The 144,179-nt window shown below is 43.1% G+C and overlaps 1 long non-coding RNA gene across 1 annotated transcript; it reads left to right on the top strand.

Moving 5' to 3' along the window:
• Positions 1–12,239: 12,239 nt before the first annotated feature.
• LOC142827003 (uncharacterized) lies at positions 12,240–106,399 on the top strand. The gene is made up of 3 exons (XR_012901330.2): positions 12,240–12,782; positions 16,734–16,784; positions 106,262–106,399. It is a non-coding gene; the product is annotated as an uncharacterized LOC142827003 (long non-coding RNA).
• Positions 106,400–144,179: the final 37,780 nt, after the last annotated feature.

Consider the following 144,179-nt stretch of genomic DNA (forward strand, 5'->3'; position numbering starts at 1 on the left):
TCATTGTAACTGCTCTTTTAACAGTGACATATATAAAAAAGATAGCAGTTGGAGCAGAAAGATATGTCTCGAAAGGTTGTCATCTTCATTGTCCCTCTAACAGTTTTACAGTTTAGACATAGAGCTTGTCTATGGTTCAGAATGGGACTAAGTTAATGCATACCAGGGAATGTTTGATGCATGCCAGGAGGGTCCACACAGGAGGGAACAACACACTGGAATAGACTAAAATTTAGACCACATAGGAACAGCCATACTGGGTCAAACCAAAGCTTCATCTAGGCCCAGTATCCTGTCTTCTGACTCTTAGCAGTGCCAGGTGCTGTAGAGGGAATGAACAGAACAGATAATCATCTAGTGATCCATCCTGTCACTCATTGTCACCTTCCAGCAAACAGAGGCAAAGGACACCATCCCTGCTCACACTGGCTAATAGCAATAAGTGGACCTGGCCTCCATGAATTGCAAAAAAACCCAAACATGATTCTTCCACTGTATTCTGTGCTGATTAGGCCTCAGTTGGAGTACTGTGTCCAGTTCTGGGCACTACATTTCAGGAAAGGTGGAGAAATTGTTGTCCAGAGAATCCCCCTAAAAAATTCAAGTAATTTGGTGAGGCTTGATTTTCCTATACAAAAACCATGTTGACTCTTCCCCAACAAATCATGTATCTGACGGTTTTGTTCTTTACTATAGTTTCAACCTGTTTGCCTTTTAAAAAATAAGTGTCACAGTAATTATCTTCCAGTCCTTTGGTACGGTAGATGATTTAAATAAGTTATAAACAACAGTTGGTAATTCTGCACTTTGATACTTGAGTTCCTTCAGAACACATGGGTAAATACCATCTGGTCCTGGTGACTTATTACTGTTTAGTTGAATGATCAGATTTGGGAATTTCCCTCATGTCTTCAACCATGAAGACCAGCACAAAAAACTTGTTTGACTTCTGTGCAATGGCCTTATCATCCTTGAATGTTCCTTCAGCAGCATCTTCATTGAGTGGCTCCGCTGGCTGTTTAGCAAGCTTCCTGATTCTAATGTACTTACAAGTGTTGCCATTACTTCCTGTTTCTTTGACTAACTGTTATTTAAATTGTCACCTCAATGCACCTCACTGGTGTGGACTAATGCAAGTCCTTACTGGGTAGACAAGTCCTATCTGTCTGTCCATGCAAGAAAAGTTTAAAAATCTTATTCTCCTTCTCTCACACTTGTCTAAAACTGGTAAGGAACCCCATTCATTTCAGCAGTTACTCCAAATTTATCTCAGTGTTAAAAGAGAATGCAGCCCACAATTTTTCAGGAATTGGATCACCCTGTGAAAACTTGCCTTAAATCTATATTAATATAATTGGGATATTAATAAAGTATCCATCTCTTCTTATTCCTTAGAATGTAAAATCTTTGGTGGCAGAAACTATTATCTAGTTTGAGGACCAGATTCTCATCAGGGGCTTTGGCTAGTACTTTGATATGAATATTGAATAATAATGTGTACATCTTTCCTTCCCAAATCTACATAGTTTGGTCCATAATTAATAAAACATGATTCCCCTCACCAGGGGTGTTAAGATTTTGAGATGCTAAAACACATGCCTCTACCACCTGAACTAAAGAAGCCAGCTTAGATAGCTCAAAGATTATGCTGATTTGTAACCATCGAAGCTTAGAATAGCCATGGGCAGGGCTACTGTTTGAGAAAGGTTTAGATACTTTTAGTAGGATAAAAGTGAGCCTTGAATTAAGCCAGCCTGCTCAGTTTAGGATTTTAAAAATCCCAGAGTGCAAATTTTGGGCTTGAATGTGAACCTCCCACATCAGTATTTTCCCTGGGGATAGTGTTCTATCTAGTCAGCTGCCAATAGCCACTGCGTAGACAGGTCAGTAGCCAGCTCTTGGGGTACAATAATACCCCAATAATAACTTACAATAATAATAAAAGGTTGATAACAAGAAATATAGATTATTCTGTTACTTGTCCTCACCCCGATATCTTGAAATAATGAGTACAGCACCTTAAAGGAGGCAGGAAGGTGTGTGTGTGTGTGTGTGGGGGGGGGATTATTGCCTTGGGCTTGGTCCCTCCTACACTAAATAGTAGAGTGGGCCAAATTAATTGGGGGAAGCCTGCCCAGTTATTACTCACTGCAGGCAAAAGATTGTAAATCTGTCTCCATTATGGTGGAGGTATCTGTGCACCATCCTCCTGCCTGAGCCATAATTTAGTCCATAAGTCAATCTTAAATATTGGGCTAGATTGTGTATGTAGTAAGTGCAGTCTCTATTATGTGGAGTTGCACAGTGCCAGGGGCAACTTTGGGCATGTGTACTCTAGACAATGGAGCAATGCTGCAGTGATCAGTCTACTGGCAGTTGATTTATCCCATCTGCGTTGATGCAATCAATTGACTTGCTAGTGCTCTCCCTTTGACTCCGGTACTCCACCAGGACAAGAAGAATAGCCAAAGTAAATGGGAGAGTAGCCCCAGCCAACTTTACCGCTTCGAAGACACCGAAGTAGTTAGTGAGTAGTTAGACTTCAGCTATCCTATTTGCTTAGCTGAAGTTTCTTAGTGTAGATTAGGCCTAAGAGAAGAACAATTACTTTCTAAATCCCTGGAATACAGATGGCACCACCTTCTGTTTGGTTGCTCTTCTTGCGTTCACCCCACTTCACAGACTGCTAGACCTCAGGGATGCTAGCAGTGCACAGGCTCAAAGTACAAGCTTGATATTAAAAACATTGCCTAAGAACACTAGTGATGAGAGGAGTACTAGCCTTGTTTTGGGTTATGCTTGATATCAATGCTTCATTTATGCAAATGGCTTGTAACACCTATTACCTGGTATAAGTGTGTTATAGATTACTTTAAAAACTCTGTCCTATAACCATTATTAACACCATCTTCTGTTGTAAGCAGCTCCCTGATCTATTAGGGTGCATCTAGAGAGCAAGGCTTAGCTGAATTTGTATAGCTTATTTCAAAATAGGAAGTGTCTACATAGCACTTACTTTGAAATAGAGCACTCTTCCTCTGACTTCCCTTACACCTCATACAATGAGGGTTATAGAAGTCAGAGTAAGAAGTCCTCCATCCAGCTTGACAGTATTTCAACATTATTTCAAAATAACTGTTGCTGTATAGACACAGACTACGTTGTTTTGAAATAATGTTGCCATGTGGACGTACCCTAAGGCTATGTCTATACAGATGCCCTCTTCTGTAAAAGCCTATGCAAATGAAGAGCAGACTAGCATATTGCCATGCTTCATTTGCGTAATTAATTTAGGAGTTGTTTTTGCACAAAACATTTTTGCGCAAAAAGGTGCTGTCTACACAGCGCCTTTTTGCGCAAAAACCTCTTATGCAAAAGGGATCCAAAGAGGAAATGCAAATGCGAGCGTGACATATGCAAATCAGTGCTCCAAATGAGGTGTGCTGCTTACTGGGAGCTCGAATTCAGGATGTGACTGAGAGGCTTACAAAACTGATCAAACCTTCGGACCGCTACCCCTTCCTGCTTCTCCATGTGGGAACTAGCGATACAGCCAAGAATGACCTTGAGCGGGTTACTGCAGATTATGTAGAGTTGGGAAGAAGGATCAAAGAATTTGGAGCGCAAGTGGTGTTCTCATCTATCCTCCCTGTTGAAGGGAAAGGACTGGGTAGGGATCGTTGAATTGAGGAAGTAAGTGCGTGGTTGCACAGGTGGTGTCAGAGAGAGGGCTTTGGTTTCTTTGACCATGGGACTCTGTTCCAGGCACGAGGATTGTTAGAAAGAGATGGGATCCACCTAACAAAGAGAGGAAGGAGCATCTTCACAGGCAGGATTGAAAACCTAGTGAGGAGGGCTTTAAACTAAGTTCATTGGGGGATGGTGACCAAAACCCTGAGTGGAGTGGGGAAGTTGGATACCAGGAAGAAATGCAAAGAGGAACGAGCAACAAAGGTGGACCCCTGATTCGAATGCAGAGGATAGGGCTATCAACTGGTTATCTAAGGTTGTTGTACACCAAAGCAAGAAGCTTGGGTAACAAACAGGAAGAATTGGAGGCCCTGGCCCAGTCCAAGAACTATGATTTGATTGGGATAATGGAGACTTGGTGGGATGACTCACATGACTGGAGTGATGTCATGGAAGGGTCTAAACTGTTCAGGAAGAACAGGCAGGGAAGAAAAGGAGGAGGTGTTGCACTGTATGTAAGAGAGCACTATGATTGTTCAGAACACCGGTATATAGAGGGAGTAAAGTCTGAGAGTCTATGGGTCAAGTTTAGAGTGTAAGCAACAGCAGTGATGTTGTGGTTGGTGTCTGCTACAAGCCGCCAAATCAGCTGGATGAGGTAGGTGAGGCTTTCTTCAGAGAAATGAGAGAAGTTTCCAGATCGCAGGCCCTGGTTCTCATGAAGGGCTTTAATCACCCTGACATCTGTTGGGAGACAAATACGGCAGTACACAGGCAATCCAGGAAGTTTTTGGAGAATGTTGGGGATAACTTCTTGGTACAGGTACTGCAGGATCCAACCAGGGGCTGTGTGCAGATTGACCTGCTGCTCACAAATAGGGAGGAACTAATAGGGGAAGCAGAGGTGAGTGACAACCTGGGAAGCAGTGATCATGAGATGGTAGATTTCAGGATCCTGACCAAAGAAAGAAAAGGGAGTAGTAAAATATACACCTTGAACTTCAGAAAAGCAGACTTTGACTCCCTTAGAGACCTGATGGGCAGACTCCACTGGGATGCTAACATGAAGGGGAAAGGAGCCCAGGAGAGCTGGCAATATTTTAAAGAAGCCTTATTGAAGGCACAGAAAGAAACCATTCCAATGTGTAGCAAGAGAAGCAAATACGGTAGGAGACTGGATTGGCTTACCGGGGAAATCCCTGGTGAACTTAAGCACAAAAAGGGAGTTTACAAAAAGTGGAAATTAGACAGATGACTAGGGAGGGGTATAAATGTATAACTTGAGAATGCAGGGGAGTTATCAGGAAGGCGAAAGTGCAATTGGAATTGCAACTCGCAAGGGATGTGAAGTATAACTTCTGTGCCAGGGAAGATAATGGAGCAAGTAATTAAGGAAATTGTCTGTAAACACTTGGAAAGTGGCACGGTGATAGGGAACAGCCAGCATGGATTTGTAAAGAACAAATCATGTCAAACCAATCTGATAGCTTTCTTTAATAGGATAACGAGTCTTGTGGCTAAGGGAGAAGCGGTGGATGTGGTATACCTAGACTTTAGTAAGGTGTTTGATATGGTCTCGCATGATATTCTTATCAATAAACTAGGTAAGTACTACTTATATGGGGCTACTATAAAGTGGGTGCATAACTGGCTGGATAACTGTACTCAGAGTAGTTATTAATGGTTCACAATCCTGCTGGAAAGGCATAACAAGTGGAGTTCCGCAGGGGTCTGTTTTGGGACCGGCTCTGTTCAATATCTTCATCAACTATTTAGATATTGGTATAGAAAGTACGCTTACTAAGTTTGCAGATAATACCAAGTTGGGAGGGGTTGCGACTAATCTGCAGGATAGGGTCATAATTCAAAATGACCTGGACAAATTGGAGAAATGGTCTGAGGTAAATAGGATGAAGTTTAATAAAGACAAATGCAAAGTGCTCCACTTAGGAAGGAACAATCAGTTTCATATATACAGAATGGGAAGCGACTGTCTGGGAAGGAGTACTGCAGAAAGGGATGTAGGTGTCATAGTGGACCACAAGCTGAATATGAGTCAGCAGTGTGATGCAGTTGCAAAGAAAGCAAACATGATTCTGGGATGCATTAACAGGTGTGTTGTGAGCAAGACACGAGAAGTCATTCTTCCACTCTACTCTGCGCTGGTTAGGCCTCAATTGGAGTATTGTGTTCAGTTCTGGACACCGCATTTCAAGAAAGATGTGGAGAAATTGGAGAGGGTCCAGAGAAGAGCAACGAGAATGATTAAAGGTCTAGGGAACATGACCTATGAGGGAAGGCTGAAGGAATTAGGTTTGTTTAGTTTAGAAAAGAGAAGATTGATGGGGGACATGATAGCAATTTTCAGATGTCTTAGAAAGGTATCATAAGGAGGAGGGAGAAAACTTGTTCATCTTGGCCTCTGGGGATAGAACAAGAAGCAATGGGCTTAAAGTGCAGCAAGGGAGGTTTAGGTTGGACATTAGGAAAAAGTTCCTAACTGTCTAACACTAGAATAAATTGCCAAGGGAGGTTGTGGAATCTCCATCTGTGAGATATTTAAGAGTAGGTTAGATAAATGTCTAGACCATCCCTAACAGACAGTATTTGGTCCTGCCATGAGGGCAGGGGACTGGACTCGATGACCTCTCGAGGTCCCTTCCAGTCCTAGTATTCTATGATTCTATGATAACAAGAGAGGTTTCTACAGGCATGTTAGCAAGAAGAAGGTGATCAGAGAGGTTATGGGGCCCCTATTGGATGAGGGCGGTAACCTAGTGACAGATGATGTGGGGAAAGCTGAAGTACTTAATGCTTTCCTTGCCTCTGTCTTCATGGACAAGGTCAGCTCCCAGACAAATGTGCTAAGCGACGCAATATGGGACGAAGGTGGACAGCCCTTTGTGGGGAACTATTTAGGAACTATTTAGAAAAGCTAAACATACATAAATCCATGGGTCTGGACTTAATACACCTGAGGGTACTGAGGGAGTTGTCAAGTGTCATTGAGGAGCCTTTGGCCATTATCTTTGAAAAGTCGTGGAGATCAGGAGAGATTCTGGATGATTGGAAAAAGGCAAATGTAGTGCCCATCTTTAAGAAACGGAAGAAGGACGATCCCGGGAACTATAGGCCGGTCAGTCTTACCTCAGTCCCTGGAAAAATCATGGAGGGGATCCTCAAGGAATCCATTTTGAAGCCCTCGGAAAAGGGGAAGATGATCAGGAGTAGTCAGCATGGATTCATGAAGGGCAAGTCGTGCCTGACCAATCTGATTAGCTTCTATGATGAGGTAACTGGTAATGTGGTGAAGTCAGTGGATGTGATATACCTTGACTTTAGCAAGGCTTTTGATACGGTCTCCCACAATATTATTGCCAGCAAGTTAAGGGAAGTGGATTGGATAAATGGACGGTAAGATGGATAGAAAGCTGGCTGGAAGGTCAGGCCCAGCGGGTAGTGATCAACGGCTCGATGTCAGGATGGCAGTCAGTTTCTAGACGGGTACCCCAAGGTTCAGTTCTGGGACCAGTTTTGTTCAACATCTTTATTAATAACCTGGATGAAGGGATGGATTGCATCCTCAGCAAGTTTGCGGATGACACTAAGCAAGGGGGAGAGGTAGATTCACTGGAGGGAAGAGATAGAGTCCAGAGTGACTTAGACAAATTGGAGGATTGGGCCACAAGAAATCTGATGAGGTTCAACAAGGACAAGTGTAGAGTCTTGCACTTGGGATGGAAGAATCCCAAGCATTGTTACACGCTGGGGACCAACTGGCTAAGTAGCAGTTCTGTAGAAAAGGACCTGGGGGTTGAGAAGCTGGACATGAGTCAACAGTGAGCCCTTGTAGCAAGAATGCTAATGGCATATTAGGTTGCATTAAGAGGAGCATTGCCAGTCTATCCAGAGATATGATTATTCCTCTTTATTCAGCTCTGGTGAGGCCATATCTGGAGTATTGTGTCCAGTTCTGGGCCCTGAATTACAGGAAGGATGTGGATGCATTGGGGAGGGTCCAGCAGAGGGTAACCAAAATGATTAGGGGGGCTAAAGCATATAACCTACAAAGAGAGGCTGAGGGAGTTGGGTCTATTTAATCTGCAGAAGAGAAGAGTGATGGGGGATTTGATAGCAGCCTTCAACTTCCTGAAGGAAGGTTCCAAAGAGGATGGAGAGAGGATGTTCTCAGTAGTGACAGATGGCAGAACAAAGAACAATGGTCTCAAGTTGCGGTGGGAGAGGTCCAGGTTGGATATTAGGAAAAACTATTTCACTAGGAGGGTGGTGAAACACTGGAATGGGTTACCAAGGAAAGTGGTGGAGTCTCCATCCCTAGAGGTGTTTAAGTCTCGGCTTGACAAAGCTCTGCCTGGGTTGATTTAATTGAAAGTGGTCCTGTCTTGGGCAGGGGGCTGGACTTGATAGCCTTCTAAGGTCTCTTGCAGCTCTATGATTCTGTGATTTGCATTTCCTCTTGCAGAAAAGCCTCGCGGTATAGATGTAGCTTTAGGGGTAAAGGAAAAAATCTTGGCAATTCTCTGTCATCTGAGGAAGGGCACTCAGAGTGATAAGGAGCTGTCTGCTGCAGGCTTTGTACTTTCAAAGGCTTGCTACAAGCACATTTACTTCAATAGAAAGTCTGTCAAATTCCTGGAATTTATTTTCTTGGAATTAATAACTCTAATAGCTTTATTACCGATTGGAATGAACACCATTTTTGAGTTGCAGAGATTACAATGCCATCTTCCCTGGGCACCAGTGTTTTATTATTTTCTAGATAAGAGGACTGCATCTGAATTACTCAGTATCGTGTCACTGCTCTTCTCAGTTTGAAAGACTTTATTAGTAAATAAAGAAAATTCCTATAGGAAACAAAACAGTCATCAATTTTCCAAGATAAAAGTATTATGAACAGATTTTTATCAGCCTCAAGTAATACAAGATCAAGGACTATTATACTGTACCTAAAATATTGAAAAAAATATTGGCTATGTCTACACTGGCCCCTTTTCCGGAAGGGGCATGTAAATTTTAGCAGTCGTCGTAGGGAAATCCGCGGGGGATTTAAATATCCCCCGCGGCATTTAAATAAAAATGTCCGCCGCTTTTTTCCAGCTTTTAAAAAAGCCGGAAAAGAGCGTCTAGACTGGCCCCGATCCTCCGGAAAAAGTGCCCTTTTCCGGAGGCTCTTATTCTTACTTCAAAGTAAGAATAAGAGGCTCTTCAAAGTAAGAATAAGAGCCTCCGGAAAAGGGCACTTTTTCCGGAGGATCGGGGCCAGTCTAGACGCTCTTTTCCGGCTTTTTTAAAAGCCGGAAAAAAGCGGCGGACATTTTTATTTAAATGCCGCGGGGGATATTTAAATCCCCCGCGGATTTCCCTACGACGACTGCTGAAATTTACATGCCCCTTCCGGAAAAGGGGCCAGTGTAGACGTAGCCGTAATGTCTTAAAGAAACAATAGATTGAAATTAATAAGCTTCTTTTTCCAGAGTTCCCAGTCATTAACATTGGTAACTGACTTTTTTACTCTGTTCTTTGGCATTCCACAATTTATAAAGCTTATGAATCTTAAAGGTGAGCAGCAAAGCTAAAATGAAAACTCGAGTTAGGGTGAGAAGTGGCAGTGTTACCTGCAGAAATAAGTAAACTGTTTTAAAAATGATTTCCTCCTCATTTTCCCTTAAAATTCTCTGTCACGTCCTGCTTTGCTGAAAGATCTGTTTGAGGTTATCAGTTATGTCACACACTGTCTAATGCAATCCATTGAAAACCGCTCTGATCTGATTTATACCTAATCTTGTTTTGCTTCTAAAATAGAACCACCCCCCAGTGAATAGCAATGGACAAGTGACAATTTCTGTCCTCCTTTTCAGATGATACAAAGTTTATATTGCTTACAGAAGCCCTCTTCTTATCTAAGGGTTCTCTCCCTACCCAGGGCTAGAACACACTCCAAGACTACTTCTCACTTGTAGCTTCTGCAGGAAGCTTCTGTAGAAGAGTGGCCTATAACAGCTCCTCTGCACTACAGACAGACACTGCTTGGGTCTCCAGAGAATTCCAGGTGGTTGCTTTTCCTAATTAGTGATGGTGACATAAACACCACCCTATACCGAAAACCTACCAATCACTATGCTTACCTACATGCTTCCAGCTTCCATCCCAGACACACCACACGATCCATTGCCAAGCACACCACAGCCAAGCACTAAGGTACAACAGCATTTGCTCCAACCCCTCATACAGAGACAAACACCTACAAGATCTTCACCAAGCATTCTTAAAACTACAATACACACCCGAGCAAGTGAGGAAACAGATTGACAGTCGGACATGTACCCAGAAACCTCCTGCTACAAGACAGACCCAACAAAGAAAATAACCAAACACCACTGGCCATCACCCACAGTCCCCAGCTAAAACTTCTCCAGTGCATCATCCGTGATCTACAACCCATCCTGAACAATAATCCCTCTCGGACCTTGGGAAGCAGGCCAGTCCTTGCCTACAAACAGCCCGCCAATCTGAAGCAAATTCTCACCAGCAAACTATACACCATACCACAGTAACTCTAACTCAGAAACCAATCCCTGCAACAAACCTCGGTGCCAACTCTGCCCACGTATCTACGCTAGCGACACCATCACAGGACCTAACCACATCAGCCACACCATCATGGGCTCATTCACCTGCACATCTACCAATGTAGTATACGCCATCATGTGCCAACAATGCCCCTCTGCCATATACATTGGCCAAACTGGACAGTCCTTATATAAAAGAATAAATGTACACAAATCAGATATCAGAAGTGTGAACATATGAAAACCTGAAGGAGAACACTTCAATCTCCCTGGAGACACAGTAGTAGCAGATTTAAAAGTAGCCATCTCGCAACAAAAAAACTTCAAAAACAGACTTCAAAGAGAAACTGCAGAGATACAGTTCATTTGCAAATTTGACACTATCAATTTAGGATTAAACAAAGACTGTGAATGGCTAGCCAACTACAAAAGCAGTTTCTTCTCTCTTGAGGTATGTCTAGACTAGAGGCTTTTGTCGACAGAAGCTCTGTCGACAGATACTGTTGACAAAGCTTCTGTTGATGAATAGTGATAGAAATGTAGCCGTGTTAGTCTGGGGTAGCTGAAGCAAAATGCAGGACAATGTAGCACTTTAAAGACTAACAAGATGGTTTATTAGATGATGAGATTTCGTGGGCCAGACCCACTTCCTCAGATCAAATAGTGGAAGAAAATAGTCACAACCATATATACCAAAGGATACAATTTAAAAAAATGAACACATATGAAAAGGACAAATCACATGTACATTGGACAAACATCTCAGACACTTCGCCAAAGGATTAATGCCCACAAAACAGATATCAGACAAGATCACAAAGAAAAAACAGTTTCTTGCCATTTTAAGCAGAAAGGACACTTTCTCAATGACTTAACCACCTGCATTCTGCTACAAAGACCTTTTACATCTGCACTTGAAAGGGAATCCTCTGAACTGTCATTCATGTTAAAATTCGACACTCTCCAAAAAGGAATGAACAAACACTCGAACTATCTTACCCATTACCAAGATCGCTTCCCCAATTATCACCTCTAATACCATTAACTCACAAACATCCCACTCTCCCCACCTCTAATATTATCAATTCACAGACACTTACGTTCCTTCCTCCCCCCTCCCCCGCATTCCCCTCCTGTTCTGAAATGTGATTTGTCCTTTTCATATGTGTTCATTTTTTTAAATTGTATCCTTTGGTATATATGGTTGTGTCTATTTTCTTCCACTATTTGATCTGAGGAAGTGGGTCTGGCCCACGAAAGCTCATCATCTAATAAACCATCTTGTTAGTCTTTAAAGTGCTACATTGTCCTGCATTTTGCTTCTGTCAATGAAGAGCATCTAGACTACATCCAGTTCTGTCGACAAAGCAAGCTGCTTTGTTGACATGACAGTGTAGACGAAAAGGACAGTGTAGATGCAATAATGCCTTCTGTCGACAGAACTCGGTAGACAAAAGGCATTATTCCTCGTAGAATGAGGTTTACAGCCGTTGACAAAGCTGCTGATTTCTGTCGACGTTATGTCAACAGAACTCAGTGACAGTATAGACGCAGGTATAGTTTGTCGACAAAAGTCCACTTTTGTCAACACAATCCTGTAGTCTAGACACACCCTTGGTGTTGATACCTCCACATCAACTGCTAGCAGTGGACCACATCTTCCCTGACTGATTTGACCTCTTTATCTCTAACCTTACTCTTAATTGGTACTCCTTTCTTTGTGCCTGTATATTTATACGTGCCTCTGGAATTTCTGCCACATCTGAGGAAGTGGGTCTTTATCCACAAAAGCTTATGCTCCAATAAATCTGTTAGTCTATAAGATGCCACAAGCCTTCTTGTTGTTTATGCAGATTCAGACTAACAGGCTACACCTCTGGTACTTTTCCTAGCTGCAATCGTGAGGTGAACTAATCATAGCCTGAGCCCCCACTCCCAGATCTTTGGTGTGATGGGTAGGGAAGCAGTGGAAATGATATGATGCCACATTAAAGCTTTTGTCACTTGTAGTCACTAGTAAAATAATACTGCAGCTGTAGGAAAATCTCTTGCCACATTGCTGCATTGAGTCTGCAGACAGCCTGAGCTAGAAAGGAGGCTACAGATAAGCAGCCTGCAGCTAAGGAAATACCCGGGTTTCCCTAGCAACAGGTTGAAAGCTTAGAATTATAGATAGGGAATCCATGGGGTTTCCCTAGTTACAGACAGTCGCTAAGGAGCATAGAGCATGATGAAACTCCAGACTGGCGGTACAGCAGCACACAGAAGCCTTTCTTGTTTCTGTTGCTGCAGTATGGGGGTATGATTAGGCATCCCCTCAGCCTTCCTTAGAATCTTTTCTATGGAATGGGGAGCCGGCAGCTATCATAGGTGGCTCTTCACAAATGCCTGCTGAGAGAAGTGGCTATTCAGTACCCCCACTGACAAATTTTGAAGAACAGTGAGCTGACACTACAAGCTGAGACCTGAGAGGATGGATCAGAGGTCATCAAGCGACCAAAGGTGAGAGAGATCCCTGTACTTGTGTGTGTGGGCAGGGAGGGCAGTTTCTGGGATGTTCCTAAGAAGCTGCTTGCCGGGGGTCAAAGGTGATCCCTCTAGATCAAAGTGGAAACAAGTTAATATTAATAATTTGGGGTGTCTCTTCCAAAGGGTATGGATTATAATACATCATAATACTGTAATACTTCATTCTTCTAATGTGAACTAAATTGCCTGCTGATTCCACTGTTTCAACTCCAAATTGTACATCTGGTAGCATCTAATAAATATAGTCTACATAACTGAGTTCATAGTCCTGTTCCTAGTCTGAGGCCTGTAATGGTTTGGGGCCTACCTCTGCTTATTGTTCACATGTCTCAAGGTCTATAGACCTTGTGAGCATGATACAGCTCACAGGTGGTGGGAGGACAATAGCTGTGGCATTTATTGCCAGAGGAGATCAGATGTGGGGTAAGGAAACTAACTATGCTGATACTGAAATGGTGGGCCTTACATTTCTGTATGACCTTCCCCTGCTGAAATAACTTCCTTTTGAAAAACAAACAAACCTGAAAGAACAGGAAGGGACAGTCAAATTTGCATATTGTTGCTTAACAATAAAGATCCTTAATACTTAAATACTATTGTTTGGATCCCACTATGGCTACCTTTAGACTGCAGGTTTTTTTTTGAAAAAGATATGCAAATTACTAACCACAATTTGTATTTTTTTTTTGCAAGAGACTTTCCCAAAATTTGGCCCATCTACACGGAGTCAAATTTTGGAAAACCCTCCTCTTTCACAACATCCCTTATTCCTCCCACCAAGAGGAATACAGGAATGCCAAAAGAACGTGCCTGCTTTTTCGGAAACTGTTTAAAAAAAAGCGGATGTGTTCCCTGGACATGGCAGAGTTTTTCCAGGATACCACAGGTATCCTGGAAAAACTCTGCAGTCTAGGCATAGCCTATGTCTGTGTGATTCCTTCATATTTAAGATTGGCCTGGAGTCTCCTGGAAAAGACGTCAATCTCCCGGTGACTACTGAAAACAGTTCTGGAGATTTTAATAGGCTATTTTAAGAAAATGACATTTATGTCATGTTGGAAAAACAATTTCCCAGAATAGCCTTAGTCAGAGTTGGCAACCCTATTTATTTTATGTTTGTGTAAAGATTAAAAGGCACAAACCCTTCATTCTAAGGATATAAGTTGCTTAAGTGTAGATAATTTAGTGTAGATATTTCCTTCCAGTGCCAAAATCTGTAATTACAAAGGACATAGAGTGTAACCCTGTCTTGTTTCCCTATAATACTTTAAAAAGAGATGACTTCATAATGCATTTTTTTCACAGCATCCGATCTACTATAATGCATAGTTATTACATTTATAAAATAGGTAGCTCCCCAAACTTCTCTGGATTCTCTAACATGAAGCCACATGTATATCCTCATTAGCTTTTTCTGCATCAGATGATATATCAGCCAAATACTGAACTTCTTTTTAAACTCCCCCACTATGTGCATTGCTTTGCAAAGCAGAACCTTTGTTCAAGAAGTATGTTTGCAATCAGAATTTGACAAAGTCTTTTATCATAAAGTAGGATCCTTTCAATTTCAAGTTACTGCTCTGTGAGCACATGGCTGGTACAAAAGAAAAAGGTCCTACTTCATATTAACATAGCCTTTTTTGAGAAAGGACTACGTTAATGTGAAGTAGGTACTGTTTCAATATGGGGTAGGTAGAACATAACTAGCAGAACTCTTCAGGACATTCTGCAAATTTACACTAGCATAAACAATGTATATACTATGGCAGGCGTTCCCAAACTTTTTGACACAGGGACCGGTAAATCCATTCATGAGCTTTCGGAGGACTGGTAACATATATTTGCATATTCATTAAGCAAATGACAAATATGCAAATATGTTGTTTTTGGTCCTCCCAAAGGCCCCAGGGCCAGCTTTAGCAAAGCTTTTGAAATGGCAACCCACAATATTCTTACCAGCAAGTTAAGGGACTATGGATTGGAAAAATGGACTGTAATCCAATAAAACCCTGCACCACCACATTGTGTATTGAAAAGGGGCTCATTTATTTTCAGAAAGCTGACACCATCTTTGGAATTTTTTATCCATATTCTCATTCCGGATGGTGAATGCACCAGGTTCCCTCCATTCTGACACATTGTAGTGCCTTTAAACCTCACTGTCAGCAGTGGGGATATTTAAAAGGCACTGCTTTTACATTTTTATTCATGATCTGCGTGCGCCCTGAACTGTCCCGCTCCCCACTGGCCAATTCTCTCCTCTGCTGCCACCCCCCCCACACCCTGGGCCAGCCCCTCTGTCCCCGCCAGCCGATTTTTTTCCCGATCTCTCCTGGCAAGCCCTGCTGCCCCCACCAGCCCTGCTTCCACCGGCCGGTTCCCCAGCCAGCCTCACTGCCTCCGCCAGCCAGTCCCCCCCCCCCCCCCCCCCGCGATCTCCCCTGGCCAGCCCCACTGCTCCTGCCCCCTCCGGCCAGCCCTGCTTCTGCCAACCAGTTCCTCCCCCCACACACAATCTCCCCTGGCCAGCCCCACTGCTCCTGCCCCCTCCGGCCAGCCCTGCTTCTGCCAACTGGTTCCCCTTCTCCACCCCGCTTCCCCCCCAGTCAGCCCTGTTTCTGCCAGCCAGTTCCCCTCCCGATCTCTCCTGGGCAGCTCCACTGCCCCGACCCTGCTTCCCTGCAGCCCATATCCAACCCTCCCCTCCTCCTTCCACAGCCAGCAATAAGAGCTCATCTGGTAACCCTCACTATGCCTCTGCCAGGAGCCTAAAACCTATGGCTGCATCCGTCCAGCCCGGCTGAGGGCTTGGGGAACCCAGCGCTGCACAGGCAGTCCAGGAGCCTGAAACACCCTGGCAGCCACGCTGAGGCCCGGTATTTTTTTCCCACTGCCTGGTACTGGGCTGCAGCCCATAGTTTGGGAAACGCTGTACTATGGGACCATGTAAAAATAGCTGAACACTTCTGATACTGGGATATGGCTGCATAGAGATATTTGGTTGTAATTGTACTAATAGCCGTGAGAATCCATCCTGTTGAGAAATGGAAATCAGCATATCTCCCAATGGAGTTGAATGGTTTGCACTGCTTCCTGTGGGAACATTGCATGTAGACTGAGGAACAGCTATGACTTATTTTTGGACCCATAGTTAAAATGTATAAATACTAAACAAATGGCCTGGCCACAAGAAAATATGTAGCTTACAAAGCTGTGCCAGTTCTTTATTGTATTTTTGCTTATCCTATAGCCCAGACTATATTTTCCTTCTATTTGTATCTTTTAGCTTCTGGCAATAGATTATCTATGTATGTTCAGTGTGGAGCAGAGCAGGTCTCCATTCCCCCATATGATTTGCTACCATAATATATGTGTTAGACACACATTTAATAGTATGAATAAAGGGTGTGACTTTTACTATTGACGTTCATGGGAACAGAATTTGACCAAGATTGAACTCTTCTAAAAAGCCCACCCACTCTTTCTTAATATTGTTCATAATCTGTTTTTGTCATGAACCTATATAAAGATTTGAGTTAAAATTGATGTGTAGTGAATTAGGGTTTTTCTTTGAAACATAAATTGCTAAAGACTTCCCCCCCCCTTTACGCTTTTTGTTTAAAGGAGAGGCAGTGTTGTTTTAATAGGGTTGCATTGTTGCTCTAATAGCACTTTGTATTTTTTAAATTAAAGTAGGGAAGGAGAAGAAGTGGGGAAGGTCACAGGTGCATTTGAATTCTAGCACAGTTGCAAGTGCTTTGCATTGGTTAAAGCATTTTTAGATCTTATCTCTAATGTAGAGGATATTCTGTACATTGCACACGTAGAATACATGGCATATGTATTTTTGCATAGCCTTAATATATGTCATTTTATTGATTAAAACCATTAATTGCACCTTTTTTTTTTTTTTTTTTTTTAAAGAGCTCTTGTACTTTGTGGAAGAGACTGCATGGCTGCTGCCTGTTATATATGGTAAGACAATAAACAAAGTCTTACCTTCATTCTTGTGGCTCCTTGCAATTTGCCTGGACACTTGTATTCATTTGAAAGAAGGTTAGCTCTCTCTTTAAACTGCATGTAATATGGCCCTTATGAAGTCAATGGCAAAACTCCCATGGATTTCGCTGTGATCAGGATGGCACTTTGGGTGCCGGAAGAATGGACTGTATGTAAATGTAAATGCCATTGTAAATGTCCCCTTTAAAATAAATTATTTAGAGTTTTCAACTGGATTTAAAATGTTATGAGTTCTAGAAAGTCTAGGAAACAATCAAGATCAAAATAGTCAAACCCAAGTGCCTAAAAAAGGGGGGAGGCTAGATTTTCAGAGACAAATATCCCCAATTGCTATTAAAATGAGTGGGTGTTCATCATCTGATGAGTTTTAGATAACCGAATGTGGATTTAAATGCCTAACTTGAAACATTACACTGCAATAACTTAGTTTCATTGCTTCAAAGGGAATACATTCAGATCTTTGCAATTAGAACTCTGCAATATTAGTGAAAACTCTGAAATGTTTTTTTGAAAACAAAATTCTTAATAATAAACCTGTTAAAAAGGACCTAAGAATAGCTATTTTTGATAGGCTGTCTCCTGTTTAAATATAGATCTTAGCAATGTTTATCTCATGTTCCCAATACGTCAGCTTTGCAGAATTATTCTGAGGATCAGATACGAGGCACAGTATATGGGTAGAAGGAAAATATTTTCCAATTGTCAAGGTCTCAGATCTTTCACTATGATCATAACATTGATAGACTCAGTTTTATTTGCTTTGAAGGATAAAAATATTTTATTGGATGCCATCATTATTGCAAATGAAACTTTGTTCAACTTTCATATTTGGGCAGTATGATGTTTATTGATAGTCTCAGAATTTATAACTAGTAAAACCACCACAGTTATGACATCTTATGGTAATAGAAATGTATTATCCTTGTCATTTCACTGCCCATAGAAAAATATTGTTTTTTTTCAAGAAGTGATGACAAATATATTCATATAATTGGTAGGTACCTCTGCCACAGTTGCAACTTTGTCTAAAAGGAACAGAGATCTTCTGCAAAAAGGCAAATAGCCTGATTTCATAGCTGGGATGAGATGAGTCGTGTGTGTGTGTGTGTGTGTGTGTGTGTGTGTGTGTGTGTGTGTGTATACATATATTTATATATAAATAAAAGCAAAAGAAAATTACCCAAATCTAGGCTCCTGGACTTCTGTACATCTTTTCTTCCTCAGTTCTGCATGAGTCACTAGAAACCCCAGAAAAAAAGAAATTACATCAGAGGGTCTAAACTCTGGATCTGAACTTCATACCTTATAAATACAAAAATAGTCCTGTTTCTTGTTTCAGCCAGACTAGACTAACACGGCTACATCTCTATCACTATCCAATTGCTATCCTTTGATCCTTATCGGCTTCTTTTTAACTGTCCAGTCCTCAGGTGTTCATAGATTGCCAGTCCTGCCTAATTGTTTTTCCCTTTGTTTTCATACCCTCTGCTCCTTGTTCTCTGCCCGTTCCCTTTTTTCTCCTTCTCTTCCCCCCCCTCTTCTCCCCTATTTATTTTGGGTCTGCACATCCTAAACTCAAAACTTGGTCATCTGAAGAAGTGGGTTGTGCCTACGAAAGCTCATGATACCATCTACATGTTTTGTTAGTGAATAAAGTGCTACCAGATCATTTGATGTTTAAGTTTATCCTGTACAGACTAACTCGGCTACCCCCTGAAGCTGTTAGGCAAACTATGTTTGTCTTACAGCATTTTAAAGTGAAGGAGACAACATGTATGACTTAACAAGCAGGAAGATAGCACACTCATATTTAACAAGATAACCAGCTAGTCTGACAGATTGTTAGGTATTTTGCGCCCCCCCCCCAAAAAAAGGTGGTGCAAGATGGCTGACTAGTTCTGTGGTTTGTGGCATTCTCCTCATGCACAACATAAGCAATTAACACATGGAAGGAGACCTTATTTCTTGGAGGACCAAATTAGGGAGGTAAACTGATCATTAGGCTGAAGTAAATTAGACACACTTTAATAATTATATATATATATATATATATATATATATATATATATATATATATATATATATATGTATGTCTGTGTGTCTCTTCAAGAACGCCTTCTAAACAGTAAGAGCTAGGGCCACCAAATTTGGTATGCAGCTTCCTCTTCTCCTAACTTAAAGCAAGGTGCTTTTGGAGGTACGTGACATGAGTGGCAACTGGGGGCAGCAAGCCTGCAGGGGAAGGCTATTCCACAGACTGTCCTTTGGGGGCAGCTGCACCATCAATGGTATGGCTACACTGCCATCCTAGTTTGAACTAGGGTGGCTAATGTCGGCATTCAAACTTGCAAATGAAGCCCAGGATTTAAATATCCCGGGCTTCATTTGCATATTCCCAGGAGCCGCCATTTTAAAATGCCCCGTAGTTCGAACTACCTGCCCGCGGCACGGACTAGGTTGTTCGAATTAAAGCTTCTAATTTGAACCACTGTTAAACCTCCTTGCAAGAGGAATAATGGTAGTTCGAATTAGGAGCTTTAATGCAAACTACCTAGTCTGTGCCGCGTGTAGCCACAGGCAGGTAGTTCGAACTAGGGGGCATTTAAAAATGGCGGCGCCTTTGTTGACCACTCCTGTAAACCTTGTTTCATGAGGTATAAGGGAGTGGTCGACAAAGGTGTTCCCTGTTGACCGATCTGCATCTTGACTCGCATGCTGTGCCAACGATCAGCTGAGCCGGCACAGCGTGGCAGCCATTTTTATTTTAATGAAGTAGAGGATATTTAAATCCCTGCTTCATTGACTATGTCGGGTAGCCTATTTTATATGCCTCTGTCAGCAGAGGCATGTAATCTAGACGTACCCTCTGTATCTCCATCTGTGACCTCTTGTCTTCTAGGGTGCATCTACACTGCATCATTATTTCAAGATAACAGATGGCTTATTGAGAAATCTGTGAACCTCATTCTATGAGGAATAATGCCTATTCTGAAATAGCTATTTTGAAATAAGGCATGTGTAGACTCCACTGCTGCTATTTTGGAATAGCCCCTCACCAGGGCCATTCTAAGTTATTCCTTCCCGTTGCTTCCTCGGGCTCTAAATCGCGATAGCATGTCTACATTAGGGAAGCCTGCCGTGGACTAATTTTGAGGTTTCCTTGCTGTGTAGACATGCTATTTTGAAATAAGCTATTTTGGAATAACTACTCTGGAATAGCTTATTTTGAAATAGCTGTGCAGTGTAGATGTGTCCCTATTTATATTCTAAGCTCCTTGAGTGCAGGAAATGACTTTTTTGTGTGTTTGTACAGTGCCTAGCATAAAATATTAATGCTATGACTAAGAGTTATTAGTGTTATAATGATTCAAATAATAAACAATGCTTGGATTTTTCCCATCTCCTTTCATCACTCTGCAAAGTGCTGGTGGTTGCATGTAGGCTGTAATCTTCCTTAACTGGAAGCTAGCCAGATGAGAGTTGGCAAGCCTTTTTGAATATTGGCCATTATCTTGCTGCTTTCAGGTCTCTGCAGCATGAATAAACCAAACTTCTTGGCAGTTCTTAACTGCATTATATTCAAGAACAATCAATTTAAGCCTCAAGAGAATAGGTGGTGAAATAGAACATAACATACAAATGTACATTTATAAATGCCTGTTTTCCCTGGTAAAGCCAAATGGTCACTGGCCTCTTCAGAAAGGGAAGACTAGCTGAAATGTATTGCATATAGCTGAAAAATAAACTTATTCATTCTGGTTAGGAATTCTTCTTGTTTTCTTCATTAGAATATGTCACTCATGGACCAATGGTTCCAACTCTGTCTCCCTATATTGACTTTACATTTATAGAGCTTATCACGAAAATTGCTTACAAACTATTAGGGGTAGAACATATGCCAGCCTCAGACAGCCAAGGAAATGTACTTAGATTTCAGCAACTGGCTAGTTAACTTTGTTTTGTAAGGAAGGGATATAAGCAAAATAGTTGAACTGCAGGTAAGGAGAGATTATTTCAAAGGCCTAATTTTTTCTATGAAGGCCTTTTCTTGCTGTCTATGGTATTTGGTTTCCCTAGAATCAGCATGATTTCTTGATAAACGGAGATGGGAGAGGAAAAGTGAACTGATTTATTAGGCTATGGATTGGCTATTGAATTCTGTGAATAGAATTTCCTCCAATATCCATTCTACACATTCCTTTCCCTCCTTAGCTACTACAGGTAGGTGATAGCATGGCATTGTGGATAGCTTCATAATCCATTGTTCTTCTTTTTTTTTTATTTTTTTATTTTTTTATTTATTTATTTTTTTTGTCCAGACATTAGTGGATTATGGTTGGCTGTTTTATACTAGAAGACTCGCCAGACCTTGACACTAAGCTATTCAGACCTCTTCAGGGAGAGCCTTAATGGATTTGGGGGAAAGACCATGTATATAGACATATATCCATTCTAGGTCTCCTGCCTTTTCCCAAAGTGATGTCAGCATTTTTAAAGCATCAGTTGCTCTAGCAGACTAAGCATCTCTGGCTTCCAACCTGCTCAACTTAGATACAGTTTTATTCAGCCTTTTCTTGTGCCCAGGAATTACGTCAGTGAGTTGTGAAATTATTTTTAATGTATTTTAATCCTAAAACTGTCCTGTGATTTTGGAATTTGAGGAATAATCCAGTACATCACATTCTCCTTTTTTGCTAGTAATAGAGATCTAACCGTTTTAGTCTGATCTGGCTGAAACAAAAGACAGGACTATGCAGCACTTTAAAGACTAAGAAGATGGTTTATTAGGTGATGAGCTTTCATGGGCCAGACCTCAGGAAGTGGGTCTGGCCCACGAAAGCTTCATCACCTAATAAACCATCTTGTTAGTCTTTAAAGTGCTGCATAGTCCTGTCTTTTTTTGCTGATAGTCTTTACTAATGCTCATAGACTCATAGACTTTAAGGTCAGAAGGGACCATTATGATCATCTAGTCTGACCCCCTGCACAGTGTAGGCCACAGAATCTCACCCACCCCTCCTAGAATAATCCTCTCACCTATATCTCAGATATTGAAGCCTTCAATGCTGTCTGATTCTCTCTTATTCTGTTGTCTGAGACTTCCCAGTTTTACACAATAAACATATTTCAGTGGTCTTTGGCATGTGGGGATTTGATTTCTGCTTCCATTTTCAGATCTGTCCATTTTTAATTTTTGCCTGTAAATGTAGCAACAGAAGCTTTAGTGCAGGCACTTATCCAAAGTTAAGAACAGCAATTTCATGTCACACATATGGGCTGCGTCTAGACTGGCATGATCTTCCGCAAAAGCAGCAGCTTTTGCGGAAAAACTTGCCAGCTGTCTACACTGGCCGCTTTGAATTTGCGCAAGAACATTGATGATCTAATGTAAGATTGTCAGTGTTCTTCCGCAAATACAATGACTCTCCTATTCAGGAAAAAGCCCTCTTGCACAAATGCTTTTGCGCAAGAGAGCCAGTGTAGACAACTGAGAACCGTTTTGCGCAAAAAAGCCCCGATGGCGAAAACGGCCATCGGGGCTTTCTTGCGCAAAACCTCGTCTAGATTGGCACGGACGCTTTTCTGCAAAAAGTGCTATTGCGCAAAGGCGTCCGTGCCAATCTAGACGCTCTTTTCCACAAATGCTTTTAATGGAAAAACTTTTCCGTTAAAAGCATGTGTGGAAAATCATGCCAGTCTAGACGCAGCCATGGTGTTCTTTGGTGTACGGTGAATTTCTAGCTGTGGAATCATTTCACTGGTTAGGCTTTGCTGTTGGGTGAAAGTAAGGCGGTGTGCCTGGTGTGCCATTCTGCTAAGAGATGGCGGTGGCACGACATTCCCAGCCGGGCTCTAGGGCTCTCGCACAGACTTCCATACTTAGCAGCAGGCAGCGGATGAAAGGGGTTGGATGGGGGTGCCCCCTCACTGCCCCAGCGCTGAGCTCCCCCAAAGGTGCCCTTTCAGGAAGGGCAGGGAAGCCCCCCACCATTCCTAGTGACACTGACTGTTGCTTGCTCTTCCTCTTCCATAAGTCAGGGAGCAAGAGGACAGCCACAGCATCCCTGGCTGGTATGGGGTGGAGGCAGAGGAATGAATGACCCATGCTGTGCGCTTCCTTCTTGCTCCTTAGCAGTGACAGAAGAAGAAGAGCAAGCAGTGTTGGTAGGAACGGGAGCCCTTTTGCCCTCTCTAGAGGGCGACCTTGTTCCTGCACACTCCTCCTACACTCCATCCCCTGGCCTGAGCTCCCCCAAGTCACCTACCCTGATTTCTGCACCCCTCACACCCTTCAACCCTCTGCCCTCACCCCCTCACTGTCCCCAGCCGTGATTCCTGCAAACCACCACACACACCACAGCCCTTTGCCCTGAGCCACTCCTCACACCCCAAGCCCTGACTCTCACACTCACATCCCCATCCCTATCTCTGCCGCTCCACAACCAAACCCTTCAACGACTTGCCATGAGCCCCCTGCACTCCATGTCTTAACAGATACTGTCATATCGCAGCCCTCTAACTGCCTACCCTAAGCCTCCTTGGATGGTGGAGGGACAATACTACAGTACTTGTAAGAAATGTGAGTTACAGAGATGAAAGTATTACTGTACAATTCTGAATGTTGCTGAGACCAGAATGGGTAATTGAAGAAAAGGACTAGTCTGTTACCAGGATTAGATGCTAACAGCCCCTAGTGGCACTGCGCTCTTGTAGCAGATGTCTCAAAGGTGGAAGGGAAAGACAAAAATAGTGTCTGGCTTCGCTTTGAACAAGCTAAAGGAAAACAGTGTGAGGATAACATCTTGAGTTGGAAGGACTTGCATGTAACTGTTGACCTGCAGCATGTTGAATTCTGACCCTGCCTATTGGCGCTGTGTGGGACTTAGGCAGGATAGTATTGCACACAGTATAAGAAGTTAGATAGTGGAGACATTGCCCATGTGGTGGGAATTCCATGACTATACCTCTCTGAGGGCATATCTACACTGAAGGCTACGTCAAGACTGGCATGATTTTCTGCAAATACTTTTAACGGATAAGTTTTTCCGTTAAAAGCATTTGCAGAAAAGAGCATCTAGATTGGCATGGACACTTTTCGGCAAAAGCACATTTTGCGGAAAAGTGTCCGTGCCAATCTAGACGCGGTTTTGCACAGGAAAGCCCCGACCCCCATTTTTGCCATTGGGGCTTTTTTGCGCAAAACAGTTTTCAGCTGTCTACACTGGCCCTTTTGTGCAAAAGCATTTCCAGAAAAGGGTTTTTGCCCGAACGGGAACATCAAAGTATTTGCGCAAGAAGCACTGATTTTGGACAGTAGAACGTCAGTGCTTTTGCGCAAAATCAAGCAGCCAGTGTAGACAGCTGGCAAGTTTTTCCGCAAAAGCAGCTGCTTTTTCAGAAAAACTTGCCAGGCTAGACGCAGCCTACAGAGTTTAAAAAACTTCAAATACGTCCGCACTGCAATTGCATTCTTTTAAAAGAAAATTGAAAGAACAGAGGGGTTTTTCCGACATTGGTAAATTTCTTTCTATGAGGAAGAAGCCTTTTTCCAAGAGCGCTCTTTCAGAAAAAGGCGTGTGTGGATGGGGAAGAGGGAGTTCTTTTGAAAAAGGAAAGAGGAAAAAACACAGGTGCCTTGGTACCCATCCTGCCCATAGTCATCACAGCTTACATGCGAGAGAGCATCCATTCAGTGTGGATTGCTTTTTCGATGCATTTTGGCAGTCTGGACTCTCTCTTTTGGAAGAAGTTTTTGGAAGATCTCTTCCAGAAAAGCTTCTTCCGAAAGAAGCCTGCAATCTAGACATAGCCTGAAAGTGCTCATAGACGAGTAGCTGAAGGGACTGTCTTTGGATTAAGGATGTTATGAAACAGGTAACTGACTAATCTAGTAGTTGATACAATTTGTATCGACTACACAATTCGTTGATAAGAGAAGGCGCTCTGTCCCGGCTTGTGCTGGTCCAGGAGATACCCCCACTGCGACTCTGCAGTTTAAATGTAGTAGGAGCCGGGTGTGCAGGCAGCCCAGCTCCTGCTACATTGAAACTGCAGAGCCACGGGGGGGAGGGAGGGGGTAGGCCCCCGACTGGCAAAAGCCAGGCGGCTTATACTACATTTAAAATGCAGAGCTTCAGTAGTCCTGGACTGTGTGAGCTAGGACTGAGCCAGCTTGCTTAGTCCCGGCTTGCGCCTGGCTCAGCAGCCTCTGTCCGCAGCAGGGTGCTGGGAACCCTCACAGACAGGGGCTGCTGCCAGAGCAGCCCCTGTCTGCGGCCAGCCTGGTCTGCTGCGAACAGATGCTGCTCTGTCAGCAGCTCATGTTCATGGCAGCCCAGGCTGGCCGTGGGCAGGGGCTGCTGATGTGGCAGCCTGCCCACACTGCCTCTGATAGCTTCGGCTTATGGGGTAGTCGACTACTCGCTTACATCCCTACTTTGGACTAGCTCAGAGACGGATTCTTTCAGTAGTTTAGAAAAACTGTATAGTGACAGTTCCACAGATATCACAATGAATGGATGTAATGTGGATTTTGTAATGAGACAGCAATTTCCTTACTCCCAAATACCTTCTTTTAAAACAGATTTTTAGGAAGAAAATTATAACTTACTCTATAGCAAAATGCTCATTGCACCAATAGGCTCACAGTTTGTTTAAATAAGTAAAAATTATGAATCACGAATGCTTGAATTCACAGTTAGTCTGGTCCAAGACATATGATAACATCCTTAATTCATTACTTGAGAAATACCAAAAGCAAGCGCACAACACTATTAAACTGTTTTAGCTGAATGAACAGGGATGCTTTGCTTCCCTCCCTGGTTTGTCAAAGCTAGAACTTATATAATGCCTCAGATAATCTCTTCTGACATGGTGGTGCAGAAGGAAATCACTTGTTTACCTAGGATCAAAAGTATAAAGCTTTAAATACCAAAAACACTTGGAAATGCATCTAGAAATGAATGGAAAGCCAATACAATTCTTGGGGTACTGACTTGTAATAGTGATCTAGATACATGTCCAGTGGAGGCAATCCTGACTTCAGACTGTTGGGGTGGTGATGTGATGAGAGCAAAGGCTCAGCTTTCACCCTCTTGGTCACAATGAGATCCAGTTTGTCTTTTAATATGTATGTAACCTGAGGGCCAGGTTCAATATCTAGGGGTTTCTTTTCAACAATACATCACACAAGTGGCTTGAGTCCCCACTAAGGAACCTGGGGGTGCCTCTTAGAGGCAGTACTTCCTGGCTTGCAAGAGTCTGAGTGTAGAAAAGAAAATTTTAATGAAAGGTAAGATGTCACCTGACATTAATTGAAGCAAATGCTACAAGCAGGGGTTCATACACACACAATTGTGAGCAGGACACCCAACTCAGAGTGAGTGGGACAGAGTCTTCTACCTCATGTTCTTGAATTCTACAACCACAGTTCCTTTGCTGTGCCCCTCTCCTCTTGCTCAACCTACCCTACTCACAGTAGTTGTCCTTGGTCAGTGAGGACCCAGAGTTCAGAGGTGCATCTGTGTGAGTTCACCCCCTTCCCAGGGAAGAAGTCACCTTTCTTGCCCACCAGTCACAGCTCCTCTCTGTCGGCTGTCTGGTCAGTCATAGTTTCTCACCCCCTGGCTGCCTTGTGATGTGACTGCTTGATGCTTTCAATGGCCACTCCAGCTGCTCATCAGTCACTTTCTGCTGCTACCTGCCTCTCTGCTGTGAACTCTAAGTCAGTCACTCTGTGATTTTAATCTCTTAGCAGACAGGACAGAAACACTGCCTCGCCCCAAGTGATTTCAGCTCTTATTGACTACTTAAGATCACACAATTAAAATATCAAAATAACAGAAGACTCCTAAGGGAGCCTATTTAGGTTTATCTTTGAACAGTGAATAGGCACAGATTAAGCCAGATGTAGGAATCTCATAACAAATACACACCTCCTCACTGGGACAAGTGTCCCCACCCACCCTGCTTACTTTCACAGAGGTCTGGCATTCAAGATCCTGGCTTAGTGAGTTACTTTCATATGAGGGTGAGCTCCCAATTGGGACAAGGTCAGCACAGTTCTGCTCCTGTTCAGTCATACAATGGGGATAACATGGCAGAGCCATGGGTCTGGATTTAATGCATCTGATGGTACTAAGGGAGTTGGAGAATGTCATTGCACAGCCTTTGACCATTGATCTTTGAAAACTCATGGAGATAGGGAGAGATCCCAGATAATTGGAAAAAGGCAAATGTAGTGCCCATCTTTAAAAAAGGGAAGAAGGACAGTCCAGGGAACTACAGACCAGTCAGCCTTACCTCAGACCCCAGAAAAATCATGGAGGTGCTCCTCGAGGAATCCATTTTGAAGCACTTGGAAGAGAGGAAAATGATCAGGAATAGTCAACATGGATTCACCAAGGGCAAGTCATGTCTGACCAATCTGATTAGCTTCTATGATGGGGTAACTGGTTCTGTGGATATGGGAAAGTCTGTGGATGTGATATACCTTGACTTTAGCAAAGCTTTTGATACAGCATCCCACAATATTCTTGCCAGAAAGTTAAGGGAGTATGGATTGGATAAATGGATGGTAAGATGGATAGAAATCTGGCTGTCAATGTCGGGCCCAACAGGTAGTGATTAATGGTTCGATGTCAAGTTGGCAGTTGGTTTCTAGCAGAGTGCCGCAAGGATCGGTTCTAGGGCTGGTTTTGTTCAACATCTTTATGCACCCTCAGCAAGTTTGTGGAGGACACTAAGCTAGGGGGAGAGGTAGATACGTTGGAGGGCAGGGATAGAATCCAGAGTGACCTAGACAGATTAGAGGATTGGGCCAAAAGTTAGCTGATGAGGTTCAACATGGACAAGTATAGAGTCCTGCACTTGGGATGGAAGAATCCCAAGCATTGTTACAGGCCGGGGACCAAATGGCTAAGTAACATTTCAGCAGAAAAGGACCTGGGGATTACAGTGGATGAGAATCTGGATGAGAGTCAGCAGTGTGCCTTTGTGGTCAAGAAAGCTAATGGAATATTAGGTTGCATTAAGAGGAGCATTGCTGGAAGATCTAGAGAAGAGATTATTCCCCTTTATTTATCTCTGGTGAGGCCACATCTGGAGTAATGCATCCTGTTCCTGGGACCTCACTATAGAAAGGATGAGGTTGCAGTGGAGAGGGTCCAGTGAAGGGCAACCAAAATGATTAGGGGGCTGAAGCACATGACCTATGAGGATAAAGCTGAGGGATTTGGGCTTATTTAGTCTACAGAAGAGAAAAGTGAGGAGGAATTTGATAGCAGCCTTCAACTTCCTGAAGGGAGGTTCCAAAGAAGATGGAGAGAGGCTGTTCTCAGAAGTGACAGATGGAAGAACAAGGAGCAATGGTCTCAAGTTACAGTGGGGGATGTCTAGGCTGGTTATTAGGAAAAACTATTTCACTAGGAGGGTGGTGAAGTACTGGAATGGGTTACCTAGGGAGGTGGTGGAATATCCATTCCTAGAAGTTTTTAAGTCTCAACTTAAAGCCCTGGATGGGTTGTTTTAGATGGGGTTGGTCCTGCTTTGGGCAGAGGACTGGACTTGATGATCTTCTGAGGTCTCTTCCAGCCCTATGATTCTATGACAATATTTCACTACTCCTGCATTCAGTATTGAAGTTATTTGTAACCCAACACAAGCCAAAGCTAATCACTTAGGCCATGTCTACATTGAACCATTATTTCAAGATGAGTGTTATTTCGAAATATGTTTACACAGCCATTCCGTTATTTTGAATTAATTTCGAAATATCGGAATGCTTATTCCAAAATCTGTAAACCTCATTCTGCGAGGAATAATGCCTATTCCAAAATAGCTATTTCAAAATAAGTCCTGTGTAGACTCCACTGCTGCTATTTTGAAATAGCCCCTCACCAGGGCCATTCTAAGTTATTCCTCCCCAGTGCCTCCTAGGTTTCTAAATTGAGATAGTACCTCTACGTTAGGGAAGCCTGCCTTAGACTAATATTGAGGCTTCCCTGCAGTGCAGATGAGCTATTTTGAAATAAGCTATTTTGGAATAACTATTCCGGAACAGCTTATTTCAAAATAAGCATGCAGTGTAGACGTACCTCTTGGAGCTACACAGTTCCTGTCTGCCGGATACCTATGCAGAGTAGGTATATTCATGTAAATACAGTTTCCTCCCAAAGTCTCTGCCTCTCCCCCACTGGCTGTTTTTTCACACCCCTGACTGATAGAATTTTTGCCAAAAAAAGCTCTTGTGTAGACAAAGCTTAAATCAGCATTGTAGGCGAGTTCCTCAGTGGGAGTGACATTTTAGTGTAAATACTTACAGAGTTAAGTCAAAGTAGGCTGCCTTATATTGACCTAACTTCATAGTGTAGACCAGAGTTTCGTAAATATTAATGCCACACAAACCCTGCCTTTGAGTGTTATAGCACAATTAAATGCTGCAAAACCAGGAAATGCCAAGTGAAGATTATATAGACAACTTTAATGCCACTTCTTCATGAATATGCTTTGATAGCTGCTTAAAACATAACCACGTGCTATTTCTCAATTATAGTTCTTTTTAATTTTATACAATCTCTGGTTCTAGGTACCTTTACACTTTTAAAAACTCAGTTTCTGTCTATGATTTTAGACAACCATGTATCTTGCATGCGGTTTTTATTTTTGTATATAATTCTAATTGCTATAATGAAAGCATAGGCCTCCTTAGCTTCTCAACTGTTGAGCCTAGTGAAAACTCACTTTATGTAAATGTATATATTATGCCAGGCAAATTTCAGTGTGTGTTAACTTATTCTGGTAAAAATTGTTCTTCAGGTGACTCCTCCTTCAAACTCGAATTTTGCTGAGCAATTAACAAAGGCCTCAAACTTTTCATTCTCCTCCTACTGAAACTTAGTGGGATTCAGGACAGGCCTTACCATGAGGCAAACTGAGGTGGCTGCCTCAGGTGCCAGACTGTGGGCGGGGGAAGGGGCACTAGGACCCAGAGTGTTTGCTGCTGGTGGATATGTATTCTCTCTGCTCTAGACGCACAGAGATGGTGGAGTGCTGTGCTGGAGGAAGGAGGGCACAAGAGACATAACAGGCAGGGAGGAGAAAAGGTGGCATAGGGGTGTCATTTGAGCTCCCCCCCTCCGGTGTCAAAATGTTATGGGCTGGCTCTGGTGGAATTGTATTTTACCTAAGCTGAATTATAGAAGAGAGAACCCTAGAAGTGAGTGATTGGGGAGATTCAACATTAAGAGGAATAAAAAGACACAATAATAAAGGCAATGAGCAGATCTACAAGATTTTTTTAAAGGGTTCATTTCCATTGTATATGGTGATACCCGATCTGTCTGAGGCTCTGTGAGCAGTGCATGGTCTGTCTTTTTTCCCCCTCATCTATCTGCCATTCTTCCCTCTTCCGCTCATCACACCCTTGCATAAGAGCCTCTGTCCTCAGTTGTATCCTCTTCCCCCCAACACTGATTGTTTTCCTGTATTTGTTACTCTCATACCGTACCGTTCCCATCAAGTCTATTTGCTCTTCTTCCACTCTCCCCACCTCCCTGCCTATTCTTTGTCAGCCATAGTCACTCAGCCATTATGATAATGGATAGTAACTGGGTGGTAGCTAGAGAATTTGCTTATGAGAGATCCAAGTTCAAGTACTTTTCTATAACAAACATTAAGAAAGTCCTGCACCAGAATATTCCATAGCCTGTCTTGGATTTTGTCCTGGAATGCAAGAGATCTAAGTTCAAGTCACTGTGGCTGGAAGGAGAGAATAATTGTACCTGGCTTTTCACATCCAAAGTGAGTGCCCTAACAATTGGACTAGACTTGGCACCAACACTACCTCCCTTTCCTCTCTACATCTCCAGTTTTGTGTAGCTAGTCTTGCATTTTGGTGCTCTAGTTAGAAATGCCTGAACTCAAAAATAAATTATTCAGATTAGACAAACAAAATATTTTGTTTCAAAATTATCAAAACTTTTTTTCTAGTGCAGTTGGAACTGGACTGTGAACTCAACAGAATTTGCAAATAGTTGCAGCTCACATGATGTTGCAGTCTTGGCAAAATAGTGTATTTGTTTATTAATAGTTCATTAATGATTTATTAATGGTTTATTTCATTATATTCTAGTCATAAGTTCATAAAGGGAAAATTCATATGGGTACCAAAACTGAGTTGGGCCTGTGTTATTAACATACTTGGAAACCTGGCTGTTACAGCTCAGTGTCCCAGTGTAAGTAGTTGGACAAGATGGCTTCACCCAGAATGAGGTGCAGGAAACCTGATGGAAGCATTAAAAAGGGCCTAAAATGCAGTTTGTTCTGTACTCATGACACAACAGTCAAAAGTGAAGATAATAATTATTCACAAGCATCAGTGCTCTTAAATATGACCCAATTTGCCTAATACCAACCTTAATTAAAACTCCAACAAGAAGAGTTTAGATTCATTGTTTGAATAACTATATTAGTATGTCACAATAAATCAAGCTTTCACTGGGATTATTCAGCACAGACTTCCCTTGTTAGTTTAATAATTCAGCACCCCACTGCCTTGAAGAGAGAAGAACATTTTGACACTACTTCATAGATCTTTCACTTTACACTTTTCATCTTGTAGATCACACAGCAGTTAGTGATTGCAGAAATTTGGATGTTGGCCATTAGTAACTGAGCTTTCTGTTAGCTTAAATCTTGTTTCTATGGTAGGTCACAGATGGTGTGTCTGGTGTTATGTCTCTCCCCTAGTCAATCATATTGGGTGATATAGGGATTAGATGACCTGCAGACCATGCTGCAAAGGCCAATCTTTTTGCCAGGGTGGCTATAGAGGTTGAACTCTGATGAGGGTGCTCAATTGTGGTGTAACAAGGGAGAAGTTCTACTAATAGTGATGTTTGGTATGAAGTTTATCTTGGGATTATAGGCAGATTTTTGTTTTCAGTAATGTCAAAGGCACTCAAGCTGCCTTTATGTTAAAAATGGCAATAAAGATAAAATTTCCTTGTATGTTAAAATTTGACTTTAAAGAGAGTTGCTGTCAGACTATTAATGTATGCTGAAAAAGGTCTTTTTTTTCTCTTGGAAAAAAGCTTCCAACATGCTTGATGTAACATTGAGACTTGAATGCTGTTTCCCACTAATACGTAGTAATTTATTTTTTAAAAATCTGCTGCAAATTAATATTGAAGGCTGAGGAATAATGGGTACAGTTTTCCCTACACACCTGAATGAAATAGGAACCTAAGCCTCATTGATTTGAGTGACTCTGCCTTTCAGTGGGACTTAAAGTCTCCAAAATCACTTAGGGGCCTTTGGAAAAGTTTATCCCAAACTGGAAAACAGATGCCAGTGATAGAATAGCTCTGCAGCTGCCAAAGATCTGCACTTTTTCTCTGCTTAATTCTATGCTTGCATGCAATCCCACTTAAATCAAAGACATTATTTACATGTAAAGTTAAGCATGTGCAAAGCTGTTTCCAGGAACAGTGTTAGTGTATAATGTGTTTATAATCAATATGATAATAGATATAGACTTCTAAAATATACATTAAAATTTGTCATGAGAGGGTTGGATGGGGAGAAAGACGCCATTATCATTTTCTGTTTTTAAAGCAGTCTGAACTATTGCATAGCAGTAACATATGTTATATCTTCCAGCTGTATAAACCTCTAAGGCAAATATATCATAAACAAGATTTGGGAAAAATATTCAAGTTTTTCTTCATATCCTTTTAGATGGTTAAGTTTTCTAATCACAATGCCTGATTGTAATTTTTCTCTGAAGATACGCTATGCTAATTCTATGGATTCTTGCAAAAACACTAGTGTAATTCTCCCCCTCCTCCCCAATTGAGACATAGATTACAGCAGTTTACAATGAGTGAGTACACTAATCATTTGTTATACTTCCTTGGGCTTCCAATCAAGGAGATAATAAATACCCTCTTCAAAATTGGTTTGTACATGATTTCTTCAAGTTTGAAGAAGTTGGGGTTCACTACTGATATAGTGATTGCTTCCCCAAGACTCCCCTGAAACTGTGCAAGTTTACAGAGATCATCTAATTATCACTTGACAACAGGTAAGTCTACCAGAATTGAATGATTTTAAAATATTGATTGATGCAATCCTGCCTTGGTTGGTCTGACCACCACCATCTTTAATGACCATGGAACACCATTTACTGTCAAAAGAAAAGTATTACACAGAAACTCTCCATGATATGGTGAGAATGTAGTCACAGATTAACAGATGTTTTCTATGGCTGGAGTTTGCGTAGGGCAATGTCTGGCTACTCAACCCCCTATATGGAAGTCACACTGAAAACAGGTATCCAGATACAGGCAGTCCCCGACTTACGCGGATCCGACTTATGTCGGATCCGCACTTACGAACGGGGCTTTTCTCGCCCCAGAGCTCGCGGGCGGCGGGACTGCCCAGAGCGCAGTGGTCCTGCCACTGCGTCCTCCGGGGCGAGAAAAGCTGCTCCGGGTCTCTCTGGTGTGCTGGGGGGGACTCCCCAGCACAGCGGGGGGACAGGAACAAAGCTGCAGAGGCGGCGGGACCTCTGGGCCTCCGCGGCTTTGCTTGGGTCTCCCTGGTCTGCTGGGGGGAAGGGGCACAGGTAGTGCGCCCCCCCCCCCCCCAGCAGACCAGGCTTTTGTTGCGGGACGCCTAGGGTAGAGCAGCTGGGGTGCTGCCGGGTTGGTCCTGCGGGGACCTACCCAGCAGTGCCCCAGCTGTTCTGTCCCAGGAGTCCAGATTCAGCTACTGTTGAAACTGATCAGCGGCTGATTCCAGGAAGCCGGGGGCAGAGCAACTCTCTCTAGGGCTTCCTGTAGTCAGCCGCTGATCAGTTTCAGCAGCGGCTGAATCTGGAGCCAGTTCCAACTTACATACAAATTCAACTTAAGAACAAACCTACAGTCCCTATCTTGTACGTAACCCGGGGACTGCCTGTATACAGTGTGTAACACTGTAAACTTGTGGAGTTGTGCAGAGAATTATGGGGGAGTGTGCCATTCAGAAGAGACCATGGAAAAATACTCTTGAAGTTTTTAAGATCCACTTTGTCTGAGTGGAATATCATTCTATTTCTGTTGTAGAGGATCAGGGCTCTGGATGCCTGCACCTTTTAGAAATTTGGCATCACCTCTGCTCCCACAATCCTTTTTTATTTTACATAATCTCATTCTTGACAGAGTTGAGAGATTAACCAACTGAATAGAAACAATAGGGCTGCCTTAACTCTAGACTGTGTTAAGGCTCCACCTATAATTTATCTACAGTGCTGAATGACCGCTCTTGGCAGCTAGCCTAGAATAACTCTGATATAACATGTCAGTACTAAGCTGCTTTAGTAACTTTTCAAAGGTTAGCTACCACAATCCTCCTCAAACATGCATGAGTTCTAGCTGCTGCTATCCTTTGCTTTCATGAGCACCCAGATTTCTTCAGAGAAGAAAAATAGTGGCCAGGTTAAGGAGTTCACAGAAACATAAGCTGGGCTTTTGACTATATGATTTAAAATAAAGGGCTGTATTTACGAATAGCCGGTACATATTGTAAATTGGTATTAAGGTAATGTCCAAAGACCTCAGCCAAGGTTGAACCCACTATTGTGCTGAGGAAGTTTATAAGAAGATAAACTTCCTTACCCAAGGAGCTTTCCACTAAAAGACAAAGGACAGTGGGAATAGAAAATGCATTAACAGTGCTGGAACCTTTGTAGAAGTGGAGGGGTCAAGGCCATAGTACCGCCTGTGACTGCCTGCTCCAACAGTGAGCCAGCTGCCTTCCCTTCTGGTAACAGTAATCCCTGGTGAGCAAAAGTTATAAATGCAGCACCTTCCTGGCAAACTCTTTTATTCTGCTTCTGTGTGTGTGTATGGGGAATCCATTGGGAATATGAATGCTGCACTTAAATTTCTTTTATTTAAAAGGGGTGGGGATTCCCTTGCTTTAGCTCCAATGCAGCCATCAGCTGAAACATACAGTCAAAGTACTTATAGTGGTGATAGGTGCAAGAATTATTTGTTCCACTTTTTTGGAGACAAAAAGCAATTACTATGCACAGTTTTATATTTTGCATTCACCATACCTTTTCTTATGTGTAAAGCAGCTGGGATCAAACATCACTGACACATAATCACACACCAAGGATACATAATTTCCTAGTGATTTTTCTTAGGTTCAGTTACAAATCAATGAAAGACTTGTACCTTTTCCTATTTCTCTCTCAAGTAAAAAGAGTCTTCTAACTTCTCCCAAAGTTCGGTATAACCTTTTGTGTATATGAAGGCTTATTCTGAAGTGACATATTATAATATTTTTCTTATAATCATGCTGAGGCTGACAAATACTACTATAAAGGAATTTTAATAGTAGAAAATTAACAAACCGAGTAGATTTATCAAAGATTTTTAGGACTGAGGTGAAAAAATCATTTTCTGAGATGTTAAAAACACTTTAAATATTTCCATGCAGACTATGGATAGAAAATTGTTCTTGCATGGTGTATAAATACTTGTATGTAACAGCCCATTCGTTGCAAATGCAATGTGCTCCCTCTATAGGGCTCTTTTGAGAGCTAGTTGTTTTGGTATGAATACCATGGAATAAAGAGTTGTTGTTATGATGGAATTTATGTATTTTGGAGCTGGATGGAAGCAACTGTATATCAAGAGTTACTTTTTAGGGAGAGCGTACTGTAAAAGTTTTAAATGAATGCCCTTTTTGCAGTTTATAGCAATGCAGAATGCTATTGGTATGACATAATATGTACATTTCAAAAACTAAAGATCTGAGATGTATTTATTCTTTCTGTCACATGACAGAACTATGTGATGAAAAGGGACCTGGAAACTTATAAAAGTAAGAAATTAAATTAAAAAATGATATTCTTAGAAATATAACTTACATTTCTTGCCTACAAAACCAGAATGCAGTAAAGAAGTATTTGCCTTTATGAACTAATTACTTTACCTACCCAGGAAATGCCTACAGTCTAGCAATGATAGATAAATGGTGAATAGATTTTATTATTTTACTAATTTAAATATTCAAGTCAATTGAGTTGCATTGTTTCCATAAAGAGGCTTTGTTACCTCTATGTCAGTCAAGACTAGGTATGTCATGGTATAAAGTTTATAGAATGTCATGCTTTAGTAAACAGATAATTGTACAAAAATTCAACTTCTTTTGCCACTGTGTGGTGGAACCATGAGCAAAAGGGTAGTTTCCATAGGAGGTGGTGGGTGGCAAGGGGCTGCTGTGTGCTCCTTGCTTGGCCTTCTCAGCCTGGGGTTCATACAGCAATGGATGCACATGGAGCGCTAGTCTGGGGTGCAACTGTGGACTCTTGTGCTCTTGCTCACAGGATGCCTGGAGAGGTTTGCCTTACTCCCAACACCGGGGTGCCCCTCACACTTGCAGGAATGAGACATTCCTTTCACAAGGTTGTGGAGGACACAGTACGCTGCCACCACCTGGGGGACGTTCCGGTCACTGAGGTCCAGTTGTGTGAGGCAACAGCAGAACCTCCCCTTGAGATGCCTGAAGGCACTCTCCATCACTATACGGGCCCTGCTGAGCCTGGTTTTAAAATGTCCCTTGGTGTGGTCAAGGTGTCCGGTGTAGGGCTTCATAAGCCAGGGAACAGAGAGTAGGCTGCGTCCCCTACAAAACAGACTGCCCCTGACCCTGATGATGCAATCTCAGAAAAAGATGCCAGCATGTAGCTTCCAGAGCAGGATGGAGTTTTGGAAGACACATGCACCATGCACCTTTCTCGACCAACTGACACAGATGTTGGAAAACTGGCTGCAGTGGTCAATGAGGGCCTGCAGGACCATAGAAAAGTACCCCTTCCAGTTGATGTACTCAGATGCCTGGTGGTTGAAGGCCTGGATGGGGATATGGGTGCCAACAATAGCCCCTCCATACACAGTTGGGGAAATGCATGGTGGCCAAGTCAGTGATGATGGGTCCACGTTGCTCAGGTTGATGACTCTGCACAGCAGGATGGTGTTGATGGCCCTCACCATCTGTAGAAGGAGAAAAACAGAGAATCACAGGGGTGCCAGGGCCCTCTGGAGTTCTGACCTCCACCCCCCCACACCCTACACACCAGGAGCAGCCCCAACTTGCCCTATCCCCTGTCAAGGCTTTGTGAAGGCAGGGAGGGGGCCCCTCTACCACCCAAACCACCACTACCATCCTTCCCTAGGGAACACCACTGCAGCAGTTCAGTTCACCCATCTCCTGGGATAATAGCATGAGAGCATCATACCTGCACGATCACGGCCCCGACTGTTGCTCTCCCCACACTGAACTGGTTCCGGATGGATTGGTAGCTGTCCAGCATGGCTAGCTTTCAGATGGCGATGGTGACTTGTTTCTGGAGGGGGTTGGCAGGTCTCATGTGGGTGTCTCATCGCCTGAGGGCAAGAGCAAGCCACTCACACAGCTCCAGGATGGTGTCCTTCTGCATGCAGAAATTCTGGAGCCACTGCTGGTCATCCCACTGCTCTAAGACAATCCATTCCCACCAGTTGGAACTGGTGTCCAGGTGCCAGAAGTGGTGGTGCACGGTGTGCAGGGGAGGGTAAGTGGGGGTTGAGCTGCATGAGCATAGCCCAGAGAGCGGAGAGAAATTGCCCCCCAATGAGCTGGGGGTCCTGTTCCTGCAAGGCCTGGAAGGCAGCCCGCAGAAACTTCAACAGGAGGTGCACCAACATGTACAATAGCCATCAACTGCTGGAAGGCAGATCTGGCTCCATGGCTAGGCATGCCCACAAGGAGAACCACAACAGACAAAGGAAAGGCTTTGCTGTCCCTCAATGAGGTCAGCAAAGGAAAAGAACCTGAGACGTGACTGTACAGGGAGATCCTTGTAAGCATGAGTCTCAGATTTCCTGGATCTACTGCCTGAGGCTGTGAGCGCTGTCCTGATGCCCTGCCTGACGTGCTTCCAGGTGGCCTTAAATGTGATTCAGGATCCAATGAGTGTGGACACTCTATTTCAAAATAGCCCAGAACTGCTTCAATCGGCATTTGTAGCATAGATGTACTCTTTCAAAATGAGCTAAAATTCAAAATAGCTTATTTTGGAATAAGTGTGCAGTGTAGACATGCCCTATTGCTGCTTTAAGGAGCTAGCTTCTCAAACTAGGGTATGTCTACACTACAAAGTTAATTTGAACTAACGGACATTAGTTCGAATTAACTTTGATAGGCGCTACACTAGCGCTCCGCTAATTCGAACTTAATTCGAACTAGCGGAGCGCTTAGTTCGAACTAGGTAAACCTCATTCTACGAGGACTAAGCCTAGTTCGAACTTACTAGTTCGAACTAGTGGGAGGCTAGCCCTCCCCAGCTTTCCCTGGTGGCCACTCTGGCCAACACTAGGGAAACTCTATTGCTCCCCTCCCGGCCCCGGACCCCTTTAAGGGGCATGGGCTGGCTACGGTGCCCGTGCCAGGTGCAAGCCTGCCAGCACCCAGCTAGCAGACCCTGTACCTGGCACGGCTCGAGCCAGCCACCCGATGCCCTCCAGCCCTCCCTCTCTTCCCGGGACCAGGCTGGCGGCTCCCGGGAGCTTGCCCGGGACTGCAAGAGGCGGGCACCCGCCTGGTCTAGTGTGGACATCGTGGACCTTGTCCATGACCTCCGCACTAAGCACAGGAAAATGGCCGTCTAGGGCAGGAGAGCTGCCAGCCTGGCCACCCAGGAGCAGGTGTGCATGAAAATCAAGGTGGTCCACTGAGACCCCCGACCCTGAGCTTACAATGGCCGTACTGGGTCAGACCAAAGGTCCATCTAGCCCAGTAGCCATCTGCCGACAGCGGCCAACCCTAGGGACCCTGGAGGGAATGGACCGAAGACAGTGACCAAGCCATTTGTCTCGTGCCATCCATCTCCAGCCTTCCACAAACTTTGGGCAGGGACACCACTCCTACCCCCTGGCTAATACCAATCCATGGACCCAACCTCCATGACTTTATCTCACTTCTCTTTAAACTCTGTTCTAGTTCTAGCCTTCAGAGCCTCCTGCAGCAAGGAGTTCCACAGGTTGACTCTTTGCTTTGTGAAGAACAACTTTTTGTTACTAGTTTGAAGCCTGCTACCCATTCCTTTCCTTTGGTGTCCTCTAGTCCTTCTATTATGGGAACTAATGAAGAACTTTTCTTAATGCACCCTCTCCACCCCACTCATGCTTTTATAGACCTCTATCCTATCCCCCCTTTGTCTCCTCTTTTCTAAACTGAAAAGTCCCAGTCTCTTTAGCCTCTCTTCATATGGGACCTGTTCCAAACCTCTGATCATTTTAGTTGCCCTCCCCTCTCCCACCCTCTCTCTTCCCGTCTCCCACCTCCTTTTCCCAGTCTCCCTGAGTTCGTTCAATAAAGAGAGATTCTATTTTTGACCACACGTTTTCTTTATTTTGTACATCAGGAAGGGGGGCTTGGGAGGGGTAAGTGGAAGGAGGTGAGGGAGGAATGGGGTACGAGCCCCCGATGGAGAGGACTGTGCTGGCTCTGCAGGCTTCTGGGGGTGGAAGCTCTCCTGCAGCCCCCCAATTGTCCCCTCTCCCCAGATGGCAGCCTGTGGCAAGTGCAGCCGGTCTGATGGCCGAGTGCTGTGATGTGCCCAGTGTGGGCACTCAGGGCACTCCAAGCCAGGACTGCTTTGCAAGCGGGGCACCCCTGAGAACTGTCTGTCCGGGGTGGGGGTCGGGTCCCTTTAAGCACAGCCCTCGGCTAGCCTGAGGTAGCAGCTCCACGCTCTAAGTTCTCATCTGATGCCCTGCCGGCACTGCTTCCGGCCATCCTTAACCCCGCTTCAGGGTCCACTTAATGTGGACATGCTAGTTCGAATTAGCAAAACGCTAATTCGAACTAGTTTTTTAGTCTGGATCCGTTAGTTCGAATTAGCTTAGTTCGAATTAACTAATTCGAACTAAGTTAGTTCGAATTAGTGCTGTAGTGTAGACATACCCCTAGAGACTTGATGAGGATTTGGCATTGGATATAGTTTATCTCTGAGCAATACTACAAGGCTATGACTACACTGTGGAGCTATTTTGGGATACAGGAAGTACACTGAAATAGCTATTCCGCATCTTTTGAGCAAGCCTATTATTTCAAAATATAAACACCTTGCTATTCCAATGCCCCTGTAAACATCGTTCCACAAGGAGTAAGGGACATTTCGGAATAGCGCTCTATTTCAAAATGAACTCAAAATATGCTGCGGGTGCAGTGTAGACACACCCCAAAGGGGACATGCTTTGTAATCTTAAATCTCCAGAGAGGACAACAAGATTCATTATACAAACTCATAGCAATTCTTGTCCACATGATTGGAACTGAAAGAAAAGAGTGCAGTTTTCTAGAGCAGATTAGTTTTGCACCTTTCCCCCCCTACTCATTGCAATCTTTGGCATGAAAATGGATATCCATTATGCCATTTTCTCTTTGCCTCAGAGTCATTACTTTGGAAATATTATCACTATTGATTTTTTTCAATTTTTGCAGTGCTAAAGTTTGATATTATTTTATTCTCATTATATAATGTCTGTCTCAATTTTGTGATGAAGATTGTAACCCAAGTAGAATGTAATAGAAAATTAACTTTTTCTGACAATGAAAAGATGGTATTTAAAGAAAAGTTATACTAGGAAGCTATTTTCAGTGTAGTTTCACTTTGACAGTATTATATTGAGTCCAGGAGCTGCAGGAAGAACAAAAATTTCATAGATGTTTATGGCAAGAAAGGACCATTATTTATATTTTGTCAAACTTCTTGTTTACTACAGGTCTTAGAACTTAATTCAGTAATTCCTGCATCAAGCCCATAATGTGTGATTTGCCTAGACCTTATTATTTTTAAAAATGCCTTTTAAAATCAGATTCTAATTTTAATATTTTCAAGTGATATAGAATTGATCATAATACTTATTAGGCTGTTCCAATACTCAAGCATTTACCGTTTAAAAATTTGAACCTCATTTCTAGCTTGAATTTATCTAGCTTCACTAGATGATCACTGGTTCATATTAACTTTTTCTCTGTTACATTAAAGAATTTGATGCTATTCATCCCTTAGAACTACAAACAATGTTGTCCTATTAAGGCATTAAATATAGTCATAGGGTACATCTATAAGGCATGGCTACTCCGCGTCTACACAAGTCACCTGTTATTTCAAAATATTTTTCAAAATAATGGGCCCACTTCTTTGCCATCCTGGTAAACCTCATTGCACAAGTATGGTTTGAAATATTGCATTATTTTGATATTTGCTGCTGTGTAGACATCCCAGATTTCAAAATAAAGCTATTTGCATAGTGCAAATTGCGTATCTTATTTCGAGTTTAGGATACTGTATAGACGCACCCATAGTGTCTTGTAATACACACAGTTTTAATTCTCAGTTGAGTCACTCAGCACTTCAATGCACAGTCAAGGGCATGGGATGAAGATCCGAACAGAAAAGAATTGTTAATTCTCTCTGTGGTTAAGAATGACAAAGATGTATAAATAAGGTTAGGATGAAAACCAAAGAGCTGTAAGAGATGTGGAGACATTTGCTTCCCTTTTCTTCCCTATCCAAACACAGATTAAAAACATTTGTAGAGAATGTGCTACTTTGCATTCTCACTGTATCCCTGTAATGAGATTAAACTATGAAATCTAGTAGATAAATTCCAGAGCAGCATTAAGATAGACTTTATTTCAGTTAAATTCTTGAGTGTCCTATGCACATATGATACTTCTGTCATATAATGGCACCCATTTCTTCCAAGGAAAGCAATAGATCCATGTCTACACTAGGTAAGTATTTCAAAACTACTAAATTCGACTTATTAACTCTCGAGTTAATGAATTTGAACTAACATGTACACACGACGGAAAAGCCTAGAAATTAGTCCGAGGCAGGCTCTGTTAATGTGGATGTGCTATCTCAGACTTGTGGATGCTCCGTTTATAAATTCAACCTTGGGGAGAAGGAGGTTATTTAAAAAAAAAAAAATTCCTAATGTAGACCAGGGCATAGAGCTCATAAAGATTCTTCAGCATCTATTTGCTGTGTTATTCAAATTTTGACCATAGGGGACCAGAAAGCCCTGAATGTGTAGAGTCAGCTGGGACTCCGGATTAATTTAAATTTGTGGTATCTCAGAATAGAAGAATACTGTGTGGTATAGCCTGAGATCTTGTGTTTTTATAAAGTCTCTCTCAATGTCATGTTTATGCCTACCATAATATTGGCCTTGTCCACTTCTATAGCTTACCAAACTAGTTAATGCCTTATTTTTAATACCTGTTAAAGTCCAGCCTTAAAATGGGAAGTAGATGCTTAGAGGCATTGAAAGAAGTCATTAAGATGCTTTTCTATTTTATGGTGCTGTGGAATATTTCACATAGAGAAAGCCACTGCAGTACATGCCATTTTTCATAGGAAACATCTGAAAATAGCATTTCTTGACTCATTCTCATGATACGGGTGGTAAAGAAAACTAGATGGGAAAGAAATGTATTTTCTAATAGCAGTAATCACAGATGAACTATTGCAGTTTTCATGAAGGTCCAGGACACTGTACTCCTGACATCAATCCTAGGTAAAATCATGGAAAGGCTGCTATAGAATGTAATCAGTATAGAGTTAAAAGATGATAGTATTATTAATGCCAATCAAAGTGGTTTTAAAGAAAGAGCTCTTGATAAACAAACTGATATCAATTTTGATGTGTTTACACGTTTGGTTGATAAAAATAATTTGGCTGACATATTATGCTTAGCTTGCTGCAAGGCATTTGACTTAATCCACATGATGTTCTGATATAATACTATGCAAAATCAGTTAGCCCATATTAAATGGATAAAAATTATTCAGCTAGTTGTTTCCAAAAAAGAAATTGTAAATTGGGATTGTCACTCTCTGAGGCTATTTCTAGTAGATCACACAGGAACTTGCTATTCAAAATTTTAATAATGATTTGGAAGAAACGATAAAATCCTCATTGGCAAAATTTGAAGATGACACAAATTGCTGGAATAGTAAATGCTAGGAACAGGTCAGTAATAGGGACCCATCAGGATCTGTTAAGATAACTTGTCTGAGCAACATGAATCATTTTAACATGGCCACATGCGAAGTCATACATCGAGGAACAAAGAATATAGGCCACACCAGTAAGATGGGGAACTGTGTGCTGGAAAGCAGCAACTCTGAAAAGAACTTTGTAGTGATGGTAGATAATCAACTCAGTATAAGACAGAGGTGGTATTATTTATGTATATGGTACCGGTGCAACTAGTGCCAAATGACTAGTGCCACTAGTCCTAGTGGAAATACTCCAAAAAAGATGTTGAAAAATTAGAAAAGATTCAGAAAAGTATTATAAGAGAATAGAGGTATGGAAAACTTGCCGTATATTAAGTAACTAAAGAAGCCTAATTTCTTTAGTTTATCCAAGAGAAGGTTAAGAGGTTACTTGATCACTATCCCTTATTGTCTTCCATTGGAGAGAGATTTTATAGTAATTGGCTCTTTCATCTCTCAGATAAAAAAGAGATAATGAGATCAGCTTCCAACTACTGAAACTAAAAATATCCAGGTTAGAAAAAAAGGCTTTAAAAAAAAAAAAACCTAGTGAGGGTAATTAACCGTTGAAGCAATGATGTAGATATTGGCATAGAGACTATGCTTACAAAGTTTGCAGATGATACCAAGCGGGGAGGGGTTGCAAGTGCATTGGAGGATAGGGTCATAATTCAAAATGATCTGGACAAGCCGGAGAAATAGTCTTAGATAAATAGGATAAAGTTCAATAAGGATAAATGCAATGTACTTCACTAAAGGAGGAACACTCAGTTTCATACATACCACATAAGAAGTGACTGTCTAGGCTAGGGATGTGAACAACTAGTCGATTATCCAATAAACAAATGCTTATCACATAGTTGACAAGCCAGTCGACTAGTCTCCCCCCCCCCCTTCTGCCTCTATCAGAAAGAGGTAGTAAGGGAGGGAGAGAGGAAAGGGTGCTTCAAAGTGCCAGCGCTGCATGGAGCCTGGGGTCAGACCCCGGGCTTCACGTGATGCTGTCACTTTGAAATGCTGTATGCTGCCCAGGGTCCCCAGCTGGCAGGACTCTCCCGCTGACCCTGGCCTCCATGCAATGCTGCCGTTTTGAAATGCCTGCTGGCAGTATGGTCTTGCTTGAGTCCCCACAGTGCTTTCACCTTTGCAGCCTGAGGGATGTTGCTCCACTTCAAAGGTGGAAGTGCCCTTATTGACTAATCGAATAGTTGATGCAAATTGTATTAGACAAATAATCAAATTTTTTACATCCCTAGGCTAGGAAGGAGTACTGTGATCTAGAGATCATAGTGAACCTCAAGCTAAATATGAATCAACAGTATGACACTATTGCAAATAAAAGCAAACATGATTCTGAGATGCATTAACAGGAGTATTGTGAGCAAGACAAAAGAAGTAATTCTGTGCTGATTAGACCTCAACTGGAATATTGTGTCCAGTTTGGCACCACATTTCAGGAAAGGTGTGGATAAATTGGAGAAGGTCCAGAGAAGAACAACTAAGGGTATGTCTACACTACCTTGCTAGTTCGAACTAGCAGGGGTAATGTAGTCATCTGCAATTGCAAATGAAGCCCGGGATTTGAATTTCCCGGGCTTCATTTGCATGAAGCCGGCCTGCACCATTTTTAAATGCCAGCTAGTTCGAACCCCGTGCCGCGCGGCTACACGCGGCATGGAGTAGCTAGTTTGGATTAGGCTTCTAATCCGAACTAGCTGTACTCCTCATTCCATGAGGAGTACAATCCTGGCCTATAGTAAAGGGTAAGTATTTCCTGAGAAATGGGTTCGAACTAGCCGGCATTTAAAAATGGCACCGGCCGGCTTCATGCAAATGAAGCCTGGGAAATTCAAATCCCGGGCTTCATTTGCAATTGCAGATGACTACATTTCCCCCACTAGTTCGAACTAGCGGGGTAGTGTAGACATACCCAAAATGATTAGTGATCTAGAAAACATGATCTTTGAGGGAAGACTGAAAGAATTGGGCTTCTTTAGTTTAGAGAAGCCTGAGGGTACAGCTACATTGTGGGGCTTTTTTCGAAGCAGGTATGCAAATTGCGCTTGCATTTGTATACCTTCTTCCTTTTTTCTTCCGGAAGAGGATTTTCTGATATTTGGCCCGTCTACATGGGGCCAATGTCAGAAAAAAACCCTCTTTCGAAAGCCCCCTTATTCCTCGTAAAATAAGGTTTACAGGGGCTTTCAAAAGAACATTTTTTTTCCTGACATTTGGCCCCATGTAGATGGGCCAAATATCAGAAAATCCTCTTCCAAAAATAACCCAGAAGAAGGTATGCAAATACAAGCACAATTTGCATACTTTCTTCGGAAAACCACCCCCACAGTGTAGCCATACCCTAAGGGTACGTCTAGACTACAGGGTTTTGTCGACGGAAGTTTTGTCGACAGATACTGTCGACAAAACTTCTGTCGACATAGAGCGTCTAGACACATTCAGTTCTGTCAACAAAGTAAGCTGCTTTGTCAACAAAACCCTGTAGTCTAGACGCAACCCTACAGGCAATAACACCTTCTGTCGACAGAAGGTGTTATGCCTCGTAAAATGAGGTTTACCAGCGTCGACAAAACTGCTGAGTTCTGTCGATGTTATGTAGACAGAACTCAGCGGTAGTGTAGACGCAGGTATAGTTTTGTCGACAAAAGTCCACTTTTGTCGACAAAACTCAGTAGTCTAGACACACCCTAAGAGGGGACATAATAGCAGTTTTCAAGTACCTAAATGGGTATTACAAAGAAGAGGGAGAAAAAATATTTTCCTTAACTTCTAATGATATGACAAGAAGCAATGGGCTTAAATTTCAGCGAGGCAGGTTTAGGTTGCACATTAGGAAAAAATTCCTAACTGTCAGAGTGGTTAAACTCTGAGACCTGGTCTACCCTAAGACTTAATTTTGAAATACCCCCTCACCTCATGGTCAAATTTATAAGCAGAGCATCTACACAACCTAGCCCGTTATTTCAAAGTAACAGGGTGTGGAATTAAAAATCTGTACTCCTGCTTTTCATCAGAAGTAACGCTAATTCCGAAATTGTTATTTTGAAATAATCGTTTTGTGGGTGCTCTAGTGCCACTATTTCGAAATACTCTCCTAAGTAGTTCAGACTAATTACTCTTCAGTGCTTCCTGGGGCTCTAAGTCTGAGATAGCATGTCCACATAAAGGAGCCAACCTTGGACTAATTTCAAGGCTTCCTTGGAGTGAGGACACACTAGTTTGAACTTATCTCAGGAGTTAAGTTGAATGTACTAACTTTGAAATAGTTTTCTTGTGTAGACAATCCTGAAATAAATTGCCTAGGGAGGTTATATTTTAGACAGATTAAACAGACATCTGTCAGAGATTATCTAAATTATGCTTGGTTCTTCTGTGAGGACACAGGACTGGACTTCTCTCGAGGTTCCTTCCACTTCTAGTATTGTATGATTCTGAGTCTACTTAGGGATGTGCTGGATTTTACATCACTTGTGGTCCATAAATCAAGGTTGGACATTGTTTGGAAAAGATATGCTTTATGAAACAGATGTCAGCATTAAGCAGAAATAACTTGGTAGGGTTCTATTGCCTGTGTAGTACAGCAGGTGAGGCTAGATACCCATAATGGTAACTTGTGGCATTTATCTATTGATCTATTAGAGAAATTGTACTGAATGAAAGATATTCTAGTATTCAACATGAAAAGAGTTTTGTCAAAAAGTTCATAACCTTACAAGTTCTGATTTTTAACTCTCCTTTTTGCTTGATCTGACTTTTAGTTCTCCACTATGCAAGCAGCATCCTTATGCAACTTGCCTTGCTTTAGAAAAAAAGGAGAATATTTGTATTGTAAACATTAAGATGAAGGCTCTAAAAACAGGAAGGATTCCTAATTTATAAGGATCTCTGGAAGCTGGCAGAACAGTGAGTATTAAACAAATCAAAGTAAAACAGAACACCAGCAAAAAACACCTAACAAGACCAAAACAAACATAAAACTGAAGCAAAATTAAGCTTATTTCAGACAAACCACAGTGCCCAACCCTCAAAATGGATCTAAATTTTTCATGCAGGGATAGCTAATATCCCTATGATGAAATTCTTCTGAAATTTTCTGCATTATTCCAGATGACAAACTCTGTTTTTCATTCAGAGTTAAACCTAAGGTCCAAACTATAATGCACACTATTTATATAAACTAAAGCTATTCAGAGTTTGCAATGGGAAGACATGTAATGGCAAAGTGTACTGATAACTTCCTCCTTTTTAATTGTTCACTTGTGTTCCATTTTTGTTAGCGTTGTGTTCAAGTAGCAAACTAAATTTGCTCATTTCCTTGTCTCTGAAGTGGTACCAAATAGTTGAAAAACTGGTAATCTTCAGTTTTGACAATTAACAGTGAGATGTGGCACATACGCCATAATGTATTGTAGCCTATAGATTACCTTTATATGTGATGTGTTTGGTGGGTAAATATTCTGCAAGAATATTTGTCACAAATAGCAATATACTAAGCTAAAGACACTCAGTAATGTATCTACCCTTCCTCTTGTTTGGTTTAAAGATACATTGCATGGTTTGACTGCTGCCAGGCCACCTGTCCCTAATGGAATCCAACGCGTTGTTTCCAAAAATACTAATGCAGCTCAGACAAGCAACTTGGCAGTAGTGCTTGAAGATCTTAAATATTCATACTACTATGATGTCACAATGGGAAAGCAAGACATATTAATAAATCTGGCCTGACTTCTTTAAAACTATATATCCACAAACAACATTTTACTTTCAACATTTAAATGGTGCTGCTTGACCCACCATATCTAGCAAGTCTTCACATAAGCTTAGAGATGGTTAAGATGGGCAAGGCCAATGATATAATTGGACTGATCCGGAAACTGTTTAAACCAGTGTCTCCCAGCTGCTGGTATACATAGTACTTTGGCCTTTATTCCATGTCCCACACCAATTGTACCACTGCCTCCCTTCCATCTAGTCCTGTGTCTTTTTTTATTATTCATAGTCACACTCATGCTAATACACAATGCTAGGTTGTGATGGTGGGACTGAGATTTGGAGTAGCCTAAGTGGACTAGCAGGTACATAAATAAACAAGTGCAGAGCACTGGGTGCCCATGTCAGCTAAACTGATACAGTTGCCTCAAAAATGTAGGTAGCTACTGGTTTATATTATTTAGTTAGGGGAGAGATCGAGAAAAATAAAAATGTGTGTAAAGCCTGTGTGAGGGAGAGAAAATAGATTCCCCCCCCCAGCTCCAGCCCCGTCCCCGGGTATTAGATGGAAAGATGCAACTTAGAAACCTCTTTTTTTGGTCAAACCTGTCATCTGGGGAAGGAAGAAAGAGGTCAGGCAGAATGTAACTGCCTCTGCATTTCTATCTCACCTCTTGATGCTATCTGATATGCAGCAAGAGGGGGTGAAGGGTGACAAATCCTTTGAAGTGTGCTGTGTGGGAAGAGCTGCTTTGCAAAACATCATGACAGGCTGCGGGATGACTCTGGGTCAAGACCAATATTGATTGAGATGACAAAAAGCCATTTTAAAAATACTGGTGCATAATGTTCAAGAGAGCAAAGGACAAAATTGGTTCTTACATTAAATATGGAAGGTAGAGTTTCTGAACTTTCACCATCCATGTAGATGGAATAAGTGAACACTCCCATTGGTTCTAATAAACTTTATCTCAAACAGTTTTTGTAAGGTAAAAGGAACTGCATTTGGGAGTGTCCAGTGTTTATTTGCATTTCTATTGAAATGAGCTGGAGAAAAGATACAACATTGTTTTCATGGGACAGTTTTGGAAGTGAGGGATCAAATTCAGAAAAGTTGCACCCATTTACAGCAGCAGTAATTTGGTTCAGGAAATGGAGCTACCACAGATCTCATAATACATCACATTCAGGATAAACAAGTATGGCAGAAATAATGAAGCAACTTGCATGTAATGGGAGAGTTGTAAGACGGAAAATATATTGTTCTCCAAATAAGTCAAACTTCATAGCTAGTGTTATATTGGTGAGGACAGTGGGGGAGTGAACAAAAAGCAATCTAAGTGATGGAAAATGCATGCAATTTCAAAAATGAAAGTGCATTTAACAAACCAAATTGAAAATGGATCAGAGTGAACCACAACCAAGAAAAAAGCTGGAAGGCTGCTAGGCCTTTCCTCAGTCTCTTGCCTCAGCAATTATCTCTGGTTTGCAGAGCTTCCATTAATTGGAATGCATTTCCTAATGAAATTAGGCTGCCGGCCAGTATCAAGACTTTACTGCAAGGGAAAACTCGTTCTTTTTACAGATAAGCCATTGATTTTTATTTGTGTTCTCATTCATCATGAGACTGTCATATGCCAAAAATTCCACACTCCATATCAGCTCCGACAGTACAAGTTATTTGATTCTTCTTTCCTGTTCCCAGGAAACTGAATTCTTCAGTACAGCCCATTTTCTATTTTCAAGACTTCTTAATCAGTATGAGCCAGTTACTCTGTTTTTCCTCTACATTCTAATAGGACCCTGGGAATATATCAAATGTGTAAAGCCACGAGGAATCCAGATGAAAAGTCTTGTTGTTATTTGGAATGACATCCATAATGCAGGTTCTTAATTTAAAGGAGCCCAAATTTTGCCCAACTTACTTGGATCAATCAGATGACACTAAGTAAGTTTAAAATTGAATACATTGCCCTTTTTTATTTTTAAACTATGATTCTTAGGCAGTGTTTCCCATTGGTCTGAAGAGGGTCACAATTCAGTTTTGATTGCAAAATTCTGTGGGCTGCATTTTAGTCACTCATTTCCTCTATGGATCTGTTTGAAATACCAGGCACACTATTTTCAAAATGATCTTAGCACAGGTACTGCTTCTGACTATGTAATTGGTTTTGTTGTGCCCATGCCTTATTCTTTGGTACATAGTTTGGCTTTTATCCACTATCTTCATATATAACTGTGATGGGTATCCACCACACACAAGGTCTGACAGAATAAATTAGGCCAATTAATCTGTAGGCCACACTTGGAAGGAAGCCAGAGCATGCTGAAGAGTAATTTGTTGATGAAGTCCAGCTGGGGGCAGAGGTAGGCCAGGTTTATAGACAGGAAACTGGCAACAGAAAGGGGCTGAAGAGAAGTAGTCACTCCCCACCAATGGGGAGATGTGTTTGAATCTAGAGAGTTCAGTAGTCTGCAATTATTCTATGGGAGGAGGGAATTTTAACTGGTACACCCAGGCTGGGGGGCATGGACAGGATCAGAAACTGTAGGAAGGAGTCAAGGGAAGAAGCAAGAGGACCTCAGGAAAAGCAGCACTATTTATCAGGTACACCTTAATCTCTGTACTCTGTGTGTCCCTGATCTGGGAACATTCATGGTTTGGACCCTGGCTAGAGGACAAGAAAGTGGCTATGCGCGCTACTGCTCCTCCACCCACCGCAGCTGGGGGAAAAGCAGCGCAGTGCTTCTCCAGAGGCTTTCATAGCGGCAGGGGGTGGTGCCTGGGAGCAGCAGTACCTTAATCCAGCATACCCTATTTCCCAGTGTTGCCAGATTAACAAAGTTCAAGTGTATAGGGTCCCTGGATTGGAACCCAGTGTAGAGGGCAGACCTGTGTTCCCCTACCAGCCACTGGGAAAGTGGCACCATCAGAGCAGTGCATGAGAAGACTGCCTGAGACTATTGGGCTGTGTCTACATTTGCATGATTTTGCGCAAAAGCAGTTGGTTTTGCGCAAAAACTTGCTGCCTATCTACACTGGCGGGGAGTTCTTGTGCAAGAACACTGACATTCTAATGTGTGAAATCAGGGCTTCTTGTGCAAGAACTATGATGCTCCTGCTCAGGAATAAGGAATAACTGTTCTTGCACAAGAGGCCAGTGTAGACGCTCTCTTGCACAAATACTTTAACGTAAAAACTCTTGCGTTAAAAGTATTTGCGCAAAATCTTGCCAATGTAGGTGTAGCCCATTGGAGTGGAAGGACTTTGATGCCTTGAAAGGGGAAGACTATAGTGACCTTGTTGGAGGGCTAAGCCACAAAGACAGTACTCAGAGTCACAAGGAGTCAGAGAAAGAGAGAGAGAGAAAGAGATGGCAGGGCATGCAGCCAAAGAGGACATCAGACCTGAGTGGAGTTAATTCTCAGATGCATATACAAAGAAAAGGCATTGTTACAACAGCCCTTAACGGTGAGTAGCACACCCAAGACAATACCTTTTCTGTCATTCAGAATTTATTGCAGGAATTAGTATGTGAACTACATAGTTGATTATACATATTGGTACTAATCAACCTTAATGAAATGTGTGAAATTTATAAAGCCATTGTGATAGACTCAAAATAAACAATAATGTAATACTTGTTCTGCAGGACTCCTATCTTATTCATTGTATATGATGCACAGTTAATAAGACAGATGATTGGAAGAGCTGAGGGCCTTAAGGATCACCAACCCCAAAATTAAAAAATCATGAGACTGGTTTAAAACTGTGATTCTTAAAAATAACATGTACCAGACCCTTCAGAATACACTCATCTCAATCTGTCTTTTAAATGTAATTGAGTTGACTGCTTGCTGCCAGAAGTTCAGATTTTAAGAAAAATTCAAGATTGCAAATTTGTGATTAAAATCTGCCACAGGCTTCCCATATGATGTTGGAAAACACTATTATAATACATTTGGACAAAGTGTCCAAATTAGGATTATACATCTAATCTTAATTCTGGCACCTAATTTGGAGCACATGACTTTGCAACCATATTGTTCTGTTGTGATATAGTTTCTCTATGTAATTTGTGTGTGCAACAACACATAAATTCATACATGCATGTTTAACTGTTGGGATTCCTTTGCTCTAAATGATGTTCTTTTATTTTCCATATACTTTGCCTTCACTCTTTCTTCTTCTAGAAATAAAAGCCACTTAAGCCCTGGTCTACAGTAGGGAATTATTTTGACATAACCCCCCTTATTTCGAAATAATAAGCAGAACGCCCATACTCCCAAGCCCCTTCTTTAGAAATAAAGGGCTGATTGTTTCAAAATCTGTACTCCTGCTTTCCTTGGGGAATAATGTTTATTTCAAAATAGTGTTAGTGTGGATGCCCTGGTGCTGCTATTTTGAAATAACTACTGCCCAGAATAATTTGAAGTAATGACTCCCCAGTGCTTTCTGGTGCTCTAAGTCGAGGTAGTATGTCCACAATAACAGAGCTTGCCTCAGACTAATTTCAAGGCTCCCCCATAATGGAGACACATTATTTCAATTGTTGTTTTGGGATTATTATTTTTTCGAATTTAGTTATTTTGAAATAACTTCCTAGTGTAGACAGTTGGCCACTCCCTCAAGTTGGATGTTTACAGCTATGCCATCAATGCATGGTTCTTTCAGCCCTGGAAAAGAATATCCAACACTTTTATTAATAATACTGTATTATTTTACCTGTGCTATAGAAGATCAAATAATTTGTGTGAAGATTTCCCCTTCCCCTTCTATCAATAGCCAAATACTAACTTTTCAGCCAATAACTTGGTTTACATTGTTCAGTTAACTGTAATCTTGGGCTAGGTTACAGACTAGCTAACATTCTGTATTCTACTGTCTAACTCAATTTCTAGATGTTCTACTATAAAACTGATTGTATTTCTTACCATCCTCACAGCAGTAGCAGAAAGTGATGCATGATATTTCTGCATTGTTAGTTTCTCTCCCCCTTTCCTGCAATGTAATGGGAATAACTGACCGCCCTTGCATTCCTACTGAAATATCTACAGAGAATGAAGAGGTGTATATGGTTAGAAAACAATTACCAGCATCTCAATATGCAAATTAACTGTGAGGAAACAATTGTGTTATCATGGGGGATGCACTGATTTATGGGGAAATCAAATTTTCTCTTTGAAGTTTGAAATTCCATAACTCATACATTTGCAAGAACAATTTCTGCTTTTTTTTAAAACTGGAATTGCACTTACCATATCTTAAAAATATTTTATGCATAAATATGGGAGGCAAGACAGATGCAGATAAACATAAAGATGCAGGTGTCTGAGATTGTAGTGTGAGTCAATTATTGTACAAAAGCACTACCAGAATGAGAACATGAACAGCATATTTGGTGCCAAAAGATTATTTATTTTCATTATTTTTAATAAAGGGAGACAATACTTAAATATGTGTTTTGCCAGCCTGTTTTCCCCCAGACTCTTATAAAACACAAAACAAATAATACACAATGTTGCAACTGAGCATTTGCTAAGAAAACATAGAGCTACATGTACAGTAAAACTCCGATGGTCCAGCATCTGATGGTCCGGCATTCCTGATGGTCTGGCACCATCAGGAACCCGGAAGTGCTCCGGGCAGCCGGACCATTGGAGCTGCTCTGCCAGCGACTGACCAGCGACTGAATCGGGGAAGCCGGGGGCACAGCAGCTGGAGTGCTACCAGGTAGGTCCCATAGCTCTGCTCCTCGGGGCTGTGGGACCCAACCTGGAAGCACACCAGGTGACCCCCATTCAGCTGCTGCTGATACTGACCAGCAGCTGACTCCAGGAAGCCTGAGGCAGAGCTGCTCTGCCCCGGGCTTCCTGGAGTCAACCGCTGATCAGTATCAGCAGCGGCTGACTTGGGGACACCTGGGGTAGAGCAGCTGGGGGACTGCTGGGTTGGTCCAGTAGCGCCGCTCCTTGGCGCTGTGGGACCAACCCAGCAGCCCCCCAGGTGCTCTGCCCCAGGTGTCCTGATTCAGCTGCTGCTGACACTGACCAGCAGCGGCTGAATCAGGGATGCTTGGGGCAGAGCCAGACTATCTTAAGGGGGGGCTATGAGGGGTCTGAGGTGGCATCCCCCCCACCCCAGACCAGTCATAGCCCCCCATTCCGATAGTCTGGCAAATCTGATAATCCGGCACCCCTTGGGTCCTAAAGATGCCGGATTATTGGAAGTGTACTGTAGTAGGCATAGCCAATAGACTCAGTCAATTCTGAGAGAATGACACCCTTTAATCCCTTTCAGAAATTTCCATTATCGTCATCAGTTGTAGGTATGTCAGCGAGCCTCTCCTGTAGACGTTGTTTAAGTATTTCCTCAAACACTGAATCTTGAAGAGACTTGATGCTGAATTTCTTTCATACTGATTTTGCCTGCTGGCAATGCTTTGGGAAATTCATGAATCTGGATCTAACAAGGCAATAGTTTGTCCAACTATCATTGGTTCCACAACTGGCCTTCCTGATGCAGACATCCTTCCAATCTTGACCTCTGACGATAATATAGTCAAGCAGGTGCCAATCTCTGGAGTGGGTGGGCTCCAAGTAGTCTTATATTTCTCACTTTGAAGCTGGTGTTTGTGATGATGAGACCATCTTCTCCACACTTGCTCAGTAGGGATTGGTGTTGGCCTGACCTACTCTTTTTTTTTTTTTTCCTGATAGTGCCATTCCAGAGATCTGACTCATATCCAACTCTAGCATTCAAATATCTCAGGAGAATGATCTTGTCTTCTTGGGAATGTTGGTCAGGACCCAGTTAAAATCTGAGTAGAACTGTTTCCTGACCCACCAGAAATATCTGTACCTACTGCAGGCAGACTCCTGAGTCTTCTTCAGACCCATATGCAAATTTCTGGTAGAGATCATCCTTGAATTGAGGGATCATTGCTAATGGCAACATGGAGCAGATAGTCAGTGGTGGTAGATACTGTGTGTCAGGGTCCCCCTTTTTGGAGCAGAGGTCATACAAATGATACCCTGTCCCTGTGATTCAAACCCTTCTTCACGGGGCCTGTCTTCTCACTTCCTGTTCAGAGCTGTGTAGTCATAGCAGCTACTGCAGCCTCCTCAGTTCCAATCAGAGCTAGCTGAATTTCTAACCTATAAAATCTTTTTCTGTGGAACGTTTCCATTTTTTACCACCCCATAGATTGTGGCAGATTTCCCACATGCCCAAGTTGTACTATACACTTTCTTGACTGTGTTTATTAATGTGACATCTGTTCAGGGCAGCTTTTTGAGACTTAAAAGGATGAAGAAGTTCTTAAGATCTTTCATGAATTAAGAATCTCAGAGCTTGATTCACATAATGTATACACTACAGAGTTTTTTCAGAAAAATGGCCATTTTTCTAACAAAACCGGAGTTACATCCACACTCCAGAGATGTTCTTCTGAAAGAAAATAAAAAGAACAGAGGGTTTTTTCCAACATTGGTAATCCTCATTCTACGAGGAAGAAGGCTTTTTCTGAAAGAGCTCTTTTGGAAGAAGGCGTGTGTGGACGTGGAAGAGGGAGTTCTTTTGAAAGAAGAGGAAAAAGCGCAAGTGCTCTTGTTGCCACTCCGTCCATAGTATTCTCAGCTGAAATGAGAGAGAATGTCTATTCAGTATGGACGTTTTCTTTTGAAAAAGCAGATCGCTTTTTTGATGTGCTTTTCCAGTGTGGATGTTCTCTTTTAGAAGTTTTCCGGAAGATCTCTGCAACCTGCAGTCTAGACATAACCTTACACTGAATTCCATACACTGCTCTAACTGAAAAGAGCCTTTGCACACACTGATTCCCTAATTCTCAATCCTCAAGTAGATGAGACAAGCATCAGTAATTAAAACAAATATTTCCTCCTCCCCCCCTCCCCACACCCAGAATGGTTATGGGAAAAGGATTTTTTCAGTTGCAGCATGAATGTTATAGCCAGATTTACAGAGCTAACCATGTATTCAAGATGAATGGCTAAAAAACTGATAAATGTGATATGGCACGTGTATGCTCAGAGTTTGAGTTAATTTAAACTTACTTAGGATTTCGAGATTTAGCTGGCAGTTGCTTTTTAACACCAGTGCACTAAAGGTGATCTTGTGCCAAACAGCAGTCTCAATTAAACTTTAACAAAAGTCAATAAATGCATTCTGAAGTTGCAATTTTTCTACAAGGAATTTTTACTCCTCTGTGTTTTTGCTTTCTCTAGTTTGTAGTGCACGTGTAATATTCAGTGCAATGCTCTAGCTGCCATCTGTATAAGTCACATGTAATATTTGACTTGATGCTCTCCCCAATTTATTTACATATGCAAGGAAGTTAACAAATTTAGCTGCTCATGGTCTTCAGCCTTCCCTATCATAGTTTGTTACTTTCAAATCTCCACAGTATAGCACGTAAAACACTAAACCTTGTTTTACAATAATAATAATCATAATAATTAATAAACCCTTGGAGCTAAAATAGTTGTATGTAGGCAGTAACTGGTGCCTATATGCTTACAGCGGATATTTGTATGGGCATTTGCTCAAGATTTTATGTGCACAGTTGAATGGATCCCCCATATAGCTAGAAGACAGCTGGTGTACAGAATGTACAGGCAAGCACTGTAGCTTGCTTTCAAAGCTAGGTAGCAAGATTTTAGTGCTTGTCAAAGAGTGAACAGGAGTCAGCAGTCTGTTTTTTTCCTGTAAATTATTCAAGCATTGATGTTAACAAGGCAGAATTATGCACCCGGGGCAAACCTTTTCAAAAGTGCCTTTCATTGGCAAAATGAGCAAATGGGAAAAATTATCTCAACTTTTGGTCTCGTCCTTTTGTTTCTGTTTACATAAAAGTGAGTCTGTATTACTCAATATAAAATTCCATCTAATTTTGGAATAATAAAAGGCATGTGTCTCACAACATTGATTTGTTGAGATTTCTTTTAGATTGTGTTTACCTTCTGCTAAAGATATCTGCTAACTAATTGAATTAACACATAGAATTATAGAAATGTAGAGTTGGAAGGGACCTCAAGATGTCATCAAGTCTAGCCTTCTATACTGTGACAGGACCAGCTGTAGCAGAAAGCCTGTGTTTGGTTTCAAAATTATATGTTTGGCTTTTAGCTCTGACTAGAAACTCAGGTTTTGGTAGAACATAAGATGACACAACCTAATTCCCAGCATCTCTTCTACAATTGGAGTAAAGCTTCTTTCAACTTGTTTTGGGTTTGTGTTGCAGTTGGTTACACTTCCTGGCCCCATGCAAAACTCCTGTTGACTTTAATGAAGATTTCATTTCACACCTCGTCTCTAAGATTAGTCAACTGAAAACTGGAATAGTTAAATCATAATTAAAGCTCACTGAAGCTTGGGGTTTTCATTTCCCAAGAAGCTTCAGTATTTTGGAATTTGGTTTCATTCCAAATTGGAACGAAACCAAATTTTGCTAAAAGTTCTTGAAAACCATAACCCCTCCCCAAAGAATTTCATATTGGAAACTCCAAAGATGGCATTCCTGAAATGAAATTTGTGAAACTGACATTTTTTGTCAGTTTCAGTTTCACACCTGAGTGCTTAGGCTACTGGGGTCTGCAGCTTGGGGACAGCCCCAACATGAGGACTTTACCCAGGGTTAAGGACTCCCAGGACAGTTAATGTTTCATATTTTTAATAATGACACCTGAAAGCGAGTACAGGCATTTATATGGCATTGTTATAGCCAGAATTGCAAGGTGTTTGTGCCACATATGCTAAAGATATGTATGTCACTTCATGCTACCATCACAGAGGACATTCATCCATGCTAATGATGGGTTTTGCTAAATAATGATGCAAAGAAATGTGGACCAATGCATGTTCATTTTCATCATCTGAGTCAGATGCCACTGGCAGAAGTTTGATTTTCTTTTTTGGTGTTTTGGGTTCTGTAGTTTCCTCATCAGAATGTTGCACTTTTAATACTTCTGAAATCATGTTCCCCACCTCGTCTCTTTCAAATTTTGGAAAATACTTCAGATTCTTAAATCATGGGTCAAATGTTGTAGCTCTCTTTAGAAATTTCACATTGGTACCTCTTTGGATTTTGTCAGATCTTTAGGGAAAGTGTTTTTAAAATGAAGATGCATTGAGTCATAATCCAAGATTACTGTAACATGAAATACATGGCAGAATGTGACTAAAACAGCAAGACACATAGAGTTCTCCCACAAAAAGTTCAGTCTCAGATTTAATTAATGTGTTTTTTTTTAATGAGTGTTGTCATCATGGAAGTTTGTTTTCTGGAATGATGACCAAAGTATGACAGGACATATGAATGTTTAGCATATCTGGCATGTAAATACCTTTCAATACTGGCTAGAAAAGTGCCATGAAAATTCTTGTTCTTACTTTCAGGTGACTTTGTAAATAAGAAGTGGGGCAGCATTATCTCACATAAATGTCAACAAATATTACTCTTCGTGATTGGCGTAACAAGGAATCGGACTCAGTAGACTTGTAGGCTCCAAGTTTTTACATTTTTTTTTAAACACAGTTATAAAATGAGTACACTTAGTATTCCATGTTGTAACTACAGGCTGGATTTCCCTGGTCTGGCACCCTTGGGACCTGACTGGTCCCAGATGAAGGATTTTGCCGGACCAGGGAGGTCATTTCTGGACCCCCTGCTTCCGGCCCCCCCTCCAGGCCTCCTGACCTCCCAGCCGGCTCCTCACCTCCCCTGGGCCCCGTTGTCCTGCCGACCCTCTGGGCAGCCATTGCTGCCCTGGCTCTGGGACCCACAGGGCAGCCGCGTGTACTGCACTGGGGCTCCGGGACCATCTGGGCAGCGCACGCCGTGGATCCCATCGGGCAGCCATACGTGTCTCCCCCAGCCCTGCTGAGCAGACCTGCTGCCACATGTTGGATTGCTCTGGAGTCAGCTCGCTGCAGGAAGCCCACTACCCTGCCAATCCCACAGGGATCCTTGCCACTCGCTCTCCATTGGGACTCCAGCAACATCAGTGCCAGACCATGGATGTTGCTGGACCAGAGAATCCTGGTTAAGAGAGTTTCAATCTGGACAATCAATATATTTCAAAATGTAGAAAACATAAATATATTTAATAAATTGAAATTGGTATTCTATTGTTTTAAAGTTCAATTAAAACTGTGATTAATCATGATTAATTTTATTAATTATTAATTTTGGAGTTAATTGCATGAATTAACTGCGATTAATCGATAGCCCTATAAATTATATTACAAAACATCCCACTTCTTCACAGTAATAAAAGTCTGTTTTGCAAGAACCGTTCTTAATTTGTTGCACAAGTTGAAAGGGGTTTAATGAATGAGCCAGGGCTTCGCAGCAAGAGAAGGTGGTCTCATAGTTAGATAACTGAATCCCACGCAAGAGAACTGGATTCTATACCTACCTATGCCAAAGAGCTTCTGTGTGAGCTAAGTGGCTTAAACCAAACTTTTCACAGGTGATCACTAGCTGAGTGCCCAATTTGAGATTCTGAGATCTAATTTGCAGAAATGCTGACAACTTTCAGCTGCATCTGAAATTAATGGGAGCTGTGCTTTGATAATACACACCTTTAGTGTGAAGGGAAAGAAGAATCAAAATTACAAGCAAATGTTACATTTTAAATATTTATTATTTTTAAGAAATAGATGGGCAGGCAGATAAATACTAGGGTATCTGGTATTGTTAACAAGATGAACATAAAATCTTCATCATACCATTTGTAATGGATGTAGGGGATAACCTAAAGTCTTTTTTCAGGCATACCTTTTGATTTCAGTCTTGCTTCTATGGGGACTACTATATTGGCCCCATATGTATCTGGCTTGCTGAGCTCTGATTGAAGAAATTACTACTTGTTGCTTGAATTTTATTAAGCTGTTGATGATGTTGATAGACATCTATCTGTTTTATATCTAAATATTAAAAAACTAAGTAAAGTCAGTCTCTTCTATCCTGTTAAAGATTCATCTGTTATCTAAACTTAGAGGGATAGACATTGTTGTGCTCATTGGCGTGAGGACTGTTCTGATTTGTTGCACTGAGAAAGTTCCTTAGTCAAATATTTGGAATCACAGTTTGTCATTTAAACTAAAACAATTTCTCTTTATTTATTCTACCTATGCTGCATGCGTCACAGAAGTGCCTTTCCCACAATACCTGGGAGGGAATGGGTGAGTACAGTGGATCAGAAATTGACTATAACACAAAAAACAGCAAATGTCATTCAGGGATATCTTAACAGATGTGACATAGGTACCAGGGAGGTAACTGTTCTGTGCTAGTTGGCATTGCGAAGGCCTCAGCTGGAGGACTGTGTCCAGTTTTTGGTACTGCACTTTAAGAAAGATGTGAACAAATTGGAGAGAATCCAGAGGAAAGCATCTAAAATAAGAATGAAAACCTGTATTATAAATCACAGAATCATAGGGTTGGAAGAAACCTCAGAAGATCATTGAGTCCAATCCCCTGCTAAAAGCAAGACCAATCCCAACTAAATCATCCTAGCCAGGAATTTTTCAAGCCAGGACTTTAAAAACCTCTAGGGATGGAGATTCCACCACCTCCCTAGGAACCCATTCCAGTGCTTCACCAGCCTCCCAGTGAAACAGTTTTTCCTAATATCCAATGTAGACCTCCCCCACTGTAACTTGAGACCATTATTCCTCCTTCTATCATCTGTCACTACTGAGAACAGCTTCTCTCCATCCTCTTTGGAACCTTCCGTCAGATGGTTGAAGGCTGCTATCAAATCCCTTCTCACTCTTTTCTTCTGTAGACTAAATAAGCCCAAATCCCTCAGTCTTTCCTCATAGGTCATGTGCTCCAGCTCCCCAATCATTTTTGTGTCAACAAAATGAGAAAAGGTGGAAAGAACTGGGCATGTTTAATCTGGAGGAGAGAAGGCTTCAGAGGGACTGTATTCCATTGAAAGGGGTGGTCTCTTCTACCTCTGGGTCTGCGCAGCCCATCCACCTCACTACACCACTACTAGTTGCTGGGCATGGGGAATCCCCGGGGAGATAGGAGCTATGAATGTGGGAATCTGGTCAGAGCTAACCGACAAACAGTGTCATGGAGTCTCAGCTTCTAGTCAAGGTGGGACAGCAAGAGAATCTAAGGGCTCAGGCCTGCGCTCAAGCTGAGCTGTCAGAGCTCCTAACTGTGGTGGAGGGGGCTGACAAGTGCAGGCTTTGGGCTAAGAGAGGGGAGACTGCTTCCAATGGACTGGGATGGCAGGGGAGACACAGACTTACACACTCCACTGCATCCCAGCCCAGGACACTAGCAATGGCAGAAGGGTCTGTAACTGGGTCAGTGGGGATACGAGCCACAACACACTGACTTATTCCGTCAGCATTGCCGCCACACAGGTATTCACTATCTCTTAGCCACTTCCAGTCTCCTGCTCTGCGTTTACCTGTTGTCCAGAGCAGTATGCAGGTTGGTCACTAGTACCAGCTCTTCCAGGGTTGAGCCAGCAGGTGGTCCGGGCAACTCGTCCACTTCTTCTGGGTTTGGGTCAGCTGGGGGTCCGGATGGTCTTGGCCAGTCTGCTTCCTCCAGCTCTATTGGAACCTTCCAGTGCAGGAGCTCAGAGGAGACATCTGTCCCCACTGGCAGCTGGGGCCTGACTGAGTCTTCTGCTCTGCCTTTATCTTTCCAGTCCCACTCCTTGGTTTCTGGGAGGTGGGCAAGAATGGTGTGGCTCTGCCCACGAGGGTGCTCCCAGCCCTGTTGGCCACTCCCTTTGTGGAAATAGTTTACATAGAGTGCTGGGAGATCTCTTGTGCTGTGGCACGCTTTCTGTCTAAAGCACTGTCATGGCTTTAAACTGTTAACAAAGCCTAAGAAACTTGTGGGACCTTCCAAGCTACTCCACTTTGTTTTCTTTCTAAAGTTAACCCTGAAGATCAGTGCAAATCAAATCCTGGATCCATACTAGAGTTAGTAAAAAGGGAATTTCCTTTTGCAAAACAAGACCCTTTCCCTCTATTAATCTGAACGTTCTATTAAATGATTGAAAAACTGAAATTCAGAAAATCTTTTTTCTTTTTTGTTGTGTTAAGATGATAAAGGAAAATATTCTGAAGAGAGCGAACCTTGGTCTCTTTCTTCTATACTATCAATTTCTTTTGTCTGCATGCCAATGGTACAAAATCAGACATGACTCTTTCTCCTTTGTTTCATCACATTATCTGCATTCTTCTCTTTTAGCTATTTTCTTCCTAACACAGAGATAAATTCTGTCCTCAACAATGTGTGAACAGTCACAAATAATGTGGTGTGCATATTTAAAGATTAAAAATTAGCCTTTAGGTTTTAATCCACCACTTGGCATCACCATATTACCATATGGAACAAACTGTTGTAACCAGCCAAGATATAAAATACATTCATCAAGAACATAAAAAACCCCAACTTTTCCAACAGTCTGTCGGGCACCAGTTTATTTCTAATTGAAAATATGACTAGGAAGAATGAACTAATCTGAGCAATTAAAATTGCACTTTTCAGAGAAATGTACGTATGAAAAGGACTCAGAGCATATTTTTTTGCTTTAATATCTGAAAATGTCCCTTTAATGTTTACCCAAACAAAATATTCTAGTCCTGGGAGTCCCATTGCACAAGAGTTTTAGCAGAACTTAAATTCTCCCTACTTGTCTAATATTATTGCCTGTATTCTCTGTGCACTGGGCCATGCTTTTTCATTTCATACATCACTAACAAACTGCAGTATGCCCAGAAAGTCAGAATGTCATCCTGAAACATTCACACACACAACTAATAATTTTCTATTGGGGTCTGAAATCCTGGTAACACAAATTTGGGTTCATAGTATTGGTTGTTTTTTTTTAAACTGAGTGTGGCTGCAGAGCTCAACTGTGGGTCATACCTAATGCAGCACACTCATAATGGCATGCCTATTTGTTGTGTACTCAGTGGGTAAGGACTGAATTTTACTACAGCAAAAATAGGGATGGGAAGCTGTTTTGATAAAAATAAGAACCAGTCTAAATTCTTGCTTAATCATGAGCTGATCTGAACATGAGCTATTTAAGTTCTGCATAATCTGATTACATCTGTAAGTAGAAGTAGACATAATGAAATATTCCCACAGTGTTTCCAGTGAAAAGCAGGGATTACTGTCAATCTCATGAAAGCGTGACCTCACAAGACTCCTAGAAAGAGTTCCAGACCACAGAGTTCTGGATAAGATCTGAAAAAGCATTACAGTATTATAAAGCAGTTTCTAAACTGTAGTACTTAATGGTGCTATGCAACTGGTGAGCCGTTCCAACAAGTAATCAATCCCTGATCAAAAGGTTTTTCAGCTTAAAGTCCCAGTGATTATACAGTATACAAAGCAAAGCCTAACATGGCTACATTTCTATTACTATTCAAAATATTTGGGTACTGATTTGAAATATATCTATAATTGCTTCGAGGTTCACTCAGCATTCACAAATTATCCAGGCTACCTAATTATAATAATGGAGATTGTCTATCTCCTAGAACTGGAAGGGACCTTGATAGGTTATTGAGTCCAGTCCCCTGCCTTCTCAGCAGGACCAAGTACCATCCCTGATGAATTTTTGCCCCAAATCTCTAAATGGCCTCTGCAAGGATTGAACTCAGAACCCTGGGTTTAGGGGGCCAATGCTCAAACCACTGAGCTATCCCTCCCCCCAAGTTACCTAGTTAGTGGAATTGTTTTCATAGGTGTTTGGCATGAGTATAACAGGACAAAGTGCTTGTGTGCACACAACTGTGTGCACTCTTTCTACCTCCTTCCATGCCTTCCGAACACTCATCATGTTTCATTTTCCTGTCTACTGCTACATGGAAATTTGAAATAGCAATATTTCTAAATACCAATTTAGGCAGACTTTAGCACTCAGAAATGAGTGCTGAATCCTCCTAATTGTACTTTGTTTTCAAATGCCAGTGCTTATACAGTAGTTCCCTCAAAAAGCAGCTTCCGTGTTCCTTCTCCTTTGTGAAACATTGCACACATTCACCTGCATGCATTCTGGGGACAGTTCTCTTATCAGCTGTGCCTCTCATCCCTGTTGACATCAAAATTGCACTGGCCACCTGATATGTGGGAGATTATAAAATACATTGAGATTAAAAAAAACCCACAACTTTTTTTTCCCAAAATATGTCCCATTAATTGTTATGCCTCAGCTGAATGAATTGCTGTGTGGGCCACCAGCTGTAGAGCTAATGAAAAGCAAAAGAATTTATGTTTAAAGCAGAAAGTAGCACATGTGCCCATCTAATTCCATTTCAAAGCAACAGAATAAGTTACTCAGGGTAAAGGTTATCTTCCTAGAAACTGCTGGGAAGGGATAGGAATGAAATACTATACATCTTAGTACCAAGAAACAAACCTCTTATGGAAGGGACATAGAAGGCAATTGTGTGCTTCTTTCAGGAAAGAACTGAAGGGGATTCTTCTCTCTCTACTGCAAAACTAAACACCTGGAGCGAAACCCTGGCCTCACTTAAATCCATAGCAAAACTCCTCTTGCCGTCAATGAGACAGGATTTGACTCCTGACATTCTGACGATTGTATTGACTTGTGAATTGTGGTGCTTCCCTCTCACTCTGGAGAGGAAAGTGACAAGTTGCATGCCATTCCACATATTGATCTAGTGCTCTTCTATATACCCTGAAGATTCTAGCACACTGGTACTGTACTTCCAATTGAGTTCTTCTCTGGGTAAGAGGTATTGTAATTGCCACCATCTCTGGAATGATAACTTCACAGTTGCAGAAGAAATCTTGCTGAAAAACAGAATTCTTATTTTATTTATCATAGGCTAGCATCTAGCTGCTGCTACAACTTCCTCACAGTACTGCCTCAGCATGATACCTTTAGAAATGAGAATGACTCATCTGTATGGGGGTCATCCTGCAGAAATATTGGAAATAAATACAATTACCGCAGAGGATTTAAAATACCGTGATGTGGATGACGAAACTTCTGGCATTACTGGTTTAGGAGAAGCTACGTTAAAAAAGGTCTGTGACGTACAAGAGAGAAACCCTGTAGGTAGAGACAAGCAGAGTAATAAGTGTCCAGAATATCTATTTACAATACTTGGAACTGCAATAATGCCCTCAGATCAATAATGCAGAGACCTAGACAAGCATGTGCATTGTTCAGTAGCTTTACAGCTGCTTTGCAAAATACTGTCAGGGTATGTCTACACTACCCTGCTAGTTCGAACTAGCGGGGTAATGTATGCATACCGAACTTGCTAATGAAGCCCGAGATTTGAATTTCCCGGGCTTCATTAGCATAAAGCCGGCGCCGCCATTTTTAAAAGCCGGCTAGTGCGAACCCCGTGCCGCGCGGCTACACTCGGCACGGGCTAGATAGTTCGAACTACGTAGCCATTCCGAACTATCTGTACTCCTGTGTTCCACGAGGAGTACAGATAATTCGGAATGGCTACGTAGTTCGAACTACCTAGCCCGTGCCGCGTGTAGCCGCGCGGCACGGGGTTCGCACTAGCCGGCTTTTAAAAATGGCGGCGCCGGCTTTATGCTAATGAAGCCCGGGAAATTCAAATCCCGGGCTTCATTAGCAAGTTCGGTATGCATACATTACCCCGCTAGTTCGAACTAGCGGGGTAGTGTAGACATACCCTCATTTAGTAAAAATTCCTGAAAGCCCTACAGGAATCCTGGCTCTAAATTCCCCCAAACCTACACATACCATGGGGACCCAATATCTGTGTATTAAGGATGTTGTTTATAGAGCTGAGCATGTAGCAGGGAATTTGTTCAGAGAACATTTAATCTTATTTTCTTGGATCCTATTGGTAAGTTATTTTACTGGTCTTTGTGGGAAAAATTGGATGAGCAAATACCTGAAAATGGGTCAGATACAGGGGGGAAAATAGCTCTAGAATTACTGCTGGAGGTGTTTGTGTAACCATAATGCCTATACCTCTGGAGAGCTTGAAAGTGAAGAGACATATGTAGGGGTTATTGAAATGATATCTTAAAGTGAAACAGTAATCTTTAAAATTTCAAACAGAATTATTAGGGATTATAAATAATACTTTAAAGGAAAAAATAGAGAACTGGGCCCTTATATAAACCTATAACTGAGGACTGCATTGGGGCTTTTAAATTTGTTTTGCTTATTTAAACATAATCAATTTATTGGGAAAAAAAGACTTGATTGCTTTCATCAATGACATGAGACATTTTTTTATTATGTATTACAAACTTGGAATTTGATGATGCAAGTGGCACTATTATACAGAATAATCAGGGCTAAAAGTTTCATTTGATTTTGAGGTATATGAGGTCTCTCTGGGCATGTCTACACAGGGCTAACGCAGAAATAAGCTATCCAACTTGAGCTATTTCAATGCATAATTTAAGCCAAAATAGCTTATTTCAGCTTTTGGCGCTGTCTACACAGCTGGAAGTCCAAGGAAGAGCACTCTTCCTCCAACTTCTCTTACTCCTCATAAAATGAGGGTTACAGGAGTTGGAGTAAGAAGTCCTCCAGCTCGACATTATTTTGATATTATGTTGAAATAATTGCTTGAAGTGTAGACATTGACTATGTTATTTCGGAATAATGTTAATTATTCCAAAATAACACTGCTCTGTAGACATACCCCCTTTGTCAGTGTCTAAGACTTTCTTTACAAGGAATCATTTTAAATAGTTAAGGAAGTCTCCAGTGAACTTGCTACCTCTGGCCTTGAACACTGAGTCTGAATAACCTTTGGACTTGATAAGGGAATACAAATCCAGGGCAAGAGAGAGGATATGGCTAAACATTGTCAGTCATAAACCAATATCGGTTAGTGAGACTTCTGGAACAGAAATACTCTTTGCCTGTTCTGTAACTCTAGGATTGTACTACAGGGTGTCACGGTGAGTGAAGTGGGACACTACTCCCCGTTAGCCATTTGCTGGCATGCTCTGTATACCAAGATCAGTGGTTGTATGTATTCCAACACTACTGGCTTTGTGATTCTGAGCCATTAATGGAGTTAAATGGAGCAAAACTAAGAGTGAGCAACAGACATCAATTGCAATGCAGCAAAACCAAACTCCATGAATCTAACTCTCCCATGACTAATATGAGATGAAAGTGCTGGCCAAGTGATGCTATTATACAATTCCTGATTTAGAAATAGGAATATAACAATATCGGAGAACTGATAGGTGCAGTGAACATTCTGAATGAACTCGGGGAGAGTTTAAGACTTGCTAAGTACTGGACTTTTATGAGTACAAGACCCCTCTGATCCCATGGATGAGGGTCTCACCTTTTGCATCTTTTCAGCCATTTAAAACCATTTAGATGAGTCATGTATTTGATTTGAGCAATCTTCCTGGTTTGCAGGTAAAAGTTGAATATAAGCTCTTCTCTCTGCAAAAGGGCCTGTTTTTCTTGTTTGGAAGTTGTTATATCTGCCTTTGAAAAGTCCCATAGTCTAGTGTTTTACAGAATCTGTCTTGCTTTTTCAGGGCTGTGAGACAAGACTGGAGTTACCTTGTAAGTTCCGAGAGCAGGATAGAAAGCGTGCGTGTTTTATAGCTATCTTTAGCATATAGAAGAGGCTTTGAATTGCACCAGACTATACAGCTGTACTAAGTAGCAGTCTGCCACATAAACATTTAGGTTGGAAACAGATAGTGTAGTATTTATTGAATCTTATTTCTCAAATATTTCAGCTGTTTTGCTATTTGAATTATACACAAAAATGACTGAACAAATCATAAATCAGAACAGCCTTAAGGTATGGAAAATATATTTAATGCTTTGTTGAATTCTGAAAAACTTGTAGGGAGAGATCTTTTGCAAGTATTGCCAATTTACATCAGATTTTTTATTGATAACCACAAATGGTTTGTATGCATATCATTCAGGATGGTATAGAACATGAACTGGCTTTTTGGCATGTTTATTTTTAAGGTCGGGGCACGTGACGGTGGGGGAACAGCGTCTAACTATTTCATCATTAAGAGATGGCACTGCCATTTTTTCCTTTGCTAAAATATTTGAAAAGTTGGACTGCTAAATCCTGAGAGGGTGAAAAAAAAATTATCTAAATTAACACATTTACTCTGAGATAAGTTTGCTTGATCCTGCTCCTTCTGAAATGTCTGTTAATGAACTGCCAACATTTTCTATTGTATTCCAGAACATTTCGTTCATGTCTGGTTAGACACTGAAGAGGAAACTTAATGAAATTTTGTGATGAAATGAAACTTTATGGAGTTGTAGGGTTTCTCTTCCCTTCCCCTATACGAGCTACTCAAATGTTATTTTCTGATCTCATTCATCTTGGCTTAGAATAGAAGTATGAATGCCGATCTCAGGGTTTTTCTCCTCTCAGAGGCTATGTTTAGACTGCAGGCTTCTTTCCGAAGAAGTTTTTCCGGAAGAGATCTTCTGAAAAAACTTCTTCCAAAAGAGAGAGTCCATTCGGCCAAAACAGATCGAAAAAGCCATCTGCTTTTTCAAAAGATAGCATCCATTCAGTGTGGACTCTATCTTGCATGTAAAGTGATTACTATGGGCAGAATGGCCACCACGGCTCCTGTGCTTTTTCTTCGTACCTCTTTTTTCGAAAGAACTCCCTCTTCCCCATCCACACATGACTTTTTTTCTGAAAGAGCTGTTTCGGAAAAAGGCATCTTTCTTGTAGAAAGAGTTTTACCTATCTTGGAAAAACCCCTCTGTTCTTTTGATTTTTCTTTCGAAAGAATGCAATTGCAATGTGGACGTAAATGCTGGTTTTTTCAGAAAAACGGCTGTTTTTCCGAAAAAACTCTTTTGTGTGGACATACCCAGATTGTCTACTCTGAATAGGGTATATGTCATGGGCTCTCACTTACATTCTGGTCATCGTTATATTTCCAACTCTGAGCTGTATGGGAAGTAAGCTTTTTATTTTAAGAAAAATTGACAATTTCCTCCCAAGTTAATCAGTGGTTTCCATGAAATGAAGCTCTTTGACCAAATCGCAAAACCTAAAGTGCCTCAGTTCAAAATAGTTCCACCCTGATATGAGAGTGTTAGTTCAGATGTATTGTGGTCCTGTTCTTTGTGGGCCCGGCCCTTTGACCAGATGACATCTTCCATGATGTCCCATGACCAGGAACTCCTGTGATAAACCTACGTCCATCACTAAGGGAGGCGGAGAGGGAGAAACAGTGGTGCATCCTGGAAAATGTTGTCTGGGAGGAGAGCTTGGGCCATAAAGGAGAATGGGAGAATAAAGCATCCCAGCCACATCTACCATGGGATAATACTGCACTATGTTAAATTTTTTAAAAGTTTATTTTCAGTTTTTGATCATTAGGTTTTTCATAACAATTATAATTGTGTAATGAAACTCCATATTGGAGATATATATCTGGCAGAGGTGGGTGTTAAAGTTGCTTCAGAAATAAGTAATTGATTTACTGCCTTTTGGGAGTTTAAAATCTTAAATTAACTATTATAGATTTTACATAAGTATTTTTGGATGTGTTGGCTACACAAATAACTTTGTGGCTGATGCAAAGTGAAGTGCCATAGCATCATGTTCCTCATCACCAACTAATTGCCAGTTTATATTCAGACTTATCTTTACCTTTCCTAACAAATTGGTTTTTACCACATCTTACTGCCATTTGCTTTGCAAAACCAGCTTAGTTATAGTAGAAGTTTCAGAGGGGTAGCCGAGTTGGTCTGTACAGAAAAAACAAGAAGTGGTCTGGTAGCACTTTAAAGACTAACAAAACATGTAGATGGTATCATGAGCTTTCGTGGGCACAGCCCACTTCTTCAGATGACCGGAGTGAGAGAGAATTTATCCTGGCTTGCATACGTTAATGAAAGGTCAGATTTTCCCACACTTCAATAGAAATGCTTCCTTGGTAAGGCACAATTCAATAAAGGTGGCCGTTTTCTGACTGCACAGTCTTCCTGAATGGGGATGGGCAAGCCAGAAGTACACTGCATGACTTCTGGAGTGCTGGCAATGTAAAACAGAAATGTATAATCTGAGAAAATTGTACTTCAAAGTTATTAAAAGGCAAGAAACATAGAATCTGAGAATCAGTTTTCAGTCCTTTAAAGTCCTTCACAACTTTTGTTAAGTCATCTTGAAGTTTTATGCTGTCTGAGGAAACCCCAATTACTTCTTTGATATATAAACAAATGATATTCCTTAAAATGTCATTAATTCTTCTATCTTGAATTCTTGCCAGGTGATATTTTTGTATGAAAAATGATAAACCAAACATAAATTCTGATTTTTATTTAAGTAGTCTAGCTCTCAATTTGTATTCGAGGCCTTTTAAGGTGTGTGCTTATAACTACTGGCCTGATTTGGATTGATGGCTTTGAGAATTTTTCTGCAGTAACTCTTAAGTTAGTTTCCTGTTTATATGTTGAACAGTTGGCCTACTTAATATTCACCCACTGTTTCGGTTCTCCCTGGAGTGTTTATTATATGGTCTACTTTAAATTGCATTTTTAATTGCATTGGCTCAGCCATCTACTGTACAAGATCCAAATCCAACTGATTCTTACTGCTGTTACATGGTATATTTTGTGTCTCCACCATATAAATCCAATAAAAATCTATGTCCCTTAAAGGCAGTTATGAATGTTTTATTGTCTCTGTGCTACTAACACAAAAAGGATGTTGAAAGTCTCCTAATTTCCAAGTCCCTCTCTGAGATCTTGTGTATCTGTGGCACTAATACATTCTGCTTGGAATTGGCCCATTTACAATGTGAAGATATGGAACAACCTGGAATACTGTTCTGCCTTTGGAACAGATGGATTTCAGTCTGATTTAGTACTGAATTGTCTCACTTAGTACTGAAATCACATCTCTAATGCTTAAGCAAGGTACCAATGTGAGAATCTAGTGCGACCACCAGCCCATTGCATGCCACAGAATCTCATGCAATGATTCCTGTAACAGGCCCATAACTGCTGGCTGAATTCCTGAAGTTCACAATTTATGGTTTAAAGACCTTAAGTTACAGAGAAATCCACTCTTTACCCTAGTTTAAACCAGCAAGTGACCCAGACCTGGCAGTCAGCCCTCCACCACTCCCCAGGGGCAGTCTGCCAGCTCCCAGGAGCCTGCCAGGGCCCAGAGAAGGTGGGTACTTTCCTGGTCCAGGGCGGAGATCACAGACCTTATTCAGGTTTCGGGGTGATTCCCCCAACATCCATGATCTCTGCACTAGATGGAGGAACGTGGCCGTCTATGGCAGAATAGGTGCCAGCCTGGCCACCAAAGGCCACATGCGAACCCAGAAGCAGGTCTGCATGAAAATCAAGTTGGTCTGGTGAGACCCCCAGCCCTGAGCCCTGAGCTTTCCCTCCCCCTTGCTTCCCCCTTCCAGCTCCTTCCTCCCAGGTTTCCCCCTCCCTTCTCCACCCTCTCTTCTCCCCTCTCTTGCCTCCTTTCCCCAGTCTCACCAGAGTTTCATTCCCTCCCTCCCAGTTTTGTTAAATAAAGAGAGTTTGTGTACATGAAAATACATGTATTTTATTTGACATCAGGAAGGGAGGTTAGGAAGGGGTAAGTGGAAGGACGTGACGGGGGAATGAGGCACAAGCCCCCAGTGGGGCAGACTAGGGAGGCTCTTAGTGCTCCTCAGGGTGGAAGCTCTCCTGCAGGGCCTCTTGGATACTGACAACCCCCCGATAGACCTCCTAGATGGCAGCCTGCAGAAAGTGCAGCCAGGCTATCAGCAACGCGTCCAGGGGCAGCTCTGGCTCCGTGTTGCCGAGTGCTGTGGTGTCCCGAGTGAGGGCAACCGGAGCACACAGAGACAAAATGCTTTGCTGTCCTTCGAGGTAGACAAGCAAGCAGAGAAACCTGAGAACTGGCTGCCTGGGGGGGTCCTTTTAAGCACAGACTTCAGCCCCATGCAGTAAGTCCTGACTTGGTGCCCGGCTGGAACTGGATCTGGCCAGCCTTAAATGTGATTCAGAGTCCACTCAGTGTGGACGTGCTATTTCAAAATGCATTTTGTGTGCAGATGCATTATTTCGAAATAAGCTATTTTGAAATAACACTGTAGTGTTATTTCATACCCTACCTCTTTAAGGGCTCCGGGGAGCAGGGGAGGGAGAGGAGTTTTCTTGGCTGAGGCAAGAGTGGCCAGCAGGGCACCCTGGGAAAGGCCGGATGCCCCCTATTTTGAAATAAGTATCTACACAGCGCTGGCCAGGAACTGTTGGACCCTGCACCAATGGCAGGTGGGAATTGTGCAGAGCTGCAGAGTTCCTCCTACTGCTCATGATGGCAGAGAGCTGCAGGGTTCCCCTCTGCTACCCATGGTATCTGAGAGATGTGGGGTCCTGCACCACCAGTGGAAAGTGGAAGCTGTGAGGTATCCTTGATGCCTCTGAGCTTAGGGGCTGTATTACCTTAGGTGGCAGGGTTCCCTGCAGCTCTTGACCATCTGGAGCAATGGCAGGACCCATTAGCTCCCAATCACTTGTGTGCCAAAATCACAGAGGTCTTCAGAAGTCACAGATTCCATGAGTTCTGCAATCTTGGTGATAAAATTACAGCTTTACTCATGACCGGACTTCATACAAACCATTTTTTTCAGGTATCTGCAGCAGGTTAATGTACATGCTGCAGGTTCCACATTCCATCATCTTCATTGTCTCTTCCATTCTTTAGTTCACTGCCTTGTAATCTGTCATAGCTTTCCTGCCCAAGATCCTGACAAAGGGGAGGAAAAAACCACCACAACTACACCCTCCTCCAAAGCCTTTTGAAAACGTGTGTAGTTAACAGCATATTGTATCTGATGTGAGACATGGGTGATAACAAGAGATTAGAAGAGACGATATTGGCATTCAAGAGGAGTTGTTATAGAAAGAGCCTGAGAATAGGATGGATGCAGAAGGTCACCAATGTGGAATTATATAGGAAGATACAGCTGAACGAGAACCTACTGCAGATGGTTATACAACGGAAGTCACAGCTATTCAAGCATATCTTCAGAATGAAAGATGAGCGAAAAGTTAAGACCCTGGTATTTGGCATAATGGGTGGTCTGAATAGGAGAGGCAGACCCCACAGAGGATGGGGAGATGGATGCAGAGTTAGTCTACAGAAATGAAGCCACTCTGCACTGGTCAGGGAAAGATGGAAGGAAATAGTGAGGGAGGCATCGGACACCAATGGGCATTGAACCCATGGTTGTTGATGATGATGATGAACTTATCTGAGGAAGTGGGTTTTGCCCATGAAAGCTCATGATATTATATATTGTTGGTCTCTAAGCTGCCAAATGATACTCATTGTTTTTAAAGTTACAGACTAACACAGCTACCTTCTGAGACATTATAGGCCTTGTAATTTGAGAAGCCCTACCCCCTAATCAGAAGCTGCTGAGTCAAAGGCTCTGCTTCTCTCATAGCAGATTATCCTCACCAGCCTCTGCAAACTAGAAAAAACCAAAACCCACAACATTCAAAACCACACTCCTTCCTCTAAGGTACAGGGACTTGCCTGCTCCCTTCTCCAACAGAAGTCCCATTTAAATATCCCTGTTTTCAGCTCTGTTGGCTAGCTTATACATCCAGGGAAGAGACACGTCCACAAAAGGGCCAGAGTGAAGTTTGTGTGCAGGTCTGGGAGTCGCAGCATTGCTTCCTCAATACTGTGCATTGTGCCTGAATGCTGCTGCAGAGGTTTATCTCTAACTTGCTAAATTTAACTCAGAGTAGGCTCTTGGTTTCCTCCAAGTTCTGTGAATATTCAGCGGTTCTGGAGTCTGATGTTGCCTCATCTCTCATGCTGTGGATGTGGATGAGAAAACTTGCTTATCATTTCTCTCATTGATAATCCCTGATGCAACATGAAACTGCTGAAAACTCTTTTTGTCATGCTGTTTTATCAGTAAACTTCAAGGGGGTTTTGAAAGGATTATGAGAAATATTAGCTCTATTGCCCGCAGAAGGAAAAAACGGTTTCTTTCAATATTTCAGGTTTGGTTATCTGCTATTTCTCTGCCTTTAACATTTTGTTTGGTTTTAATCCTTGCTATATAGCTGCTTTGGCTTTAGCCTGTAGCCTTCTTCCAGCGCTGCTCACTCTCCTTGTTTTAATTCTTTCCTTCTCACTAGGGATGGGGGGGAGGAGGGGTTTTCCTGCCTTTACAGCCCTTCCCAGAGGCTTAGCTGCATTGCCTTTCTTCAGCCCTACAAACATAGCCTGTTCTGGGCCTAGTCTTGTACTTGGGCTGGGTAAAACATAACCAGTCCCTCACTGAAGAGGTGTTTCCTTTCTCTTTATATTCTTTTCTCTCTGGAGATGCTGCAGGGCTGGAACCACAAAAATAGTGGAAGGTTTGTCTGAACCCTGAAGCTGCTAATGTATTGGTAGCTTGAGGGATTTTTGTGTCTTGAGCTTTTTCATGTTCCTTTCTGCAGTCGTGCTATGTCTAAACTGCCTGCTAGCAAGTGACTCTGAAATGGTGTTTAGCCCAGCAAAGGTCATAGTGACCAACAGGCAAACTTGCTTTTCCAACAGGGATGGGGAAAATGTTTGCAGTTGTGGAAGCTACAGTTGATTTGGAATTGGAATTCTATAATAAGCAAAGCCAAATTAAGGCATTTCTGGACACACCTGACATGGGCCTGCCCATGGCCTGGTTCTGTGACCTCACCCGGATAACAAGGCCCCACTTCTGCTGGGCACTGCTCTACAATTCAGTGGTATTATAAAAATAGGGCAGTTCACTCCTCTCGCAGCAATAGTATCAATGGGCTAACATACACAACTGGATTGGCTGTACTGCCAACTCTTGTCACTTTATCATGAGATGTGTTATTAGTTGGTTGCATCCCAGTTCCTGGAGTTAAATAATCTACATGATAATCTTTTGCCAGGTGGAGACAGCAGCAACAAGGGCTGGGTTCAATATCTGGTGTGTGTGTGTGGGGGAAGGGGGGCGGACCGGACAAGCCTCAGAGGCCAGATCCAGGCAAGTTGGGGGCTCCATCCACCTCCCAAGTCTTAGGTTCCCCACCCCTGATCTAGGGTTTCCTCTTAAAAATACAAACGAGAACTGGCATGAACCCCCAGCCAGTAATCTGTGGGAGGATTTACCATTATCCCTGGGTGTCTAAGTGGCAGTACAGGCAGTCCCCGGGTTACGTACAAGATAGGGACTGTAGGTTTGTTCTTAAGTTGAATCTGTATGTAAGTCGGAACTGGCATCAGCCGCTGCTGAAACTGATCAGTTTCAACCACGGCTGAATCTGGACGCCAGTTCCGACTTACATACAGATTCAACTTAAGAACCCCAGGTGTCCCCAAGTCAGCTGCTGCTGAAACTGATCAGCGGCTGATTCCAGGAAGCCTGGGGCAGAGCACCTCTGCCTTGGGCTTCCTGTAGTCAGCCGCTGGTCCGTTTCAGCAGCGGCTGACTTGGACGCCTGGGGCAGAGCAGCTGGGGTGCTGCCGGGTTGGTCCGGAGTGGCGCTGTGGGACCAACCCGGCAGCCCCCAGCTGCTCTACCCCAGGGGTAGGCAAGAAAAGCCTGGTCTGCTGGGGGGGAGGCACTAGCTGCACCCCCCCCCAGCAGACCAGGGAGACGGGGGTGGCGGGACCGCCCAAGTCCTCCACGGCTTTGCTCCGTCTCCCTGGTCTGCTGACCTGGGAGATGCAGAGCAAAGCCACAGAGCACGCGGGCAGTGGGACAGTCCAGGCGCGCCACGGCTGTCCCACTGCTGGCGTGCTCCAAGGCTTTGTTCCCCGTCTCCCTGCAGACCAGGGAGACGGGGAGCAAAGCCTTGGAGCACGCCCACAGGGGGACAGCTCAAGCGCGCCCGGGCTGTCCCGCTGCAGGCGTGCTCCGAGGCTTTGCTCCCCATCTCCCTGGTCTGCTGGTCGGGAGACGGGGAGCAAAGCCGCGCGAGCACGCCCGCAGGGGGACAGCTCAAGCACGCCCGGGCTGTCCCGCTGCGGGCGTGCTCCAAGGCTTTGCTCCCTGTCTCCCTGCAGACTAGGAAGATGGGGAGCAGCTTTTCTCGCCCCGGAGGACAGGGGCGGCAAACCGAGGTGCATCTGGGCATTCCGCCGCTCCCGTCCTCCGGCGCGAGAAAAGCCCGGTTCGTAACTGCGGATCCGACATAAGTCGTATCCGCGTAACTCGGGGACTGCCTGTACTTCCCTGCTGGCAAGCACTATGTCTGTGTATAACAAAAGAGAAGTTTTATTAAAAGGAAAAGTGAGCCAAGAATTAATTTGAGAAAACACCACAGCCACATACCAAAGCATGGGACCCTAAGCAAACTTGACCCTGCAGTGCACTGAGTGGTGTCCTTTGCCTCAGTTTCCCGCCGTGGTGGAAAAGTGAAAAACAAACATTCCTTTAATGCATCACTCCTCTCTCTTGCTGCACCCTACTCACAGTTGGCTGTCTTTGCTCAGCAAAGACTCAAGGTTCAGAGGTTGGTTCACAGAGGTTCACTTCCCACTCCAGAAACAGGTGTGTGTGGGAGGCGGAAGTGTCTGTGGTGGTTGTGCACCTCCACAACTGGCTGGTAACTGTTCCTTCCACTGCATGGCCTATATCCTATGCCTTGGTATAGCCATGATAGCAAAACTGGAAGGTAGAAGAATTTTCTTGTCATAAAAATGTCTGAGGTTACTGCTAGTAGGGCACAGAGTGGAATTTATTTTACAACATTTCAAGGAAATAAAGGAAGCCACTTGAGACTTGTAGTTAAGTTACAATGTAATTTGTTGAGCAATTTGCAAGTACTGCATTGTAATTTCTTTGGAAGGAGGTATTACTCAGAAAGGTTTAATATCCATCTTCACAAAATGTATAACACCGTCGTCCTTAAAATCTCTACAGCAAAGGAATAGTTCAAATGGTTAGAGTAAAATGAATAGAGTAAAAAATTTTTTTTTCTCTAAATGCAATCTACTGATTAACATGCACAGGGGTCATTATTATAGTTAGCTACCCACAAATGCCACATTAGTCTTTGAAATACTACAGGATTCTGTATAGTTAAAATAAGAAATAAATGTAAAATCACATTTGTGGTTACTCTATAATTGCTGCAGCCTGGTCCAGTATTCCACTGTACAGACACTAATTTGCTGTGAGTAGACCCAGGTGCTAGGTCCCATATGTTTCTAAGCCAACTGGGACTGGGTAGACCATAGTCACTGTTTGTTCCAGATTTGAGGGGTATGTTCTGAGGCTTAGACCTCTTGTGTCACGCCCCTCTTTGGGATGTGGGGCACCACTGCTCAGTTGCTCTAGACCTTGAAATCAGTGTCTGAGACCACCCTCTCCCTCAGTCACTTGCGTCCCCCCCCTCAGAGTTCCATGGAAACTGTTGCCTCTCTGGGCTTTTAATTTAGTGCTGTTAGGGACAGTGTGGAAGGTAAGCAAGGAACACAGCATTTGCAGAGAGTTTGTGAACCACCATGATTTTACAGTTAAAACATTTGAATTACGGATCTTTGAGAACAAAAACTCCTGTGATGTACCCTTATGTATTCTGATCCCACCCTGTCTGGGAATCTGAGGTTTGTCAGCAAACGGGGTGGAGTCTGTCCGGTCCCCTCTCTCTCTCTGGCAAATCCTTCTTACATGTGTACATCTATACTGCTTCCTTCTTGCGCAAAATCCTATGCAAATGAAGCATGAATTAGCATATTGCCACACTTCATTTGCATAATTAATTAGGGGCTTTTTTGAGTAAGAGGCTTTTGCGCAAAAAGATGCTGTGTAGACGGCTCCTTTTTGCTCAAAACCCCCCTCTTGCGCAAGAGCCGTTCTTCCTCATTTTTTTCAGGAAGAACGGCTCTTGTGCAAGAGGGGGGTTTTTGTGCAAAAAGGAGCCATCTACACAGTTCCTTTTTGCGCAAAAGCCTCTTGTTCAAAAACAGCCCTTAGTTAATTATGCAAATGAAGTGCGGCAATATGTTAATCTGAGCTTCATTTGCATAGGCTTTTGCACCAGAAGGAAGCAGTATAGATGTAGCCATGGTGATGGGCACGTCCCCCCCCATGAAGAGCAGAACCCTGTTCTTCTCCCCTTTATCTTGGAGCCAAATGCTCCACCTGACATGCATTAGCTCCCTGCCGGTGGCCCTCTCTGTAGAAAAAACGTTCTCCATAGTGGTGGGGTTGCACTTGAGACCCTATCAGAGTTGATGGCCTCATATTTCAGTTTGGTGGTTTTGATGTGTAAAGTATCTCTCTGAGGTGAGAGAGTTATTTATAAGGAATTAACAATAGGCTGCCCTAAGCAAACCCAGACATAATATAAAATGGAGTTCATAATTTGATATGGATATATACCATTCCAAATAACACTCTTTTAATATTATATATACACACTATCTTCCACTGCATAGAGTCTCATCTACCACTTGTCAAGCCCTAATATAAACATAGCAAAAAGAGATTCTTCCCTCTGTAGAGGTGGGTTCAGGACCTGTGCTCTGTTCCTACTTGTGCTGTGAAGTTCTGGCCATAATGTGGAGGGAAACTGCAAAGGGATCTATCATGCCAGGCAATATTATGACACTGGATTTTTCTCTCAGTAGAGTAGAAACAGGCTTAGTAAATGTTTGTTGGATGTAATAAACCTTGCGCAACTGCCTGCCGTATTTTAGCAAAAATTACAATACCCACTCTAGTTAGCTTTTTGGAATTGGAGAGGCTTACAATTGTAAAATCCTTGGGACAAGAGTCAATGGGTTAATTGCAGTGGATTCATTAGTTAAAATTGCTATCAGATACTTTAATTTAATAGAAATCTCTGTCTACTGACAAGTGTCTTAAATAGTTGGGAAGACCTTTGCCTGATTTATCACCCTGCTTTTAATCAACGTGATTTTTTTGCCTGATTGTCAGTTTCAGTTTTATATGGATCTGTGCAAATGATCATTATGCTTTGGATAGGTTTCAAGTTTACCAGTGCTGCAAGTGCTGTGTATGCCTGTGTGTATTGTCTGTCAACTCTGTACCATAATTGTTGTCTGATGTGTCCCTTTTACAGTCATAACTCTTCTCCTGAAATGTTGGGCTTGTATGCATACACACTACAATGCACACTGTAGGAGAATGCAGTGCTACACTAATGCACAGCACACTAGGGAATTTTATTGCTCTCCATAAGGGTCAATATGGGCCAATTTGTGCAAAACATATTGGTATGTACTAGAATTCCCACCCATCCAGACACATTGCTGTGCCATGTGGACAAGTCCTTAGAGAGCTAGAAAACATCTGTGAAATCTAATGCATTAAGAAGTTTCCATATCCTAACCACTAACAATCTGTAGCCTGTGTGAATAAGCTCATGCAACATAGCAAGCACTTTGCCACTAGAACCAATTTGCAAGTACAAATCGGTAGTTGAGGTATATCCCCGTGCCTACCAAGTTTAGATGAAAGAGCTATTGGGAAATTATCCTATTTAGTATATTAACTCAAGTTCCTGTGATGTTACAGTAAATGTAACCCAAACCAATGTATTAATGATTTTTAATTTTCAAACCCACTGTGAGGGATTTTCAAACCTACCAAAGACACTCTCCTCCAGTTAAGAGTTAATGTTGAAATTGTATCAGTGGAATCCAGCTAGCGTGAAAATATTGAATTAACTTGTAATGCACCTTTCCACATTTTTAAGAAAAAAAATTCAATTGTTAGTGTCCACAAAATTGAAGAATCCAGCCAGTTTTCCATTGCCATATAGTTAACACTAACACCCAAAACCCAAACTTAACTTTGCCCTCTAAAATTTTCAAAACTAAAAACAAATAAAAAATAACAAGTTACCAGGACACTGCATCTTATAGGTTGGAATACTAACACCTACTACAACATTTCTCACTACAAAATGATTAATGTATTCACTTCTACATGATGGTGGTGTTGCGTGCGTGTGTGTGTGTGTGTGTGTGTGTGTGTGTGTGTGTGGACATGTATATGGGGAGGGAATTTAAAAAATGCATGAGTTCATCTACTTCAACAGATATGGGATCAGGGTCCGTATTTCTTTTGAAATCTTTACAACATATAATAAACTCATCTGTATATAACCTCATCATATTGTTATGGCTCCTATTTGGTTATCTTATTCCATAAAGGAGCATTACTGCTTTTTTATATTTATTCTGAATCCTGTTACTGCCACCAGCTTCAGTCAGGTTTCACCCAACTCTCAGAATAACAATATATAATTCAAATGCAGCTCTTAAAATTCCAAAGAGTGTGCAGTACTTTTGAATCCATTTAATAATTTATAGACTTAGTTGTCTACTATTAGGACCAAGGATAAAAATGTTTGCTCTAGGAATTCCATGTCACTTTCAACAAATTAAAACATCAGGTTCAGAATTCAGAGTGTGCTAGTAAGCCAATGCTAAATGCAGTGTTCTGTCTGGACTTCCATCTCCTCTGTCTATTTATACAAAAATAGGGTAGCCAACCCTCATGGTTTCAGTGGAGTCTCCCAGAACTGGGCTTAATCTCTCAGCAGCTACTGAAGCCAACCCGGGAGATTTTATGCCACTAGAAGTGTGGTGGTACAAGGGAGCTAAGGCAGGGTCCCTGTCTGTCCTTGCCCTGCACTGCACCTGGAAGTGGCCAGCACATCTCTGCTACCCTTAGGAGGGGCAGGAGGTCTCCACAGATTACCCGTGCTCAAGTACTGACTCCAAACTCCTGTTAGTTGGTAATTTATCACATTCACTAGCATAAGGGTTGTGGGCATAGTGTTAGTTGTTGGAAGAACTTCTCCTGCTGACATAGCTACTACCACTCATTGCAGTGGTTTTTGTGTCAGTGGAGAGCTCTCTCCCATTGGCATAGAGCAGCTATACAAAAGATTTAAAAGTGGTGCAGCTTCATCAGGGCAGTTGTACCACTGTAAGCTTGCTAGGGTAGACATACCCTAAGGCTATGTCTACACTGTGCACTCTATACCTTTGTCGTTATAACATAAGCACTTTAGCCACACTTTGTCACCAGAAGAGAGCTTTCCTGATGACAAAATAAAACCTCTCAACAATGAAACTCTGTCCATGCCAGTGCTTTTTGTCATTAATATTTTTGTTCAAGTATGTGTTTTTTCACACCCTGAGTGACAAAAGTTTTAATAACAAATATGCAGTAGAGACATAACCTAAGACTTCAAATATTATGCAGATGAAGTAAAACAGAACAGAGCAAACAGAAGAAGGGTGCACCACAAAGGATGAGTTAACTAGGTTAGCAGTTTCCCTTTTCTGGAAGGAAAATATTAAATAGCTTTAGTTCAATGTCTCTTTAAAGTTACATGTCAGTTGTACTGTTTCTGATGTTCTTACAAACAATAAAAACAACCTCCCCCAGCTCCTGATTGGCCTAGGGGTGAGGGAGTATGGGAAGTCTCCTCTCACCACAAAGGCCATGGGTGCCTAGAGGGAACCTGGTGCGGGGGCGAGACAAAGGGGCTCTCACATGCCCATACCAATCATGGTTTATGGGTGGGGAAGCCTGGAAACATCCTGGCCCCAACCTTTCCGGAGCGGCCTAGGACCACTTACATTTTTTGTGAAGTGGCCCCTGGCAAAAAATTATTGCCCACCCCGCTGTAATAACACACATATACCAGTATTGCTGCTCCTAGCATTAAAAAATGAGTCCCCTCCCTCCAGAACATAATTAAAAATAAGAGTTGTGATGAACAACCCCTACACATCCGGGAAAGGGTCGATGTGAGGTTGATCCGCCTTGCCTTGCTACATCTGCAATATGTGTCAGGCTTAGAGAATTAAAAGGGGAAGGCGCTGCCTGGGAGCCAATGAGGAAACCTCCAGCTCTCACTCTGGGAGAGGAGCCTGGCTGGAGCAAGAAACTGACTAGAAACTGCTGCCTGCTAAAATCTCCCTGAGAGAAGCTAGGCCTGGTGCATGACAGCTGTTTTGATTTGTTACCTTTGTCTTGCCTATAAAAACCCAAATAAAACTCTTCTGGCTCTTTCAGTTAGCTGAAGAACTAGCTGTGGTTTGTTGCAAGCCCAGGGGTGATGAAGTAACAGGTTCTCTTTATTCACCTTCTGTTTGGAAGCTTCTGGAAAATGTTTGGGCTGTTTTCAAGCTTTTCTCTGCAAACATGAGGGTAAAAACTTGCCTTTAAAACGGAAAATGCTGCGACTTTAAGTAAAACACCAAATACAGATTGAACCTCTTAAATACGGGACTCTCTGGTCTAGCATGATCATGGATGTTGCTGGACCAGAGAGCTCCAGCGCCTGGGAATGTGAGCCAGACAGGGAGTCCAGCGGAGGGGAGCCCAGCCGTCAGATGGGTGAGCCCTGTCCCCAGAGAGTGCCAGACAGGCAGAGCAGCTGCAGGATCAGCAAGTCCCATCCCAGAGCAGCAGCAGCGGGCACAAAATATGTAGCTTATTTCAAGAGAGAGCGCCAAACTTCAAAATAGAGCACTATTTCAGTATCTTCCTTATTCCTCATGCAACGAGGTTTACAGGAAGCTGGAATAAGAAACCTGTTATTTTGAATCTCCTTCGAAATAATGAGCATGCTGTTAAGACACTCACAACGCTATTTCAGGATAACAGACATTATCCTGAAATAGAGCCACTGTATAGACATACCCTCCACTGGCATATCCGGTGGAGACCTGAGAGTTGTATTGGGAGAATGGCTCTTGCAATGATTGTGGACTGAAGATAACCCAGGACAAAACCAAAAATTCAATATGCACACTGAAGTCCGAGGACCTGAGAGACACCAATTTTTGAAACCAGATTGATTCCAAAACTTTTCATTTAAGTTACCATGTCAAATTGAAGACTGAGTTCATGCTGCAGTGAATGATTTATTATGAACATTCCTCTCTACATCTGGCAGGTAGTCTTGCAGAGTTATAAGTGGAGCTAATCTATAAATGTAAATGTATTGATCTCTTTTGTCGTGAAGGACTCATACCACAAATATTATGGCATCAATTTTGCTTCTCCTCAACAAGAACCTGTACTGACTCTTCCAAATTTAAATTGCTCCATGCAGATGCAATCTTCCCCCATATTTTCATAGCATGTTGCATCAGGTTTATTAGACAGTCAGATAATAGATTAGCTTTATGAATGATTCCATACTGAACTAGAGAGAGCCAACGAAGTCTGAAGAATGTCTTCCCCTAAACTGCATAACAGAAATTTTCACTACAACTTTACTCAAAACTGATTTGTGGATTGTCTGTTATAATCACTTGTAAACTTGAGGTTTTATGCCAATACATCTGTGAAGTATATAATGTACTCTACTAAATCAAGTTACTCCCAAACAATAATACATGCAATTAATATGGATGGGCTGCAAGGGAACTGAAGTTGTAAAATCCATATAGGCAAAGAAGTCAATTTTTTTAATTTGCTCAGGAGCAGATTCTACAAAAGCATTTAAATAATTTTCCTCAGATCTTAGGCAGTTTGTCTCTGTCATTTTATAATAATGCCACTTATTTTTCCACAAATGTACAAATATCATATGAAGAAGAACAGGGGAATCACTATCTCAGACATGTATATTTATGCCACCTCTTACCACGTATAGGATCTGAGACATAGGCATAAAGTAGGGGTGCTAGAATTGCAATTTGAAAGTTTTAAGATTGTGTTTATATGAATTGCTTTTACTTCTAGAGATGGGCACAAACCATCCCACAAAGGTGTGGGATACTAGCATCCTAGAAGACTGGGAATTCTGAGTGCTCAGCAAAGCCATCCTATCCAGAATAGGAATGTAATAGGATAGTCGATTAACCGATTAATCAGTAAGCAAACACTTCTAGGTTAATGCTATAGACTACATGCATTTCCCTCCCCCTACAACCAGTAAATTTTGTAGTAGGCTGGCTAGCAGCCCAGCTCAGTTCTGGCTCATGCCAGCTCTGGGACCTACCTCTGCTGTGGCTCTGCATTTAAAGTGTATTAGGAGCCTGGCAGGCAGGCAGCCTGGCTCAGTTCCGGTTCATGCTGGGTCCAGCAGCTCAGACTGCCCCCTCCCCCAGACAGTGGCTACTGCCACCCTACATTGCTGTCTCTTTATCAAAGGCAGCAGCACAGAGTGACAAGCAACCAGTCCACAAGAGGAGCTGGTTTTTAAATTGGCTTCCCTCGTGGACTAGCTCCCACCTGGCCCCGCCCTCGGGGACTATAGAATAGTCAATTAACTGATAAGAATTCATGAGGTTAATTGACTATTAAATTAACCAATATTTAACATCCCTAATCCAGAGATGGGAGTTGGACCAATTCTATAACAGGGAATTGAGGAACAACTAGTTGATAATGAGACATTAGGAGGAAAAGAGGAAAGCTTATGTGACTGGACAATCAGCTTCCTGCCCAGCATAGCTTTCTACATTAGTTCATTCCTCCCTTTGATCGGACGTTGTAAACCAAGTTATGGAGTGATTCCTTTGCCTAAGACAGGGGAGTACTGCTCTCTTCATCTACCCAGAAGTCAGGGGAAGGGAAAAACAAAGCTTTGTTTCCCACGTCTGATTCTGAGCCTTATTCACATCATGGAACTACTCACTTGCTGGTGAGTAGTTCCATTAACTAAAAGCACAGGGACAGGTTAAGATGTAAGGCATCTGAATTGAAATCTCTCCACTTTCCTTCCTCTAATTTAGATTCAGGGTCCCAGTGAAGGCTCACCTTGCAGTTCTATATTTGTATCAGCTAATTATAAAGTATCTGCATGAGCAAAATGCTGATTAGAGAAGCAGAGGTACAATTACGTAGGGCAACTTTATTAATGATTAATACCTTGAGTGGTTCAAGGGAGGTCAGGGTTGCTGGGATCTGGCCCTAGATTGTTTTTGATGCACACAGCTTCCTTTCAAATTTGTAGAGTCTGTGTTTATAAAGAGAGGATGCTGTGTATGTTGAGAAACATTTAACATTTTTGTGTAATTTTCATTTGCTTTTAAAAATACAGAAATACATGGATGCTGATATTTTTCATTGTCTGTCACTGAAAACACAATTGTACCCTCAATGTGATGTTTAAAAAGATGTAGTCCTGTCGACTTAATGTCAGTTTTTGTGGGATAAGATGTTTTTTGATGGGTATCTTGAATGGAGGGAATGTAAATCCACTGTGAAGATGAAATTGCCAGCTCAGCCTCAGCTTTTAGCAGTGCTTTCTCAACACTTGGACTGCTTTTAACACATGCTTGTTATTTCAAATAAACTAAATTAGAATTCACTCAATTTCTTTTTTTAATAGCAAATGAAGGACCAGGTTAGAGAAGAGCCGTATTATTTAATCTCATGCTCTGAAAAGTGGCTCAGGTGCTGTAGAGAGTGAGTAAATTGCTCGTATCAAATATGAAAGGCATATCAGTCATCCAGTCCATGCAGAATTCTCCAGAAAAGCAATGACAACAGTGGTATGGATGTAGAGGTGAGACTATGCACCCTCTCTGGGAACTGCATGATCAGCAAAGTGCCAGTCAGGATAACATTTCCCTTTAGTGCTAGTATAATGGGGGGCCAAAATTTCTGATTTATGTGCTCCCTGGTCAGAGGAGGATTTATGTGCTCCCTGGTACAAGGGCTGAAGGAACTGACCAGGGGCAATGTACAGAGTGATCTGCTGCTCACAAACAGGGAGGAACTAGTAGGGGAAGTAGATGTGGGTGGCAACCTGGGCAGCAGTGATCATGAGAGGGTAGATTTCAGGATCCTGACCAAAGGAAGAAAGGAGAGCAGCAAAATACGCACCCTGGACTTCAGAAAAGCAGATTTCGACTCCCTCAGAGAATTGAGGCAAGTCATGACTGACCAATCTAATTAGCATCTATGATGAGGTAACTGACTCTGTGGACATGGAGAAGTCAGTGGATGTGATATACCTTGACTTTAGCAAAGCTTTTGATACAGTCTCCCACAATATTCTTGCCAGCAAGTTAAGGAAGTATGGATCGGATAAATGGACTGTAAGGTGGATAGAAAGCTGGCTAGATTGTCAGGCCCAGTGGGTAGTGATCAACAGCTCGATGTTTGGTTGGTGGTTGGTTTCAAGCCGAGTGCCCCAAGGATCGGGTCTAGGGCCAGTTTTGTTCAACATCTTTATTAATGACCTGGATAAGGGGATGGATTGCATCCTCAGCAAATTTGCAGGTTCTACTATATTAGGAGGAGGGGTAGATATGATGGAGGGCAGGGATAGGGTCCAGAGTGACCTAGACAGATTAGAGGATTGGGCCAAAAGAAATCTGATGAGGTTCAACAGGGACAAGTGCAGAGTCCTGCACTTGGGACAGAAGAATCCCAAGCATTGTTACAGGCTGTGGACCGACTGGCTAGGTAGTAGTTCAGCAGTAAAGGACCTGGGGGTTACAGTGGATGAGAAGCTGGATATGAGTCAACAGTGTGCCCTTGTAGCCAAGAAGGCTAATGGCATATTAGGGTGCATTACAAAGAGCATTTCTAGCACATCTAGAGAAGTGATTATTACCCTTTATTCTGCAATGATGAGGCCACATCTGGAGTATTGCATCCAGTTCAGGGCCCCGCACTACAGAAAGGATGTGGACGCATTGGAGAGGGTCCAGCAGAGGGCAATCAAAATGATTAGGGGGCTGGAGCACATGACCTATGAGGAGAGGCTGAGGGATTTGGGTTTGTTTAGTCTGCAGAAGAGAAGAGTGAGGGGGGATTTGGTAGCAGCCTTCAACTTCCTGAAGGGAGGTTCCAAAGAGAATGGAGAGAGGCTCTTCTCAGTAGTGACAGATGGTAGAACAAGGAGTAATGGTCTCAAGTTACAGTAGGTTGGACATTAGGAAAAACTATTTCACTAGGAGTGTAGTGAAGCACTGGAATGGGTTACCTAGGGAGGTGGTGGAATCTCCATCCCTAGAGGTTTTTAAGTCTCAGCTTGACAAAGCCCTGGCTGGGATGATTTAGTTGGGATTGGTCCTGCTTTGGGCAGGGGGCTGAACTCGATGACCTCCTGAGGTCTCTTCCAGCCCTATGATTCTATGATTCTAGAAGAGATGAAATAACTGGGGTGTCTCTTACAAATGTATTTACAGTTTTGATTCAAGTGTTGCAGGAGGAAGAAATGAAAATTCTGCTTGCTTGAAAATATCCAAGAAAATAGGCTACTGTACCACCAGATACCTCAGACAGTTCTCTCTGGCACTTTTCAATTTGTGACTGCTTCTCCCTGATCTCTAAGCTCATAAGCTTCCAGTCCAGATCTCCTGCTTTTGCTTCTTGGCTCATGCATCACAGTCCTTAAAGTAAAAAAGGTGGGAGCTATTTCTCATCCATATCTTCTTATAACTGGACATGGAGAATATTACAATGTTCCTTTTGGCTACCCCTGGCTATCCTGCTCCTTTTCCAGACACTGTGTGCCATTTGCAAGGGATGCCTACCAATTTTAATTTTGTTTGAAATGAAGAAAATAATGTATCCCTCCTTCATGTGAAATCTGACACCTGGAGGCTGGAGAAGGCAAGAGCTATTGTCTTTGCAACCTCTCTTGGCAGGACTTCACTTTTTGTTCCTCTTCTGGTCAATATGTTGCCACTTTAATAGTTCAAGCTGCCACAGCTATGTCACTTGAGGCATCGCTGGCTGTTACTGAAATGAGATTCTGCAAACAGTCAGGAGGGCCTGAGAAATCCCACAGAAGCAGTTAGGAAGGGTTGTACTGGTACTGATCTCTGCCATGGGACAGGGCCATAACTTTTGTACACCTGCCCTGTGTAATGTAACAAAGGGCCAGAAAATTAAGATGCCAGCACTCCTGTGTGTCGCACACTGATACTGCAGTGTTCTAAGGAAAGAATATATTGGCAGGTTACAGTTAGCGGCAAAGTGGCAGGGAATGATTGGTAAATGGTAAATGTCAATGACAAATTCAAAAATGAGAATCGAGTACCAGCAAAAGAGAAGCGTGACGACATCCTCTCAAACATCCTGTTCATGACATGCCACTTCAGTACCTGGCACAGCAATGGTTTCTTCTCCACCACATTTCTCATATACAGTAGACTTCTGATAATCCAGGACCTTTGGGACTTGGATTATTGGTATCAGGAGGTACTGCATACTCCCAAACCAATCCCCATCCTCCCCCTGCCCCAAACCTTATGCTCGGGTCCCCAGAGCTGCTGGTACAGCCCCACGTCTCCCTCCAGGCACTGGGGCATGTGCGCCGAGTGGCTGGCTTTTCAATGAGCTGGCTGGGACACTGTGTAACCCAATCCCTCTCTCCTTCCCCTTCCCCGGAGCCAAACACCTCCACTACCTGCTCTCTCCCACTCCCCCTCCCCTCCTCTTCCCCAGAGCCAAACACCTCCCCTATCTGCTGTCACCCAATCCCTTTCTCCTTCCCCTTCCCCAGAGCCAAACATCTCTTCTCCCTGTTGTAACCCAATCCTACTCCCCCTGCCCCAACCTTATGCTTGGGTCCTGGAGCAGCCACACATCTCCCTCCAGGCGCTGGGGCATGTGCGCTGAGCTGCTAGCTTTTGAATTAGCTGGCCGGGACCCTGTGTGTAACCCAATCCCCTCCTTTCCCCTCCCCTTCCCTTCCCTAGAGCCAAAGACCTCCCCTCCCTGTTGTAACCTATGTGAGAGTGGCTGACCTGAATAGTTCCGGGTTCCATTCTGGTTCCATCAGGAGTGCTTGCCATTTTGATGCCTGACTATCAGGAATGCCAGACAATTGGGTGCCAGACTATTGGAGTTTTACTGTATATTGTGTAATTTAGGAAACATGGAAAGGATAGTGTGAGAACTGCTGTGGCTCAGTGTTTAAATAGCAACCACGGAAAACACCATAAGAGTGTATCAGACTCTGGTTGGGTGATAAAACTCATGGCCCATTTACTTACTAATATGTTTTGGTGCATCCAACAGAGCAATAGTTGGAGTGCATGGTTGATTAAATAGAAGTGCCATCCAAGCAGGATTGCCTTAAGCTATTTGTTGTCAGAGAAGAAATCTGACATCTCTGGCTGAGCCACTCCAAGATCTTGGTAAGTAGTCAAGGGCTGCACTTTTCTGTGAAGGAGGTGCAGGGTCAAGGATGGTGCAGAAGGGGGCACATGGTAAGAGACTGGGGTGCAGGAGATGGTGTGAGGTCTGAGAGGATTGGGGTGTAGGGCCAGGGAGGAGAAACAGGTGCTGGAGAGGATTCTAGTCTGGGGAAGGGTGTGGGAGTGGGTACAGAGTCTGGGAGGGAGTTGTGACCTGGGGCAGATGGGTGCAGAAGGTTTGGATGGTGACTTGAGGGAGGGAGTTGGGGTGTGGGAGGGGCTGGGGTGCCAGAGGCAGGACTGGGCTGGGAGGTGCTTACCTAAGCATCTCCTGGTCAGCAGCCCTGCAGCACCGCCAAGGCAGGCTGGGCTCTCTGCCTGCTGCAGCCCTAGATTGCTTAAAACTACAGTCTGCTCCCTCCATGTGGCTCTTAGCTCTGGGAGGGCTGTCTGAGTGCTCCAGGCCAATCTCTCAGCTCCTATTGGCTGGTTGTTTCTGGCCAATAGGAGTTGAGTTGAGAGATTGGGTGGGGTCAGTTCTGATTGGCCAGTTTTTCTGGCCAATAGGAGCTGAGGATTAAGCTGGGGATGGAGAGATCACATGAAGCTTTCCCCTCTCTCAAGAGAACAGAGGCATGCAAAGCAGCCCTGTGCTTGAAACAGTGGTTGCTGCATGCCTGAGGGTCTTGGGGGGGGGAGGGGTGTTTGAGGACCAGATCCAGACCATGAGCGGTATTTTGCCCACCCCTGCTCTAGAGTGGCCCTTGGCTACATTTTCAAAGTGTTTCTTTATTTCCTCTTTAAATTAAAGCCAAGATTTTCACATAAAAACCTGGGTCCAAGCAATGTTTTTCCCTAAGGACAAAAACAGGTATCTGAAGATTCATGATGAAATGGTGAGATCTGACAATACTGCCTTTCTCTTGCTGCCCATGCTTCCAATGGGAGTTTCCCATTCACCTATGGATCCTCAGCCTACTCACTGTAATGCTTCTCTCATACCTGGTCAAGAAGGGTGTGCGTTATGTATTTCAGTCTTTCTCCTGAAGCTAGCCAGGGTAAGCAGAGTCCTGAGCACAGAGCAGTTCCTCTCTTTAGTCGAGTTATCCTGTTCTGACTGGTGTGGGCTCTCCTGGGCTCTTGGGATTCTGCCCAAGAGGTCACCATTGGAAAAGGAACCACCTTTCACACATTTGAGCTGTGGAACCAGCAGTTTCTTCCTCTCCTTGGAACTGAGAATATCTATGTTAACTGTGTGAGATCTGTTGGCAACTATTGACTTTCTGAGAGCGACTGCTGCAATACCTTTCATCCAGGCAGATTCCAGGAGGTTTCATTGGGCTAATTCATCCAAAAGTGAGAAGCAGCCCTTTGTGGAGTGTAAAATGTGGCTGTTTCTCTGGGACCAACAACTCTCTGCTCTTTTTTAGATAGGAAATGTGAGGAATCACTTACTCTATCCCACTGAAAGTACAGAGGGAATTTCTGTCAGAATGTAATTACCCAAAGTGGAATTTGCCATGACATCAGGACTAACACTTCTGTGCTCTTGCAAAATAGTGACTCAGGATCTCCCACTGAGTGTACAAAGTCAGGACTTTTTTTGCATTTCAACAACAGACTGAACCTTCAGCATTTACTACCCTGTACCATTTACTATGAGCATGGATTTAGTACTCACTCAGATTAAAGGGAACTGTGCTGCATAGAAAATTGATACTTCCTGTGCTGGCAACATCTAGATTTTCCTGAGTGACTATACCAGTGCCTAGACTTGCTTCTGTTTTGTTTTTAACAACTGTACAGATTAGAGCTTGTGTTATTGTGGTTGGGGGCCCTGCACTTGAAATGCATTTTTCTTAAAAAAAAAATGTATTGCCTATTATTGTATTTCATTTCCTGTTACCTGTATTAGATTGGGAAGAGAAATGCATTTTTATACTTAATTGTGAATTTGGCAAGGTGGAGAGGCCTGAGCATAGGATGGGTACTTAATTATGAGTCAATGAACCAAAATGAACAACGTAATTGCTTTAAGGCAAATTTAAAAGCCTGATTTAGAACCTCTTGACATCAATGAGAAGAATCCCATTGATTTCATTGGGCTTTGGAACAGACCTTAAGGGCTTGTCTATGTGATGGGTGGGAAAAGCCCACAATAGCTAGTACACAATAGCTGCTCTGCACTTCACCCTGCACAGAAACTCTTAGGGCTTGTTTACATGGTGAGTTAGTGCACAGCAAGCCTGGGCTGCATACTAACTCATCATGTAGACAAGACCTTACTTCAAACTGAGTGCAATAGTGGGATGTACCTTAATGTACTTCGCAACTGCATTAAGCTAATGTGCATACACACAGTCTTCCAGCAGAGGAGTTACTGCAAAAAGTGTCATGATCAGTGGAAATGGCATCAGAGGGCCTGTGTTTCCTGGAGGGATTGTACCTGATGGGAACCAGCAACACAACCAATAGGGGGAGTTAGACTGGAAGTAACTCCGTCATATGGACAGAGCAGTTCTGCTTCAACTTTACTCACATTCAGCTTCATACGTGGTGATTAAGGGAAGAGGGAGGCATTTGAGCTGTATGCAGACCTGGTCAGGCAGGAGGCCAACAACAGCAGGAAAGTAAAACAGTAACTTTACCATCTAGGGGAACAAGCTAGAGAGGTCTGAAGCTCACCACCCAATCAAGCCTCACAACAGTTCTTGCCTCCAGCATCCTCGTTCCAGCACCACTGCCCAGAAATACATGCAGTGAGACAACAGCAAAGGGGGGCAGGTGGCCAGGGTTCTGCACCCACAGAGCGATTGAGAGGCAGGTACTTTGAGAGACAGTATGAATAGGTAAAGGAGAAGTGCCCTGTGATAGGTCATCGTTGCAAGGAATGTGGCAAATAGATGTGCGGGCAAGAGCACAGGAAGGTCCCAGACTGGCTGATGGTGTCAGGACTCTCTCCTTGAATCCAAAAGCATGTCAAGTTTGGGCTGTTTTGACAGGGATGCAACAAGAGTCAATACAGTACCAAGCTCCATGCACCCAATGATGGTAATAGGGAAATGCCTGGTGTGATTTCAGATGGACAGCAGGGTCTCTTGCAAAGTGGTTCTTCAGAATGAACTGGACTTGAACACAGCCACTGCAAAAGCAGGCACAGTCTAATAATGTACAATGAAAGCATAACACACTCCGTGGGAAAATGCGACCTCATAGAAATGAACCCAAAATGTGACAGCACCAACTGAAGTTTGTGGCAGCAGCCAGTTGGCCGATGGGCAATGCAGCCATACAAACCATGGGTTTAACAGGGTGCAGCATCAGAATTCTGTAGCTGCAATGCAAGAAGCAAAAGTACAGACAATTTTAAAAGCATATGGGGATGATTTCAAAGGCAATGCCTCAAAGGGAAGCTGCAATTAGAAATAGATACTACAGTGGAGCATGTTTACCATGAAAAAAATTCCATTTGTATGACATAATCCACTATGCAAGGAACTCAAAAGTCTGCAGAGCAGACTATAGAGGCCAGTATAGTCTAGGTAAGCAGCATGATGGTTGTAAAGAAATCATCTGGTAAGTTACACTTCTGCAGAGACCCAAAGCCACTAACCCAGGCATTGAAAAACATGCCACTATTGACTGCTCACAGTTCATGACATCATGCCAGAACTTTCCAAAGGCAGAATCTTTACAAGCTGATGTGAGGAACAGCTTTTGGCACATAACCCTGGATTGTGAATCCCTCATACTGACAACCTTTGAAACGCCTATTTGATTGCTACAGATGGTTGTTGGTCACAGTGAACATAAACCCAGCCAGAAGTCCTCCAAGGAAGACCTACCCCAAGCACTGGAAGGACTACCTAGGGTGAAAACAGCTGCAGACAATATCATCATTGTACTTACAGGGACAATGATACAGAAGCTTGACAAGACCATGGCAGAGAACTATAAGATTTTCTACACTAACACAAGTACAGAAAAATATGCCACTCAGACGGTGGGGACATACATTAGATACCTGCTCACAGCAGTGAGACTGAAAACAGATTCCCAACAAGATTAAGGCAGCCAGCAATATGCCATCTCCAATGGATGTGAAAGGCTTATAGCACTTCATAGGAATGATAAATTCTCTGCCCAAGTTCTGTGCATGCCTGGCTGTAATACAAGAACTCATAACATCAGCTCATAAGGAAAGATGTTGAGTGGGGTTGGGCAGGTTCCCACCAGTAAGCATTTGAAAAACCGCAATAAATGATAATGGATGTCAATTTCCTGAAATATCACCAGCCAGGAAAGCAATCGCCATTCTTCTGCACTGCAGAAAGGACGGGATGTAGCTCTTTTGCAGGACTGCCAGTCGCTTATGCCAGCAGAGACCTGTCAGCCTGAACAGGGGAATATCCAAATAGAAAGAGAACTTCTGGCTATGGAATTTGGAATAAAGCCATTGCCTCAGTACACCTATGGCTAGGGATGTCAATGAGTAATCGACTAGACGATTAAGCCTCGGTTTATTGGTTAATCTAATTGACTACTTGCCTCCTTCCCTTTGCTGGCAGAAAGACTGGGGAAGCAGGAGCCAGTACTGGGGGGAGACATCTTAAAAGCTGGTTCTCCCCAGCATTGGCTCTGCGGTGCCACCTGCCCCCCCTGCTGCCTCTATCAGAGGCAGCAGCATGGGGTGGGGTGGGGCAGAGGCTGCTTTGTGGCAGCAGCCCCTACCCACAGCAGGCCCAGGCTCACCATGGTCAGAGGTTGCTTCATGGCAGCAGCTCCTGCCCGTGGGGGTGTGACCTCCCTGCGGACAGAGGCTGCTCTGCATCCTTGTGGAGCAGCCTCTGTCCGTGGTGAGCTTGGGCCTGCTACAGACAGAAACTGCTCCCCAGCAGCAGCCCTTGTCCATGGGGGGTCCAAGCTCCCTGAAGACAGAGGCTGCTCCACAAGGATGCAGAGCAGCCTCTGTCCGCATGGAGCTCAGACCCCCCCCCCCCCATGGACAGGGCTGCTGCTGAGGAGCAGCCTCTGTCTGCAGCCAGCCTGGCAGCTTCCTCTGCCTCCACCTCCCCCCAGTAGCCTCTGACCATGGGGAGCTTGGATCCTTGCGGACAGGGGCTGCTGCCACCCCACACTGCTGCCTCTGTATCAGAAGCAGCATCGCAGGGCTGCAGGCAGCCAGTCCGTGAGGGGACCTGGCTTTTAAACTGGCTCTCCTTGTGGATCGGCTCTCACCTGGCACCCTAAGCTGTTATAGAGGCAGCAGTGCAGGGTGGCAGTAGGCTCCCTGTGAGTAGGGTTGGAGAGCAACTATAGAACAGTTGACTAACCACTAAGTTTTCATGCGGTTAGTCCACTATTCTATGACCCGCTATCTAACATCCCGACCTATAGCCATCCAGTTATAGTGCCATTATAGCAAAGCCCTTTCTTTCTACTCCAAAGAAGTTATAGCATATGTTGATGAACCTGAGTGTTACCAGGTGCAGATCAGATATTGTCCATGATGATTACTGGTGTTAGCTCACAGCCTGAGCAGAGCATGTATACCCAGCAACAGTGAAATGGGGAAAGGAGATCAGGATATTTCATCCATTACCATGCTGCACTCTCTCTCAGTTTCTGCAATGAAGATGATGGAAATAAAAGAGGCTACAAAAAGGACACCCAAATACAGGCAGTCCAGTGAGGCCAGAAGACAAAAGCCAAGTATTGGTGGTAACAGAGCCATGTTTTCAAATGAAAGATGATCTAAATGTGCAGGATGGAGACCTATTTTAAAGACAGAGAGCCTCATCACATAAGAATGTCATGCATAAAATAAATGCTTGACACCTGGCACTGGCAGCTGTCTGAAATGACTGTGTGTTTGTTGGCCTGGAATGAATACACAGCTCTCATTCTTGATAGAAGAATGTGATAACCATCAGCAGAAAGATTGTTACCATACGAGCTGTGCACCCAACTACGGGAGCAGATTTTACTTTTTTCCAATGCTGACAGAGGACTACTATTTAGATTTTTGAGAGGCTAGTGCCCTGCCTGATGCAAGAATCATGTCAGTGACTAGCAAACCAAAGGGCTATGGCATTCTGAACATGGTATTCACCATCAATGAACTTCGGTTTGCCTCAGAAGAAGTCAAGGAATTTGCACATAAATGGAAGTTTGACCACCACTCCTGGTCCCCAACAAATGCAAAGACAAATAGGAAGGTGGGATCATCTGTGAATGCGGTGAAGAGACTGTTACACAAGGCTGTTTCTTCGGCTTCTGACCCCTTGTTGGCATTTTTGATAAGCAGGCATGCCCCAGCATGGGAATGCCAAAACAACCCAGTGCAGGCACTAATGGAAGGGACAAAGGACCAAAACCCTTTACAAGAACAAATGGATATAAGCTGGCTAGTAGGAAGTTTAGACTTGAGATTAGGCGAAGGTTTCTAACCATTAGAGGAGTGAAGTTCTGGAACGGCCTTCCAAGGGAAGTAATGGGGGCAAAGATCTATCTGGTTTCAAGATTAAACTAGATGGGTTTATGAAGGGGATGGTTTGATGAGATAACATGATCTTCGTAACTAATTGTCCATTCATTATCAGTGGGAATAGGTCAATGGAGGGATGATAGGAGTTACTATAGAGAACTTTCTGGGTGTCTGGCTGATGAGTCTTGCCCACATGCTCAGGGTTTAGCTGATCACCATATTTGGGGTCAGGAAAGAATTTTCCTCCAGGGTAGATTGACAGAGGCCCTGGAGGTTTTTCGCCTTCCTCTGTAGCATGGGGTATAGATCACAGCTAGAGGATTCTCTGCATCTTGGGGTCTTCAAAGTATTTGAAGGCTTCAATATCTGAGATATAGGTGAGAGGATTATTCTAGGAGGGGTGGGTGAGATTTTGTGGCCTGCATTGTGCAGGGGGTCAGACTAGATGATCATAATGGTCCCGTCTGACCTTAAAGTCTATGAGTCTATGAGTAAAACCCTTCTACCCATGAGGGGAGACCTGTTGCTCCTTAGATAACCCTGAAAAGAGATGGCCAACAGTCAGAGAAAGCAAGCACTGGAGTACAGCAGATCAGTGAAGGACCTATCAGCTCTAGGGACTGGCACTGCTGTGAGAATACATCTGCTAGAAAGATACCAGAAAGAGTGGACTAAATAAGTTGCATTGTTGCAGAAGTACCCATGTCTCATGAGGTAATTACAGAAAAGAGACAAGTGAGCTGAAGGAGCAAAGGATACTTGAGAGCCAGCAGAGACCCTACAGAGATTGCCAAAAGAGCCTACAGAGATCATCATAGAGCATAGAGATGGAAAACCAGCTGGAGGAAAGGGACAGCAGAGGTGGGGAACCTTTTTTGGGTCAGGGGCCACTCACCCACAGAAAAATCAGTTGGTGGCCTCCAAAAGGCCAAAAAAATCTCCCCAACTCCCACCTCTCACTGATGTGCCCCCAACTGAGAAGGGGAAAGACATTCTCCACATTCTCCTAGCACACCGGAGCTTGGGGGGAGCAGTCTAGTAGGTTTTGTGTGCTCTAGCCCTCCAGTGCGCAGCAGGGGGCTGGAGCGATAGTGTGGACTCCCGAATGCTAGGGTGGGTCTTGACCTCGGGGGACCAGATCCAGGCAAGCCGGGGGCCACATCCAGCCTGGCTTGAGGTTCCCACCTCTGGTCTATGGCGTTAGTTTCAGAGACAGGTGACTGGGAGACAGCAATAGATGACTCCCAGTGTGGTCACCTGTTGAGGAGATCATATTATCTCAAAAATTATGTAACCAGCTGAATCTGTGGTAAGGATGGGACATCAGCTCAGCCTCTGACTGAAAGAACATGGCGTGAAGGTCTGGGGGTCAATTATTTCTTTTTATCGTCTGTGGAAATGGAATGAGAGGGACCATGTTCCCTGAAGGGATTGTTATGGTCTGAATACCAGGAAAACAAGAAGGATATGGAGTTAGGTTGGAAGTAAAACAGCTACATGGACCAGAGCTTCCCACGTGATTTAATAAAAGCTCAATTTGTTCAGCTTCACTTGCATTTGGCTTCACTCTTTCCTAATAAAGCACAGAATAGCTAACATGCTTTAAATGCACAACCTAACTTACTGTGCACTAAGTCACCCATATAGGCAAGCCCTAAAGCTCTTTTTTTCTATGGTAGAAAATTTGGGGATGGGCATTTTATAGTCCTCAACACTTCAAAGTGTACATAATCCCCACCTCATGCTTAACAATGAGACCAAAGTGCAACACATAAATATCCAAGTATAAGAGACCCCCTTTATTAATTTGCTTTAAGGTTCCAATCCGCTCCTAGTTCTCACAACATTTACATTGTATCAATGGGAGATCACTGTGTTCATGGACTGCACTAAGTGTGACGGTACCTTTGATTTGTCATTTGTTTCAGTTAAGCATTCTCGTATCTAGTTGGTCAAGAAAAAATATTTCCCCTTCGTCAGCAAATGGTATATTAAAAATACCACTTATGTGTTTATACCAAATAATTTTCAAACTGGTATGCTCTGTCATCAGCTTGCAGAGTGCAAGCCAACCCAACCAGAGTTAGAGCTACAGTAAGTCATTTTATCAACCCCATATAAAAGTGTAGTTCTTGATAAACATTCCCAAGGCAAGACATTTATAAAAATGACCTGAGCATGGTCCTTTGTCTGTTCCTGCACACACAGTTTTTTAGCTGAGATTTGTTATTGTTCTGTGTGCAGCCATCAGAAAGTGTTTTTTCAAATGTGGAACTCTACGCAGTTCTAGCTACTTTTAAATAACAGGAATAGGAGTCACTAGTGTACCACAGGATTAAAACATATCTCTGATCTGATTAGGAAAACCTGCTTGTGCTTAATATTCTGGATTTAAGAGATTGCAAACCCATATTTCAGTATTTTTGTGAAAGTTACCATTTGAGATTCTATATCATACAACAAGTGTTTGGGCCAAATTTTGCCTTGCTTTTCAACCTGTGAAATCTCACTGGGAGGGGAAAGGATGGAGATAAGAGTTGCATTATTATTTTCTACCACAGAGAGTTAGGGAATGATCTGATGGACAGACACACCACAGATGGTGGGCTGTTTATTCTGCATTCAATAAATTAATGGTTTGTTTATATTGCTGAATATAACTCATGCTTCTAAACCTCTTATGCTTGGATGATATATATTTGCCTGAGTAGAGATAACTTTTTGAAAGAAGATTAAGCTGACAGTTTCTTAAGATTTCAGCAAAAATAGAAAAGAATCATTGATGCCGAGAGATACCGTCCAGGGAGAGCTGATTTTTGGCATTAAAACAGGTGTCTATGAAGTCTTACAAGAATTTGAATGGGCTCTCTTACTTTTTGTTTTCAATTGATAACCACAGTAGTAAACACCCCTGACATAATCATAACAATCCCACTAAAACTATATGTAATGCTTGTACTATTATCCAATGTCAGAAACAGAACTATTAGTATTGGTGTGGAGCTTCATCCTGTGGTATGTTATGGAACAGTTTAAGGACCTTTTTATAGAACTAGAGTAATTCTTTCCTAAGTACTAATGTTCTTCTTATGAAGAAAATATGTGTTATAGGTCTGATCTAATTCCAAGTCTATGGAAAGCCTCCGGGTGACTTCAATGTGTGGGATCAGGCCCTATGGATAGTTTAAATGTGTTATAAAATGCTGAAAAACAATATCAAGTAACATAGTTCTCAGAGATGTTGCTCACATAATAAAATGCAAGATGAAGAAGCAATAAGATCAGAACCGTAACCAAAAGTACAAAGGACAGCAGATCATCACAGGGGCTGTGTCTACATTGCACTGCTCTTCCAGAAAAGCTACACAAATAGCGAACTGCAATTTGGGTAGCTTTTTCTGCTTCTTTTTTTGGAAGACGTTTTTCTGACATTTTGCCCATTTGGGCCAAATGTTGGAACCCCTCCCCCCTTTTCAGAACATTCCTTCTTCCTTGTAAAACAAGGTTTACAGGGAAGCCAAAACAGTGTGTCTGCTCTTCTGAAAAAATTTCTGGTATCCCGGAAAAACTCTGCAGTGTAGCCATAAACAGGGAGGGAAGCACTTCTCACATTAACTACTTCTACAAGAATGCAAAGTAGTCCGAATGTGGGACACACTGGTCACTTTCTCAAGATGATTCATTGTTAAATAAAACAAATATATGTGATACTCTGAGTCAGTCTGTCTCCTTTAAATGATTGAAGAAAAGATTGTGCATCCTTGAAAGACACATTAGTTATGATGAGAGAAACTTCTAAAACACAAATGAAATATTTTCATATTTGTGAACTTAGTGTGGAAATGTGTTATATACACATTCTCTCTTTTTTACAATGGGGGTTATGAGAAAAGATGTATCTTTGAGTTTTCTATTCCTGCTTCCTTACGGCTGTTCTGGGCTGATAACAGAAATGTCCCCCAATGTAGTCCTTCAGTCTGGCAACTATCTTGCACTATTACTGTTTTTTCCTGGACAGGTATGGAGAATGGGGGAGATGGATGGGGCGAGAAATTGGTCACTGAATGTTTTTGAAGTTTTAAGTTGTAAGGTTGGACACGTTAAAAATCAAAATGATGTTTGATGTAATCTTACAAACAGTACAATAGATATATTTGAAGGATGATAGTTTTTTATCTGTTCAGTAAGATAGATGGGCATGACTCAAGTTGTCATGTATATAAATGTGAGTATTGACTAAGGCTAGCATAAGTTTATATACGTATATATCCTATTAATAAAATGTTAATATTAATACCGTATGTATTATTGCACTGTATATATATGCATTAATCACCAGTAACATTAAGCACAAATATTGCAACTGTGAAATAGCTTAAACTGGCCTTTTCCACAATCCTGTTCATTTATTATAAGTATCCCATAATGCCTTGCATTTGCTGAAGAAGCATTTTGCCATAAATAAGTAGGACACTCATCAAAATCAAGATATATTCATTCTGTCTTAGTACAAGCTAGGTAATTACCTTCCCAGACCAGTGCTTGGAATGCTAGTATCCAACACAAAGGTAGAAGGAAACTTCCTAAGTTCCCTTACGAAACTGGGGCAAAATGATGGGTTGGATTTTAGTGATGTGTTAAGAATTGTGTAACTTGTAAAATCACCATATAAATAATACCAGCTGAAATGTGTATCATGACTGGGATCATATCAAACCTTTTTTCCTGTCCTATATTATTATTTGCTTTGAGCAATAAACCAGACTGACATTAGTTATTTGATTCCTTGAACATATTTCATAATGAACAAAGTGTGGACAAACAATTGGCTATACAATTTATCAACATGTGCTTTAAAGGGATTGTACAAATGACATGTTGGTAAAAGACAGCTGACAAGAATAAATTACCCTTTTCTTTGGATAAAAAGAGATGATAACCTCCTGGAAGTAGTCATCGTCCACATGGACACTGGAAAAGATTTCTCTTTCCTTAAAAATAAGGGGGTTCCTAAAATCGTTAGAGATCTTAATGTTCTGATCATGTGAAAGTGTGTGTGTGTGTGGGAGAAAGTTATGAGTTAATAACATTAATATTGTTTAAAAGGAATGTAATTCCTAATTTTAAAAAGCATTCCTGTGCAGGAAAGCACCTAAGTGCGTGTATGGTTTCCTGAATTGGGGTCACAGCTCACAAATATGAAACAAAATAATAGATTACAGAATGTTAGAGCTGATATGTGTAATAAAGGCCCTGTGCAGAAGGTCAGCAGTGGGACTTGGTGAGCCTTGTGCTGTCTCTTTGTACCTGGGTGAATTTCACCATATATAAGCAAAGGCAGCTCCCACATCTATATGCCATGATTGCCACAGTGATTTTTCTTTCCTTCTGTAGGAGCAGTATAGAAAAAAGTATATATGGCTCTAAAAGAACTATCTTGCCATTGGTAAGTTACAAGCAAAATCTCTTTTCTCAATGAGATTTTTATCTAATAAATTGGCAATGCTCTGGGCACTCCTAAGAAAGGAACATTGACCCTCCTGCCCTTCCGCAGTTTATCTAATTCAAAGGCCCAGTCATTCTCGGGTTTTTTTTTTTATCAGAGACAGGATGAGGAAGTTGAAAATGTTAGGTAGGCAGAGAGAGATTGCAATGAAATAATATATAATGCTACGTTTTTGAATCTGTTTTTTTGACCTCTGCCTAATCGCGTGTCTCTTCTAATTCAATGTATTTTAAAGAGTCCCAAGCCACAAGCACTGCCTGGCACTTTATGGGTCAGTAGATGCTGCTCTGAAAGCTACTTGAGAATTACAGAATTGTTATAGATGCACTTGCAGGCTTTTAGCATTGTAATTGCTTTACTCAGGACAAGCATCAGATGAATACCTGTGGTCCAGGCCTACTATATAGCACTTTTTTCAAGGACAAGTAGGATTTTAGATGGCAAGCTGAAATATTTCCTATTAATGCAGGGGGTCATTGTGGGGTAGAGGCCATGCTGACTCAACTGCAGCAGTTAAGGAACATCTGGACAGAGTTCTCCTTCTGCTTTGCTTGCAGTGGACTGGGATGTTGTTATTAACAGTTATTATTTATTAGGTATTAAATATTTTTCCCTAACCTCTTTTTCCCCCCTTTTCCTTTTGTGATAAACAAGCACTGCCAATATGGGCTGTAACCGAATCACCCTCCCCATTTATCATACTAATTGAGGCTTAATGAGGAGAAGCCTGAGGCTGGAAGTGTTGTTGTCAACCCAGAACATTATTGGAGTGTAGCTTCTTATGGTAATTAGTGAAGTCTGTAATAATTAGGTCTACTCAGTACTGTATTTATCACACAGATTTAGCACTCACAACTTTTCGTACTGAAATGAATATATTGTATGTAGGGAGCAACAATTTGAAATCTAAAAGAGGTTGGTGTTAATCAACACAATATTCTTTCCATTTTAAGAACTTGTCATTTTATACTTCTTTTTATACAAGGCTGCACATTCACCATGGTCTCACTCCTATTTAATGGGTTTACTGTAGCACAAACCTTGGGGGTAACCCAACATGGTCATGGAACTGCTTTAAAATTGTGTTTAAATATGCATAGTTTTGAGAAGGAAACCATTTTCTTTTTTATGTAAAAGCTTCGAAGTAGCAAGGAAAGGGTAAAACTCAACACTCAGTCTTACACAGTGGGCATCAACTGAGATTTTGTTCTCAAATGAGAGATCTGTGAATAGCAAACCAGAGATCTGCTATGTGAATGTAGGAGGAGAACTTTCCCCCAAGATATGTAAACCACTTGTGTGCCTGTGGACAATTGCCCTATCTTTGAGTCTCCGTCCAAAGTCTTCCCACCTAAAAGTCAACCTTTAGCCCTTCTCTTTCAATATATATATATTCTGGAAGCACTTTCTCTGAAAGGACTCAGTGTAATAGCAGGTGAAAACTACAGTGCAGATGTCTGAGGATAAATCGACTTCACAGATTAAATGGGAAGTGATTAACATAAATATGAGCACAGATGGCCTGTTTTGGGACCTTATTGATGATGGAACAAAGGGATTGCTAAACTATATAAGCTGAAATAGTGATGAGTTTCTCTTCTTCTCTGTGCTCCAGTAGGTTACCTCCTAAAATGTATGGCATTAGCTATTCAGTATTAATCAATGGTGGTGCCTATGAAGGGGCATTACTTAGGACACTAAGATAAAGTCTGGTTTGGAATAATATGATTTTTTTTCCAAATCTACTTTTAAGGCCCCTGATCCTTATTTAGGAGGCACTGAAAGAAAAAAAGAGAGTTTAATTTAAAATGTTTATGACAGTTTTGAAGATATCAAAAATCAGATATGGCACACAAAGCATCACAACTATTTTATAATAATCTGGGCATTCAGTTGTATGACCTCAGATACATTCAACCCAGACTCCAGTACCTGGGGAAAAAACGGTAAAAGAAAATTTTTTCAAGAAAAAAAGTTGCAAGAATACAAAACAGAGGGCAACCTGAAGGGGAAAACTAGAAACAGAGGGTTTTTTAATTTAAGATGACTGTACCTTTGCAAAATAGTAAGGCGTTTTAAGAAAAGGCCACTAGTACAAATATGAAGTCACATTTTTTTTTCTAATTATAGATGTGGAATTATATTTACAATTTATAAACTGTATTTTCCCTTTCTCTTTCATCCCCTTACTTACTGCATTGCTTCTCTTTGGCATACGTCTCAAGGTGCATCTACACTGCTCCTGGAGCTCAAAATAAACTACGTAATTTGAGCTGTGCAAATTGCATAGCTTATTTTGAGTCAATTTCAAAATAGCTTATTTCAAAATTTGGTGTTGTCCACACAGCACTTATTTTGAAATAAATCACTATTCTGGAACGGCCCTTACTCTTCATGGAATAAGATTTACAGGGACATTGGAATAGCGATTATTTTTAAATAATGGGCATGCTCAAAAGATGCAGAATAACTATTTTCGGATACCTCCGATATCCCGAAATAGCGCTGCAGTGTAGGTGTAGCCTCAAAGGGGTAGCTGTACTAGTCTGTAACTTAAAAAAACTTAAAAAAAAGAATGGTCCTGTAACACCTTAGAGTTCTTAGTCTCAAGTCCACTTCTTAAATCCCTTGAGATGTAAAACAGGCTGTGTCTTTCCCTTATATCTTGGGTTCCTCAGCGTTGTCCACCTGGGAAGAAAAGGATTGAATTTAGTACACTAACTGTTATCCTCTGCACAACATCATGGTTTATTGATTGTAATCCTAGTCCTTGTATTTTTCATTAGTAATAGTAATTGAAATATGGCAGTAGAACTGTAGAAAGAGATGAAAGAGATATGAAAGAGATGGCAGATGCTTGGGAAGGTGACTTCAGTGCCCATGGAAATAAAGACAACTCTGCTTTATTTACCTCACGATCTCATGACCATTAAGACTGTTACCTGTCCTTGGGCTCAGCCAAGGAATAACCCAAAGGGTGAACTCAAGCATCACTGGAGCTAATGTATTAGTATGGATTCTTAAGGGTACAGCAATACACTCTCTCTCTCTCTCTCTCTCTCTCTCTCTCTCTCTCTCACACACATCACATCACATCACATCACATCACATTACATTCATGTGTACAGTTTGGAGGCACGGCATAGATTATTTCTGATTTCACGGGCAGCTGGCGCTTGGTGTCATCTTCCTGGAGATCGACCGCGAAGTCATGACAACACACAAAGTCCCTTCGGATCCATGGGAGGGCTACTGCCTCTGGTTCAATCCCATGTTTCACATGCTGTTACATCTCTTCTGAGAGGAGATATTTTTCCTGGTTACTCGTCAATTGATTTATACACTTTGCAGGGTCCTTTCTTACCTTAAAAATGTTATAGATCCTGGACAGCCTAATGACTGGGTGTTTCTCATTCACACTTTCCCACTCATTCCACAGATTACATACATATTCATAAGCATACATTAAGCAATATGGTTTCTAAGCAAATGTCTTGCATTATTGGCCTCGACATAACAAAACCCTAACATAAATTATAGCTGAGAGAGCCGGGAAGAGGGAAGCAGGAGTGTGTGTCCAGCCAGCTAGACCAATGGGGTATATATATGTGTGTGTGTGTGTGTGTGTGTGTGTGTGTGTAGTGTGCGGCTGGCTACAAGAACAATCAATGCACTGTCTTCAGTGGTTTCTGGATCCAGTCATACAGCTGGCCATTCTCTGAACCTATGTTAGAAGCTGGGACTGGAGATAACGACTGATGAAAATTACACCATTTTCATTACTTGCTCTTGTTGAAGCAAAGATTTTACCTCTTCTGTTAAGACAAAGGACCTGTTTTGGTCATCCTTCCATCAAGTCTGATGGAGCTAACTGGGTTTCAGAGGATGTGAGGAAAAACTTTGTTCAGTTCACAGTGACCCAAGGGGACTTTATTATCTCTTGCCCTGAGCTATCTGTGGATTTGTCTTCAAATGCCCTTGTTTACAACTTTACAGATCGCTGTGGTATTTTGGTGGCTTGTGACTGGTGAAGTGATCTACAAAAGTTGAACTAATTGTGGTGTGAATAGTTTTGAAACACTGTGTTGTGGTTGTGCAGAATATTGAAGAATGGTTTATCTTTCTCCTACACTACACAACATAGCACTGAGACACTGGCAGAAGCTGTGACTGCACCATCACCTGAGAATGTCTGCCTTGTAATTGCCACTTCACAATCTTGAGGATTTGCTGGACTCATTTCTGCTTCTGGAATTTGAAACACAGTAAAACTCCAATAGTCCAGCATCCAATAGTCCAGCACTCCTGATAGTCCGGCATCAAAATGGCAAGAGCCTAGTGAGTGAGCTTCGGCAAAAAATGAGTCACAAGGTAACAGCGGCAGCAGCTGAACTGAGCAAAAAGGGTAAAAAAGGCTTAAAAAAACTAAAACATTACAGTATACTGTATACAGTATGTACAATAAAAAGGGTTAAGAACACTTTATATACAGTATATAATGTATACAGTGTATATATATAACCATTTTATAGTACCTCCTGATAGTCCAGCATATCTGATAATCCGGCACCATCTAGATTCTGGATTATCGGAAGTCTATTGTAGTAACAGTGACCGAAAACAAACCAAATCCTATTCCCTCAGGCTGCGTCTGACTGCAGGCTTCTTTCGGAAGAAGATTTTCTGGAAGAGATCTTCCAAAAAAAGTCTTCCAAAAGTGAGCATCTACACAGCAAAAGAGCATCAAAAAAAATCTGCTTTTTCGAAAGATAGCGTCCATATTGATGTAAGTGAAGTTTTTTCAGAAAAACGGATGTTTTTCTGAAAAAGCTCTGCGTTGTAGACTTACCCTTAGATGAAAATATTTATCATGGTTACCAGTGCTTTCCTTACCTGAAATCTTGGCTATCTGGTATGGGGTTGGGAGCGGCACAAAAAAGTTTCAGCTACCACAGAGTGTGAGAGCTTTACCTTTTACGGAGGCTGTTGTGATGTAAGCATTAATATAGCTTTGCTTCATATTCTTATGAGTGTTCTTGACTTCCTCTGCGTAAGCAGTTTTCTGGCTGGAAGCTTGCTCACTTTCAAAGTCAGGGTCACAGACGAAGTGGAGCACATGCTCCCTCTTTCAACAGAAATCTCTCTCTCTCTCTCTCTCTCTGCGCCCCCCCCCCCCCCCCCCACTCCTTCCCTCCATGTATTATGTTGACTTGATGCTGGGAAATGATGCTCAAATACTGCCATCATGGGCACTTCATAATGCCTTGCTATTATTATTTGCTTTTATGAAAACCCTTCTTGATATGCATTTTAGATTAGATATTTTATATCTGAGTAGCAGAGATTCTTTGAAAAATAATGTTATTATGGCTCCACAACTATTCAACAGAATATTCAACTAAGGTCATAAAATATGCATATACACAATCAGTGATCAGTTAAGTTCCCAATAAGTAAAAATATTGAGGTGCTTTGTTTTTTTTTCTAGATTCTTTGCTTGTCTTCTTCTGGTGGACACCTTGATTTATTTGGTATCCCCCTTTTATCAAAGATGTGCCCTCTGATCTTCATTTTCATCAGTATGAAGAGAAACTCCTATTCCTGGCTGAGATTCAGATCCATAAGGTCAGTGGAAACAAATATATCACATCCATTTATTGTATGCTTCACTGAAATACCATAATTTGGAGACAAGCTTTCATATCCTCCTAGATAGCTAGGCTTTAATGGGTCTCTCATGGAGCGATCATCAGTAGAGGGACGGTTCTTGCTGTGGTTTTCCATTAGGAAGCTCAATTTTTCCATTCTGGGCACCCTTTTTTATAATGTGATTCTGTCTATACCTGTGTTCTGTGCATATACATGAAGGCTACGTCTACACTGGCATGATTTTCCGAAAATGCTTTTAATGGAAAACTTTTCCATTAAAAGCATTTTCGCAAAAGAACGTCTAGATTGGCAAGATGCTTTTCCGCAAAAGCACTTTTTGTGGAAAAGCGTCCGTGGCCAATCTAGATGCGCTTTTCCGCAAAAAAGCCCCGATCGCCATTTTCGCCATCGGGGCTTTTTTGCGGAAAACAGTACTGTGCTGTTTACACTAGTCCTCTTGCGCAAATGATTTGTGCAAGAGGGCTTTTGCCTGAATGGGAGCTGCACAGTATTTCCGCAAGAACACCTACGATCTTACATGAGATCGTCAGTGTTCTTGCGGAAATTCAAGCGGCCAGTGTAGACAGCTGTCAAGTTTTTCCGCAAAATCAGATGATTTTGCGGAAAAACTTGTCAGTCTAGACACAGCCAAAAAGTATTGGCCTTCTTTTTCCTTATTGGTCTGGTGTCCTCTAAAAATTAGAGGTACCTCAATTTTCATAGGTTGTGTATAATTCCTTTTATTCTTATTAGCATTGATATACAACCTGTGCCCTGTGGCTAAGATTCATGTTCAGAGGTGAAAGTAAGACGGTGCACCCCAGCACAGCACACTGGCAAAAGGAGCCGGTTGGCTGGCCAGGACACTCATCTGCAGGAGCGGGTGAGAGGTGCTTCTAGCCAGGCTTCTGGGGCTTCCTGCATGCTGCTATGCTAAACAGAAGCCAGGCAAGTGAAAAGGTTGGGGCTGTCCCAGCCCCAAGCCTCCCCACAGGGTACCATTTAGGAAGGGAGTGTGGACACACTTCTTGCTATTCTCCTTCCCCGTCACTGTCAGGGAGTGAGGGGAAAATGCACTTTGCTGCATTCCTCTCCTTCTGGCTGGTGAGGGCCAGATGAGCCGTGCGCTTTTCTCTCAGTCCCTGACAGTGACAGAAAGGGAAAGAGCAAGCAGTATCCTCGTATGAATCTCAGGGAGGGGTGGGCTTCAACATCCTTCCCTTTCTCCCCCACACGAACCCCCTGTCCTGAGCCCCACACCCCAGCCCTGACTTCTGCACCTCCCACACTTCCCAACCCTCTGTCCTGAGGCCTTCCTCACTCCACAACCCTGATTCCACACCCCGAGAGACCCTCACCCCCATGCCCTGACTCTTGCAACCCCGCATGCTCTCTCCCTGCCCTTATCCCCTCCATCGTGACACTCCTCAGCCTCCTACCCTGAGCCCACTGCACCTCATTCCACACTTAAAAATTTCTTACAAGTACTGTCATATCACAACCCCCCCACCCCTGACACACACACCTGATGCCCTATGGCCTCACCTGGAGTCAGAAGTGGATTGTGATATGATAGGAACTGTACGAAATTTAAGTTACTTTTACCCTTGTCAAGTTAGAGACAGATACACATCTAAAGCATTTTTTGTGTTTTAAAACTAATCTTCCAACTATTTTTTTGCAATACTATCCCTTTTATCTCTTCTCCGATAATCGTATGGCATCAGGTTATTCTTTGGTCACTTACCTTCAAGGCCTAAAATAGCTAAAATAAAACTTTACAGGCCTCGGCTTATCAGTCTTGCATTTCAGCCATCCTTACTTAGATAACTAATGCATAATTATTCCTACTAAATACTAATCAGTCTTATATTTTTATAATGCTACAATTTAACTCTGTTAAGCAAACATGATTATGTATGTGCTGATATGTTAAATGTGTAACAACATGCAATGAATGAATAATACACTAAAATCATTGGCTACAGCTCCTTAATTTAGCAAACATAACATAATGAGTCAATGGGAAGAAGCTGAAGCTTAAATAAGGGGCAAACTTTAACAGTGAGAGTTGTTAATTACTGGAACAATAGACCAGCTGTTGCAAAAAAGACAAGGGTGGAAGTGGGCTAGACAGTCAGCAGTGGCATAGCGAGAAGGTGGCAGTGGGAGAGTGGGGGACAGTTGCCCCCGGGAGCCATACTTGGGGGTGCCAGTTTAGTCCCCCTCCATTCCCCCTGTCATCCCTCAGCTCGCCTGCTCCTCCTCTGCCCATTGCCGCCGGCTGGAGCCTCCTCCCAGCCTCTCCGCCTCCAGCCCATCCCTCTTCCATCTCCATGGGCAAGTAAGCGCATGCAGGGTTCCGGCAAACTGGAGGGGCTGGGGGAAGACATGGTACAAGCTCCCTGCTCTCTTCTCAGGTTCGGGCTCAGCCGTGCACCAGGTTCAGGGCCCCTCTGCATGGTGGTGGGGGGAAGGAGGGCAAATATTACCTTTACCTCTGGGCACATAACACCCTTGCTACGCCTCTGAGGATACATCTAAACTACATCCCTTTTTCGATAAAGGGATGTAAATTAGATGTATCAAAATTGTAAATGAAGTCGGGATTTGAATGTCCCATGCTTCATTTACATAATAGCGGTCGTGGCTTTTTTCCGAAAAGCTGCTTTTTGGAAAAAAAACTGTGGTCAAGACAGGGATTGTTCAACAGAAATGCCCCATTTCGGAAGATCCTGTAAACCTCATTTTTTGAGGGTTACTGGATCTTTTGAAATGGGGCATTTGTCTAACGATCCCCATCTTGAGTGTGGGTTTTTTTGAAAAGCGGCTTTTAAAAAAAAAAAGCGATGGCCGCCATTGTGTAGATTAAGCACAGGAAATTCAAATCCCAGCCTCATTTACAATTTTGATACGTCTAATTTACATCTCTTTATTGAAAAAGGAATGTAGTTTAGATGTACCTTGACAGACATCAACTGAGTATTAAGCAGAGTGCTAGATTGACTGGTCTGGCCCAGCCTGAGATGTGCTTTCGTGAAAGTCTGAAACCTTGGTTCTGAAAGTTTTAGACAGAACTTGATGTGAGAATCAGAACTTTCTCTAGAACTGAGTAACAAGAGTTCACCAATTACTATTTCCTGCACAGCACTGTTGTTACCAGCAAATGATGTACACATAAGTCACATCCTTTTCCTGGTAGGTAACAGTTGAAAGTGTACTCCATTTTGAAGGAACTAAAATAATTTCTTGAGATTTCAAGTATGTACATAATACATCATGTGTCTCCAACAACCACAGACATTTAAAACAGATCTATTCTTCCACATTTTATCTTTTCCTGTCCATTCAAGACCCAAAGAAAGGTTTTGCATTTGTTGCCAATTTAGTGACTATGCAGAAAATTTTAATAATTAAGTTGTGTTCACTGAACTGATTTAATTGTCATGGTTTTCCATATAAGTGTAATTACCACGGCACTTCTATTTTGGATCCTCTTAGCTGCAAAATAGGCCTTATGTTGTTTTCTGCCCCTTTTGTTTCTGCTCTAGCTTTAGCACCGTGTGGTAGGGATCGTCTTTAAAAATAAAACTACGGAACAAGCCTACATGTTCATAATGGCTTCTCTTGTATTCACTGGGGTCTCTTGTAAGTGCAGCATGCTGCCACCTTCTGCTGTGTGAACAATGTAGCAAGCACTTATTGTAGTTACTGGTTGACAGCAGTTACTAATGATTGGATTCAGTTGCTCAGTATGAGTGATTTTGTATGCTTGTGTAATTTACAGTTCTGTAAAATGGAGAATATCCTAAGTGTATAGAAGTTTCCTTGCTGGATTCATGCTGAAAATAGAACAGGTTTCTCGGGAGAGAAATAAACATTCTCCTCCATTATTACCTGGCACAATATAGAATATTTTTTCTCTGTCTAACATTTTTGGCAGAAGGCCTATCTGCCTGCACTTTCCCCTCCCTGACCCCCTTTTTTAGCTCCTAGATTTACTGATATCTTGAGGTAATTATCATTCCCATGGTAAGCATGCTAACAGAACCTTTATGCACCAGCTCAGTCATTAGCATTCTTTATAGAACTGAGGATCATTGCAAGAATGTGTCCTTTTTATGACATTGCAAATATTTATCCCATTTCTGTTTATAAAAAAAAGAAAATCTCAGACTCAGAGCAATCTTGAAAAGTGCAATTGAAAAGAGTTCTACTGGAAAATAAAGAAAAAACCCTAAAATGCATTGTTCTAATTAAAAGCCACTTACTTTACGTGTATGGTATTATCAAATGTATCTATTTCATATTCACAGTGTCAGATGTGGGAGGAAGAACTACGTGCTATATTTTTAAGGATTTATTTTATATAGTTTAACTCCACTGCTGCTAGTGCTTGCTAAAGTTTCTATGTTAGAGCAGAATGTAGTGTGTCAGGCAAAGACCTGACACTTTTAAAAATCAGGCTCCTTCAATATACTAAGCACATGAATATTTGCTGGACACACATGAAAATGCAGTGAGAAGCTGACTCACACTATGGCTGACTACAATTTTTTGAACTAAATTTTTTTTCTGAAAAAGGAAGATTCTAGTTGATCAAAATGTGTTACTTAAAAGGGGAAAAAATAGCAATACGTTTGGTGCTTTTCAAGCTGGATTCACTCGAAACTTTAGAAGAAGAGCTGTCACTTATCATAGGAGAAGTGGTGAGTGGGTAATAACTTTCAGCGACAGGGCACTTAACTGAGGTTAGAGGAGAGGGAGAGGAGATCTGGGTTCTAGTCCCTTTTCAAATGAATATTTATTTATACATAGTGGAACAGCTTCAACTGGAGAGATTGCAAAAAACCTACCTCTAGAACAGCTAATTGCCTGCTTGTTAGGGACCTCTCTTGGGTAGATGGAGATCTGGGTTTACTGGACTATGGAGAATGGGTGGTGGGGTGCTCCATTTCCACTTCAGTTATCTGATTCAGCCTTTGTTCCCTTTACTTTGTTTAAAAATAGCAAACCCAAAGGCTATGATTAGACTGGCATGATTTTCCACAAATGCTTTTAACGGAAAAGTTTTCAGTTAAAAGCATTTTCGAAACAGAGCATCTAGATTGGCATGGACAGTTTTCCGCAAAAGCACTTTTTGTGGAAAAGCGTCCGTGGCCAATCTAGATGCGCTTTTCCGCAAAAAAGCCCCGATCGCCATTTTCACGATTGGGGCTTTTTTGCGGAAAACAAATCTGTCTACACTGGCCCTTTTGCACAAAAGTTTTGCGCAAAAGGAACTTTTGCCCAAACAGAAGCAGCATAGTATTTCCACAAAAAGCACTGATTTCTTACAGTAGGAAGTCAGTGCTTTTGCGGAAATTCAAGCGGCCAGTGTAAACAGCTTGCAAGTTTTTCCGGAAAAGCAGCTGATTTTCCGGAAAAACTGGCCAGTCTAGACATAGCCAAAATGTTTTGTTTGATCCAAAATGAAAATCCAAAATGACATTTGATTTGCTAAACGTTCAGGTTTAGTTCAACTCAAATGCATTTCTTTTTCTATTTTTCAGAGCTGCTTCCAAATATAAATCAGTTATCTGCACAGCTCTAGATATTAATAATTGACAGTGTCATTCATATAAAAGCCATTGGAATGTCTCTGTGGGTAGAAAGAATTAGCACCTAGCAAAGAAAGGTGTCTGAACTAAGAATCCACGAATAGCCAAGCTGGGTAGGAAAGGACAAGATAAGGTTTCCATTTCTGATGTTGTTTGAGTGACTAAACGGGGTGGGTTTGAAATACATTGAAATACGTTACTTTTCTTTAAATTCTGTTAAGATCAGGCTAGAAACATTATCTGGTTTATGGATCACCAGATCTCAATAAAAAAAAGTTGGTGAAATCTTGGTGCTACTGAAGTCAGTGGGAATTTAGCCATCATCTTCAATAAAACCAAGGCTTTACCTTTTTGACTCAGGGTGAAAGCCCTAAAGGTGCTATGTATAGAAGGGTAACAATCAGTAGTAGGTATGTTATTCTCCAATTCAGACTAGGAATGTCAAGCAGCTGGCATCAAAGGGTATGTCTACTCTACAGGACAAAGTTGAATTAAGATATGCAAATTTCAGTTTGTGACAGGGTCAGAACAGGATATAAAAGGCTATAAAAAGTAGCAGAGGGGAGATACATAAGCTTCAGGCTGAGGAGATCTCTGTTCCCAGAGTAACAGGGAGGGGCTGGTTTAGAACCAGCAGAGGCACTCAGGGGCAGTGGAACACCTGGGGCTAATAGACCAGGCCTGTAGAGTCAGGCCAGCCTCGGCTACTTAGGACACCTGGGGGGTAATTAAGAAAACCAATTCAGACTGGCTAGAAAAGAAGGTTTGCCTGCAGTTAGGGTGCATGCATGTAGCTGAATGGTTGGAGGAAAGTATTGCTGAGAATAGGAGGAAAGGAGACAACAACTGAACAGTAGGAGGATGAACCGGAGAGAAGGAAGGTGCTGGGGAAGATGTGGGGGAAGTAGCCCAGGGGCTTTGGAATTGTCTTACAGCAGATGTCGGGGATTTTCAACCACTGGGGGAAAAGGACTGTGGAGTTTATTCTCCGTTTTACCATACACTGGCCAAAGATGAAAAGAGCATAGCAAACTAAAGCCCTAGGTATGGCACCTAAAACTGTTGGCTGCTGTGAGCCTCCGAGGCAAGCAAATCCACCAAGAAGTGCAGAACCCACTGAGTTTTCATAGAAGCTTTGTCACAAGCTATGTTCATTGTGTTGCTGAAGTCAAAGTAGCTTTACTTGGCTTTTGGCTCTGTCTAGACTGCAGGAAGTCAAAGGAAGAATGTTCTTCCTTTGACTTCTCTTACTCCTCATAAAAGCAGGGTTACTGGCATTGACTGGAATGCTCCTCTCACTTCAAATTAGCAGTCTTAACTAGATGGCTAGTTTGAACCCCGGAAGATCAACAGCAGCAGCTTTGATCTTCCTCTATAGTGTAGATGTATCCAAATTGTCATGCTATTATATAAGATGAGTTATTGAAGCTGCCATATCAAATCACCAAATCTCTAAGGGTATGTCTACACTACAGTGTTATTTCGAAATATCTCATTTCGAAATAGTTATTTCGAAATAATGCATCTACACACAAAATGCATTTCGAAATAGCTTTTTGCTATTTCTAAATAGCGCATCCACATTGAGTGGACTCTGAATCGCATTTACGGCTGGCTGGAACCAGTTTCATCAGGGCACCAGGTAAGGACTTACTGCATAGGGCTGCTGCCTGAGGCTATCTGAGGTCTGTGCTTAAAGGGACCCCCCCAGACAATCAGTTCTCAGGTTTCCCTGCTTGCTTGTGTATCTTGATGAGGGACAGCAAAGCATTTTGTCTCTGTGTGCTCTGGTTGCCCTCACTCAGGACACCACAGCACTCTGCAACATGGAGCCAGAGCTGCCCCTGGGCACTCTGGTGCTTCTCTTGGACACGTTGCTGTGAGCCCGGCTACACTTGCTGCAGGCTTCCATCTGGGAGGTCCATCGGGGGGCTGTCAGTATCCAGGAGGCCCTGCGGGAGAGCTTCCACCCTAAGGAGTACTAAGAGCCTCCCTGGTCTGCCCCACTGGGGGCTTGTGCCTCATTCCTCCCTCATGTCCTTCCACTTACACCCCAGCCCCCTTCCTGACGTAAAATCAAATACACGTTTTTTCATAAACACAAACTGTCTTTATTTAACAAAATGGGGGGGGGGAGATGAAACTCTGGTGAGACTGGGGAAAGGAAGAAAGAGGGGAGGGAAAATCAAGGGAAGAAGGGGGAGGGGAAGCTCAGGGTTGGGGGTCTCACCAGACCAACTTGATTGTCATGCAAACCTGCTCCTGGGTTCACATGTGGCCTTTGGTGGCTAGGCTGGCAGCTATCCTGCCAAAGATGGCCACGTTCCTCTGTCTAGCGCGGAGATCATGGATGTTGGGGGCATCCCCCCCCCAAACCTGAATGAGGTCCATGATCTCTACCCTGGACCAGGAAGGCGCCCTCCTTCTCCGGGCCCTGGCAGGCTCCTGGGAGCTGGCAGACTGCTCCTGGGGAGTGGTGGAGGGCTGGCTGCCAGTGGCTTGCTGGCTTATGTTTTGGGGCCATTGGGTCAGGGGCAGTGACTGCTGGCTCTGGGCAGGCAGGCATGGAGCTGGCACAGGCACTATGGCCAGAGTCTACCCCTTTAAGGGGGGAGGGAGAGGAGTGTTCTTGGTTGAGGCTGGAGTGGCACCCTGGGGAGGCTGGAGGCCCCCTATTTCGAAATAAGTGTCTACACAGCAGTTATTTTGAAATAGCTATTTCGAATTTGGCATTATTCCTCATGGAATGAGGTTTACCAAATTTGAAATAAGTGCTCCTCTGTTTTGAATTAATTTCAAAATAGCAGTTTGGCTGTGTAGATGCTAGTAAAGTTATTTCAAAATAAGGGCTGTTATTTCAAAATAACTTTGCTGTGCAGGCATACTCAAAGATCCTATTTAGGAAAGAAAAAAAGGCTTTAAATATGTTTTCCTTTGTCATGTAATTCTGGCCTTAATGGGCAGCTGAGTGGATCAATTCATAGTTAGATCAAGTAACTTACCACATCATACTATCGGTTGCAAGGCACCCTCCTTATTGTTTCAGTATACCAGGCAAGCAGGAATTTCATGGTTCTTTGCAACTCTACAGTGATTCCACAAAAGGGCTTTATCAAATAAATAGTAAGCTTTCCTGTTGCTATTTTTGCAAATTCTGGGTGTGAGTTACCTTATACAGCCACGTATGTTTAATATCATTAATTGTGATTATCAAGTTCATTATTGTTGGCAAGAGAGAAAAGATATCCATCCACTCCAAAAAACACACCCAAAAAACCACCACAAAATGTTTAAAATTTGGCATAATACTGCCCACCAACAATTTCATTACTTTTGCTTTGCAAAGCCAGTATTTCTGTTTAACATGGTGAGGGAAAGGAAAGGGGAGGGAAATGTCTTTGTTAAGTTGCGGAGGGTATATGCTGAAATGCCTTTTGTCCACAGAGGTCAGACAAACAACTGGACTGTTGGGCCTATTTGATGAATACCTAAAATGGTATGGTATTTTATTCTGTAACTTTTGTTCACCTGAAAGGAGAGTCGTCTTCTCCTCCTCCTCTAGAGTCCCAGGCTATAAAGAAACTGAAAAAGGACTGCAAAACAACTCCCTTCAATCACCAGGGATTTATTTGTATTGCAGTATTACAAAAGCAGTACGAAGAAGTTTAGGAGAATGCTACAAATGGTAATGGAGTTTGATTAGGCTGGCATAGTGCTTTTGAAATGCTGCAGTACCTGTTCTGGGTTGATCCTTGCACTGTAACTGCTGACCTGGAATTCATATGCAAATTTGACACCCTGAAACAAGGCTTAAATAGCCACATGGGCTGTGTCTAGACTGGCAAGTTTTTCCACAAAATCAGCTGATTTTGCGGAAAAACTTGCCAGCTGTCTACACTGGCCGCTTGAATTTCCAGAAAAGCACTGACGATCTCATGTAAAATCATCAGTGCTTTTCCAGAAATACTATGCTGCTCCCGTTCGGGCAAAAGTCTTTTTCCGAAAAACTTTTGCGCAAAAGGGCCAGTGTAGACAGCATACTACTGTTTTCCGCAAAAAAGCCCCGATCGCGAAAATGGCTCTTGGGAGGTGTCCATGCTGTGTTTCGGGGCACTGGTGGGGTTGCTGCCAAGAATCCCATGAAGCTCATTGTAGAGCAGCATGTCTGTGGTGTGGAACCAGAACGACTGTTTGCCTCTCTTGTCTTCTAGTATACCCACTGAAGTTCTTTGCTTTTCATGTGATACTGCTGAGTGTTCCAGGTGTAACCCTTCTCCCCCCATGTCCCTCACAATATTTCCTTGAATGTCTACATTTCACTGGCTGGCTTGGAGCTGTGCCTGAACAGGCTCTTCTCCCCACAGACCAATAAGCTTCATCATCTCCTGTGTACTCCAGTCTGGAGCATACTTGGAGCAGTGGGTCACCATGATCAGCTGTACTGGGGAGCTCTCCACAGTGATCAAACAGGAAATGGGAATTCAAAAGTCTCTGAGGATTTAACAGGGGATGGTATGTTTCCCGTGCTGTTGTGCAATGGAGCTGAAAACTATCATCAGAGCAGAGCATTGTGGGATGCCTTCTGGAGGCCAAGTCAGTTGACCTAAACAACGCTGTATCTACACTGCCTTTCTATTGACCCATTGAAATTGAATTAAGTGCTACAGCTTTGCAGAGTATCGAAGTCAACATTATAAGTGACTTAGGGCAGTGGAAAGGACCTGATAGCATAGACACATACACTATTAGGTTGACATAAGGTGGCTTCTGCCAACTTAAATTTGTAATTTAGACCAGGTCTGGTAATGAATTAAGTTTCTCATGTCCCCTGGAGTTTTGGTTAAAAGGATATCCGTGCCTGACAACTATTCAGATTTCTTCTTTAATGGGAGATTCATTGTTTGCAGATGCATTTCTCTTTATATCCCAACAAGGGAGTCTTCATGCAGATTAAAAAGGGACTGATTTCAAAATTTCTGTGTCCTCTAAAAAATTGCAAAAAGAAAATCACTAATTTCCGAAGGATGGTTTCTGTGCTACTAGAAAATGTAGAAACACCTCTTCTCTTTACACTATACTATACAGCCAGCTAACAGGAAACTTTAGGGGAACTTCTTGATATATATGATGCCATTGATATTTATTAACAGAACAGGAACTTATTGTTATTGAACACTGGCAAAATTGTTTTTAGAGAGGCTAATTGTGCTCTGCTCCTTGGAGCACTGTTTGACTCTGGAATTTCCTTGGGTTAATGTATGAAGCAACTGTATTCTGAAGTATGCTTTTTTCAAGTGATTATAATTTAAGGTTCAGTTAGAGGAAAAACTCTACATCGTGGCAAATGAATGTATGTGTCAAAGGCTGTTCGGTGTGTACTAAAATCCTTGTATATATTTCATCTGTCTATTGTACGACAGCAGTGGCATTGAATGTTGATGATTTAACCCATGCCTCCTAGGTGTGGTGCTGTGTCCCACTCTAATGACACCTGGACAGTCTAAAGTTTGATGAGACTGCTACCGCCTTGGCTAAAAGCCACGTGGTATTTTATCACATGCTGTAGAGGCTTGTACACATATGTCGGATTCAATCCTTCTTGATGACAAGTGGGATACGAATATCAGAACATAAGAACGGCCATGCTGGCTCAGACCAAAGGTCCATCTAGCCCAGGATCCTGTCTTCTGGCAGTAGCCAATACCAAATGCCCCCGAGAAAGTGAACAGAACAGGTAATGATCAAGTGATCCCTCTCCTGTCATCCATTTCTAGCCCCTGACAAACAGAGGCTAGGGACACCATTCCTGCCCATTCTAGCTAATAATGATTTATGGACCTAACCTCCATGAATTTATCAAGTTCGTTTTTGAACTCTGTTAAAGTCCTGGTCTTCACAACATCCTCTGGCAAGGAATTCCACAGGTTGACTGTGTGCTGCACGAAGAAAAACTTTTTGTTTGTTTTAAACCTGCTACCTATTAATTTCATTTTTGTGACCCCCCTAGTTCTGATGGGAACAAGTAAATGACTTTTCCTTAGTCACTTTCTCTGTACCTCCAGATCTTCATGATTTTATAGACTTTCATCATATCCCCACTTAGTCTCCTCCTTTCTAAGCTGAAAAGTTCTAGTATTTTTAATCTCTCTTCATACGGCACCTGTTCCAAACCCCTAATCATTTTTGTTGTCCTTTTCTGAACCTTTTCCAATGCCAATATGTCTTTTTTCAGATGAGGCAACCACATCTGTACACAATATTCAAGATTTGGGCATATCATAGATTTATATAGAGACAATAAGATATAAATAAGGGGGGGATATGATAAAAGGCTTATGTGTAGCGCTGGGAAGGAGCTGGTGGTCGTGGTACATGTAGGTACCAATGACATAGGAAAGGGTAGGAGAGACGTCCTGGATGCCAAATTTAGGTTGCTAGGAAAGAGACTGAAATCCAGGACCTCTATGGTGGCATTCTCGGAAATGCTTCCAGTTCCACGCGCAGGGCCAGGTAGGCAGGCAGAGCTTCAGAGTCTCAATGCGTGGATGAGATGATGGTGTAGGGAGCAGGGGTTTAGATTTATTAGGAACTGGGGACATTTTTGGGAGAGGAGGAGCCTATACAGGAAGGATGGGCTCCACCTAAACCAGGGTGGAACCAGACTGCTGGCACTCAACATTAAAAAGGCCGTAAAGCAGTTTTTAAACTAGGAGATGGGGGAAAGCCGATTGGTGCGGAGAAGCATGTAAATCGGACAGAGACTTCTCTTAGAGGAGAATCCATTGATAGAGATTCTCTAGGCTGTAGTCAGAAAGAGAGGAGGGGACAGGACAAACAAGGGGGCAGAGCAGACAAACAACTGCATACAAAGGAATGTAATACATCAGGAAAGGGCAGACAAATAAACAGTGGGAAATTTTTAAAGTGCTTCTACACAAATGCTAGAAGTTTGACTAATAAGATGGGTGAACTAGAGTACTTTGTATTAAAGAAGGAGATTGACATAGTAGGCATCACAGAAACCTGGTAGAATAAGGAAAATCTGTGGGACACAATCATACCGGGATATAAAATATATCGGGAGGATAAAACAGGCCATGTGGGTGGCAGAGTGATGCTATATGTGAAAGATAATGTAGAATCAAATGAAATAAAAATCTTAAATGAATCAACAAGTGAAATAGAATTGCTATGGATAGTAATTCCATGCTCCAATAATAAGAATATAGCATTAGGGATATATTATTGACCACCTGACGAGGACGGTGACAGTGACATTGAAATGCTAAGGGAGATTAGAGAGGCTATCAAAATAAAAAACTCCATAATAATGGGGGATTTCAATGATCTCCATATTGACTGGGTACATGTCACCTCAGGAAGAGATGCAGAAATAAAATTTCTCAATGGCTTAAATGACTGCTTCTTGGAGCATCTGGTACAGGAACCCACAACAGGAGAGGCAATTCTTGATTTAGTCCTGAGAGGAGCGCAGGTTCAGGTCCAGGAGGTAACAATTACAGGACTGCTTGGGAATAGTGACCATAGTATAACAACATTTAACATTCCTGTGGTGGGAAGAACACCTCAGCAGTCCAGCACTCTGGCATTTAATTTCAAAAAGGGAAATTACACAAAAATGAGGAGGTTAGTTAAACAGAAATTAAAAGGTACAGTGACAAGAGCCAAATCCCTGCAAGCTGCATGGAAACTTTTTAAAGACACTATAATAGAGGCCCAACTTAAATGTATACCCCAAATTAAAAAACATAAGAGACCTAAAAAAGAGTCACTGTGGCTAAATCACCATGTAAAAGAAGCAGTGAGGGACAAAAAGGCATCTTTCAAGAAATGGAAGTCCAATCCCAGTGAGATAAATAGAAAGGAACATAAACACTGTCAAATTAAGTGTAAAACTGTAATAAGAAAAGCAAAAAAAGATTTTGAGGAACAGCTAGCCAAAAACTCAAAAAACAATAGCAAAATGTTTTTAAGTACATTAGAAACAGTAAAAAACCAGTGGGTCCCCTAGACAATCGAGATACAAAAGGAACCATCAAGGACGATAAAGCCATTGCAGAGAAGCTGAATGATTTCATTGCATCAGTGTTCACAGCTGAGGATGTTGAGGAGATTCCCAAATCTGCACTGTCCTTTGTGGGAGATGAATCTGAGGAATTGTCCTGGATTAAAGTGTCATTAGAGGAGGTTTTGCAACAAATAGAAAAACTTAACATGAATAAATCACCGGGACCGGATGGCATTCACCCAAGGGTTCTAAAAGAACTCAAATGGGAAATTGCAGAACTGTTAACTATGGTTTGTAATCTATCCCTTAAATTGGCTTCCGTACCTACTGACTGAAGATAGCTAACGTGACACCAATATTTAAAAAGGGCTCTAGAGGTGATCCCAGCAATTACAGACCGGTAAGTCTAATGTCGGTACCGGGCAAATTAGTTGAAACAATACTTAATAATAAAATTGTTAGGCATATACAAGAACATAATTTGTAGGGCAAATGTCAACATGGTTTCTGTAAAGGGAAATCATGTCTTACTAATCTATTAAAGTTCTTTGAAGGGGTTAACAAACATGTGGACATTGGGGATCCAGTAGATATAGTTTACTTAGATTTCCAGAAAACCTTTGTCAAGGTCCTTCCTCGAAGGCTCTTACGTAAATTAAGTTGTCATGGCTAAGAGGGAAGATCCTTTCATGGACGAGAACTGGTTAAAAGACAGGAAACAAAGGGTAGGAATAAATGGTAAATTTTCAGAACGGAGAGGGGTAACTAGTGGTGTCCCCCAAGGGTCAGTCCTAGGACCAATCCTATTCAACTTATTCATAAATGATCTAGAGAAAGGGGCAAGCAGTGAGGTAGTAAAGTTTGCAGATGATACTAAACTATTTAAGATAGTCAAGACAAAAGCAGACTGTGAAGAACTTCAAAACGATCTCACAAAACTGAGTGATTTGGCAGCAAAATGGCATATGAAGTTTAATGTGGATAAATGTAAAGTAATGCACGTTGGAAAAAATAACCCCAACTATACATATAATATGATTAGGGCTAATTTGGCTACGACAAATCAGGAAAGAGATCTTGGAGTTATCATGGATAGTTCTCTGAAAACGTCCACACAGTGTGCTGCGGCGGTCAAAAAGGCAAATAGAATGTCAGGAATTAAGAAGGGATAGAAAATAAGATCCAGAATATCTTACTGCCCCTGTATAAAACTATGGTACTCCCACATCTTGAGTACTGTGAACAGATGTGGTCTCCTCACCTCAGAAAAGATTTTGGCCTTAGAAAGGGTTCAGAAAAGGGCAACTAAAATGATCAGGGGTTTGGAACAGGTCCCATATGAGGAGAGGCTAAAGCGACTGGGACTTTTCAGTTTGGAAAAGAGGAGACTGAGGGGGATGTGATAGAGGTATATAAAATCATGAGTGGTGTGGAGAGGGTGAATAAAGAAAAGTTATTCATTAGTTCCCATAATATAAGGACTAGAGGACACCAAATGAAATTAATGGGTAGCAGGTTTAAAACTAATAAGCGAAAGTTCTTCTTCACACAACATGTAGTCAAACTGTGGAACTCCTTGCCAGAGGAGGCTGTGAAGGCTAGAACTATAAACAGAGTTTAAAGAGAAGCTAGATAAATTCATGGAGGTTAGGTCCATAAAAGGCTATTAGCCAGGGGGTAGGAATGTTGTCCCTGGCCTCTGTTTGTCAGAGGCTGGAGATGGATGGCAGGAGACAAATTGCTTGATCATGGTCTTCACCCCCTACGGGGCACCTGGCGCTGGCCACTGTTGGCAGACAGGCTACTGGGCTAGATGGACCCTTGATCTGACCCAGTACAGCCATTCTTATGTTCTTATGTTCTGTCTTGTTCTATATCTGTTTTTTAATTATTCCTAACATTCTGTTTGCTTTTTTTGACTGCTGCTGCACATTAAGTGGATGTTTTCATAGAATTTTCCACAAGATCTCTCTGTGTAGTTATAGCTAACTCAGTCCCCATAATTCTGTATGTATAGTTGGAATTATTTTTTCCAATGTGCATTACTTTACATTTATCAACATTAAAATTCATTTGCCATTTTGTTGCCCCATCACCTAGTTGTATGAGATCCTTTTGAAGCTCTCCACAGTCTGCTTTGGCCTTAAGTGTCTTGAGCAGTTTAGTATCATCAGCAAATTTTGCCACCTCAGTGTTTACCCCTGTCTAACTTTCCTTAAGAGCCTTTGGTGAATGACCTTGTCAAAGGCTTTCTAGAAATCTAAGTACACTATATCCACTGGATCTCCCATGTCCACATGCTTGTTGATCCCTGTGAGGGCCCCTCCTGCCTACCCTCTTAAGTCCAAGGCCCTCCGGCCTGAGTCCGAAGCACAGTTCACATCCGTCCCTTTTGGCAAGGCTGAGGCCCTCCGGCCTGAGTCCACAACACAGTTTAGATCCGTCCCTTTTGGCAAGGCTGAGGCCCTCCGGCCTGAGTCCACAACACAGTTTAGGGTTGTAGCAGGGATGCATCCCAGGTAGGGGGACCCGGGCCCACCCTACTCCACTGTCCCAGCCCAGGGCCCTGTGAGCGATCGGGTAGTGGGTCACTCCCTCGGCGGGGCAATCCAGCTGAAACGCACCGAGGTTCTCGGGGCGGGAGAGGAGGCTCCTGCTCCTGACCTAGGCCACTTCCTACCTGGTTCCTCGGGGTTCCTTCCCCTGTACTCGCCCTGCTTGCTGCAGCCTCCGGGCTGGCATCTCCTCGGCGGGCAGTCCCTGGGTCACACCAGCTCGCCTCCATGTCCCCTCCGGCATCTCCTGGAGTCTCCGGTGCCAGCTGTGTGGGAACCCCCTTCACAGGTCCTTCTCCTCCAGCTGTCTCCCCAGACTGAGTCCTTCCCCAGGCTTTTATAGTGGAGCTATAACCCGGGCTTGCTCAGTAGGGCTGTGGGGGAGGGGCCTTTGCAGCCAGGTAACCCTGCAGATTCAGTGCGGGGCTGCCTTGCCCTGTCACACACCCTCCCTCTTAAGAGGGTCGGTGACAGGGTTTCGGCCGACCCCTCTTCACTTGTCCTTGAAAAAAAGTCTGCGTTAGTATAGGCTTTTCCCGGCTGATGCACTACCTGAAAAGCAAACAGTTGTAATGACAAGTGCCAGCGCATGATCCGCGCGCTTGAATCTTTCATGGCGTGGAGCAATCTCAGGGGGGCATGGTCAGCTCCCAAAGTGAACTGGCTCCCCAGCAGATAATATCTTAGGGACTCTATGGCCCATTTCACCGCGAGGGCCTCCTGCTCTATCATAGAGTATCTAGTCTCTCGCAGGAACAGCTTGCGGCTAAGGTACAAGATGGGGCGCTCCTCACCCTCTATCACCTGGGATAATACTGCTCCTAGTCATACTCGGGAGGCATCTGTCTGCAAAATGAACGGTTTGTCAAAATCTGGCTGAACGAGCACCGGCCCCTGAGCTAGCTGCTTCTTCAAGGCCTGGAAGGCAGCTTTGCACACCGAGATCCACTCTATGCGGCGCTCTAGGGGATTCTTAGTGAGGTCTGTAAGGGGTGCTGCAATGGTCGCAAAGTTGGATATAAAGTGGCGGTAGTATTCTGCCAGCCCCAGAAACTGCCGTACTTGCCTCTTTGTGGTAGGCATAGGGCTTTCCTGTAGAGCCTGGACTTTATCTATCAAGGGTCGGAGCTGCCCCTTCCCCACTGTATAGCCTAGATAGCTCACCTCAGGATATCCCCAGTGGCACTTGGCCAGGTTGGCCGTGAGACCAGCCTCCACTAACACCTGCAGCACCTGGGTCAGATGTCATAGATGTTCTGTCCAGCTCCAGCTGTATACCACAATATCATCGATATATGCTGCTGCGTAGTCATTATGTGGACTTAGTGCTTTATTCATGAGCCTCTGGAAAGTGGCTGCCGCCCCGTGAAGGCCGAAAGGTATTGTTGTAAATTGGAAGTGTCCAAAAGGGGTTGGGAAGGCTATTTTCTTGTGAGATGCTGGTGTCAGGGGAATTTGCCAGTAGCCCTTACTTAAATCAAGAGTGGATATGACTCTGGCGTGACCCAACCGCTCCAACAGCTCGTCCACCAGTGGCATCAGGTAGGCATCGAAATGGGAGATGGTGTTTACCTTTCTGAAGTCCACACAAAACTGGACCTACCCATCCGCTTTTGGCACCAGGACTATGGGGCTCCTCCAGTCACTTTGGGACTCTTCTACCATGCCCAGAGCTAGCATTTGGTCCAATTCCCTTTGCACCGTGTCCCGCAACTTCCTGGGCAGCAGGCGATGATGGTTGTGCACCTTCTGCCCCGGGGAGTGGGGGAGGGGGGGGTGGCTTTGTGGTGGCTCGCTAGGCTCGTCTGGCCAGGTTTAGATGACAGGACCTGAGGAAAGCTGCTCAGCAACCGGCGGAGCTGTTCCCGCTGTCCTGTCTCAAGGTCAGGACTGATATCCAGCCGCGCAGACGTGGAGTCCTCTTCTGTGGATAGCCCCAACCCCGGTTCCATTGGGTACGGGGTGATCATCAGGGCCTCTCACTCTTTCCACCCCTTGAGCAGGTTTATATGATATTTCCTCACTTCCTTCCTCTGCCCTGGCAGCCGTACTGCATAGTCCACCAGACCCACCCATCTCACCACCTCAAAAGGGCCTTGCCATTTTGCTAGCAGCTTGGATTCTGAGGAAGGGAGCAACAGTAGTACCCGGTCTCCTGGCTGGAAGGTCCGAGTCCTGGATCCCCGGTTGTAATGAGTGGCCTGGAACTTCTGGGCCTGGCGTAGATTCTCTTGGGCCAAACACCCTAGTTCCCAGAGCCAATCCCGCAAGTGCAGGATGTAGAGTACAGAGCCTCAGGCTGGGGTCTTTTGTTCTTCCCAGGTCTCTTGGACAAGGTCTAGAATCCCTCTGGGTTGTTGTCCATACAGGAACTCGAAGGTCGAGAACCCTGTAGATGCTTGAGGCACCTCTCTCACCGCAAACATCAGTGCTGGGAGCATCTTTTTCCAGTGAAGGGCATCTTCCTCCACAAATTTATGCAGCATTGTCTTAAAGGTGCGGTTGAAGTGCTCTACCAACCTGTCCATCTGCGGGCAGTAGACCGAGGTCCGGAGCGCACGGATGTTCAGTAACCGACACAGCTCCACTATGAGTCATGATATCAAGTTTGTCCCCTGGTCTGTGAGATCTCCCAGGGCAGACCCACCCAGGAGAATATTTCTAGCAACTCTCCTGCAATGACACGGGCGGTAGTTGTCTGCAACGGGACGGCCTCTGGGTACAGCGTAGCATAGTCCACTACGACTAGGATATATTTATGCCCCATCTGGCTCCTTTCCAGTGGGCCCACCAAGTCCTGGTCAGTGCGCTTGAAGTGTGTTCCCACTATGGGTAGAGGCACCAAAGGTGCCCGGGGAATGCTGACGGGGTTAGCCTTCTGGCACTCAGCACAATGTACAGTACTCTCACACTTCATGGTGGATTCCTGGCCAGAAGAACTGTTGCGCCACTCGCTGCAGGTTCTTCTCTCGGCCCATATGACCTGCCCAGGGGGTTGCATGGGCCAACTGTAACAGGCGCTGGCGGAAACAATGTGGGACTAACAGCTGGTGCATCTCATCCTGGGTCTGGGGGTCCTGTACTAGGCGGTAGAGAAGGTCCTGCTGTACCTCAAAGTGGTGCCCTTGGGACTGACCTGGAGCCTGCTCCTTCCCTTCTGGATGAGTAACCGCTTGCTCCCAGGCCCAGCTAAGTGTGGGGTCGTTCCATTATTCTTCTAGGAAGTCCCCATCTAGCTCTAGGTCAATAAGCGGGGGACCAGTAGGGGTGCTGCCCATGCTTGCCGCTGGTCCTTCGGGCGTAGAGTCCTGTGAGGCTCCTTCCCCCGCCACTAACTCGAAGGGCTGGCTTAGCTGGGACCGATGAGCTTGCCATGCTAGGACAATATTTTCCATTAGACTACTCCCTTCTTGTAATAGTTCATTAAATCCCAGCCAGTCCCGCCCCAGGATCACCGGGTAGGGTGACTTCAGAGCCACCACCACTAGCTTGCGTGCCCCACGCTGCCCATCTTCCAACCTCACCCAGGCTGTGGCATACGACCGTACATCTCCATGAATACACATCATTTGTACTGGGGATTCCAGCTGGTCCATCCCTACGGCCACCCCCATCCGGACAATGGTTTGGCTACAGCCTGAGTCCACCAGGCGGTGGTAGGGGTTCTGTTCACCCACACGGGCACTATAATCTTGGCCTCGTCCCACCTCCACACCCTCTGGCCGGCCATCAACACCTCCTCATAGTTACAGTTCTGGGGGCGCTTCCTCTTTCTAAACCGCCCCACCTCTTATCTCTCCCTTTGCTTGCTCTCTCTCTCTCTCTCTCTTTTTTTTTTTTTGCTGAGTGGGTCTCCTTACTTTCCCCTTGTTGCAGAGGAAGAAAATAACCACATTCTTCACCACATGTGGCAGGCCCCTCCCACCTACCCTCTTAAGTCCAAGGCCCTCCAGCCTGAGTCCAAAGCACAGTTTAGGGTTGTAGCAAGGACACACCCTAGGTAGGGGGACGCAGGCCTACCCTACTCCACCAGGTCCCTCGGCGGGGCAATCCAGCTGAAATGCACGAGGTTCTCTGGGCGGGAGAGCAGGCTCCCGCTCCTGCCCTGGGCCACTTCCTACCTGGTTCCCTGGGGTTCCTTCCTTTCTGCAGCCTCTGGGTCAGCGTCCCCTCGGCAGGCAGTCTCTGGGTCGCACCAGCTCGCCTCCATGTCCCCCCTGGCCTCTCCTGGAGTCTCCGGCGCCAGCTGTGCAGGAGCCCCCTTCACAGGTCCTTCTCCTCCGGCTGTCTCCACAGACTGAGTCCTTCCCCAGGCTTTTATAGTGGAGCTACAGCCCGGGCATGCTCAGTAGGGCTGCAGGGGAGGGGCCTCTGCAGCCAGGAAACCCTGGCTGGTCCCTGCAAGTTCAGGGTGGGACTGCCTCGCCCCGTCACAATCCCCCTCAAAGAACTCTCATAAGGCATGATTTCCATTTACAGAAACCATGATGACTTTTCCCCAACAAATTATGTTCATCTATGTGTCCAATAATTCTATTCTTAACTATAGTTTCAACTAATTTGCTTGGTACTGATATTAGACTTACTGGCATGTAATTGCCAGGATTAACTCTAGCTATCTTTCACTCATTAGATACAGAAGCTGATTTAAAGGTTAGGTTACAAACCACAGTTAATACTTCTTCAATTTTACATTTGAATTTTTTCAGAATTCTTGGGCAAATGCCACCTGGTCTCAGTGACTTGTTACTGTTAAGTTTATCAATTTGCTCCAAAACCTCCTCTAACGACACCTCAATCTGGGACAATTCCTTAGATTTGTTACCTGAAAAGAATGGCTCAGGTTTGGGAATCTCCCTAAGATCCTTAGCCATGAAGACTGAAGCAAAGAATTCATTTAGTTTCTGTGCAATAATCTTCTCGTCTTCGAGAGCTCCTTTAGCATCTCGATCATTCAGTGGCTCCACTGGTTATTTAGCAGCCTTCTTTATTCTGATGTACTTAAAAACATATTGGGGTGTATGGGGTGTTCAGGGAGAGGTAGCACCTCTGATGTACGGGCATGTCGTGTCCTTTTAGGGCAGCTCGTCCACCTTTGGTCCCCACTTGTCACTCAACTCTCACCTGTGGCTCCTAGTAGCTGTAGCATGTGCAGCGGCCACACCCCGGGCAACAGCTTCGACAGGCTGGCTAAACCAGGTTGAGAGTAGCCGTCGGGTCATCGACCTTCGGTGAGATAGGGACTTGTCTATCCCGAGCATGTGAAGACAGACTCCGGCGGATCGAGCGGATGAGACCTACTAGAATAGGACCAACGGTCATGAAGGTGGTTTCTGCAAGCGATGTGGTACGCTAAGAGCACGGCAAGACATGAAAGATGCCCTGGTCAACCACTGCGCCCAGCCCATCTCCAACCGTCTCGACTTTAGTCCTGCCATTGGAGTAAGATGGAATCTGGGAAGAGAGAGTGAGGCTGACTATGCGCACCTCTCCCTCACTTTAATCCAATTCACGCGCAAGTCTTGACATCTTGACATCTCCTAAGTCCTGTGGCGACGGGCGAGCGACGAAGCAGCAGGTGTGGATACACTGGGAGCTGTAGCCACGGACCTGCACACAGGCGGCTCAGGTCTAATGGTCGTCTTCTTGCTGGTGGAAGCAACAGCTGGATTCGGCGTCTACCTGAGTGACTGAGCAGCCCTCTTTAGGATTGCACTGCTCACCTCCGTAGTAAGAGGAAGGGGCTAGAAAAGGTGCCCTAAACATTGTTTGCTTCACAGAACCCTGGCCAGCTTACCGCGGCTGGAGGGGATCCCATCTCATGCGGTCGAACAATAAAATTTCGAACAAAATGCAAGATGACACCACTCACTATTGGCACATGGAACGTACGCACGCTTCAGGACAACCCTTCAGCAGACCGCCCAGAAAGAAGAACAGCCCTGGTCGCCAGAGAGCTCACAAGATTTAACATCGATATTGCGGCACTGTGTGAAACTCGTCTAGCAAATGAAGGTCAGCTCATGGAAACAGGAGGTGGTTACACATTCTTCTGGCGTGGACGCAGCAGTGACGAACGTCGTGAATCTGGAGTTGGCTTTGCAGTTAAGAATCATCTTGTCCGCAAACTTGCCAGTCTTCCCAAGGGCGTGAATGACCGACTCATGACACTGCATCTTCCACTACCGAGAGGAAAGCAAGCCACACTGATCAGCGCTTACGCGCCCACAATGACGAATCCGGATGAAGTAAAGGACAAGTTTTATGAAGATCTCGATGCCCTACTCTCATCCGTGAAGCGCACTGACAGGCTGATTCTACTTGGCGATTTCAACGCGAGAGTAGGATCTGATCACACTGCCTGGGATGGCGTCATTGGAAAAAATGGAATCGGTAAATGTAACAGCAATGGCCTACTATTACTGAAGACATGTGCGGCTCATGATTTGATCATCACCAATACCATCTTCCGCCTGCCCACTCGCAAAAAGACGTCCTGGATGCACCCACGCTCTAAGCACTGGCATCTCATTGATTATGTCATTGTGCGGAGGAAAGACAGACAGGATGTAAGGGTGACCAAGGCCATGCCGAGTGCTGACTGTTGGACTGACCACAGACTTATCATCTCCAAATTAAGCTTTCGCATCAAGCCAAAGAGACGTCCGCAGGGAAACAAAGCTGTGATGAAAAAGATCAATGTCAGTAGACTGAGGAACCCCAACACAGCAACTTTACTAGCAGAAGATCTTGGCAACCAACTTTTAGAGCTGCAATTAGAAGAAAATGCTGAGAAGGACTGGGAACGCTTCCGGGATATTGTGCACTCTTCTGCACTAAAGGTTCTTGGACCCTCACACAGGAAACAGCAGGACTGGTTTGATGAAAACGATGAAGAGATCAAGGCCATACTTGCTGAAAAGCATCGCCTTCACCGTGCTCACCAGAATGACCCATCGTCATCAGCTAAGAAAAATGCCTTCAACAACATTCGCAGGATTGTACAGAACAAGCTTTGTAAGATGCAGGACTCCTGGTTGAGTGCCAAAGCAGATGAAATCCAGGAGTTTTCTGATAGAAACGATGCCAAACGGTTCTACGAAGCCCTTAGATCCTTGTATGGACCTCAGCCCTCAGGGAGTTCCCCTCTACTGGACTCAGATGGTGCAACTCTCATTACTGAGAAGGCTCTGATTTTACAGCGTTGGGCTGAGCACTTCCAATCCGTACTGAACCGCCCATCTTCCATCAATAACGAGGCGATTGATAGAATGCCCCAGGCGGATATCAACCACAGCCTGGATGTCTCACCATCAGAGACTGAAACCTTACAGGCCATCAGCCAGCTGTCCAGTGGCAAGGCCCCAGGATCTGATGCGATTCCAGCGGAAGTCTATAAGGGTGGTGGTGCAGTGCTTGTCAACAAACTCACTCAGCTGTTCCAGTCCTTCTGGAATCAAGGATCTATTCCTCAGGAACTGAAAGACGCGTCTATCGTACACCTCTACAAGAGGAAAGGAAATCGACAAGTTTGCGATAATCATAGAGGAATATCACTGCTTTCCATCGCAGGTAAGATCCTTGCACGAGTGTTGCTGAATCGTCTGATTAACCACCTGGAACAGGGTTTATTACCCGAGACACAGTGCGGCTTCCGCAAAGAGCGTGGCACGGTGGATATGATCTTCGCAGCCCGACAGCTTCAAGAGAAGTGTCAAGAGCAGAATCGTGAACTGTACACCACCTTCGTGGATCTCACCAAGGCTTTTGACACTGTCAGTCGCGAAGGTCTGTGGCGCATCATGTCGAAGTTTGGGTGCCCTGACAGATTCATCTTGATGGTACGTCAGTTCCACGACGGCATGACGGCTCGTGTTTTGGATGATGGAGAAGCTTCAGAGGCCTTTCCCGTCACAAACGGCGTCAAGCAAGGGTGTGTGCTGGCACCGACCCTGTTCAGCATAATGTTTTCAGCCATGCTGTCAGACGCCTTTCAGAACAGTTCCTTGGGAATCAGACTGAGATACAGGACCGATGGGAAATTGTTTAACCTGCGAAGACTCCAGGCTGTCACCAAGATAAAAGAGACTGTGTTACGAGATCTCCTTTTTGCTGATGACTGCGCCCTGAATGCTGGATCAGAGCAGGAAATGCAAGCCAGCATGGACAAATTTGCAGCAGCATGCGACAACTTCGGCCTTCTCATCAACACAAAGAAAACCGAAGTGATGCACCAGCCAGCTCCAAAAGCTCAGCATCAAGTGCCCACCATCACAGTGAAGGGACAAAAGCTGCAAGCAGTGGACCAATTTACATATCTTGGCAGCACCCTCTCCCGCTCAGTGACAATTGACATCGAGGTCAACTGCAGAGTCGCCAAGGCAAGCTCTGCGTTCGGCAGACTGTTGACCAAAGTGTGGGACCGCCGTGGAATAAGCCTTGCTACAAAGCTTAAAGTCTATCGAGCAGTAGTGTTAACTACCCTGATGTACGCCAGTGAGACTTGGACTGTATACAGGAGGCACGCTAGGCAACTGAACCACTTCCACACGATTTGCCTCCGCAGACTTCTGAGGATCCGGTGGCAGGATAAGGTGCCAGACACAGAAATCCTTTCTAGAGCAGGTCTGCCGTCAGTTTACACCCTGCTGATGAAAGCTCAGACACGCTGGGCAGGCCATGTTGCAAGGATGCCAGATCATCGCATCCCTAAACAGCTCTTCTATGGTGAGCTGTTTCAAGGGAAGCGATCGCACGGGGGACAAAAGAAGCGATACAAAGATACGCTTAAAGCCTCTCTCAAGTCCCTGGATATTGACACCACCTCCTGGGAGACCCTGGCACAAGACCGATCAACATGGCACACGCTGATCTACCAAGGCTGTCAAACATCTGAAGCCAGAAGGACAACCATAGCACAAGAGAAGCGAGCACTCCGTAAAGCCAGAGTTGCAAAAGCTGCAACAGTGGTGCCCACACATGTCTGCCCGACCTGTGGTAGAACATTCCGTGCCCGTATCGGCCTTATCAGCCATTTGCGGACACACCATGAACAGTCCATAACCTGTTAGATGTCAAGGTCCTCTTCGAATACGATGGACGAACAACAACAGCATCTCGATCATTCAGTGGCTCCACTGGTTATTTAGCAGCCTTCTTTATTCTGATGTACTTAAAAACATATTGCTATTACATTTTGGAGCTGGAAGCATTTCAGAGAACACTACCATTGAAGAAACATTTCAGAGATCTGCAACCTTCGCACCAGGCAGGAAAGTCATCATACGGTTCTCCCGGTCATCTCAAACCAAGCTGTTTGTTTCTATTGATCGAATCCCCCACTACTAACACCTGTATTTTCCTAATGACTGGAGTTACCTCCCCTGGAGAGGTATTCTCAGTATGAGAGGATACCACAACATCATCTGGAAGGCGGGTCCCAACTATCAGTGAGATCTGTCAGTGTCATAGTAACACACAGAATGATGCATCCACCAACAGATGTTTTAAGGTTTAATTTAAGTGTTCAATCAACCTGCTTTTTTCAGGTACAAGATAGGTTATTACTTATAATTACTTTTATGGCCTGCTCAATTAGTTGTGTCATGTATATTCATATGTACCCATCTCTAATCTTTAATGCCACAAGTGCAAACAAGTCACATAGGAATAACCTGGAATATGTCATATGCAGCTAAGAAAATGAAGCCATGACTCAGGTAGTGAGTATTGTTTCTGGGACATTCACTATAGTCAGAACTTGATGTTTCTGCTCAGCCTCTGTTTTTTTGCTTTATTAAACAACTCTGTCTTTGCCTAATAAAAGGCATCTTATCTACATTTATATCACAAATAGTGTCTTTGATTTGACTTGTGTCACGGAGACCTAGTTTATCTTAAACAAGCAGATGTTACTATTCTTCAGATGCCCTCCGATTTAATAAGTGAGTGTTACTGAAATGTATTTCCCTAAATTTTGACTCATCAGGCTGCTGTAACAGCCAATCACCCAGGAGCCACTGTAGTTTCCTTTCTGTCTTCTCTCAGCTGTCCGCTCATATAGTCTTATTATTTTCACTGTTTCACTTGATAAAACATAAGGCAGATGTCTATAGAGGGATGTTGGGAGGATCAATGCACTAAAGATTGCAAAGTATAGGTTGAAACTCTCTAAACCAGGACTCCCAGAAGCACCATGGATGTTGCCAGACAAGGGAATCCCAGTGGAGGCTAGAGGCAGGAGCCCTGTGGGAGTCTGGCTGAGCTGGTAGCAGAGTGCCCAGACCGCAGGCTGCTACAGCAGGTCTGGTGGGGCCGTGGTCAGCTAGGGTGGGGTTGGCAGGTTAAGAGCCCAACATGGCAGAGGGCTGCTGGCAGGGCAATGGGACAGTGGTGGTGGGGAACCAGAGGAGAGGCTGCAGCTGTCATGAGAGCTGGGCTGGGGGGCCAGAAATGATGTCCGCAGGTCTGATAAAATCCCTTATTAGGGACCAGAGGGGTCCAACCAGTACTCAGATACCACAATAACGGGGGCCATATACGCATCATAGATAAATTCAAATCTCAGCACAGCAATCAATTGTGTGAATAGTGTAGAAATATGATTTATACAAAAGTATTTTGTCTTATTTAGCAAAGTCACAGTGTTTGTACCTGTATACAATGTAGAGCTGCATACTATGGTGAGTAGGTAAGCAACACAACCTCACATACTGTTTTAGCCAAGTATGTGATCCACATAGTGTATCTCTTTCTTATTTAGAACATTTCCAAAATATGGGCTGCACCTTCCCAGGCTAGCCAGGGCTGACATGGTGAGACCTAACAGTTGTTCTCCCAAACCTCCAATTCTATTTCATAATGAAATGAACATTACTCATTAGCTGATACAGTTTTGAAGAAAGCCTGCAAAATGTGACCAAAGTATAACTGAGACAATCATGTTAATGCCTGTCCAAGTCTGAGGAGAGTGCAAAATAATTTCTCTGCGGAGTGAACTACCCCATTCATGTCAGTGCTAATTCAGAAGCCAAGAATGTTAATTTAAACATCATCATTAATAATCTCACTGCTCATAGAAACATGTAAGAAAGAGGAGGAACATCTATACTGGCTTTAAGTGTTGGAGTGTACTGAATGTTGGCTGGGGGGCGGGCATGGAAGGTGTATAAAAAAACATGGATTGACAGATCTTTAACCATACATAGCAGATTTAAAGGGTGCGTGCCTTGGTTTTAGTTTTCCAAAAAGGAAGCGTACGGGTCTGTGTACACTTAAAAAGCAGTGATGATAGTGCTCCAGTGAGGGCACTACCAACACTGACGGAGCATTCTCCTGTTGGTGTAGGTAGTCCATCCCTCCTAGAGGAGGAACCTCGATGGGGAAATTCTCCCATCCATCCTAGCTCTGTCTACACTGGGGGTTAGGTTCATTGCTCATGGATGTGGACTTTTCCCACGCCTGAACTCAGCTTTCAAACATTAGGGAACTGCTTGTTTACAAAACTGAAACTCATGGCACTGAAATATTTCCCTCCATGCAATCTCCCCAGTTAACCAGAGGGGCCTATTATCAGTATTCTATGTAGACTTTTTGTATGTAAAGGAACAATGGAAATGGGACTTTTGTAAAACAAAATATAAAATGTGCATTTTCACTTGAACTTTAGAGAATAATTTTGTGCTCATTACAGTAACTAAAGGACACTTGAGTTCAAATCTCAATTTTGTTTCAAATGGAACTGCGCTTGTATGAATACCTGGAGAGAATTTACCCCCAGCTACATGTGTTTTTAGATCAAAAGTTTTGTTGTTGCCTTTCTCTGATGAATCAGATGCTGAGCACTACTGTCATCAGGATATCAAATGAAAGGCTTGATTGGTCTCTATTATATAGGAGGTTAGACTTTGTGATCACAGTGACTTTTCTGGCCTTGGAATCTAGGAATTCTGCTCCTACTGAAGTTCATTTAAAAGAAGGTCTCCTTTGCATGGGCAGTGGGTACACTAAGCAGGGGAAGGCATGGCCTTCCCAAACCATGAGCCTGGTCCCACCTATACCCTGACTCCAGAACGTCTACTGTAGGCGGAGTGTTGCTGCCCCCGAGTGCCTGCCCTCCTTGAGCTCCAGGAGGCTGGGGTCACATGCTCCCTGGGGAGGCTGGAGCTGTGCACTCTCTGTGCTCCTGGTGCTACAGGGCCAGTGAGGCTCGAGCCGTGTACTGTCCCACCTCCCTGTGATGGGTGCAGGGCCTGGGCAGAAAGGGCGTGGCTGAAGGTGGAGTTGAGTTCTTGCCTCCCCCAGCCCTACCTTCACCCACTGCTTCTTTGGATTTCAATAGGAGCAGAAGCCTTGTCCTAAATAAGCTGTTGTGGTATGGGTACAGTGCGCCTTGTCTGTCTTTTTTTATGACAACATTGAAAAACTGCTAGACTCTGGTCCGATTGTGTGTGTGTGTGTCTCTTTCTTCTTAAGAGTGTGAATGCATTGTAAACGGAAACTTCTTTCCTTTAGGATTAATGTGCATAGACAGAGTCCTGGGGGGAGAAGCTGACCATTTTAGCCTGCCCAATGTCTCAAACAACTAACATATTCACATTTTGGGTTGCTAAATTCAGTCACATAAGAATCAAATTTATGTGCAACCTTCTTGTTAAAAGGCTCAGCATTTGTTGTCACTGAAATATGCAGCCCAGGGAGCCCACTGTATTTTTCAGGAGCACTTGCCAAAACTTTTGCTACTTTAATGTTATACAATCAACCTCTTGATTTAGTTCTCAAGTTTCACAGCTCTTTGCTTAGTCTCCAGGAAGCTTTAATACTTTTTTTAAACATAAATTAACCAGGAGGCAAGTTCAAACCATTTACTGCTGTTTTGTATATGGGCTAGCTTGGCCTGCCTCCCAGTTTATGAGCAACTGGAAAATTTCTTCCCTCATATTGCTCTGAAAACTCTCGTTTTTGTTTTAATTTATATGATGTGACACAGGAGCTTGTCATGACATTTTAAAAAGAGTTTCTTTTACCCAGCACATATAATTTATCTCAAATACTCTATTCACTATGAAGATACTGGTAGAAGGGAACGAAGCAAGTGGCTTTGCATATGTAAGCTGCATGATACTGCATGCTCATTTCTCAAACTGAAGTCTATGCCACAATATATTGGTTATATTACTGTAAATCCACTTTTCATTAGCTACTACCTATATATGAGAATAAATTAGGTATCTTGATTTTTCCAAAAGAGTATTCAGAATGGCATTTAAAATGTTATTTACATGAATAAAAACTCATTTTCCTTAATAATAATGCAGGAAAAAGTGAGGGGAAAGTAGAAATCATGACTACAGTCATGACATGTTTAATTATATAATCAGTCCACAAACACTTAGTAGGAAAATCACCTATTAAACTAGAGAAGGAATCTAGACTAAGGTGTCTACACTGCATCGTTATTCTGGAATAACGGCTATTATTCTGGAAAAACAATACTAGAGTCATCACAGCAATTGCGTTATTTTGAAAGAAAATCAAAATAACGAAGGGCTTTTTCCGATGTTGGTAAACTCATTCTGCAAGGAATAATGCCTCTTCCAAAAAAGCTCTTTTGGAAAAGGGTGTGTGTGGCTGCTCCACAGCTGCTATGTCAAAATAGCTCCTCACTAAGGCCATTCTAAGCTATTTTCTCCAGTGCCTCCTTGGGCTCTAAATCGAGACAGCGCATCCACATTAGGGGAGCCTGCCTCAGACTAATTTTGAGGCTTCTCTGGAGTGTGGTTGCTCTGTTTCGAAATAAACTATTCTGGAAGATATCTTCTGGAATAGCTTTTTCCAAAATAAGCTTGCAGTGTAGATATATCCTAAGATTGTGGTTATGACCATACTACAGTACTTCAAAGAAATACTAGCAAAAATGTGAGTGTTCACACCATCTGGAAATGGACAACGTAGGTTCTGCAGATGTGCATTCAAGTCCCTGGGTACTTACAGGTATTCCCCTAGCTTGTACTAAGATAGTATTTTGGTTTTGACAGGTTTCCTATCAGCTTATGTCAAATGGTTACTTCAGCAAATGCCAGGAGTTATGGGATATTGGGCATAAATTAATAGGATTGTGGTATCAGCCATTTTTAGCTATATCACAGTTACAATATTTGTGCATCTATATATATTTTTCTAGCCAGAATATATTGTTGCATTGTTAATTGTTATAATTAAGGTGACACCTGGGACAAATTAATATTTGATGCAGTAGTGAAGGTCTTAATATGAGATTTAATATGTCTTATTAAAATGAGTAAGCATTAACACATAATTAACACAGCTAAAATTAATACATTTTGTAACACAAGCAAAGCCTTAAATGCAACTTTTATCCAAGTGTGGGAAATCAATATATCAAAATCCTCATCATGGACAAAGCCCTTCACCTGCCTGTTGATTCTGTGTCATTTCTGTATGCCTTTACAGTGGAGGGGTGGGCAATAATTTTTACTTAGATTTCCAGAAAGCCTTTAACAAGGTCCCTCACCATAGGGTCTTAAGTAAGTTGTCATGGGATAAGGGGGAAGGTCCTTTCATAGATTGATAACTGGTTAAAATACAGGAAATAAAGAGTAGAAATAAATGGTAACTTTTCAGAGTGGAGAGAGGTAACTAGTGGTGTCCCCCAAGGGTCTGACCTGGGACCAATCCTAATCAATTTATTTATAAGTAATCTAGAGGAAGGGGTAAACAGTGAGGTGGCAAAATTTGCTGATGACACTGAAGTTCTCAAGCTAGTTAAGACCAAAGCAGACTGCAAAGAACTTCAAAAAGATCTCACCAAACTAAGTGATTGGGCAACAAAATTGCAAATGAAATTGAATGTTGATAAATGTAAAGTAATGCACATTGGAAAAAAATCCTAACTATACATACAATATGATGGGGACTAATTTGGCTACAACTACTCAAGAAAGAAATCTTGTAGTCATTGTGGATAGTTCTCTGAAAACATCCACTCAGTGTGCAGTAGAAAAATAAAAAAAGCAAATAGAATGTTAGGAATAATTTAAAAAGGGATAGAGAATAAGACAGAAAATATCTTATGACCTCTCTATAAAACCATGGTACACCCACATCTTGAATACTGCATACAGATGTGGTCGCCTCATCTCAAAAAAGACACATTGGCATTGGAAAAAGTTCAGAAAAGGGCAACAAAAATTATTAGAGGTTTGGAACAGATCCTATATGAGGAGAGATTAAAAAGGCTTGGACTTTTCAGCTTAGAAAAGAGGAGACGGGGGGAGGGGGAGGGAGATGAGAAAAGTCTATAAAATCATGACTAGTGTGGAAAAAGTGAATAAAGAAAAGTTATTTACTTATTCCCACAATATAAGAACTAGGGGTCATCAAATGCAATTAATAGGCAGCCGGTATAAAACAAACAAGTGAAGTTTTTCTTCACTCAGTGAACAGTCAGTCTCTGGAACTCCTTGCCACAGGATGTGGTGAAGGCTAAGACTTTAACAGGGTTCAAAAAAGAGCTAGATAGATTCATGGAGGTTAGGTCCATTAATGGTTATTAGCCAGAATGGGTAGGAATGGTGTCCCTAACCTCTGTTTATCTGGAAATGGGTGACAGGAGAGGGATCACCTGAAGATTACCTGTTGTGTTCCCTCACTCTGGGGCATCTGGTATTGGCCACTATTGGCAGACATGATACTGAGCTAGATGGACCTTTGGTCTGACCCAGTATGGCTGCTGTTACGTTCTTAATGGGGAGCCACTCCAAGATTTTGGTAAGTGGTCAAGGGCTGCACTTCTTTGGAGGAGGTATGGGTTCTGGGACAGTGGGTGGGGTGCAGAAGGGAGCTTGGGATAGAGGACTGGGGTGCAGGAGTGAATGTAGAGTCTGAGAGGGAATTTGGGTGAAGGGGGGGTCATGAGGTGGGGGAGCGGTGTTGGAGGGGTTGTGGGATCTGGGAGGGAGTTATGACCTGATAGAAGGGGGGAAATAGGGAGCAGAGTGTTTGAGTGGTGATGTGAGGTAGGGAAATGGGGTGCAGGGTCAGGGAAGGGTATGTATATAGGAAAAGATTCTGGCCTGGGGGAGCGGTGGAGGAGGTGTGGGGTCTGAGAGGGAATTGTGACCTGAAGGAGGTGGGGAGAGAGTGGTGGTAGCCCAGGGCAGGTAGTTGGGGGCCAATAGCGGGTCGGTTGCCAGAGACAGGCTGACTGGGAGGTACTTAGGTGGTTCCCAGCCAGCAGCCCTGCAGACACCTGAGAGGCTCCGTGCCTGTGTGCTGGCTGGGCTGCTCCACATGGCTCTGCACCAGCACAGGGAGGAAAGGAGGGAGTGAATTAATGGGGAGAGGGAGTGAGGAGGTTTCATTTGCTGCCCTTGCCTTCGTCAAAATTTCTCAACTCCTATTGGCTGGAGACTGGCCAATGGGAACATGGGCATTTTGCTAGGGGGTGGGGACAATATGAAGAGCTTTCTCCTCCTTGCCCAGACTACACAGCAATAAACAGCCTACTGTTTAAAGAAGCTGCAGCTGTTCTGTAGTAAAAGTGCCAGCAAGGTGGCCGCGGGCCAGATCTGGCAGCCCACTAGCCATCTCTTGCCCACCCCTGCTATAGTGTATCCTACAGTAATACATACACAGGGAATAAAATAGAAATTTGGAATAGTGACATAAGAGGTCTCTGTATATAAAGTCCTTATAATTAGTTTGTTACATAGAATCATAGAATACTAGGACTGGAAGGGACCCAGAGAGGTCATCGAGTCCAGTCCTCTGCCCCCATGGCAGGACCAAATACTGTCTAGACCATCCCTGATAGACATTTATCTAACCGACTCTTAAATATCTCCAGAGATAGGGATTCCACAACCTCCCGGGGCAATTTATTCCAGTGTTTGACCACCCTGATAGTTAGGAACTTTTTCCTAATGTCCAACCTAAACCACCTTGCTGCAGTTTAAGCCCATTGCTTCTTGTTCTATCCTCAGAGGCCAAGATGAACAAGTTTTCTCCCTCCTCCTTATGACACCCTTTTCGATACCTGAAAACGGCTATCATGTCCCCCCTCAGTCTTCTCTTTTCTAAACGAAACAAACCCAGTTCCTTCAGCCTTCCCTCATAGGTCATGTTGCTCTTCTCTGGACCCTCTCCAATTTCTCCACTTCTTTCTTGAAATGCGGTGCCCAGAACTGGACACAATACTCCAACTGAGGCCTAACCAGCGCAGAGTAGAGCGAAAGAATGACTTCTCGTGTCTTGCTCACAACATACCTGTTAATGCATCCCAGAATCGTGTTTGCTTTTTTTGCAACAGCATCACACTGCTGACTAATATTCAGCTTGTGGTCCACTATAACCCCTAGATCCCTTCTGCCGTACTCCTTCCTAGACACTCGCTTCCATTCTGTATGTGTGAAACTGAATATTCCTTCCTAAGTGGAGCACTTTGCATTTGTCTTTATTAAACTTCATCCTATTTACCTCAGACCATTTCTCCAATTTGTCCAGGTCATTTTGAATTATGACCCTATCCTCCAGAGCAGTCGCAACTCCTCCCAGCTTGGTATCATCTGCAAATTTAATAAGCGTACTTTCTATGCAATATCTAAATCGTTGATTCAGATATTAAACAGAGCCGGTCCCAAAACAGGCCCCTGTGGAATCCCACTTGTTATACCTTTCCAGCAGGATTGTGAACCATTAAAAAATACTCTCTGAGTATGGTTATCCAGCCAGTTATGCACCCACCTTATAGTAGCCCCGTCTAAGTTGTATTTGTCTACTTTATTGATAAGATTATCATGCGAGACCGTATCAAACACCTTACTAAAGTCTAGGTATACCACATCCACCGCTTCTCCCTTTTGGTACAGTCCAGTCATTTTACCCTTACTGCAAGTTGCTGCCGTTTGATAAGCATCGTCCAGCAGGAGACAAGAGTAGTCTAAGTCATTGTGGCCACATGCTGCATTTGTGACGTTGAAAACATTCCTGGAACTAGAAGCTGAGTGTGGGCTCATCTTTTGAAACTGTTGTGCTAGGTTAAGGACTGATAGGTCAGATACAGTGATCACTTTGTGGAAAAGATTCACCTGTAAGTGATAGCTTGTGTCTGTCATTTATCACGTTCTTGTTGAATTCATTGACGAGCATCATCAGTGTCTGGTTTCACCAAATGGTTATTTTTGGCACAGTTAGTGCTCTGGATGAGGTGCATCACATGTGGTAGGCATGTGTACAGTCCAGCACAGATATATATGCATATTCACGGATGCAGATATCTGTAGATATAGACTGGTATCTGCAGGGTTGCATCAGGAACCACAGCAGCAAAAGGATCAGCATATAGGGCAGCCATTCCCAGAAGCCAGTGCTGATCACTGGCAGCTCCTCTGCCACCGCTGTCCTCCATGCAGCCCTGCCTCCAGCACTGCTCCCCAGAAGCTATCCTTGGTCCTACTCATGTACTCAAGTGGTGCACATAGGCCCGGACAGGAGATACAGGGGATGTAACTTTACTCGCACTCCCACTTACTTAAATGGGACTACTTAGGTTAGTACTGTTTGTACCTGTGCCATGCTTAAATAGTTGAAGATTTGGAGATGCAATTGAATCACTGGAAATAAATTCTATTGACATCAATGAGGGCTTGACTGGATGAATAAGCGAATAAGGAAAAGTTATTTACTTGTTCCCATAAGAACTAGGGGGTCACCAAATGAAATTAATACATAGCAGGTTTAAAACAAACAAAAGGAAGTTTTTCTTCACACAGTACATGGTGGGCCTGTGGAACTCTATGCCAGAGGAGGTTGTGAAGATCAGGACTTTAATAGGGTTCAAAAAAGAGCTAGATAAATTCATAGAGGTTAGGACCATCAATGGCTATTAGCCAGGATGAGTAGGAATGTTGTCCCTAGTGTCTGTTTGTCTGAAAATAGGTGACAAGAGAGGGATCATGTGATGATTCCCTCTTCTATTGACTCCTTCTGGGGCACTTGGCATAAGCCACTGTTGGCAGACAGGATACTGGGCTAGATGGGTCTTTGGTCTGACCCAGTATGGCCATTCTTATGTTTTAATGATGATGTGGGGGAGATGCAACTCATAAATTAGTTCCCCTGGCCCTTCAATTTTTCTACCTTTCTTTATCTGAAGTTCCCGCTAGGAAACAGCCTCATGTTGTTAGTCTAATGAGGTATCACCATGGCGTTGTGTGAGGAAGGTTTGTTTTTATCTTTCCTTGCCATATACTAACCTGTCTCCACTAAATGCAAACCCAGCAACTACCTATTGAAGATATAAGGGATACCATTCCTCTGTGGTCAGAGGCCTGCAGCTGGGTGGATCTGGGTCCCAGTCCCCTATGTCCACCTTGAGGTTCCAGTCTGCATCTTTGCAATATGAAATTGTGTACACTGTGTCAGTAACAGGGTGTTGGGGTATTCTTGCCATGGGTATTTTCACTCGTGAAGTGAGATATGAGAGCCACCTGTGGATGTAATGGTAGGTAGGGGAAGGAAAGGGTTAGGCGGTGTCCAGTGCACAAGTGTGACCAGGCTGTAAATGGAAGGGAAGAAGTGATATTTTACAAGTGTTACTTTCTGGGGGGAATAAGCTCAGTGTTTGAGCATAAAGCAAGCGCAGGTAGAACCTGTCCACTATTGTGAAAAGGCAGAGAGTGTAGGTGGAGTGGGCATCACTCTGAGAAGACATGTATGGGCAGGGCTGCTGACATGTATGGGCTGCTGGGTAAGGTGGGCAGGGTGGCTTCAGACCCCAGAAGGGAAAGGGCATCAGGTGAAAGGCTGGGGTTGAGGGCTAGTCTCCCCCAGCCAGCTCTTCAGAGCTGCCCGGGGGAGGCTAGTGACCCTGGGGTTCCAGCAGTGATTTAAAGGGCCCAGGGATCTAGCCAACAGGCCGTGGCAGAACTAAGAATAGCCCCAGACCCATCAAATTTGCACTAGGAATTTGCACTTGGAATCCTGCCCCTGTTCCAGCCTGGTTTCCCCACCATACTCCAAATCCACTGAACCTGCCCATTCTCCAAACCGCCTCTCTCCCATACACTCTGGCCAGTCTCCTCTCTCCCCCACCCCAAATACACACACAAATGATATGTATCTTAGGGCACAACTATGCTAGAGAGTGTACAGTGGTGCAGATGCACGGATGCAGCTGTGCTATTGTAAGCTGTGTAGCTACTCTAATGTAACAGGCGAGACTCTCAGCTTAGTATTTGCTGCTTACAGGGGCTGCAGTAGTTATGCTGGGGGAGAAACTCTCTTGTTGATGTAATGCTGTCCACACCAACCCTATGCTCATGTTACTAGAGTCTCTCTAGAGGGTGATGTAAGCTGTAGTGTAGACATAGTCTTAATCATTCTATTGCTGGCTTTCAGATGCTGAGGTTTGTGTTAGCTCATTGTCCCTTCCACCTGAGATCCCAGCTCACATAACTCAGGAAAAGGGTTCCTTCCCCAGATCCCAGACTACACTGATAGGAAGCTGGGCTCAGACCTCTGTAGAGAGGTAAGGCTCCCCAAATCCCAGGACACAGAAAGAAAGAATTACCTGTTAGCCCCCAACTTTTTCTTCTATCCCTCATATTCTCCAAACACTGTCATCTTCCATGCCATTCCCCCCAGCCCCTCCCTATCCCCACTCCCTTACTTGGTCTCCCAACCTCTCTTCCTTCCCCTGCCACCTATTCCCGTATATCCCTGTCCTTTGTTGCAGACACAATACTCTTTTTCCTGATACCATGTACAGTAGACTTCCGATAATCCGGAACCTATGGGACCTAGGTGGTGCTGGATTATCAAATATGCCATACTATCAGGAGCTACTATAAACTGGTTATATATATATATATACTGTATACATTATATACTGTATATAAAGTGTTCTTAACCCTTTTTATTATACATACTGTATACCGTATACTGTAATGTTTTAGTTTAAGCCTTTTTTACCCTTTTTGCTCAGTTCAGCTGCTACCGCTGTTACCTTGTGACTCATTTTTTGCCGAAGCTCACTCACTAGGCTCTTGCCATTTTGATGCCGGACTATCAGGAGTGCCGGACTATTGGATGCTGGACTATTGGAGTTTTACTGTACTTCTAAACCAGATAATCACCCCTCCCCAATCAGTGAACACTTGAATGGCTCACTTATTTTCTTTTAAAAATATAGTTTCAGTGCCTTCTGAATTTTCTTCTGTATTCAGATTATAATCCCAAAACAAAAACAAAGCACAAACCTTGATCTGATGGCAGATTTCGCCCCAATTATTAGTAGTCCATTGCTAGATTTCTTCCCAGGATGGCTTTCATACTTCAAAGTTTCTGGAATCTGAGAATCTAATTAAATTCAGATGTGTTAGTTTCCCCCCCTCCTGGGAGCTGCATCTTGGGAACCTCTAGCTCAAATAATCTCATCTGTGGATCCCTATCTCTACCCTGCACGCCTATGAGGCATAGCAATTTTAAGACCATCTGTGTAAGCATGTGGCTCTTAGAGCACTTATCAGCCATAGCTAGAGCAGAGCCGGTGCT

Source organism: Pelodiscus sinensis, chromosome 1 (genome assembly GCF_052426305.1).
Source record: "Pelodiscus sinensis isolate ZL-2025 chromosome 1, ASM5242630v1, whole genome shotgun sequence".
Taxonomy (NCBI): domain Eukaryota; kingdom Metazoa; phylum Chordata; order Testudines; family Trionychidae; genus Pelodiscus; species Pelodiscus sinensis.